Source organism: Carcharodon carcharias, chromosome 17 (genome assembly GCF_017639515.1).
Source record: "Carcharodon carcharias isolate sCarCar2 chromosome 17, sCarCar2.pri, whole genome shotgun sequence".
Taxonomy (NCBI): Eukaryota; Metazoa; Chordata; class Chondrichthyes; order Lamniformes; family Lamnidae; genus Carcharodon; species Carcharodon carcharias.
In genome coordinates, this window is record NC_054483.1 from 14,340,279 (window position 1) to 14,484,457 (window position 144,179).

Below are 144,179 nucleotides of genomic sequence, written 5' to 3' on the forward strand. Positions count from 1 at the left end.
ATGTTTCAAAGTCATTCATAGCCAATTAATTACATTGAAAATGCAGTCACTATTGGTCAATTTGCAGACAGCAAGATCCTACATATCAGGCACAAGTGTGATTTTTCTGGGAAACTTAAAAATATAAACCAATAAGCTTTGGACTAAGTGCAAACTCAGTTGGTGTGCAAGAAGGCCATTAAACATAATAATTGATACTAAGAATATTTCAATTCTACAGGTCTCTTTGGGAATAGTGTAATGGCAGTAGCTGATCCACAGTAAATACTGTTTCTTCTAATTCAACTACCTTCAGCTTCCTCTTTTGAAAATATAAATTTTCCTCATTGGTCCATCCACTGTATACTGAACAAAAAACATTTATATAGTGCCTTTCACAGCCTCAGGAAGTCCCAAACAGCCAATGATGTAATTTGGAGTGTAGTCACATTCCTGTAATGCAGGAAATATGGCAGCTAATTTGCACACAGCAAGCTCCCACAAAAAGCCATGAGATGATGACTAGATAATCTATTTATCTGGATTAATAGTTGATTGAGGGATAAAATTCATCCAAGACATCAAAGACACCATAGGTAACTTATCCGCTCTTTTTCGAAAAAATATCATGGAATCTTTTGCACCCAGCTGAGATGCAGACAGAGCAACATCTGAAATTCGTTACCTCCAACAGTGCAGCACCCCCTCAGTACTGCATTGGAGTGCCAGCCTAGATTTTTGTGCTCAAGTTTGGAATACGTTTGAACCCGTGACCTTTGATTCAGAGGTGAGAGTGTTATTCACTGAGCAACAGATGGCACAAATGAGTAATACAGATAGGAAGGTCCATGATCAACCTGCTGAGTTATCTCACCTCATGAAATACAACATAAAACAGTACTTGTATACCACAGGATTTGTGCTCCTGGTTAGTAACTTGCAGTCATTGCTGTAAGTCCATGAATAGGTGGATGAAAAGAGCATCCAAGTTCAGCCTTTGTTGAAAACACTGCTGTACCACATGTCTAGACTCTCACATGAAAAACAATCATTTGAAGTAGGCAGCAGATGGCAGATCGTGCCTGTGAAAACATATCACAGCTTGAGCCAGCAAAATGGTGATTGGAGAGAAAATGCATGAAAGAAAAAAGCTGTGATTCTTAATTGTTTAATCCAGCTGTATAATTAAAGAAAAGTACATCAGGTGCATTGTGTACAAATGCATTTTCTTGTTCTTGGATTCAGATGGTATGTTTCCATTTCGGAATGCTTAAAAAGGTTGTGAATGTACAACATGGCTCTTAATTTACAGCAGCAAAAACAGTATTGCAAAACAAAGTTAAATTATTTTAAACAGCTGAAATTAAGTTAAAAGCAATGTAAAGCCTGGTAAAATGCATGAAAAATGGAACCTTGTGAATTGCAGTGACCTGGAAATCCAATTTCACTGGCATGCACCGAAGTATAAAGCAGTTCAGTTTAAGTCTCCATGGTTTTTGGCAAGTCTCAGTGTTTTAGGTTGATCTAGCAGCTCATTAATTTCTTCAGATCCCTGCATTATGAGTCGTGCTGTTTTTGAATATGTACTCAGTTGAACTTGTCTACATGATACCCTTGGCAACATGATGCATAGGCACGTGATCAACTTCCATGCGTGTGTTGCCGAGTCCAGTCTAACTCTCTGCCACCATCCTCAACTTCCATGACATGATGACATTGGACTTGTTAGCCAGCATCAAGTTATGGGAAACTTACAGGTGATGATTAGGATGCAAATTAGGCATATTCCTATAAGTAAAGGGGAAACCAGTAATGGGTTTTATGAGTAGAGAAATTAAAGTAGGATTTAAACTCTTTTTAAGACCTATCAAGACCAGAATTCCAAAACCAAATCAAGTGGAGTATGGATGAATGGGATCAGTAGGTTATCTCTTTGAGAAAGCAAGTATGAAGGGACACATGGCTGTAAAGTTCTATTGTTTTGGGGTCAGATTTGCTATCAGGTTAATATCAGTGGTACAGAGGCCATGCTACTTGATTCACAGCAGAAACTGTTGAGTGCAAATGCTGAAGAGGATGATGCACAATCTCAGCCTCCTCTTTAACCTAGAGCTGAACATCAAACCTCAATAATCCTTCACCAAGGGTCATGATTTTTATTTTTGCAACATTACCCAAAACTGACCTAATTCTCACGGAAAAGGTTTTTCACAGGTTTGTCAGCTTTAGACTAGAATTGCCAGCATTCTTACTGCCATGTTGTCTCTGTGCTACACCCTAGATAAGCTTCAACTTTTCTGAAACAACTGCCAGCATTTCATCCCATACTAAGTCCTTCTCCCTGATTAAATTGGTCATTGCTAATCTTCATTGGCTGTTATTTGCATCATTTGACATGACAGGACCTCAACAAAAAACATGCACACATCTGGAATACACGCCACACTGTACAAAATGATGACAGCCCCACCTGTCGAGGGCACTCCACCTGTTTGACTGCAAACATCACCGACCACAACCTGGTAATGGCCCTGACTGGTGAGGTCCCAGTCTTCAACCTTTCACAGAAAACCTAGGGAACACACAACCGTTCGAGGATGGGCCAGGGGAGATGTGGCTGCTCCTTCCACAAGTGGAAGATGAAGAAAAGGTCAAATTGTTACTGTGATCACCCAAGTCAGACCATCATCCACATACTGAACTTCTGCCCTCAGAGATTGAACCCTGGTGGCAACACTACCGTTTGCACTTCATCAGCTGAAGCTGTTGAATGGATTGTTAACCTGTTGACCCTTATCAAGCTATAACCGTTTCCCCAATCATACAAATGGAAAAAAAAATGCATTATTCAACCCCATTGCCCCTTCTTGTCCCACTCCCTAACCCACCAGCCACCACCTGTGCTCCACTGTTGGAAGCTCCTCTGAACTCACTCCCTCATGCCACCTCTTTTCTAACCTTCAAAGGCTTCCTCACAGGCTTCCTCTCTGGCCATGTCTTGTTCACCTTCCTCATGCAGCTCAAAGCTCCTCCTGCCTCCTTAAAGTTGGGATGTTTACATTAAATGAATTATACAAATGCAAATATTTGTTCTGTTAAAGTTGCATAAAGCTCAGCAAACTCATTGCATAAGTCGTGCAAATAAGTTATGCAAATTTAAGTTTAAATGTTAGCACCCGACAGATTATATATATGCAGATGGGGGGCAAAGTTTGGACCAGTTTAGCTCAACAATTTCATGGAATGTAATTTTAGCAAAAGTCACAGCATATTTTAAATTAATGCCATGATAACCCATGTAAGTAGGTTTTAGCAAGATAGTCGAAGGGTCATGAGGACTCGAAACGTCAACTCTTTTCTTCTCCGCCGATGCTGCCAGACCTGCTGAGTTTTTCCAGGTAATTCTGTTTTTGTTTTAGCAAGATAGTATGTTTGTCAATAGGTAAAAACACCGGACAAGTATATGTGTTGCTATACATTAATAACATTTTATTCCAAAATAACTTTTGACTGAAAGAATGACTCCTAAATTGTTTCATATAATTTGTTACAAAATATCTAATTCAATCTCTGAAAGGCATGTAATAGAATCATAAAATTATCCAACACAGAAGGAGGCTATTTGGCCCATCATGTCGATGCCAGATCTTTGAAAGAGTTATCCAATTTGTCCCACTCTCCTGTTCTGGAAAACCCTTTTAGTTGTATATTGAAAAATAGAAAGGAAGATCTTTGTATTCATATAGCACCTCCAATAAACCTCAAAGCGCTTTACAACCAATTAATTACTTTTGATGTGTAGTCACTGTTGTACCCTTCAATGCTCCACTGAAGTGTCAACTTAGATTATGTTCTCAAGTCTCTCAGGGAATCGAAGGATTTGGCAGAAGATCAGCCATGATGGTATTGAATGGCAGAGCATGCTTGAAGAGCCATATGGCCTACTTCCACTCCTGTTTCTTACATTCTTAAGTCTCTGTAGTGGGTCTTTCATTCACAAGCTTCTATTTCAGAGATGGGAATGCTACCATTGAGCCAAAGTTGACATAGTTGCAAGTGCAAATTGCAGATGACATCAATACATTGATATAAAGTAAGCAAAACAAACCTGGGTGGGGTGGGCTGAGAATGCAGGGCACTACCAAGGGTGAGAAGGAGCAGGAGAAAATTGTCAGGAAGGAATGATGAGCTTTAAAAGACTGAAGACTGAAAGAGGAGTCTCGTAGTTTTGGAATAATGAGTTAGTGGGTAATTTTGCCTTTGGACAGTATTAGAGCAGCTGCCCATTATTCATGTCTCCAAATTTTAATTTCGAATGAAAATCGAGAGATGTATAACAGATGACTGATCTGATATTGCCCATTTTATGCTTTTTTTTTTAAAGATTCGCAATTATCTCCTTAGAATAGGAGATGCTGTAAGAGGTCTTGATTTGAACAGTGTTAGGATGCAATGAAGAGGAAGGATATATAGAGCAGTGTAGATGCAACACTGAAGGAACAAAAAGCAAGGCTAGTTCACGGGAGCGCTGAGCATAGTTGAACCAGTGAAAAGTGTAAATACCGATTGAGAAGTTACAGCTTCCTTTGACTTTTACTCTGTCTAATGTGATTTATCTCATTCATTTTGTTCCATTAGATGAAGTCTGCTGGAACTGTTGATCAGAATTTATTTACTGACACCTACTGTAAGGTATGCAGTGCCCAGCTGATCTCGGAGTCTCAGAGAGTGGCACATTATGAGGTAAGATTTCAGCTATTTACTTGAAAATATACATTTCATTTCACTACTATTTTCTTTTTTCAACAAATTATATTTAGTCAAGAAGTTTTAAGGGAAGTTGAAGATAATGAGTACTTTTAGGTTTTGTGATTCCTCCTAAAGAACCATGAGTATATTTTTATTGTCCCCTACATGACACACAGTACCTCAAAAGCTCCTAATGTTACAAAAGTTTGCTCATGAGCTCTTACAATGCAGAGTTGATCAAAGAAGCCGTCATGCCCTGTTTGCAACCACCAGTGTGTAGGTAGGGCAATTTTCATCTTGCCTTCCTGAATTTTCCTGTTAACTTGCGCACATCTGTTGATATAATCATCCAATAACCACTCCTTTTCCTTAGTCAGCTCATGCTGGCAACTAAACAGGTATGAGCTGCTTATGTGAGGTCCTTTGACACCCATCTACTTGCAAGTCTCAGTGGTTTTGGTAAGCTCACTGCTTTAGACCACTTGCAAAATCTCATTTTCCTGCTAAAATGTGTACTATTTACATGCATTTGAAGGCAACTAAATTTAAACTTAAGGACACTTGCAATACAATTATATAATACTTTCTGACTATTCTTTGCTCTTTTACACGAACATATGAATTAGAAGCAGGAGTAGGCCACTCGGCCCCTCGCGTTTGCTCCATCATTCAATAAGATCATGGCTGATCTGAATGTCTGTCAGCTCAACCCCACATTGCTGCCTATCCCTGATAACCTTCACTCCCTTGTTAATAAAGAATCTATCAAGCTCTGCCATAAAAGTATTCAAAGACTCTGCTTCCACCGCCTTTTGAGGAAGAGAGTTCCAAAAGCATTCAACCTTCTGAGAGAAAAAAAAAATTCTCCTCATCTCTGTCTTAAATGAGCGACCCCTTATTTTTAAACAATGACCCCTAGTTCTAGATTCTTCCACAAGATGAAACATCCTGTCCACATTCACCCTGTCAAGACCCTTCAGGACCATATGTGTTTCAATCAAGTCGCCTCTTACTCTTCTAAATTCCAGTGGATACACACTTAACCCGTCCGGCCTTTCCTCATAAAACAACCCGCCCAGTATTGAGCATTCATCTAGTAAACTTCTCTGAACTGCTTCAAGTGCATTTACATCTTTCTTTAGATTAGGAGACCAGTACTGTACACAATACTCTAGCTGTGGTTTCAACAGTGCCATGCACAACTGAAGCGTAACCATCCTACTTTTGTAATCAATTCCCCTCACAATAAATGATGACATTCCACTGGCTTTATTAATTACCTGCTATACCTGCATACTAAGTTTTTGTGATTCATGCGCTAGGACACCCAGATCCCTCTGAATCTCAGAGCCCCTCAATCTCTCACCATTTAGATAATAAGCTTTTTTTTTATTCGTCCTGCCAAAATGAACAATTTCACATTTGCCCACATTACACTCCATTTGCCAGATCTTTGCCCGTTCACTTAACCTATCTGTGACACTTTGTAGCCTCCTTACGTACTCCATAATTTACCTTCCTATCTACCTTTGTGTCATCAGCAAATTTAGCAACTATTCCCTTGGTCCCTTCATCCAAGTCATTTATATAAATTGTAAAAAGTTGAGATCCCACACTGATCCCTGTGGCACACCACTCATCAAATCCTACCAACCAGAAAAAGACCCATTTATGCTAACTCTGCTTCCTGTTAACTGGCCAATCTTCTATCCATGCCAGTATGTTACCCACTAAAGCATACTGGAGCTTTCATTTTCTGCAAGAATCTTTGATGTGACACTTTATCAATTTCCTCCTGGAAATCTAAGTACAGTATATCCACTGGTTCCCCATTATCCACAGTACATGTGACCCTTTCAAAGAACTTCAATAAATTGGCTAAACATGATTTTCCTTTTTAAAAAACCATGTTGACTCAGCCTGGCACTTAGATTCACAAGCCTTTCTGCCAACTCTATTGGTAATGTCAGAGCTATTACTGGCACCAGTGGGTTTCGCAGTAGGAGTCTCCCTATTCAACAGGTTTGTAAGAGATTGTAATCTGCAGGTCAGACTGCAAAGAGGTGTTGTGTACCAACCCACCAGGATTCCCATCCTCAAATCTGTAAACACAGGTGGCCAGACCTTACTTAGTAACCAACTGGTAAGTGCAGAGGCTTCTCTTGGCAGTGAAAGTTAGGGGCAGAAACTGGATGGGATGTGAATTGATGAAGGACCATAATATTGTATGGTTCCTTATCATGCTTTAGTGGCAACGCTGACCTATAGGAGTGGCTATGGATTGGCAACGTCAACCATGTACCTTCACATCAGCAGCAACCAAACGGCCAGGTGCTGTATTGCTTCATCGCTTTCCTGTAAGGATTGTCTTTCTCTTCTTTTTTTGCCTGCCAAAGGCTTTCACAAAGGCTTGTCTATCCTTATCTCTGTATATGGGCCTCATTATTTATCCCCTTCTCTTTGGCCCCATTTCCAGTACGCTTTTTGCAACTGCCCAAATCTTCACCTGAAGCTGTGCAAATGAATTGACCTCAAAGTTGGTTGTAAACAGTACATGCGAGGGCACGTGAAACCCACCAATTGTCATTTCACCTGAAACTGCCTCAAACTGGGTTTGCGATTTTTTTTTTAATATGGGCTGGCTGAGTATGTGTGGTCAGGGTGATCTCATGAAACTATTTAGTGAACTTTGTTGCATTTACATTGATTTCAGTGGATGTTGAGCAATTTTATGGCTTTTTGCAGACTTCATGGAACCCATTGAAGCTGCAGAAGTGGTGGTAGTTATACCACATAGGTATTTATCAAGCAGTGATTTATTTTATGTTCTGACACAGATGAAAATCTTCTTCTGTTCTATATTTTGTTTATCAAATACTGAATAGTTCCTGTGCGGAAAAAGCTTCAAATCCCATTTTATGTTGGCATACTTTCTCACTATCCCAAACACCACATCACCTTATGGTGTGCTTATCATGCCTGTCATGTAACAGTGAAGAAGGTAGAAAGCAAATATTATTTAAAAGAGAAAAGGACTGTTCAGCATATAATTATCTGCAGGCAGTGAGTTTAGGGCTGCAATTTACTCCTTGATTCTGCTGATGTTCATAAATTCTAGTATCAGCATAAACACTTGATTGAATTATGTCTATGTAGGGCACCTAACATTGTAAATATACTATTGTGTCTTTAAATTAGAAATGGAAAAGAGAAATATAAAACACTTAACCGTTATTTTATAGAATTGCAGGATACATGGAAACAGTCTTCTGTCTTGTGGCCAGCTAGCAGCAATAACCATGAAAGGTCATTGTAATAAGTTCTGGGCATTACAAACTTGTTTGATACCAATATACCAGTGCCTCAGCCAATAAACCTGTTATCTTTTCCTGCTGCTCTTTGAACTGAAGGCAAAAGACTAGTTGATCTATTTCAAGCCATGAGTAGAATCAGATTCCAGCTGTGTACCGCAGTACAAATTGGCCTAAATCTTTCAATTGTGATCTGCAACAAGTAGAATCTCCAAGGCTTTGTAACCACAGTAAATTATCCAAAGTAGGCACTGTCCCAGTTGCCAGTGGTTGACATAATGGGAGTATAGAAGGGAATTTCATCATGAGAGAGCCAGCAGAATATTAGAAGGTAGGGAAAAACATGACTTAAAATGGCAATAAAAACATTGCAGTTGCGTCATTCTTCAAATGTTAGGTGGACTTATACAACTAATAATTGTTTTTCTAAAGTGCAGTGTAACAAATTTTCTTGTGCTGTCCTCCGCCTCACCAAATGCCAGCACTTTGAAGAGATCTAAAATAGAGGGGGCAAAGAAAGAGTATGAGCATAGATTAGCAGCAGCCACAAAAGAGAACCCAGAAGTTTTAAAAACATGCAAATAAGAAGAGAAGTAAGAGGAAGGGAGGTGCTGGTTAAGAAATTTTCTTGTGGAAGCAGGAGGCATGAGTATTTGCATTCATCTTCACTGGAGAGAATGCTGCAAATATAGTGGTAAGAGAGGAAGCAACAATGATATTGGAAAGAATAAACATAGATGAAGAGGAGGGACTTGAAAGGTTGGCAAAGCCACCTAGTCCAGGTGGAATGCATCTGAGTTTACTGAGGAAGGTATGAGTGGATCTTGCTGAGGCTCAGGCCGCAATCTTCCAATCCTCTTCAGATATGGTGGTGGTGCGAGAAGATTGCAAATATTAAAGCCTTGTTTAAAAAGGGGTGAGGAATAAACTCAGCAATTTATTCAAGCCAGTCAGCTTAAGGGAAATTTTTAAAATAATAATCCTGAACAAGGGACCAGTTAGCTCAGATGGTTAGAACGTAGTGCGAATAGCACCAGCGTGGCTTCAGTCCCCACACCAGCTTCTTAAGACCTGCCTCTTCTATTTGCCCCATTTTGATATCATGGCATCATGGAGAGAGAGAGAGATGTTTGGGTAGCCATGATCAGCAACCCACAAAGAACCAAGGATGCTACATGGTGGAGGGGGAGAAAGAGAGAGAGAGAGAATGAGAATTCAGGACAAAATGAATTGGCATTTAGAAAAGTTTGGGCAAATAAGCAATATTTGGCATGGATTTGTTAAAGGCAAATCTAGGCTGGTCAGGTGGGCAAAAAATGGCAAGTGGAATTCAATCCAGAGAGCTGTGAGGTCATGTATATGGGGAGGTCAGACAAGGCAAAGGAATACACAACAAATGGGAGGATACTGATGGGTGTAGAGGAAGTGAGGGGCCTTGGAGTGAATGTCTACAGATCCCTGAAGGTAGGACAAGGTTGACAATGTGGTCAAGATGGCATATGGAATCCTTTCATTTATTAGCTGAGGGACAGGATACAAGAGCAGGGAGGTTATACTGTAACTATGTAAATCATTAGTTAGGTCACGACTTGAGTAGTATGTGCAGTTCTGGTCACCTCATTACAGAAAGGATGTAATTGCACTAGAGAGGGTACAGAGGAGATTTACAAGGGCGTTGCCAGGACTAGAAAATTGCAGCTATGAGGAAAGATTGTATAGGCTGGGGTTGTTCTCCTTGGAACAGAGGAAGTTGAGAGGATATTTTCTTGAGATATATACAAAATTGTGAGGTGCCTGGATAGAGTGGATGGGAAGGGTATATTTACTTCAGCAGAGGGGTCAGTGACTAGTGGGCATAGATTTAAAGTGATTAGTAGAAAGATTAGAGGGGATGAAGAAACAGTTTTTCACCCATTGGGTTATGGGTGGCTAGAGCTCACTGCCCAAAAGGATTGCAGAGGCAGAAATGCTGAACTCATTTAAAAGGTGCACCTGAAGTGCAGTAAGCTGCAGGGCTATGGACCAAATGCTGGAAAGTGGGATTGGACTGAGTGGCTCATTTTTCGACTGGTGCGGAAATGATGGGCCAAGTGGCCACTTTTCTGTGCTGTAAACTTTCTATGATTCCAAATTGTGTTTGACCAACTTGATTAAGTTCTTTGAAGAGAGTTGATGAGGGTAGTGCGATTGATGTTTTATATTGACTTTAAAATGTGTTTGTTAAAGTGCTACATAGACCTCTTAGTAAAATTGAAGTTCATGCAATTAAAGGCATCTTGTGTGAACAGTCAATGGGCTCAGCGATAGAAAGTAGAGAGTAGTCACGAATGGTTGGTTTTCAGACTGGGAGAAGTATACAGTGGTGTTACCAAGGGGTCAGCAGTAGGACCACTGCTCTTTTAGATAATGTATCAATGACCTGGGCTTGGCGTAGTATCAAAATTTGCTGATGATATGAAACTTGGAAAAGCTATAAACAATAAGAAGGATAGGAACAGAGTTCAGAACTCAGGTGGAGAGTTGTGCCCCATTCTGGCCCTCATACTTTCAGGCGAATGTCTTGGAGAGGTGCAGGAGAGACTTGCTGGCTTGTCAAGAGATGAAGGGCTTAAGTTATCTGGAAAGACCAAAGAGGCTAAGAGCAGATTTGATAGACGTGTTCAAAATCATGAAAGGTTTTGATAGAATAAATAAGGAGCAATTGTTTCCAGCAGTAAAAGTATTGGAGGAAGTGTGGACACACAGATTTAAGGTAGTTAGCAAAATAACCTGATGCAACACAGCAAGTTGTTCAGATCTAGAATGTACTGCCAGAGAGGGTGGTGGAAGTGGATTCAGCATGAACAATCAAATGAGAATTGGATGAATACTCAATGGGAAAAGATTTACAGGGCTAAAGGTAAAGATCAGGGAACTGACATTAATTGAATGGCTCAACCAAAAAGCTGATAGTGATGCGATGGGTCAAATGACCTCCTTGTAATTCCATGATTCTAATACATCATTCGTAAATTAGTATGCTGGGTTATTAATGTCACAAAATGCCTTGAGCCCACAGGACCCAACCTAGTGTGTCACGAGCAGGAAACATCCTAACTCTTTGAATCCACACACAGCAAGTTCTACTTCATTTTTACTGTTTCTTTCACGGCTGGAGTGATATTTTTGTGCATGTCATTGTTAATATTCCAGTTCAACTCTTCACAGAGGCAGTTGTGTCAAAAGCGAGCAGTTTCAAACCCCCTTCCACTTGGCAATGGTGTTTGCTGATTGAAAGAATAAAAAGCAATCTTATCCAAGGAAAGGAACATGTGAACATAGTGCAGAACATAAAAGAACAATGTTATGTTAAGGTTCAATACAGAATAACTGCAATGCTAGGAATTCGAGCCAAAATATTCTCATGTAATGGAAAGTTCACGCCTTTAAACTACAATAAAATCAGATCCCAAATCCCTGCTTGTAACATCAGCTGTAGAAAATAGAGAAAAACTCAAAGCCGGTAAGAAACCAGAGAATCCTGAGACCAGTGGATTTGATCTCACCTTGTTAGTCAGGTTCAGTAAATGCCAAACCCAGCTTGCACCATTTTTGACTCCAATGGTTATGCTGCCACTGGAAATACAGACTTTTTGCCTTAATGTTTTATACTATCTTTGGAATTGAATGAACAGATTCCATTCCCATTCCTTTCTGATTTAGAACATCAGACATTTTAGGAAAAGATAAGGCTATTAAACCTAACTCTCTTTCAGAGATCAACACCACCTAATAACCTCCTTGGGCTTTCGGAATATGCTATCTCTATTCAACAGCCCGTTCGCTTGTCTCTTGATGCTTTTTAACTAGTTCACTGCATTGTTCCTCTGGTAACTGAACAATAAGATATAAAAGTAATTGGAACAGAACAGTTCTTTAGAAAAATTGTGATTTTTTTTTATAGCAGCAGAATTATTTCAAATCCCCACTGCCTTAATTTGCACAATTTTTTTACATCTGTGCCAGATGCTAATTAATCTACCTAGACAGACGCTTTCTTTCTGAATTGTAAAGATAGATAAAGAACAAACTTGCATTCAAATAATGCTTTTCACGACCTTGGGGGCTTCCTGAGCATTTCGCAGCCAACAAAGTACTTTTCAGCTGCAGTCACAATTGTACAGAAGCGCGACAACCAATCTACACGCAGCAGAGTCCCACAAGCAGCAGAGAGATAAAAGTCTGGGGTAATCTGTTTTCGTGATGTTGATTGAGTGATAAATATTAATCTGCACATTCAGAGAGCTCCCCTGCTCTTGTTTGATTGAAACAAATGCAGTCTGCTGGTATATGAAATCAAATACCATCTGCAGTTTTCTGGCTTGAAGTGGGCTTTGGAAATTTCTTTCACTCTGCTGCACTGAAGATGACAGTTGGGTTATCTGTTCACAGCTGATAGTGGCTCCCTAGGATATCAATACATTTCTTTCTGTCTTTCTCTCATCAAATATCCAGCAGAGCTTTGGGCCTATCCAGGGAGGATGGCCCATTAGACCAGGTATTAAAGGCCTGCAGAGAGTGAGTTGATCACCTGAGAGCACCGAAGAAAGGTCATCGACCTGAAAGATTAACTCTGTTTCTCCCTTCGCAGATACTGCCAGACTTGCTGAATATTTCCAGCCTTTCCTGTTTTTATTCTAGATTTCCAACATCCGCAATTTGTTGCTTTTGTGATGGTTTTGTTATTTTCCATCGTTTTTTTCTGAAACAGGGCCATGGGATCTTTTATGTCTACCTGAGAGACCAGACATTTTCTTGGTTTTGATGTTTCATCTGAGAGGCGGCATATCTGACAGTGCAGCACTTCCTCAGTACTGCACTGGAGTGTCCTCCTTATTTTTTTTATGCTCTAGGTTGGAATTCTTACGCACAAATCATTATGAAATGCTGCATGAAGCTGACTACAAATATCTACAAGGCATATTTCTAATTTCCCAGTTTTTCCCTGAATAAACCTGAACAAGAAAAATACTGTGTTTCTAAAGATTGCATCCCAATATTTGGGCTGCCAGATGCGCTAATTAGACTGCAGATTTTGCATCAAGCTGTTACTGAGCTAATCTTGCAATGGCGCATGCTCATCCAGCTTTTGTGTGCGCGCACCCTCATCCAGCTTTTGTGTGCGTGCGTACTGCAGAGTAGCTTCAGAAAGATCCCATTAAGTTCAACTTTTAATTTTTTTTTCATAAACTAAGCCACTTGCTGTGTACTATTTCTGACAGTAAAGAAAAGACCCTATCCCAAGCTTTTGCTTCTTTCAGGGGGTCACATGGCGCTAGCGATTGTAAATGTTGTGATACACGAGATATCAGAATTATGTGGGCTACATTGACAAGGGTGCCTCTTCCTATCCACCATTGTCCATGTGCTTACATCCAATTTGAGGAAGCTGATATTTGGAGGAGATTTCCCTCTGCAATCCTGCTCCAAACAGGGAGGACCTGGTGGGTGAGGCCGACCTTCCCACTTTGCCACCCCAACTGGGGTTGATGATTTCTGCTCCTTAACTCGCCTGCCATTGGAGGTGATGCCTGGGGTATCTTTCTCTTTAAGGTGCTTTGCTGGATTTGCTGCTGCTATAATGTGGCAGGAAGCTCACCCCCTTGCACCAGCCAACTCCCTCTTGACAACGGAAAGCCCAACAGGAGCTCACACTTAATGAGCACCAACACGGGAAGATGAATCAGCGTGTGGCTGGATACCAGGGGGCCAGACGGAAGTCTGTCCCCTTTTGGGTCTCCTCCCTAAATTCCTGCCATGGTTTCACTGATGGCAATAGCTGGGTGAGCAGCGCTTCGAGTCTGCGTTGGAGCTGACATGCAGAATTGTGCTTTTCTCCCAATTAACAAGGGTGTGAACAGGGAGTCACCTTTGGTTGCCCACTTAGTGCTTTTTAAATATGTGGCACGTTACTAGGCCCATCTTTTGCACCATCTGGCACATATAGTCTGTAATATACAAGAGCGGCAGGAATCTGATGCTCCTCACTCGATCTGCTTTCTCAGAATAATCTGATGACTTAATGTAATTTTTGTTATAAAATATTAAATGATGAAAGCATTGACTTAAACAGTAACTGGGCAGGAAAGCTGTGAGTGAATGAATGGTTTTCTTCTTCTACCTAATTTTCTGTCAATGGGCTGTCATCTTGCAGTGGCAGCAGACAACCAGACAGTGACTAATGCTCAGTCCGTCCTGTTCAGCTGAACGTATTTCTCCATGTGACTTAAAATTGACTAACCCTTACTCATTGAGTAGTGTAGGAGATGTGAATGGAACTGAGTATGAACCCACAAGAATGGAGGTCCAGTCATCCTGTGTCACTTTTGCATTTTTTGACTACAAGCCAGTCCACTGTGCAAAGAGAGCCCACTTTATGTGGCTGGAATCAATTGGGAGTCCACAACAGGGAGAAAAAAAAATTAAAAACACCCAGTGAGTTTCCCTCTTCCGCGAGTGAATTTTAGCAGTAATTGCATAAAGTCAGGAAGAGGCCATTTAGCCCCTCAAGCTTGTCCTACCGTCATTCAATGACATCCTGGTTTATAGAATTATAGAAAGTTCACAGCATAGAAAGGGGCCACTTGGCCCATCGTGTCTGCACCAGCCAAAACAACAAGCCGTCCAGCCTAACCCCACTTTGCAGCATTTGGCCTGTAGCCCTGCACGTTACGGCACTCAAGGTGCAGGTCCTAACAACTTTTAAGTGAGTTGAGGGTTTCTGCCTCTACTACCCTTTCAGGCAGTGAGTTCCAGTCCCCCACAACCCTCTGGGTGAAAAACAGTGTCCTCATCTCCCCCGCTAATCTTTCTACCAGTCTCCTTAATCTGGCCCTGGTAATTTATCTGCTTTCAAGGATGCTAATTCCCTTAATACTCCCTCTCTCCCTATGTTTATCACATCCAATACTTCACACTCCTCCTCCTTAACTACAATGTCTGCATTGGCCCCCTCTTTTGTGAAGTCAGACGCAAAGTATTAATTAAGAACCATACCCATATCCTCCGTCTTCACATGCAGGTTACCTCTTTGGTCTTTTATGGGCCTCACTCTTTCCTTAGTTATCCTCTTACTCTTAATGTATTGATCAAACATGTTTGAGTTCTCCTTGATTTTACTTGCCAATATTTTTTCATGCCCTCACATTGCTTTCCTAACTTCCTTTTTGATTTCACCCCTCCTCTTTCTACATCCCTTTCAGCTTTCTGTGCATTGAGTTCCTGGTGTCTGACATTAGCTTTCCTTTTCTGCTTACCTCGTGCTGTAAGCTCCTAGATGTCCAGTGGGCTCTAGATTTGGCCGTCCCACCCTTTTTCTTTGTGGGAACATGTTTATTCTGAATCCCTTTGAGCACCTCCCACTGAGCCGACATTGATTTACCTTCAAGTCACTGTTTCCAGTCCACTTTTGCTAAATCACTCCTCAGCTCAGTAAAATTGGCCTTGCTCCAATTTAGATCTTTAACTCCTGTTTCATCTTTATCCTTGTCCAGAGTTATGTTAAAACTAACTGAATTATGATCACTACCACCAAAATGCTCTCCCACTGTCACTCCTTCCATCTGGCCAGCTATATTTCCTAAAACTAAGCCTAGAACCATGCCCTCGTTGGACTTGCTACATACTGGCCAAAAAAGTTCTCCTGAATTCACCTTAAGAAGTCTGTTCCATCTAGTCTTTTTACACAAACTATCGCAGTTAATATTGGGGTAGTTAAAATCGCTGACTATGATTGCCGTACTGTTTTTGCACATCTTGGAGATTTGCCTCCATCTTTGCTCTTCCATCTTCCTCCGACTGTTTGGGGTCAATAGTTCACTTCCAGTAGTGTGACTGCTCCCTTTTTGTTCCTAAGCTCAACCCATATGGCTTCAATCTCGCATATCATCCCTCCTCACAGCTGTAATTGCTTCTGTATCCAAAATTGCGACCCTCCCCCCCCCCCCCATGTCATCTGAGCTGCCATTCTGTTCTTTTTTTTAAGCCATGTTTCTGTCATAGCTACGATGTCATGCTGCCACGTTTCTATCTGTGCTTTCAGCTCATCTGCTTTATTTGCTACACTCTGTGACCTAGCCATATCTGTGAGATAACCATACACTGAATTCGTATTTGCTCCATACCTCTGAATATCTGTGGATAACAAAAATCCATCAATCTCAAGATTTAAAATTATTAATTGATCCAGCATCAATTCTCGCTTGCTTAAGCGAGTTCTAAGCTTATACAACCCCTTTGAGTGGCTCTAAGTTTTAGAATATTCTCCCCAATCCCAGACTCCCCAGCCACTAGTAACAATTTCTCTCTAACAGCCTTATCTTTTCGCCTTAAAACCTTGAAAATTTCAATCAAATCGCATCTTGAGCTTCTAAATTCCAAGGAAAAGGTCCCTGAAATCCTCAACTTAACCCTTGAAGTCCAAGAATCATTCTGGCAAATCTGTCCTGCACTCCCTCCAAGGCTAGTCTATCCTTTTTTCGTGCCAAACTGTGGTACCCAGAACTATTCATAGTACTCCAGGTCTGCTCCAACCAGAGCTTTGTACAACTGAAGTTTGACTTCTACCCCCTTGCATTTTATTCCTTTAGTTCTAAAATCCAGTATTCAGTTAGCCTTGTTGATTATTTTCCATAACTTGTTCATGACATTTTTATGATCTATGTAGCTGAACTCCCAAATCACTTTGGACCTGCAATGCTTCCAGCTTTTTCGACATTCGGCAAGTACCCTGATATATCGGACTGGATTTTACGGCCACCCCCACCCCCTTGATGTGCTTTTGGCTCGGGGTGGTAGGGGGGGTGCGCATGTAAAATATGTTTGATAACTAGCGCACTGCCTTCCTGCACACCCTTGACTTGGTCCTAATAATATGAGGGGTGGGTAAGCCACCCACAAGCCTGCCTGCCCTTGGGCCTGTTGAGGCCCTTAGGTGGTCAATTATTGTCCACATAAGGTCCTTAATCTACCTCCGCTGCCACAATGCGCTGGGCAGTGGGAAGCAGATGAAATAGGAATGGCCATTTTTAACGAACTTGGTGAAAAGGTGAGAAGGAAAGGGGAGGTTGGGGTACATCCCTTCGGGGTGCCCCGTGCACATTGGGGGCACCTTGCCAAGATATTGCATCCCCCCCCACTTTTGTACCTCCCTGCCTAACCACTAAAATCCAGCACCCAACCCCCTCCCTTGGGTGCCCGATTGCTCCCTGTCCGAAAAGCCCAGGACTTAACTGGGTCAGTGCAGCACTGGGTCCAGTGTCCATCCTTGATCTTCATGGGCCTGCTTGCAATCTCAGCAGTGCCCACGACTGAGTTCTGATGCTGCTGGCAGATTGGCCAGCAGTTCTCGAGAGCAGGATTCCTCTCCACTGAGGGGCGGCAGTCTGATTCTCGACCTGTGTTATTGTTGAGGGGTGGCCCTTTTCTGAACAACCTATGGGGTTTGAGGGGAGGAAGCGAGCAGTACTACCCTCAAAATTCAGCCGATCATTTTTTTTGGTTCAGAGTGGATGACTTCATGTATTTTGAAATCCATTTGCCACTGTTTTGCCCATTTACTTAATCTATCGATATCTTGTAAAATATTCTCTGCTAGGTAGGTAGAGAAAAACAGGTTGTGTTTTCTAAAATAGATGGGATAGCCCTTCAGAGCAGACGAACTTCACAACAGTCACAGGTCAGCATTGAAATCTAACAACAGTGACAGGTCAGCACTAAAATCTAACCATCTCAGTAATGCCCAAATGCATATTTGTGGGAAATAGACTCTTAATGTAAACCCTTGTTTCTTCTCTCATTTTTTTAAAACTAACTTTGGTTTCCTGCCCATCTATTTGGACAAAAGAATTGAGGTATGCTTTTCTGCCTGTGTGAAGTAGTGCAAAAGAAATCAACCTGGCAATCTTAACCTCGTTTCAAAAGGCATGAATTTACAGCACAAAACAATAAGCAAAATAGCATGAAGGAAGGCGACTTTGGAAATGTCACTATGACGCTAATGCATTAAGGATTCCTTTCGGAGACTATGGTCATTGTACACCTTGGCAGTACAGTGGAGAGCTCTATCCTGCAGTTATTCAGCACTAGATCAGACATGAGTGTTCTTGATGCAGGGACTTGGTTGCTGATGAATACAAAATGAAGGACAAACAGTGCTGTAAGTGCAATGGGAGGATTCCTCTGAATACGGAGGAAACTTAGCTCAACCTCTCCCTTCTGGCAATATCCTCTTTTTGGTGCAATGAAGCAAGTCAACAGCAATTTGATGGTTACTCAACCATTAGGCCCCCCCTGGGTGAAGAAAAAAACAATACAGGGAGCAACCTCATTCCATTTTAAATAAACCTCCATAAATCTCTGCAACACTCCTTAAATTGCCATTGTCATTTTGCATCTGTCAGAACATTCAGTTTATTCCCTCCTCAATATATTTTTAGTACTTTGGAAATGTCAATGTTAATGTGCAGTTTGTGAAGGCTGCGAAAGAATATTTCTCAACTCTGATGTAAAATTCAATCAAACATTAATAATTAAAAAATAAAGACATTTATTGATCAGTCACTCTTCTCGCTAATATTATCTTTAACTATTTGAAAATTACATCAAGCATACTTAAACTATTTCAAATGTTGTAGAAAAATGCCATTTGAAATAATTTCCTGGTTGTAACAGATGCTCCAGTGTAATGTTGTAGACTATCTCAGTCATTCAAAAGGAAGTGCTCTGCCAGCTCCCCGTGAGTTTGCTGTAATAAGCTTTGATTGGCATATGTTATAATTAGTTTTAGTTTTTGTCGGGAAGTCTAATAATTGAAGAAATGTTATGTGTCTCAGTGGAATGAAAATAAACATCTTGTCCTGCGTCATGCAGACAATGACATAAATACTGAATGTCTTGAAGGAGTATATTACTTCCACACATGAAAACACAAAACATGGAACGGTACAAGTCTGATCCAAGAGTCTATTTCAAAAGGTAATAGCATGATGAAGAGTTTACGTATATGTATTTAAATTTCTTCACATTTTAGTTTTTGGAACATAACTCAGAAGAGTATCTCACCTTACTCGTCCCCATTTAACTCCATTTTACAAACTGGCTTATTAATGTTGCGAGGGACAGCTTAATTAATTCAAAAACTCAACTTTCATTGGCTGAATTGATCATTGTCAATTTTATGATCTTGCAGTCATTAAAAGGGATGGTTTTATTTCAGGGGGCTATTATCAGTTGTAGGTATGATGACCCACTAGGGATGAAATAGGCCTCCACTGGTCACCCCAAATGGCCAATTACAGATTGGTGTCATGGAAAAATGCACTAGCTGCAGGCTGCTTCGATATTGGACATGGCGGAAAGACCCCCCAGTGTATCACAGATTGTTGAGGTGACCAATTCACTTGATTTAATTCCAAGTGCCTTAGCCCCCATGTGATTTTGAACTGGATTCTATTTTACTGCATGTTCCAGGCCAAGGCCGGGTACATTGTGTTTCTATTATACAGAGGAACATGTGTTATAGTCCCAAAAATTCAAGAAAAACTCTACAGCATTACAACAATATTCGTACAATATCACTAACGTTTGGGTCATTTGGTACACCATGCTGTATTTTAAAAGTGATACTGGCAGATAGCAGTTTGAGAGTGATAACTTTACTGGATCAAAGTTGCGCTGCTGGCTTTGCATCATATTCCATCTAGTGGCAAAGGATTGAGAAAAAGTTTGGGTTCAGTCTTCTCTTGAGCAAACACATTGATATTCAAATCTACAAAGCTCCCAGATGCTCTGCTAAGAACTTGTAATATTTTGCTTTGCACAAGGATGGAGGTTAAGCTAGAACATAAATCACAAGAGGTGTGAAATTGCTTCCTGGAACAGGCCTTGTTTCTCTTGGCTTTATTTGCTCAGAAGTCAGTATGTCATCCAGACTTTCAAATCATGCTGGTGCTTTTGTGACTTTGAACATCAAAAATTGTTCTGCTTCCACAGAAAAATAGCAATATATAACAATCAAGTCACTCAGGCTGAAGACCCTGTCATCAATTTGCAATCGTCTTCCAGAATAACGGTGAGCAGGTCTGTTTCCTTTGAAGTGTGTGGAATTGCACATGTATGGCTGACTCATCCTACAGTGTTTTTCTACCATATGTGACTCATGCTGCAGCAACTGGGAGTTTTATTTCGAATGAATATTACAGGAAAAATCTACCTTGTAGATTTTATAGGCTTCTAGTGTGTTCACAATTCCTTTTCTTCCTTACACATGGATCCTAAATAACACACAAGCAGGCCATGACAAGCAACAGCCACTCCCAAACCTGCAACCCCCACCACCTCGAAGGACAAAGGCAGCAGGCGCATGAGGTCACACCACCTCTGAGCTCCCCTCCAAGTCACACATCATCCTGTTTTAGACATTTGTCATTGTTCCATCATCATCACTGGAGCAAAATCCAAGAACCCTCTACGTTGCATTAGCACTGTGGGGAGAACTTTCACCACATGCACAGAGGGAGTACCTTACAGTTTACCTGGGCATAGGCGATTAATACTGGCCTTGTGAACAGTACCCATATCTCCAAAAATAAAGATACAGTAATCTTTGTGATAGCCGGCACTTTGCAAAACGGAATTCTCGACCAACCGGAATTTCTGATATTCCCCTAGTACGAATCATCACTTTACCAACCGGAAACAATTATACTGTGTTATTTTAATTGCTGTTTTAATGTACTATTGAAGATTAGAAATAAAAAGAATATTATTTCCTTCCTGAGTACTTGCCTATTAGTTCATGCTACAAGTATTGCACTGTATTCAATTGGTAAGTGGAACTCTCTGTTAAATGGCATTTTTGATTTACTGTCACCACCCATTCCCCATGCATGCTGGATAATAAAGATTTTGCTGTAAAATGAACAAAAAAGGTTATGCTACTTATTATTTTCAATATCCCAATGTTTAAAAATAGTCTGACACTAATATTAGCTTACTTTTCACTTGAATTATACAATTTTACCTGATCCATGTAAGTATAGTACTCAAGAGAATGTTCATTAAGTGGGGGTAGCTGGCATTTTTAAAAATCATTCATGGGATGTGGGCATCGCTGGCTAGGCCAGTATTTTTGCCTGTCCCTAACTGCCCTTGAGGAGGTGGTGGTGAGCTGCCTTCTTGAATCACTGCAGGCCGTGTGGCGTAGGTACACCCACAGTGCTGTTAGGGACCGAGTCCCAGGATTTTGATCCACTGACAGTAAAGGAACAGCGATATATTTCCGAGTCAAGATGATGACTTGGAATCCACAGACATATGACACTGTTTTTCACATTGATTGAAGGCCCATCTTGCACTATAGTTAAAGATTGTTTTTCTGCCATAATTATTTGAAACAAACACTAAAGTTAGCAATGAATCCTCTTCCAAATGAAAACTTTCCTGTGGGGAAGTTGGCAGCCACATTTGCCTATATTACAACAGTGATTACCATTCAGATGTATTTCATTGACAGTAAAACGCTAAGGGATGTCCCAAGGTTGTGAAAGGGACCTGAAGCTGAATTGTCAGACCTGAGGTAAGATAGTTTTCTCACCTCGAGTTAACTATCCACAGAAGTATGTAATACTGATGGATCAACTCCTTTTTTTAAAAAAAGAATAAATAAATCAACAGGACTGAGGTTACAAAAATAATTACTCTACACAAAACTGTGGTTTACGCAATGGAATTAAACGTGCCAAGTTTGAAATTTAGGTTGCAAGCTTTCGTCAGCAACTCTTGTGGATTGGGGAGAAACTTCACAGTCTTGATGGTTTTCTGTGAGTGGGGAGAATTCGAAAAAGGGAAAATTATAAATGGTCCAGGGACAGAACTGACTTGGCATTAAATGGCAACTTAGCTTCTCTAGAACAATGCCTGCCATTATTTTACTTGTCCTTGTGTGTTTAGCAAGTTGCTAATTGAAAGTGTGAGATGGAGAAGCTGCATGCCCTCTGAGGTATCTGGGAGCTGTGTGAACAAGGCATACAACTTTAACTTTAACACTCTTTAACCAATTAAATTGAAGGATTCTGAAGTGACCAGCAAAAGGTCCAAACTTGGAAAAATAACTTAGAATGGTGAACTCAATCTAAAATCAGATGCAGAAAAAGAAATGAAAGGAAAAGGAAGATTAGATTAAATGAAAAAAACAAATAGTAAGTTTTTATTAAAGAAATCTCCCAACAGTAATTACAACACTTATTGACTGCCTGTATTAAACAGATGTTGTGAAAATGGCTATGAAGACCATTTATTTGGCCCATTTATTTCAGTTCTACTGCATAAGTACAGTAACTTCACGCCACTTAATACATTTACATGATGAGCCGAAGGCCACAAAGCTGTTTTAGCAAAGTGAACGTTTAACGGGGTGGGTGGGAATGTGGAGCTGAGGTTATGATCAGATCAGCCATGATCTTATTGAATGGTGGAGCAGGCTCGAGGGCCGAGTGGTCCACTGCTGCTCCTAATTCGTATGTTTGTATGTCCCAACAATGGATCAGTGCACCTTCTTGCATACTTTTCCAATTTGAGCATTTACTCACATATTTACCCTTTGCCTAAAGTTGTTTTGGCGTTTGAGATTAATTAATGGAAAGTGCCATTAGCCTTGTAGTTAATCTGACAGCAAATTATGTACTCAAATGATAAAAAATGATTTTAATAAATTTATACTTCTTACAGATGTTTTGTGACTAGTACTAAATTCTAACGAGTTAACTGCAGTCTCAATGGATGTAACATGGCCAGTTATAAAAATGATGCAGGATCTCCAATTGTGAATTGTAGTGCATAAAGACATCACTAATTGAGATTTTGATGAACACTTCACAGTCCATCCTTGTTATGTCATTACTGAGACATTCAGGATGAAGCAGTCACAATCCTATAGTATGCTCTTGCATTTTTCTGTAACACAAGAGGTGCAAATGTTTTAAGCTGTGAAAGATGAAATAATACTTAAAATGTTACGTTCACAATTTACTTTCATTTTTCATTCATGTCATTTCCTTCTGCATCGCTCAAACAAAACTGATTTGCATTGATAAAGCTGGGATAAGATTTAATTGAAATGAAATGCTACTTTATATTAAGATGCAGCAAACGCTCTAGAAATATCAAAGGATTATCACAAACAAGCTTTCCAGTAAATTTTTTCATCTTGAATTTGATAAGCATGGTTGATACATCTGCAAAGGTAACTTTCTTGGATTGGTGGAGGTGGTAATGTGAGGTGGATGAAAGAAATAGCTTTGAGTGCTATTTTGCATTTCAGTTACAAGCGACTGCTTGTGTACTATAGTGTCTAACATGTTAACATTTCGGTTCTCAGTTCAGAACGAAATAGTAGTCATCATCTTGCACATCAGCATACTGATTCACCCAAGCTAACCCTCAACACCCTAAAGATGAAAAATTGTCTTTTTGAAAGCCTCCAATCTTTTAGCAAATGTAAGTTTTATAAGTCTCCCCCTTTCCTCAACTGAGAATTCCCCTGCACCATGATTAAGAGGGTCCTCCATCTTGTCTGTGTCCCCCACTTTGCTCTCACTCCTTCTCTCCCAGAACCATGGTAGGGTTCCCCTCTCCAGCTCTAAAGAAGAGTCATATAGACTCAGAACGTTAACTCTGTTTCTCTCTCCACAGATGCTGCCAGACCTGCTGAGTTTTAACAGCATTTTCTGTTTTTAGTTCAGGGTTTCCCTTGTCCTCACCTCTCTACATTCAATGGATCATCCTTTGCTATTTTAACTGCCTCCAGTGTGAGGCCACTACCAAACACCCCCCCACCCCACCTTCCCTGCCACTTTCAGCATTTCAAAGGGAGTGTTCACTACCTTCACCCACTCCTCAATTACTGCCAGCACCCCCTCCACTTCCAACAGCATCTTCCTATGCAAGTGCAGGAAATACATCACCTGCCCTTTTATCCCACCTCTTCCTGCGATCCAGGGCCCCAAACACTCCTTCCAAGTGAAACAGCAATTTACTTGTACTGCTTTCAATTTAGTGTTTAGCCACATAAATATTATGGCTACAAGAGCAGGCCAGAGGCTGGTTAGTTGGTTATTCACAGCAGTGAGTAGCTCACCTCGTAAATCCCCAAAGCAAATGCACAAGTCAGGGTGGAATACCTCACTTGCATGGAGGTATGCAGCCAACAACATTCAAGAAGTTCAACACCGCCCAGGAAAAAGCAGCCCTCTTGATTTGGCATCCCATCCAGCAGCTCAAAAACTCACTTCCTTCACCAGTGGGCATACGGTGACAGAAGTGTATATCATCTACAAAATGACAGCAGTAACTTACCAAAGCTTCTTTGAAAATACCTTTCAAATCCATGACTTCTGCCACAGCAAGCACATGGGATCACCACTAGCTGCAAGATCCTCTCCAAGCCACACACTATCCTGACTTGGAAATATATTGATATTGCTCCATTGTCATTGGGTAAAAATCCAGGAACTTGCGACCAGTGGAAGTACCTTTGCCCCGCGCAGTGCAGCAGTTCACAAAGGCATTTCAGCACCACCTGCTCAATGGCAACAAAGAATAAATTCCGGCCTTGCCAGCGATGCCCACGTTCACTGAGTGAATTTTTTTTTTAAAATCACTGCTCACAATGTGGTTTCCTCTGCAGCGGGGAGATTAAATGCAGATTGGATGACCACTTTATGAAAACATCAGTTTAGTACACCATTGTGACCACAAGCTTGTGGTTGTCTGTCATTTTAAGTCTGCACCCCACTCGTACTTGCTGTTCTCTGCTTCTTACACTGTCCCAATGAAGCTCGATGCAAGCTTGAGGAATAGCACCTCACCTTTTGGTTAGGCACTGTACAATCTCCCGCACTGAAATCATTTCAAATCATAATCTCTGCCCCCATTTTGTCAAATGACACCTGTGGTTGCTGATGTTTCTGCTACTCCCATTTACAAACCCGAACCCATCTTTTGATTCTTTACTTGTCCCATTACCACATTCTTTTTGCCTTGCAATGTCATCCCATTTGTCATTTGATCTCTCCTGCCTTCCACCCTTATAGAAGCTTCCCCTTTGTGTTCTCTCTTCCCCCTCACCCCACCTTTCCTTACCTCCGTACTTTCTTCGAACCTGTTACACCTCTAACTTAACTGTTAACTCTGTTTCACTCTTCACGGGTGCTTCTCACCTGTGTGTTTCCAGCACTTTCTGTTTTTATTACATGTTTTGTAAACGCAGATCTAACAGAAATAAAATATTTCACTTTGCAGCATTCTCGAACAAATTTCCGAGCAGGGAATGTTTGTGTGAATACATATGACACAGAATAAGGTAAAGTCCACTCAATAAGAAGGCAGCTTTTGATTTACGACAAACAGTGCACAGTGATAAGCCTGTGGTTGACCAATCTCTTCCTGTTAGTTTAAAGTCGTTTTTCTGCTTGGGGGAGTGTATCCATTACCCAGTGGCCTAAATGAAACAAGTTTAGTAAAACAGCACAGGAGCATTTTTGCACAACCTGAACTTGAATAACAAATAATTCAATTATAGAAATTTAAATGAAGATTGCAGTATCACTGCCCAGAGAGTTTTCAGCATGTAAAGAGTGCCCAACACAACCAATTTTAAAAAGCCAAGTCATTGTGAACAGCTTTAATTCACATCATTTTGCTTACCTCTGCTGGTTAATGAATCAAACGCCCGATGTTATCAGCAGGGTCAACTGACATGGAGAGGTTAAAAGTGCAGGGACCACAAGGAAAGCATTATCAACATTGCTGCCTTTTAATTCCAAATGTCAAGGATATGATTTTCAGTCAATCTATGATTGTAAAAATCCCTATAGGCCTGTGGAAAAAACAGGTGAACAGTGTGTATGTTTAATTAGAGCAACAACAGCAATTTACATATAACCAGTGCCTCGAATGTAGGAATATGCCCCAAAAGTACAAAGCAAGTATTTTAAAGTGCGCGCTTGGGTTCAGTCACCATGAGAGCATTTTTTTCAAAGGTAATAGGTTTTGTGATATAATTATACCCTTTGATTTCTTGAGTTGCCTGCTTTCTTAGTGTAACATTTTGCTAACCTGGTATTCTTGTTCTGACCTCAGCAAAACCACCTCTGCGGCTGAATAAATGCAATTGTTCTAACTGTAGCCAGCTGACTGCCATGCCTGCTAGTGTGAGCGAGTGCTTGCAAGAGAGAGGGGGAGCAGTCTGTTTCGTAAAAATGATAAATGCATTATCGAACAAAATGCTTCACATGGTTCTCTATTTTAACTCCTGCCATCCCAGGGCTGCCAAATAGAACAGGGGCATCAAAGTGGGACATGATTTTTGAAAGGTTTCATTTCAGAGTGCCTACAGATTTATCACTTTGTTTTCTCCAGAGTCGGAAACATGCCAGCAAGGTTCGACTTTACTATATGCTTCACCCAGTTGATGGAGGATGTCCAGCAAAGAAACTCAGGTCGGAAAATGTAAGTCGTTTAACTTTTGGGCAAAGTGTGGGAAAAGATAGTTGCCAAGTCAGTGAAAGGTGAATGGCATAAATTTGAAAATGATCTCTGGGAAAGGGGAATTTTTGGTAGGCAGAGGGAGTTTAAGGTGAACTCGTTTCCCTGGAAAGAGCTGCTTGGAAGATTCCACTCAGTGCTAGACGCTCACTCACTGGGCTAAGTGAAGCCTGCAAGACGTGCCAGATGCTGCTGCAGTGCAGTCTTTTGGAATGTGTGCTTTTAGTCATTCACTTTGAAATTAAAGTTTAAAGATTTGTTAGGCCATGTCATCCAGTAATGAAAATGTATCATTATTTCATCATTCCTCCACTGCACATTCCTGGATTTAGAAATGAGCTAACGTTTTTACAAGTCAATTTCTTTGCCTCGGGGATTTTTCATGTTGTTTGCATTTTGCAAATTAAAAGGTATTCCTAGTTTTTTTGACTTTGAATCTGACATTATGTTAGATCACAAGACAGAAAACGTAGCCACCTTTAGGTTTCACTCACTCACTTTTCCAAAACCGCTTTATCCAATTCAAGGTCGCAGGGAGTCGGAGTCCATCCTGACAGGCAATGGACGGGATGCCATTCCACCACAGGGCACACACTCAGATGCGCGCGCGCACACACACACTAAGGGGAAATTTAACCGTAGCCAATCCACCTAACCAGCATGCCTTTGGACGGTGGGGGGATAACGGCGTTTCCGGCAGAAACCCAAGCAGACACATGGAGAAAACTCCACACAGACAGACACCGGGGGTCAGAATCGAACATGGGGGGGGGGTCCCTGGATCTGTGAGGCAACAACATTGACCACTGTGCCACCCATTTTCAGGTTTCTTTTTGCACCTAATGCATGTTTTCTAGACATCGCGCTTTGTTAGGTATGGCAGAAAATCTTTAAAAAGAGAGAAAATAGTCACTGACCCGCAGCATGAAACCGACAAGCACCCAACAGCTGCTCTTGGACTGAGTCAGCTGTCTATGATTAGCTATAATTGCCTGGATTTTCTTTCTTAAACCTTTCAAAGTAAAGACGAAGTTGGCTATTAAACATCACAGTTGTACTCCTGGTCCAAGATTATATATGAGCATAAGCACAGACATCTACCAATATGCACTGATTTCACAATGTCAGTCCAACAATAATTGGACTTACATTGGGTTTGAGAGCTTTCCATCTTATTAAGAATACATGTGTCACAACAGATGGAGAAAGAAACAATGATACAGTATGTTCAGCTAATCTAGCATGAAATAATGCAAATCTTGGTGCATTTCTCTTTTTCAAGTTTAAGCCTAAGGATAAAGATCTGAAAATTAGCTGTGGCTAATAGCAGTCTTTTTTTAAACACCACACAGACTGCAACAGTTCACAAAGGCTTTTCACCATCACATCCTCAAGGGCAAGTAGAGATGGGCAATAAATACTGGCCTTGTCAGTGATGCCCACATCCCATGAATAGTAACACAATTCTTTGATCTGTAAAGCCATATTTCCAGAACATTACTGTCCCAGAAACACAACAAAAACTTCCAAGCTACTGGAAGACCAACATGATCAGTCAGGTTTTATAGTAAACATCATGTAGTAGTTATAATGGGGGACTTTAGTTACCTGTATATTGACTGGAATAGTGGTAGTGTAAGAGGCAGTGAGGGACAAGCGTTCCTAGATTGTGTTCAGGAGAATTTCCTACAGCAGTATGTGTCCAGTCTAACAAGAAAGGAGACACTGCTAGACCTGGTTCTTGGGAATGAAGTGGGCCAGGTAAATCAAGTGACAGTGGAGAAACATTTAGGGGACAGTGATCATTGTATCAAGAGGTTTAGGATGACAGTGGAAAAGGATATTAGTCAATCTAGAGTAAGAATAATCAACTGGCAGAGAGTGGATTTCAATGGGGCAAGAACAGAGCTGGGCTGGATAGACTGGAATGAAAGATTGGTGGGAGAAACAGTAGCTGAACAAGGGGTTACCTTCAAAGAGGAGATGGTTTGTGCACAGTCAAGATATATTCCCTCAAAAGGGAAGGGTAGGGCAAATAAATCCAGAGCTCCTTGGATGACAAAGGAGATAGAAATTAAGTTAAAGAAGAAAAAATGTGCTTATGACAGGTGTCAGGTAGCAAATACAATTGAGAACCAAGCAGAATTCAGAAGGTTCAGAAGGAAGGTGAAAAAGCAAATACGAGAAGCAAAGAGGGATTATGAAAAATGACTGGCAGCTAACATAAAACGATATCCCAAAGTATTCTATAAGTACTTCAATAGTAAAAGGGTAGTAAAAGGAGGAGTAGGGCCGATTAGGGACCGTAAAGGGGATTTACACATAGAGGCAAGAGGCATGACCAAGGTGTAAAATGAACACTTTGCATCTGTCTTTACCTACAAAGTAGATGTTGCCCTGGCCATGGTGACAGAGGAGGAAACTCAATCATTAGAATGGTTTTGAAATTGATAAGGAGGTGGTATTGGATAAGCTGTCGGTACTTAAAGTTGATAAGGCACCGGGACCGTATGAGGTGCATCCAAGAATATTGAAGGAAGTGAGAGTGGAAATTGCAGAGGCACTGGCAATAATCTTTCAATGTTCCCTGGATTCGGGGGAGGTGCCGGAGGACTGGAGAATTGCAAACATTACGCCCTTGTTCAAAAAAGGTTGTAAAGATCTGCCCTGTAATTACAGACCAGTCAGTTTAACTTGGGTGGTAAGGAAGCTTCTAGAAACAATGATTTTGGATAGAATTAATAGTCGTGGAAAAATGTCGTTTGATTCAGAAGAGTCAGCATGGGGATTTGTTAAAGGAAAGTCGTGTTTAACTAATTTGCTGGAGTTTTTTGAAGACATAACAGAGATAGTTGATGAGGGAAAGGCTATTGATGTGGTGTATGTAGACTTCCAAAAAGCATTCAATACAGTGCCACACAACAGACTTGTGAGGAAAGTTATAGGTCATGGAGTAAAAGGTACAGTAGCAACATGGATACAAAATTGGCTAAAGGATAGGAAGCAGTGAGTTATGGTTAATGGGTATTTTTCGGGCTGGAAGAAGGTTTGTAGTGGAGTACCCCAAGGGTTTATATTGGGATCCTTGTTTTTCCTGATATGTATATAAATGATCACGATCTTGGTGTGCAGGGGACAATTTCAAAGTTTGCAGACAATACACACCTTGGGAGAATTGTAAACTGTGAGAAGGACAGTGTAGAACTTCAAAATGACATTGGCACATTGCGGAGTTCAATGCGGAAAAGTGTGAGGTGATACACTTTGGTGCAAAGAACATGGCAAGACAGTATAAACTAAAGGGTACTATTCTAAAGGGTGTGCTGGAGCAGAGAGACCTTTTGTGTATATGAACATAAGTCATTAAAGGTGGCAGGACAGGTAGAGAGAGCTGCTTTTAAAGCATACAGTATTCTAGGCTTCATTATTGGGGTATAGTATCTAAGAGCAGGGAGGTCTTGGTGAACTTATATAAGACACTGGTTAGACCTCAAATGTGTACAGTTCTGGGTGCCACACTATAGGAAGGATGTGAACGCATTGGAGAGAGTGCAGAAGAGGTTTATGGGAATGGTTCTATGGATGAGACACTTCAGTTATGAGGAAAGATTGAGAAGTTGGGATTGTTTTCTTTGGAGAGGAGAAGGCTGAGAGGAGACTTGATAGAAGTTTTCAAAATCATGAGGGTTCTGGACAGAGTAGATAGGGAGAAACTGTTCCCGTTCATAAACTGATCGAGAAACAGAGGGCACAGTTTTAAAGTACTTTGCAAAAGAACCAAATGAGAGGTGAGAAAAAACTTTTTCACACAGCGAGAAGACAGGGTTTGGAATGCACTGCCTGGAAGTGTGGTGGAGGCAGGTTCGACTGACGCATTCAAGAGGGCATTGGATGATTGTTTCTATTTAAACAATGTGCGGGGTTACTGGGAAAAGGCAGGAGATTGGCATTAAGTTAAAATGCTCAGAGAGCCGGTGCAGACATGATGGGCCGAATGGCCTCCTGCACCGTAACAATTCTGTGGTTCTGTGATATTCCTTCATTGCAGATCCAGAGGTTGAACTTCAGGTATTTACCAGGTTTACTTGGCTGGTACCTGGACTCCAAGGAGAGATCAAACAAACTTGGCTTTTCCTGGAATTCCCTGGAATTTACATGGCTAGATGGTTAAGGAGTGATTCTCAAGGGCAGTTAAGGTTAGTGTTACGATTCCAGCTGATGTTAATACTGGGCAAGTCAGATCTCATGGTGGAGCCTGGCATGATAGATCTTAACTTTTAAGTTTTGTTTAGAAACCGTGGAGGGGCAGTTACTGAACACATTCACAGGAGTCCACTGGTGCATTTCTAACAAAAGAACAAAACATATCTTAAAACTAGAAAACATGAATTACATTGCACTACTCTTTCACCCCAACTATACCTTTACAAACTTTTACAAATTTGTAAAGTTAACACAAGTTGTAAAATCTAGTTGCTCTTCACAGTAAGTATACAGTACATGTGAATTAATAAGTGAACAGTGGTCAGACACACCACACTCCAAAACCATGTCTCCATGGATTTCTCATCAACCCCACAGACACTTGTCACACCCTAAGCCAACTGATCTCACGAGAATGGTTCCAGGGATGAGACACTTCAGTTATAAGGAAAGATTGGAAAAGCTGGCACTGTTTTCCTTGGAGAGGAGAAGGCTGAGAGGAGACTTGATAGAAGTTTTCAAAATCGTGAGGCGTCTGGACAGTAGATAGGGAGAAACTGTCTTTCTCACGAGGCTTCCAGTCTCCACATTTGAAGAACTCACCTTGGAATTCTCTCCCAAACGATGCTTTCACTTGGACATCTACAGCAAGGATCCACCTCCAGGGTTTCAACCTCTCTTTCTGATGCCCTGTCCCCTGCATCTCCACGCACCTTCAGGCTTCACCTTCCACGCAGACTCTTTGAGATATTCGGCTGTGCCAGGCAGAACACCACTGCTCCAAAGGCCTGAAGCAAGGAGTCACCAACCCTTGGCTGCCTCCTCGGATCTTCTTGTTTCTCTCAAACCCACTTCATTCCAAGTTTTCTCCCCGCAGCTTTGCCTGTTCAATTCTGAGTCTTTTCTTCTGCTTCTTAGTTTCAATTCCACTGAACAGGACCTGTATCAGATTTCTGGCCTTGCTCCTTGACTTGTTTTCTCGGGACCTCTTTCTGTCCCACTCTTGGTTTGGGACCTCCTCCTTTGTTTTCAGGACCTGCTCTCTCTTCCCCTCCCGCCTTGCTCCTCTGGGCATCTGCTCCAGAATGGCGCTGCTGTGTGGAGATGTAGAAGGTCACTTGATCTTCATTTTGCCTTCTTCCACTCCTCCTCTTCTGCGCAGGCCCCCCCAACAGTTTTCAGTTGGAAAAACAAAAGAAGTGAACTGAACATGTGCGCAGGGGTGGTTCCCGGGCTGAAGGTGTGAAAATCAACCAACTGCACCCATGTGATCATTTCTCCAGCTGGCGCATGCGCAGAAACTGGAGAATCATTAAAAAAAAAGAACAAATTGCGCATGTGCAGAAGTTCTAAGGCCTGCTCTTCATTTACAAAGATAAGTTTAAGTTTTTTTTTTCTTTATGGTTTGTCACATTAGGCAATAAATGTCAGAAATACTTACATCCCAAGAATGAACAAAAAAAAGATAGCATTGATGGGGTGAAACTATTTCTGCTAGTTGGGGAGTCCAGGACTGGAGCTGGAGCTGGAGCTGGAGTTGGGGTGGGGTGTGGGGGGCGGGGGGGTGCGGGGCAGAGGCGTAGTCTAAAGTTAGCACCAGATTCCTCAGGAGTGAAATTAGAAAACACTTCTTCATGTAAAGCTTGCAGAAATTTGGAACTCTTCCATAAACGGCAAATGATGTTAGATTAATTGTAAATTTAAAATCAAAAAGAGGTGTTGTGCGTGGAGGCTGTGATATGGATGAGTGCTTGGCATCTGTCTTTACATATGAAGAAGGCGCCACTCAAGTCAGAGTGAAAGAGAAGGTAGCTTAGACACTAGACGGGCTAAAAATTGATAAGAGAGGAGGTATTGCGAAGGCTGGCCGTGGTTAAAGTTGCTAAGTCACCAGGACCGGATCGCTTGCATCCAAGGATGCTGAGGGAAGAAAGGTTGGAAATTGCAGAGACACTGGCCAGAATCTTCCAATTTTCCTTAGATACAGGGGTGGTGCCAGAGGACTGGAGGATTGTAAATGTTACACTTTTATTCAGAAATACATTTAAGGATAAGCCCAACAGCTAGGTGCCAATCAGTGTAACCAAGAGGTGGCAGGAAAGCTTCTGGAAACAAAAATTCAGGACAAAATTAACACGTTACTTGGTCAAATGTGGATTAAGCAAAGCCAGCACAGAATTGTTGAGGGCAAATCATGTTTAACTAACTTGCTTAAGTTTTTTTTTGAGGTAACAGAGACTCCTGAAGAGTGTACTGCGGTTAATGTGGTGTATCTGGTCTTCCAAAAGGCATTTGATATAGTGCCTTATAACTTTGTCAGTGAAGTTGAAACCATAGAACAAAAGGGACATTGGTAGCATGGGTACAAAGTTGGCTGAATTTCAGGAAATGGAGAATAATGGTGCAGTTGTTTCTCAGGCTGGAGGATGGTATATGTTAACAGAATCCAAGTCGATTGGTGAAGCCTAAACCAAGACAGAGCTTTTCTTTATCGAGAGAGTTTATTGACTTGTTCAGTCTCACAGCTCCCCTTCCATTCTACCCAGTGTCCCAGCTATCCCCTATTTATATGTGCTCAAAGACAATTAATACCAATCACCTGTTTTTGTGAACATTAACAATGTAATTGACAGGACATTAACAATATAGTGCGGTTTCCCAGGGATCACTGTTAGGATCACTGCTTTTTTTGATTTATATTGATAACCTGGACTTAGGTATACAGGGTACAATTTCAAAATTTTTGAACAACACAAAACTTGGAAGTATCGTGAATGAAGAAGAGGATAAAAACAGGCTGGTGGAAGGGGCGGACAAATGACAGATGAAATTGAATGCAGAGAAGTGTAAAGTGAGTATTTTTGGTAGCAAGAGCGAGGAGAGGCAATGTAAAAGTGAAGGTATAACCCTAAAGCAGGTGCAGGGAACAGAGGGACCTGGGTGTTTATGTGTACAAATCATTGAAAGCGGTAGGACAAGGCATGAAAGCGATTAGTAAACATAAGGGCTCCTTTGCTTTTTAAATAGAGGTAGAGAATACAAAAGCAAGAAAGTTATGATGAACCTGTATAAAACCTTGGTTTGGTCTCAATTTTGTCCAATTCTAGGCAACACAGTTTAGGAAGGATGTGAAGGCATTTGAGAGGATGCAGAAAAGATTCACGAGAATGGTGCCAAGGATGAGTAACTTTAGCTACATGGGCAGACTTGAGAAGCTGGGACTGTTCTCTTTGGAGAAGGGAAGATTGAGAAGATTTGATAGAGGTTTTCAAAATCATGAGTGGTCTGGACAGAGTAATTAAGGAGAAACTGTTCCCATTGGTGGAAGGGTCGAGAACCTGAGAACACCAATTAAAGGTGTTTGACAAAAGAAGCACCGGTGACATGGCAGACTTGCTTGGTTAGGGTCTAGAATGCTCTGCCTGAGAGTGTATGGAGACAGATTAAATTGAAGCCTTCCAAAGAGAATTAATTAATTACCTGAAGCAAAAACATTGGCAGGGCTATGGTGAAAAAGTGGAGGAGTGGGACTAGGTAAGTTACCTCTTCCAAAGAGCCAGCATCCATGTCAAATGGCCTCCTGTACAATAACTATTCTTTGAGTTTCTTGTGGTCTCTAGGCCCAGCTTTTCCACAGATTTGGCCATCTTATTATCAAGTTTGAGAGGAGTGCCAGGCAGATTGTACAGAAAGCTAAGTATATAGTTGGCCACAAAGCATGCTAGAATTAGTGTTGACAACATAATTAGGCCTGTTTCACCAGGTTTTGCTCTATCTGGAGCTGAACACGGCAAATCGAACAAAACAAATATATCCATATCATCCGCAATCCCATCTGTTTGTTGCCAGGGAAATATCTCATCATACCTCGTTCTTGATAATGAATGGAGTCAGAGACACAGACACAGAGAGAGAGAGGGAATGAATAAAAGGACATGATGTACCTATTCGGAAGTGAGAAAAAGAGGGATGTTTCACAGCCCCAGTCCAGTTACATTGTTCTCCATCCTTGTAAAAGTGCTGAGAACCGGCCCAGCAGCATCATCTTGCCCAATTTCTTTCTAAATCATGCCTACCACAAACTGCAAATAATAATGTGACATTTAAAAATAAACAGGTGGCATGTCCTGACCATTGTCAGCCAAGCTACCGCCAAAAAATGGTCATTGTCATTCATGCAACCGCTACATCCTTTTCCTGGATTTGTTAATCCAACTACAACCAAAATGTGAAAAACAGCAACTGCAATTTAATCACTGCTGACTGAATTGTGTTTTTATTTTAAGAAATCAAGTTGAAGTTTGTAATTACAGCATCTTTAATTCCAAATTACCTCAGCAGAACCATAGAAAATAATTCCCTGTAGCTGACATGGATGACAGGAAAGGTACACTTATGATTGGGTATAGTGCGACTTCATAGTTATTTTGCTGAAGGAATGCATGGCTTCTTACCTCTTTCAGCAGTGATTCTTTTGTGTTGCAATTTTGATGTTTCTTTTTATAATTTCTCTGCATCCTAGAGATTTATTTCATGTCTCATAATCCTGTCATCCCTGGTGACATAACTGCAATGATGCAGCGAAGTGCCAGCTTTCTTAACCTATAAAAGGAAACCGATTTCCCTAGCTAAGATGATTCTCAGTATTTTGGAGCCAGGTTCAGTCTTATGCAACTTGTCAGTAGAGAGAGAGAAGCTCCAGAAAATGCACATTTCCAAGCAGAGGCAAATACATGCTTCTGCCTATGGGCAGTGCATTTGGCCTCATGGGCATTTTGATGGTGCCACTAATGGAATTCTTTCGAGGAATAGTTTAATATTGAAAGGGAACAAGTGCAATAGCCTGTAGTAAAGTGACTGAATTTAAGGGATCTTTTGAAAATAGCCCCAGATTCAGAAAAGTGTTCCTCTGGGAGTAAGGTTGCCTCGAGGATAAGGACTGCAGCAGCTAACTCCTCCCTCTAAATATGTGACAAGTTTTATATTGGCTCAGAATTTTCTGGGGAAGTGTCAGTGAATGAAATGCAAGCAGCGTTATTGCTGTGTAAAGATCCCAGCAACAGATGAGAAAGAAGCAATACACCATGAGTTACCAAAACAGTTGACGATTTGTTCCACTCTGCTGTTAGCCACACAAAAATGGGACCTCGCCATCAATCGCCCACTGAGTTTCAAGAAATTGCTGCATTTGAGCTGTTAGAACAAATTAAACCTGCTGCACAATGTGAGGGTTGGTTAGTAACTAACTTAGAAAGTTAGCTTTCCAACAAGCACCAAGATGTAGCTTGGCTATTGGTGAGAAAGGCACTCCCCGTCAGATCCTTCCAACAGGCCAGGAGTCTCACCCCCTCTGCATGTTGCCCTCGAGGTGGCAGTGGTGGGGACGAGACCGTTGTGGGGGGGTGGGGATAATCCTCCTTGTGGATTGTGCCTTTGCAAAGAAAGTCTGGAGAGAGATGCAATGGTTTCTGTTGTAGTTTATCCTGAATAGTTTTGTGACACAGGACTCTGTGCTCTACGGGCTGTTCCCAGGGACACACAGCGAGACAAACATCAACTGCAGCTGGAGGATCATCAACTCGGTGAAAGACGCTCTTTGGTCTGCCCGAAACTTGTTGGTCTTCCAGTGCAGAGTTGTTCCCGACTGAGTGTTGCAGACTGGCACATTCCAAGGTCCAGGATTACATGCTGAGGGACGCACTAAAGCTTGGGGCAGCCGTTGCAAAGGCGCAATGGGGAAAGGTCGCTGTCTAAGACCTTTCTGCCACAGTGCACCATGGGGCTGGGCACTGTTGAGAGCTACTTGGGCTGTACAGCTCAAAATGAATATATGCATTGAATACTAATTGAATACTATTGAAGCACCTCAGAGTGCAACATGATGTATTTTGATAACTCCAATACCATTGCCTGATTGTCCATATTGAAATTATTGTAATATTCATTGATTGTATTGATGCACCTTGTGATCCAAGTGTAAAAGTTGAATCTGATCAAACTTTTGTGATGGTGATTTTGAAATGTTTTGGAATGTTCTTCCAGATATTTTATGAATAAAGTATATTTTTCAAAAAAAATGCAAGGGTTAGTGTGAGATGATGCAGGGGCACATTTACTGACAAGATTTGTGTCCCTGCAATAGCACTCAACCTCAAAGGCCCAAAAGGGGAACAGTTGAATAGGTGAACTTGTCGTCAGGGAGAACAAGCCAGGTCTGTGTTACAATGCTCTCCGCTTGCCTGAATGAGTGGAGCCTCCAATAACATGCAAGAAGCTTGAAACCATCCAGAACAAAGCAAGCCTGTTTGAGCAGCATCCCATTCACCATCTTAAATATTCACCCCCACCATCTACAAGATCTCCATGTTTCCAGAGCTGTTATGTGGTGGCATTGTGTTTGGGGTCAGCTGTTTTTCAAACTCAACTTGTCATCTAACTCCTCATGGAGATGAAAATTAGCCTTTCAGAATATATTCCAGTTTGTAAAGGTTGGAACAGGTGCATTCGTATTGCAGCCAATCAAATGGGTACCAGCCTGCAAATCCTTCCAACACACAATAAGAGCAGGAGAGATTCCTGGTCAGCCATGTAATAGAAAGAAAGCCTCTACCACCACTATCCATAGCTCCAGACTACAACATGCATGCAAAAGTGCATGTTGCCATAGCAACTCGGACTCCCCGAGTGAACTGTAACACACCATCACCAAATGTTGAATAATTTTATTCAATTAATGGTTGGTATACAAATTCTAGAACAGTATTGCATTGCACGGAATGTACAGTGCAGAAACAGACCATTCAGCATAACTAGTCTATGCCAGTGTTTATACTGCTCATGAGCCTCTCTACTCTAATTACACTGCCCTGAAATGTTTCTAATCCTTTCTCCTCCCTGCATGCGTCAGGCATTCCCTTAAAAGTGTCAGTGCTATCTGTTTCAATTGTTCTATGTGACTGCAAGTTCCACATTCTCACCGCTGAGTAAAGAAATTCCTCCTAAATTCTTTTTTTGATCTGGACGTGACTCTCTCATTCTGGATCCCTTGTTCTAGACTCACATACATACAAGTGGCTACAGTTTCTCCACATCCACCCGAACAAATCTTTCAGTAAGAAAAGATCTGTTTAAATTTCTTGCATTGATCGCACAGGATATTATTTTCCTTGAGCGACTGAGCTACATTACATTTACAAATTCTTTTCACCTTTAGGTTTGACAGATTATTGATGTTTCCCATGGGAACCGTGTAATGAATCATACTCCAGTGGAAAATAGAAAATAATATCAAGAAAACGTACAATAAACGTTGGCTTTCGTGGTTTTAAATCATGCCAACTTTTAAGCCGTACAATTTAATTGGAAAGAATTAGCAAAGCAATGACCGGCTGTGACATTATTGTATGATGCCTAATGTATTCCTATTAAATTCTTCTGTAAACTATTTTAAGGTGTTGTGAACATGACTTGGAATGAATAGGTGGGTTGATGCCATTTTTACAATTGAGGAATTGATAGAAACACATCAATTGTTTGGGTAATAAAATTCCACACGGTGATTTCTAGATCTCTTATCGGTAGTTAAATAGTAAATTGGTTTATGCACACTTAAATGCAGCAAACATTTATCTTCACATTTCGAGTGGTGCCAATAAAATAACTCAAGGCAGAGAATACTCTCGTGAAAAATAGGCGGCTGGCAGTTGAAAAATTGGGGGCACCTCAGCTACGCGACAAAATACATAGTGAAATATTTTTAAACAATTTTACCTGAATGGCCTCCAGGGGTCCCTTTTAAGGCGTGGTTAGGGTGCTTAATGCTCAGTACATTGGAGACGAGTACACATGCACAGGTGCCAAACTTTAAAATAGGATCCCCTTTCACTTTCTGCTTGTGTTTTTTAAAAAAAAATACCTCCCATCCATTGTGGAAAGGCATGGCAGGAGGGGTGCCACACCTGAAGATTGAACCAGGTGGGTACAACAATGGCAGACAGGCACCCGACAATTGAAACTTCTCCTCTCCCCTCATTTCCCCAGCCCCTTCACTCTGCGGAAACAAATGGTGGGAATTTTGACCATGGCACAAGCCTGGCAGAAAATTGGCATGACTTGGCTTGGCAGCCAACTGGCTGAGGTTCAGCACTTGTTCATGAATCAAGTTAATTTTTGCAGGCCCCAGTGAACCTGTCTCAAGAGGAGATGGGTGAGTAAAGGAAGGATGTGACTGCTGCAACAATGGGTCTCGTTGACTCTAAGGCAAAGGCAATAGAGTCAAATTTTTGTAGAAAAAAACAAATAAGTGGGATCCTGGAGTATAATTGATTGATATGCAATGGATTGCCCTCCTGTGGAGGGCACTTTCAAATTGAAATTCTCTGCTGCTGGGCACCAGTAGATTCTTGTGTCCCTCGCATCATTGCTGCTATGGCAGCAGTGACCAGGAATAGTTAAAGGACATTATCCGATCAGCAAAATGGAATTTTTGAGCAGATCTATTCCATGGCCACTGTCCAGTGGGGACTCAAGAACTGTTGGATGTCAGCATCACAGCCATGATCTTGAACAGCGGAGCAGGCTCAAAGGACCAAATGGCCTATTCCTGCTTCTATGTTCCTATTATCTAAAATCTGACAGAATGGGAGCAATTTACCCTGGGCCATTTAGTCCATCTGCAGGGCTACCCAGCAAGTCTCACTTCCCTACTCCTTCCCCATAGCTCAGCAAAAGAAATTAGGGTTGTCCTGGGATATGATCAGATTGCTCCAAGACAAAGCCCTGTGAACATTGGGTTGTTTTCGTGTAGACACCAATAGGTAAAAGTTCACGAAGAAGAACAGGAAAGCATAATTTTTCTTTTCTGCGTCATATTCGGTATCACCCAAGCACATAGCCTGTGATGTGGAGCTTGCAGGAGTAGTTTATATGTGGAAATGTAATGTAGTCATTCCAGAATGGGCTAAAGAAGAATTCATGGGCTTCACGGTTACCTGTTCATCTGGAAGCTGGTGCCACCATTTTACTGACTGAATCCAGGCCCCTTCTTGCCTGGTGAATGTAGCGATCACTGCAAACATTGGCGCATTTCACTTTATCAAACCATTATTTTCGAGAAGAGGTTAAACAGGCAAGAAATAGAGACAGAACCTTTTAGCGTTCTAATAGCTCTGACTGCGGTCATCATACTATTGTGTTGTCTTTAATGAGCCGATTTTATATCATTTTGCATTTCAGTGCTGGAATCAATTTATAATTTTAAATTGCCTCTGTATTGAGGACAGTGGTTCATCAGATAGAACCTATACTATTGAACAGAATTCCCTGTCGGTTAACGACCAGCATGACTGACTGACTTTGTCAGCAGAAATTTAGCAGTGGATCAGCAGATCGGTTGCTTCATTTCAAGCACCAATGATCAACCATATATCCAAACCAATCTATTGTTTTAAAACCTGCTAGCCATCATTTCACAGGCGCCAAGATGAAATGTTTTATAACAGCAGTGAACTCCTTGCTAGCCTTGGATATGCTGGAATTGTTTGTCTGTACAGTATATTTTACTCTCAGCAAGAGCGTTTAAGAGTAGTGCTTGACACGTTAATTACATAATGGTGCTGAGATATATTGGAGTAACCTAACTCCATCGCAACAAAAATGCTGGTTAAAAAATGAAGCAAATTAAAGCAACATGCTAAATGTTTTTTCACATATTTCACTTTGAAGTCTGTAAAATATTAAATGCTATAGATAAATTAAACCCAGGTTATTTCTGCAAAATAAAGCCAGGAAATGAGACCAAAGGACATCAGTAGAAATCGGTGAATAATAAAAGTAGAATAGATACTTCAGGCAAAATGGTTTTCCTTGGCCAGCTAGGTTAGTGTTTAGAAGTCAAGCCTCCCCAGTGATAGAGGCAGAAATGAGGGCTTTGGTGCCAGAGAGAGAGGAATACAGGTAGAGAAGGGTAGTGTTACCGTGGTGGAAGAAAGTGCTCTTAATGATAAAGCAGTATCTGATAAATGTGTGAATGCTTTACCAAACTAGGCAAGAGGCAAGAACTTTGGAGTCATTTCAAATATAGATCCCATGATGGGAGAGTTAATGTTTCAGAAAGATCAGCTTCGATGGGTCAAGTGACCACTTCTCAGCCCTGATTCTTAAACATCCTGGAATTAATGAAACCAAGACTATGTGCTTGGAAAAAGCAATAACTCAGACAAGTTTATTTTTTTTGAATCCACGAAGCTAGCATGGTTTTCAGTCAGTTGTAATATTATGAACCATGTGTGGACATGGAAAGGCTGAGCCCACCCAATGGAATGACATGGAATTGGAAGCTGGTTGTCCTCTGATGTGGTAAACCTATGTACTCATGATTGCACACAGACTTTGGAAAGCAGAGGGCAACTCAATGTGTTCTTACGTGTGATTACCTTTTGGTGGCTGAACAATGCAGCAGGAAAACTGCAGTGCTGTGGTCTTCCAGGTTTTGGAAAAGAAATTGTTATAAAAAGCGAGGCAGTTGGATAGAGTCAAGAGGCAATGAATGTCTTTCTTGAAATGCGGGGTTTACTAATGGCTTGGAAGTAGATGGGACAGTGTGAGAAGAAAGAAACAGTTTTATAATGTCAATAATCAGGAGACTAAGGAATTGAAACTGGGATTCTTGGTGGTTAAGATTGGGAGGGCCAGTTGGCAGTCCCAAGTATGTCTGGTAGCAACAGTTGGATGTTTCCTCTCTACCTTGGTTTCAGTTGGGTCATCAGTCATCCACTATCAAGTCAAACCAGTGCAATGGAGAAAGGAACCAGTTGGGAACTCAAATGTCAACACTTGCAGCTATGCCACAGCCATGTTGAAGAACAGCCTGGACAATAAACACGACTACATGTTTTCTTACTGGAGTTGAGGCTATTTTATCTCAGAAAATGCAAAGAGGATGAGAAATAATCGGGATAAAACCAAGCTGGTAATTAAAATGGAACACCAAGGTGTTTGATAGATGAATACTAAATCATGTACAATATGAAAAATAATTGTATCCCAAATCTAACATGGTTTTGATCTTTCAGAATTCCCTAGATTCTTGTCAGGAAAATTTAAAAAATTTCATGATATTGCAATTTATTGTAAGGTAGGAATAGTATGTGTCTGTCCGTGTGGGACTTAATTGAATTAAGGCAGCTGGTCTGAAGGCTTAGATGTATTAGAAGAGAAGCTAGGTTTGAAATGTTAAATAGGTAAACATGGCTGAAGTTTTAGAGTGTGAGGTGTAAAGGGAAAATTTGCATTTTTAGATAAACTAGAGTAATTTGAGTTTCAAAAGAGGTGGTGAAATATAACACTTAGCCAGAAGAAGTCAATGTGTTTATTTTTCCCAAAGCTTACTGATAAAATTGGTACTATGGAAGATTTTTAATATTAGAAAAGTAGAGTTGCAAAGATATATTGGTACAGTGGGATATACATTAAAAAAGGAGACGCCTGTATAAAAAATAGAAGGCTGTGTGCAAGGGAAGGAATTCTAAGATCTAACAAGTGTGAAAATCGTCCAGCCTCTAAGCCTCAAGTTGCTGTCTATCAGAACCGAAATGAAGAAAACTCACTTGGAATTCAACTGTTCAGGGCATCATGTTACTTTGCCTGGGTCTTTAAAATCTATGTGTTTTACTGTTGCCTTAATGGAGGTGTAACTGGTAGTTAGATTAACTAGGGGAGCAAGGAGTTATCATAGTAGTAATTTGTAAACTTATGTATGTGCTTAAAATCATTTTTCATTCAAAAAGGTTTAATTTAGTTTTGTAAGAAACCTATAAGACGCAGCGGTCTTATTACTACTGAATTCAAGGCAACCATCTCAAAATAAATACAAACTGTAAAATAGTTGCGGCAGTTGTTTTAAGTTTCCCTCTGGGATTTGAGCAGCTCAGCATTTACCATCCGCTGTGCCGTAACAATTCTAGAAAGGTCCCTGTAGATTGGAAGGTAGCAAATATAATCCAATTAAGGAATCGGGCAGAAAACATGGAACTACAAGCCAGTTAGCTTGACATCAAAGCAGGGAAAATGCGAGAATCTATTATTAAAGACGTGGCAACAGAGTGCTCGGAAAATGATGATATGATTAGCCAGAGTCAACATGGTTTTATAAAATCATATTTGACAAATCTATTAGAGATTTTTGAGAATGTAACTAACAGGGCCAATGGGGGGAACCAGTGGATGTTGTATATTTGGTTTTTCAAAAGGCATTTGTTAAGGACCAGCATGAGAGGTATAAGATTAGGGCTTAAGGGATTGTGGGGTTGGGGGGGAGTGGTAATATGTTACCTTGGATTGGTTAACAGACAAAAAAACAGTAGGAAAAAAGTTATTTTTCAGGATGTCACTAACGGACTGTCATGAGGATCAAGTGTTTGGACCTTTTACGTTTTTACAAACAACATCAGTGACTTAGATGAGGGACTGAGTGTAATATATCCAAGTTTCCTGTCAATGTACAGCTAGGTAGGAAAGTAAACTATAAGGAGGATGCAAAGAGGCTGTTGAGGATTATGGACTAGTTAAGTAATTGGGCAAAAATTGGCAGATGGAGTGTAATGTAGGGAAGTGTGAAATTATGCATTTTAGTAGGAAGAACGAGAGAGCAGAATATTTTTTTAAAAGCTGAGAGACTAGTAAATGTTGATATTCAGAGACACTTTGGTGTCCTTGTATACAAATCACAAAGTTAATTGTGATAATACACGTTGTCAAAGCTTGAGACAGACCCTAACTGAAACAGAACCTTCAGCTAACTGAAAAGGAAACCGAACCTTCAGGTTTCCAGGAAAACGAAAACTGAAATGGAAGCAGAAACTGGAGGTTTCTGGGGAAATTGACACTGGCTGAAACCAGGTAACAAGACACAGAGTCATTCAAGCTCATATCTCAATATATAGTACAGGTGGGCTGAAGAAGGTGGAGGCCTGGATCCAGGGGCTGGGAATAGGCCAAGATAGAGTTGCTGCAATTGTTTCTGTTATTTGGGAGATAGCATTAGTGGATTCACACCTCAAGATCATCGTGAGAGGAGTTGAAAAGGTTCTGCCCATTTGAGTCATTTTGGTGAAGACCATGCCTTTGGAACTTGGGTTGTTTGGGTGCTGCTGTTGACTGAGCTTGAGGCTAAAGCCTCGAAGAACAGGGTTGGAATACTACTGGAGAAAGTTCAGAGCTTTGAAGGACTTTGTGGCTGAAGTTACTGCCACATATTCTGAGTGGACTGCCAAATAAGTCCATGTCTTTGTTGTATCTGCTATTTAATGTTTAAGCTATTGTTTGTATTGACCACAATTTGTCTGTAGATTTTTAGTTTCATTGTAAGAGTAAATACTATATAAAGTAAAATCATGTCCATGGTTTTATTGTTGGGATCGCTCAGTAAATTCACTTTTACTTTGTTTGCCTGGGGATCATAATGTGTAGAGACAGCAATCAATTAAGAAGGCAACTTGTATACTAGCCATTGTTGTAATGGGTTGAGGTATAAGAGTAAGTTTTGCTGCAATTGTATAGGGCTTTGGTGAAACCATACCAAGAGTACTGTGTACAGTTTTAGTCTTCTTGTCAAAGGAAGGTTTTACTTGTCTTAGTGGGGGTGCAACAGCAATTGACTAGATTAATTCCTGAGTTGAGACATCTGTCATATGAGAAGAAATTGTGTGGAATGGGCCTATATTACCTGGAGTTTAGAAGAATGAGAGATGAACTCATTGCAGCACATAAAGCTCTTAGAGGGCTTGACTGGGTATACGCTGAGACACTGATTGCTTTGGCTGGAGAGCTGAGAACTAGGGGCTTGGAGTTTTAGGATAAGGGATTGCCCAACTAGGATTGATTTCTTCACTCAGAGGGCTGTGAATCTCTGAAATTGCTCACCCTGGACAGCTGTGGGTGATATTTAAGACTGAGTTGCTAGACTTTTAGGCACCAAGGGAATCAAAAATATGGCGATAGGGTGGGAAAGAGGAATTGACTTTGTTTTTTTTTTCATTCATGGGATGTGAGCATTGTTGACTAGACCAGCATTTATTGCCCTTGAGAATTGATATGGAAGTTCAGCCATATTTTGAATGGTGGAGCAGAACTGAGATGCCTTGTATCCTTTTCCTGCTCCGATTTCTCATGTTTTTATACAGTCCAATGATTGAGAAGGAAGACTTAGCTCTTCCAGCCCCTTTCTTGCGTATACACATTGGGAAGTCAGATTTCAATCTACTGTTGTTGTCTAAAATTTATAAGATGACTGAATTAGCTTGCCTTTCATCTGACTTACACAACCCAGTTCAAATTAGATCAATAGTTACCAAGCCAAATCAATTATTGCAGGAGTACAATGAATGTAGTGTAATTAACCGCTACTCACAAGTGTCATTAAAAATGAAGTCAGACACTGCCACGCTTAACATTATTTCACAGAATCCAAAATAGCACAAATTAATACCATCAGGAAGTATATATTTAAAATTACTGTTCAATAATTTGATATTTACCATCTAGATCTCCACAAACATGGCCCTGGTTGAAGTAGATCAAAATATTTAAACACTAGCTGCTTGTCTTAGATTCAGAAAAATGACTTTAGAGTCCAAGTTTATGATGCCAACTAAGCATAATAAAATATTGCTCGTAGGTTCCAGGATTTGGGTTGTCCTTTGTGACATGAGTACGTTATGACATTTTTGTCTGTAGCATATAGTTGGCTCTGGCATGAGACAATATTGAGATACTTGGGCTTCAGCTCTGGGGCTGCTTGTAACAAGTTGTCCTCGTACTTTGATCATCATCATTGTAGCTTAACAAACTTCACACATATGTTATTTCTGTAAAAGCAAAATATTGTGGATGCTGGAAATCTGAAACAAAAACAGAAAATGCTGGAAAAACTCAGCAGGCCTAACAGCATCTGTGGAGGGAAAGACAGAGTTACTGTTTTAAGACTCCGAAGAAGAGTCACACAGACTTGAAACTTTAAAACTCCGTCTTTCTCTCCACAGACGCTGTTAGACCTGCTGAGTTTTTCCAGCAATTTCTGTTTTTGTATGCTATTTCTGTATCTGGTTATATTGGAATTTCCTTTGTGTGTTCGTAGACATAAGTTATTAGCATTTGACGAGCAATGACTTCAAATACCTTGAATTTCACCAAGGAGAAATAACCATTAATGACCAATCAATATGACCCATTGAGTCAGATAGAATGTTTTCTAAGGTGTCTTTCAACTGTGTAGGTACGCCTCAGAAACTATAATCGCCAGATTTTAATTTAGTTATATTACAGAATGTACAGCACAGAAACAAACCAGTCAATACCAGCATCAATGCTCCACAGAAACTGCCTTTCACCTTTCTTCAAACCCTATCAGCATGACCTTCTATCTCATGAAAAAAAAAGTTTGATAAAAGATGGAACTCCAATTAGATATGATGCTTTCTTATTCTTTTGTGTGCTTGGATCTTGATAAAGAAGACAGCCTTCTGCTAGCAATACCTTTTTTAAGGTTCTTCTGAGCTTGGTGATTATATCTGTCTAAAGACATTAATCCATTAGTCTATTCATTCTGTTGAACAGCTTCAATTGGAAGGTCTGTTGCACAAGAAAACACGAATCCTTTATCTGCTTAAAGATGTCCTCATTAAAAAATTAATCTTAGCAATTTTACCAGAATGCTACAAAGATTTTCTACAAAGTTATTTCTTTGGTGTTTTGCAAAGATCCATGAATTTTTTGTGTGGCATTAATATTGAGAAAGCATTACATATTAATACCTTCCATTGTTTGATGTGCAAATTTGTTCTGAGCAATCCTAGATCTAAATGAGGGAACAAAGCAAATTTTATTCAAAATCTAGGAACAGAGAAGCTAAGCTATAATTTTTTACTTTGTTACATCACAGTGTTCCGTTCAAAATGTATAAATTATGTTTTGATTCCTTGGAGTTGAGACTGTCGTTTGTAGGTCAAAAATGTTCTGAATTGGTAACTGTGAGGTTACAGCACTACCAGAAGAACGCTACTTTCCACATGACTTGGTGGCAAATTGCCATGAAGTAAAAACGCATTGTTAATGTGTTTCACCCTATTAACTTGTTGAAGACCCAGCCAGCAAATGGGTTACCACAGGGTAAGAACAATAGTTCAGCATTCTACAAAATGAAATCTTCACCAAAGAGATACAAAGCAAGTTGGAAGTTTCCATTTTGTTTTGGAGGCACCTAATTGTTCACCTTTAGGTGTGACCTTGAAATCAAAAGGTGTGAAGAAGTTGTTGAGTGCTTGAACATGACTTTCCACAGTAACAGGATAATATTGCATCAGTAAGTACTTAATTGATTCCAGATTGAACTCGAGTCAAAGGCCACATGAAATTGTCAGGCTGTTGAAGTGAGCCCTTTCAACCAGAGGCTGCTGATTGTTGGAAAGAATATTTGGAAAAAATTAGATGGTTTTGGGGTCACCAGAATATTTCAGAAAGGGGCCTATAAGCAAATGTTTAACATTTAACAACAAATCTTGTCATTTAACATGCAAGTGTATATCTTCTAAATGCCGTGGCCGATGGTGGTAACGTGTCATGGATTGGGAAGCAATTCTGGTCACTGGGCTCCTGCCAGCATTGCACCTCTGGGAATTCATGGGTGGGGTTGGGGGGTGCAGGGGAAGGGTTGCAGTGAGCAAGAAGATAATGTTTGTACTGAAAATCTATAAGAAATTCATTGCAATGTTACAGCAAGAGTGCATAATTCATTGAAAAGACTGCATACAATTTCTCACCAGAATGTCCGGTAGGTTTGCCTGTATAAAGTGGGCCTTGCTAGTAGGGCTGCTCAGATATCACAGGAAACCAACATTTAAAAAGATACCCATAACTTATGAACCCTGTAACTTGAAACTGCCCGTTGTGGGAATGTGTATTTTTAAAAATATATTTTTGGGGAATATTGTTATTCTGTGAAGGGGTGTATGTGTCAATGGTCTAATTAAGCTGGGGGAATGTTACAAGAGACAGATTGTCTGGTACGTTAAGACACGAAAGGATAGAGGAGTTAGGTGTGTAATGAGATATTATGTTAGGTTTAAGGTACAAGTCAATAGGTTGGATCTAATATTGGCATTTTTAGATAAGTTGAGAGTTTATTTGAATATCAAACAGAAGTCAGAGGTGACGAGAAATATTTTTGCATCCTACAGAAGCTCCAATAGGTAAATAGAAGAGGGCATATTACATTTTATTGACCTGAAAGCAGAGGCAAAACAGAAACGTTAAAGATTTTACATTTGGAAAGATTTGAGTTTCAAAGAGGTGTGAGAATAATGGAACCTGAGATGAAAGGGTGGTGGGCAAGTTATTTTGGAGTTACTGTGGAGAGCTTGGGGGTTGGCTGTTGGTGTGTGCCTGTTGGCTGTGTGAGGAAGATCTCCTGGAAACAGCTCGAGGCTCGGAGAAAGATGCAGATTGAATCAGCCATTCAGTCAAGCCAAGAAAGCCTTGGGCTGAAAAAAGCAGCCCTGTTCTGAAGTCTTGGATTTCCACAGCAAAGTGGAAGAGAGCTTGAGGTCATGTAGTATGCCTTTATTAAAGCTACAGCAGTTTGCCTTGGGCAATACGACTGGATTTTTGATAGTTAAACAGCTATAAGGGAATGTTGCCTGGGAGATGTTTGCTTGTGGGTCTGACCAAGTAGGGAGTCTTTTGGGGGATGTTTTGTAAGACTAAGTTTAATTGTGTAACTGTAACCTTGTGTGCTTAAGTTTTATTTTCTTCTTGTTAATAAAAGTTTTACTTCTAGTTTTTAAAATCCCAAAAGTGTCACTGGACTTTTACTGCTGAGATCAGTTCATTTCTTCTCATTTTTAGAACACACAAAAAAAGGGGGTTATGGCCCGTAAGCCAAGTTTTCCTCTGGGATTTGGTTTACTCAGCAATTAACATCTGCTGTGGTCATAACACCGAATGCAGATTTTCTGAACAATTATTTTGTGAAAGCCTTTTTGCAAGTTACTTTTGATTCCATCTATTTGTTCAAGTTTAAACTTCTCGATGAAGAAACATTCTTCTCTTTTAGTTACTAAGAATAAGGAAGGAAGTGGGTACACCTATTGACGAGGGGTACAAATGCCCCTCAGCATATAGCACTAAAAATCAAAGATTGTTTCATTATGCCCAACTCCTTTAAAAAAAATCATTGTGTGTAGTTTTTTTTACATTGTACGTATTTGATTTGACTTGTCAAAATGATGCTTGAAGAACTAATTATAACATGCTGTTGTCGTAATAATGCTCTGAAGGAGTTAGTGGATTTAAAGAGATGCATTTTAAGATAGGATATTAAACCATAGGTTACATCACCTAGAATCTGTATTGCTTTCCAGGAAATGCAGCATTGCAGATGGTTGAAAACCTAATCCTGTGAAATGAGTACAAACTTACTATATTGCATTCTTGGTTTAACATGTCATGGAAAGGTACCTCTTCTGACTGACTCAAGGCACAGCATTCTGCACACAATTTCCACATGGGGAAATATACCACAGTCTACCACAACCAGAACTCTTGAGCACTCTATACTAACGTGGAAATCTGTTTTAGTGCATACAAATTGCCTTTGGGTTTCAGAAATTAATAAATCTGTAAGCCACTATGAACGCAATGCAACAGCCACTCTTCCACCTGATATATTCTCAACATGTTGAGCTAAATGATACCACTGCAATCATATCCTCACTGCTCGGAAGAAGGCTGTAGCATTGAAATGCATGAGTTGTTAATAAGGGCAATTCTAGGTCAGCATTCAATATTTAACAGCTATCAACGAGAACATCTCTTCTGAGATGAAACAAAAACAGATTTGATTGCTCTGTCAAAGTCAAGTAGCATCAGCTGGAAAGAATAATTCCCTCTGTTCCTCGAAAAGGTTTCCATTGTTCAGTTCTTACACTGTGCTTCTTTTGAGGCAACAGTAACCCAAGTTATTCTGCTGAAAACTAACAGCATTAAAGGAATAACTGTGACACAATAGCATTTAAACTGATTTCATTCATGGTTTACAGCAAAGGTGGAGCATGTAGTTATGAAAGCTTTTTTAAAAAACTGCAGGTTGACGTAATTAAGTCTTAATTCACACTTAATCTATAATCTCCCCATCATCTCATCTTTCCTTATCTCTAAACTCTTAGAGCCGTATTTTCAGATTTCAAATAGAGCAAAACAAAAACACAGGCCTCAAAGTCTGACTTGTATCTATAAATCAAGCAGTCAGGAATTTAACCAGTTGGATAATGGAGTGAAACCTGACGTTGCTGACCAATATTCGTTAGGTCGCATTGTCACATCCTTGGAGCTGTTTGCAAGCCGCCTCCAATACACAGACTTCTCTGAATGAATAAATAAGGAAGGAACATGAAATTTTTGTTTTGACAGTCACTTTTTGCTTTAATTTACTGTGAACAAGTGACTTCTAACAACTGCTGCTGTGGCCCCAAATTTCAATTCCAGAAGAGGCAATGTTAAGTTCTACAGATGTGGCTCATCTCTCTTAAGAATTGCCAAGTGATCCCCTTGAGCTCCTTATTTTATTGTTTCACTGAGATCTGGATCAACAAGGTAGCTTCTTAATTTTCATGCACCAGCTATCATTTCTGGCCAAAGAGGGGAGGCACACAGACCATAACATGCTGGAGGAGGTGTGGGAGATTAGTCTGGGTAAATCTCTCTGATTTCCTCTTTCTCCCTGTGGCGAAATATCAGACTGCTGCAAAGCAGCTCCTGATATATTAGTGTGTCGCTGAGACTGGGGCAGTTATGGTTGGTTCCTGACTTATTCATTTCTGAAACCCAAGAGGCAATTTGTAGGCATGAAACCAGATTTCCATGTCCGTGTAGAGTGCTCAGGAGTTCTGGCTGTGGTAGGCTATGCCCAGGAGGGAATTATGCTCAGAATGCTGTGGCCTGCTTCAGTAGGAAGAGGTACCTTTCCACTAAACCAAAAGTCCAGAATAGTAAGTTTGTACTGATTTTCCCAGGAAGTGCAGCTTAGGTTTTCAAGCAGCCTGCAATGCTGAGACTGGGGAAGATTTCGTTTTGCACAACAGGTGTCACAAAATAACAAAAGAAGAAACCATCATCATGACAGACGACCTGTCTCTCCATAGTGCAGCCTTTTTGAGCGCCAGTAGGAAGTTATAAATTCTATGCAAAATGTTCAGCCTTTTTTTTTGTTTAAAATAAAAGGTCCTTTCTCCAAAGTAACAAAGTGAAGTGAATGATTCAGGTGGATAATAATGATCAACGGTGATTCAATTGAAATTATATATAATTATCAATCTCAAAAGGTAAACATTATATTAATGCATCAATTACTTTGTTTATTCATAATCTTGCCAGTGTAAACAATCAGCACTGTAACAAGAGAAAATAGTGACTTGTTTCTCCCTCTCATTTCGCTTAAGGCTACAAACTCTTGCTGACCAGGGTTTCATGAAGACTTATATTTTTCACCAGCTCTGAAGTGCTGGTTGAGCATTGATAAGCTATTCAACCAGTGACAGGCCAAATTCAAACCAGGGGTTTTGGATGATCCTCCCCCTCCTTGATCCAAAGACAGCAAAATCTATATCGGCATGCGCCAAGTGCTATACTGGCTCTGAGATATAATAACCCGGCCCTTGAATCACCTAGCGAGAAAGGCTTCTATCCACTTTCAGCAGGAATTCTTCATATCATTGTTGTATTTAATTGGCTTTACAATTTTAGGTGCTTTTGTATCTCTTCTGGTTCTTGGAAGGTCTGTACGCTGGCTTCGTCGGGCCCAGTTTGACGTTGCTATTATGCGCATAATTCAAATGTATTGGAAGCCACTGGACTAGCAGACCGTTTAAACCCTTAGAAAATCAGCTCTTGTTGCACAAGCATAAGCGGGCAGGAACATTTTTATCCTTTTTGTATGTAAAGATGTAAGTTTGCCTCAGGGACATGCCACATCCAAAAGGGAACCAGACATGCCGCCATCCTGCCATTGGATGTTTCACTGTAGGCTGTAGGACTTCAGTCTGAGGTATCTGAAGTTGTCAGGAAAGTATCAACCTGAGCATATTGCCTAAAAAAAAGTGAAAGTAAGACCAACAATTTGGGTAGAAAATTGTGAAAAATATAGCAAAACCTATAAAACATTTATCTTTGGTGATTTCGAACACCAGCAAATTCTGACTGTTTACAGATTGACAGAGCTCCAGTCAGAAGCCAAGCATTCCACCAAGATTGGTTCTGTTGTGGTGATGCCTTTTCAGCCTTCAGTGAAGGCACTGTTGTCAGAGGCAGGGGTTGCCAAAAGCTGTGGACACTCGTATACTGAGCTGCTCTTGCCTATCTAGAACTAAAGGGTTTTTCTCCCACTGGCCTATGTAGCTCCCACTGGCCTATGTAGGCCTGGTCCCGTGAACATGATGACTGTCGTCATCAGAGAAGCTAAAGGTTCACAGAGACTGACATCAACAGCATGTGCACATGGTGTGTTCTAGGTAAATTGCAATTGAAATTACCTTCATTTCGCACGCAGCACTTTGTTATGTAGGTCAGGAGATTGGGAGCTGGCACAGTAGAGCTATGTGTAAGCAATTCTATAATAAGGATGGAACTGTTGGAAAAGCTGCTACACTCCTGTAGATCGTCGGTGCATTTGAATGTATACAACATGGCTTTTGAGCAGACTGGAGTTAGCGGTAATGCTACCAAGGACTTATAAGTGTTGCAGCTTTCAGAATGTAGGTTTACAATTGTGGCCCACACAAACCATGATACTATTAATCAGCTGAAAATGTTAGTCTGTCATGTTAAGCCATATAAATGTTTATTTGTGGGCAATCTTCCTCCCAGGAAGGAAAATGAAGAATTAGGAGGAAAAGAAAGATGTTTCTGCTAAACTGATTGAACCACTGCTTTCGACAGTTCCTGAAACTGAAATCTGGATGCTGTATTTCTCACGTTGGAGATGAGTGGTGCATCTTTTAGGCTGACTCATTCCTCAAGCTCTCTCCTGTATATGGCATCTTGTGTAGGCAGCCTTGAGACTCAAACTTTGACAGAAAGTGGAACCCACACATCTTGCACTGTGTGGCATAATGCACTGGCAAACTAATGGGCTGTGACACCAAGTACTTTTAAACAAAACTGCTTAAATATCGAGCTTGCTAAATAAAAATTAATACGTGAAGCAAGAAAGCACAGCAATGTTCTGTAATTAAGTACCAGTCAAATACTCATAAGAATTATGTAATATTTAAACTTAGGGTCTGAAATTGATTTTGCAGAACTCTGGCCCTGCAAGGATACCTCTCCTGATTGCAGCCAACCATGACCACTACCCCTCCAACAAATCTATCTTTACCTTAACGGGGACTGAATGCATGGATCTCCAGCAGTGGCCCAAGACCCCATTGCCCCCACAAGTTTTGACTCCAGCTAGTGTGAATGGTATCACCGCAGAAGTCATGGTCGAATCACTGAGGAAAGGCCAAGAAGTTAAAATCCTCATACTCCAAGGCTCAGACCATTCTCCGTCGGCTTTGGATTTACATTGTGAAAACTCTATGCTGGTTGGAGTCATAGCTAGCACAAAGGAAGATGGTTGTGATTTTTGGAGGTCAATCATCACAGTTCCAGGACATCACTGCAGGAGTTCCTCAGGTTAGTGTGCTAAGCCCAACCATCTTCAGGTGTTTCATCAATGACCTTCCTTCCATCATAAGGTCTGAAGTGGGATGTTCCCTGATGATTGCACAATTTGCGAATCCTCTGATACTGAAGTAGTCCATGCCCAAACGCAGCAAAACCTGGACAATATCCAGGCTTGGGCTGACAAGCGGCAAGGAACATTTGTGCCACGAATGGCAGGCAATGACTATCCACAACAGGAGAGAATCTAACCATTGCCCCTCATGTTCAATGGCATTACCATCACTGAGTCCCCCACTATCAACATCCTGGGGGTTACCATTGACCAGAAACTGAACTGGACTAGCCATATAAATACTGTGGCTGCAAGAGCAGTTCAGAGGCTAGGAATCCTGTGGTGAGTAACTCACCTCCTGACTCCCAAAAGCCCATCTACCATCTACAAGGCACAAGTCAGGAGTGTGATGGACTACTCTCCACTTGTCTGGATGGGCGCAGCTCCAACAACACTCAGTAAGTTCGACACCATCCAGGATAAAGCAGCCAGCTTGATTGGCACCCCATCCACAAATGTCCATTCCCCCCTGACCAGTGCACAGTGGCAGCAGTGTGTACCATCTGCAAGATGCACTGTAGGAATCCACCAAGGCTCCTACGACAGCACCTTCCAAACCCATGATCACTACCATCTAGAAGGAGAAGGGCAGCAGAACCACCACCTGGAAGTTCCTTTCCAAACCACTCGCCGTCCTGACTTGGAAATATATCACTGTTTCTTCACTGTTGCTGGATCAAAATCCTGGAACTCCCTCCCTAACAGCACTGTGGATGTACCTACACCACAGGGACTGCAGCGGCTCAGGAAGACAGCTCACCACTGCCTTCTCAAGGGGCAATTAGGGATGGGCAATAAATGCTGGCCTGGCCAGTGACGTCCACACCCCATGATTGAATTTTAAAAAATTCCTTGCATCTAGCCTGGTTATGGTGGAAATTATGGGAACATTGCACAACTTATTCCTATAATTAGCACCTTACTGAAATGTACCTGCCCATAACTGGGTGGGCATATTTGCTTCCACTTGCAGCGGGGAAAAAGCAGACAGAACTGCAGCAGAAAAATCTGCCCTGATGTTTCTAAAATAAATGTGAACAATGCTTGTCTTGAGTGGTGTAGATTGAGGAGGTCAGGAGCGGATTGCACAAGCTGTACTTCCCAGATGCAGCACAGCTGGAAGATCCATATTTATTTCTGGGTCGTGTTTTTAAAAAAAAAAAATGTACTCCATTGCAGCTTGGAATAGATGCCAACTTGCTTTCACCATCAAAAGAAACATTCAACCATGAAACAAACAAACAGGAAAAGAAAACCTCACGTCTTTAATAACACAAAGCACTGAAACAGAAAACTCTCGGGTGACCTCATCCCATCTGTTCATATACTTAATTAAAAAACAGCCATTAACCACAGTGATAAATAGTCATTTCCATGAGCAGAATACCCAAGTTCTGAGCATTCGAGGAAGTTTAATAACTGCGGGTTACAATATCTCAGACAAACAAAAGTATAAAGCATCTGCTTCAGTGTTTCTCTAATTGCGTAATATCACAGATTTAATCCAGAAGAGTCCAAAACAAAATCTGTTTCCCATTTCTCATAGCCCTGTTTTAGAATTTTTTAATTTATATTTTTAATTGGATATGGTGGCATAATGGGTATGCCATTGGCCTACAATGGAATAATAATCCCAGGTATGGGAGCACAAATATTGCTGTGGCTGCTTGGAGGATTTAAGTTGAGCCTAAGACAGTATGGTATCAGTGCAAGTAAGCATGAAGCTGTGAGATTGTTGTAAGAGTCCAACTAGTACATTAATATCCTTTTAAGGAGGGAAACCTGCCTTCCTCGCTCAGTTTGGCCCATATGGAACTTCAGCCCTGCATCGACTTGGGTGACTTTTAACTGCCCTCTGAAGTGTCTGGGTGAGCCACACTAAGTTGCATCAAACTGCTACCAACAATTCAAGATCAAGGCCCAGTATCCCCACCTCAGTTTAGCTAATGTGATGGGCGATAAACACTGGACATGCCAGTGATGTTCACATCAAGAGAATGAATGAAAAGTTTATTAACAATTTTCAGTAATTTATTCTTAACGTTTTCTGGCCAAGTTGAAAAAGGACCCTTATTTTGGGTATTGAATTCTAGTTTCTTTTCATGTGTGGAGTTCGGCCCCCATCAGCATTATAATACTGACAGAAACTATGCACCTTGCCCCTTCAAAAGATATGAAGCTAAGCTAATGTTTAGTTGTGACAAATGGGAGAGAAATCCCAATTTTAATTTTTCTGATGATTCAGTTTGCACTTGCCACAATAGACATTGGAGTCCAAATCACAGGTTATTTGAAATGAGTAATCTGTACTGAGTGAGTTTTATCCACTTCTCTTCTTGGCCACGAGGTGGAGCAGCCCCATTTCGGGCAATGAAGAGAACTTTAGGAATTCCTGTCCTGATCTGTTTCAAAGCATACTTACTATTGGCCGATCAGTCTTGGCAAGTGGTAAGAGGGAATTTTGCGCTCAAGACTGATGCGTTCTTAATTTACACATCCACATGATGATAAAGTCTGAAACAAAAAGAAGTGAGTTCAAATTAAATGTTGGGTATATGTTTGACCTCCCCCACCCTATTTGGATTCTAATCATGAATACACCTTTGCCTCATTGTGGGTTCCAATTAATGGTGTGTCAACTGTCTGGTTAATAGAAGGTTTCTGAGAGGTAGGCTTGTGGTCAAGTCTGCAATGGTCTTGTGGGGAAATATCCAAGATCCATGTGGTCAAGTAGAGAGCATGTGTCCAATCCTTGGTGGTTTTGTGGTGTGTATGTTACTCTCTGACTAAGCAATGAGCATGCATCAAAGTCTCTGGTGATCTCGTAATGGTTATAAGCTTGGACCCACTAAGAGTAAAGAGTTACATCTCTATTCCATTCTGGTCTAGTGGAGGATCTGCATACATACACCCAGACATTGTTTTTCCAGCATGCAAAGATTGTATCTTGCTCGCCGCAACTTGGTAGTGTGCAAGTACTTATTAAATATGCAATGGGATTTTTTTTTAATGACCTGAAGAAAAAAGCACAATTTAAGAAGTGTTAAACCGCTAAAGGAGGATGAAAATATTGCAGGAGTAACGTAAATCAATTGGTATCCTTTTTCTCTTTCACCACTACATGCTTGATACTTAAATCATGCTAGCACCAGATCTGAATTTCATCTTTGCAGGGAGATGAAACCTGGCAAAAAAAAGGTGACCTTTATGAACTCCAAATGATCTATATTCATTATATTTAGAGTTGAATATTGGAGCTGAATCATTTTTAATTTGCATTTTGTCTCTGTCACCTTTCAATATTGCTTGCAACATGAAAGTGATGAAAGCTCTTGGCGATAATGAACAATTGATGTAATTTTGGAAGCCCATCACAATTAGACAAACTTATCAGATGAGAGAACCATTTATGACCAAGCTCTGATCCATGGGTGAAGGTAACATATCGTGTTACAATGAGCAATCGAGGCCCGAAAGGCCCCAGTTTTCATTCTGCTCTGTGCTGGAACTTTAGTGACTTGCTCCAATTAACCTCAATCTTCCTGGACCAAGGAGAAGGGGGAAAAAACCTTCCCAGATTCTCATTCTCGACTGGTATTCAATTACAAATGCAGAAATTGAATTTTGGATGCCAGGTGAAAATCCATATCTAAGCTCATACATTAATACAGTCAGTTTAGCTAAAGTGTTGGAGCATTGCCAGCACTCAATGGAGCTATAACCCTGCATGATTCATTGCCTCGAGACAGGAGAGGAGAATCCATCAGGAAAATACTCCATTCTACAGCATTGTTAACCTGGATGGAGCTGCAGTTTGCAACTTCTCCATGTGACTGAAACAAAATTATCCAGTAAACACGTTCCTGATCAATTCTTTTTAACGAAGATCCTAACAGCTGGAAATGTTAACAGATGTAGCAAATGTGGAGATGGGTGAAGCCAGCTTTTTTGAATTACGACACATTTAAGTGCTGCTTTGTGACCTCTGCAACTGTTCCTGGGTTCTTGGCCGGTCCTGTTTCCTTCATAAAAACTACAGGAGCACTCAGTTTGATGCGGATAGGTAGTACATATGGTTGAAGAAATGCCTTATTCAGATTGTAGGTGTGCTCAGAATAACTTATATGGTGAAACTATGCTAACTGTACATTGGGATTCTGTGCATGTGTCAGTTGAATATTTATGCAGACTGCAGTGGACCAAAGTGCTTATTGTATTCTGCACGCTTCTCATCCAGGAGATGTTACCTGCTGCCAAATTGTATTGGGATTTCCTGATATTGACTCCATTTTAAGCGCACTCTAATAAGTTTCTATGTGTTCCCTGACTGTTTAGCTTACCGTTCTCATGTTTCTTTACCAGACATTGCTTTGGTATACAGTTATTAATTTTATTATTTTCACATTGCTCATGTTTATTTTATCGCTTTCCTCTGAAAGCATTGATTTAGGGATGTGGATGCAAACATAGGAACATTAGAAATAGGAACAGAAGGAGGCTATTCAGCCCCTTAAGTCTGCTCCGCCATTCGACAAGATCATGGCTGATCTGTTTGTGTTTCGAATTCCACATTCCCATCTACCCCCGATAACTTTTCATTCTCTTGCCTAACAAGAACCTATCTACCTCCGCCTTAAAAATATTCAATGACCCCGTCTCCACCGCCTTCTGAGGCAGAAAGTTTCAAAGCCGCACAACCCTCTGAGAAAAAATTGCTCCTTATCTTCTCAGATCAAACCGTTACTCTGGTACCCTCACCTACTTTTAAATTATTCATTCGTGGGATGTGGGCGTCGCTGGCTAGGCTAGCGTTGATTGCTCTTCCCTAGTTTACCCTTGTTCAGAGGGTACTTAAGAGTCAACCACATTGCTGTGGGTCTGGAGTCACATGTAGACCAGACCAGCTAAGGATGGCAGATTTCCTTCCCTGAAGGACATTAGTGAACCAGATGGGTTTTTACAACAGTCAGCAATGGTTTCATGGGGGAGGATTTCCCCTCATCGGACAGTTACTGCGGGCGGGCCCAAGAGCGGCCACGAAACCAACCGCTGCCTCCCAGCTGGGTCCTGGCCACGATTTCACGCTGGCTGGCCAATTAAAGGCCAACCAGCATGAGTGATGCATTGAAATGCTCAGCGCTGCCTGGGGTGGGGGGGGAGAAGACAGCGCATGTGGGCATGCGCACTCACAGAAAGCTCCCTGAAGGCACAGAGCTGCCTCAGGGAGGTGAAGATTTTTAACCTCTCAAGTAAAGATTTTAAAAATTAAGGAAAACATCTCTCCTCATGTGACTCTGTCATTTGAGCAGGGATTATGTTGAAAATGAGTTCTAAAATTTTTTTTTTAATCAATCAATGGTCGAAACCTCCACCTGTGGACGAGGTTTCGCAAAAAATGTAGAAGCCGTTTTGCCTTTTCGCCCACCCGCTAAACCGGAAGTTTGGGCAGGCAGCGAAAAACTCAATTCCATGAATTGATTAAGGGCCTTAACAGGCCTCTTAACTGTTGGCGGGCATGAATTGAATTGAACTGAATTGACCAAAATATTGGTTGCCTCTCCCGCTCGGGTCAGGCGCATGTCCATCTGACGAGGGAAAATTTCTGCCCGTGGTCATCATCTGACTTTTAATTCCAGGTTTTTTTTATTGAATTCAAATTTCACCATCTGCTGTGGTGGGGTTCAAACCCAGGTCCTCAGAGCATTACCCTGGGATTACTAGTCAGTGACAATAACCACTATGCCGCCGCCTCCCTCATTGTCCACATGTTAGCCGACAGTTAATGCCAAAGGGTCTGCTGAGCAAGAGGAGCATTGCAGCCTAGTTGAATCATGTATCAAACACTGGTAATGCCTCAGCTGGAGTATTGTGTCGAATTCCACTATTTAGGAAGTATGTCAAGGCCTTATAACAGGGTGCAGAAGAGATTTACTAGAATGGCACGAAAGATGAGGGATTTCAGTTATTTGGAGAGACTGGAAAATCTAGACTTATTAGCCTTAAAACAAAGAAGGTTAAGGGAGATTTAATCTAGGTAATAAAAATCACAAAGGTTTTTGATAAAGTAAATAATGAAAAACTGTCATCAGTGGCAGAAGAATTGGTAAGCAGTGGGAGCAAATTTGAAGTAATTGGAAAAACCCAGAGCCAATATGAGGGAAAATAAATTACGCTTCAAGTTATTATGATAGGAATTGCCTGAAAGCATGTGGAAGCAAACTGCACAGCAACTTCCTAAAGGAAACTGGATAAATAATTGACAGTGAAATGTTTGCTGAGCTATGGAGAAAGAAAGGTGTTGAAATAATTGGATAACTTCCAAAACTCTTTTGTAGGCAGGATAGACCAAATGGTCTTATTCTGTGCTGCCCACTTGCCAGAGAAGTTAGAGTTAATTACAATTCCTCATTTTCTCACTCTCCCGAGCTTGAGGGGATTGACATCAGCTGACAGCACCTCAACTTCTATCAGTCGACTTGGAAGAGACCAGGATTGTATATGATCTGTGCGACTCAGCAATGCATCAGGAAAAGCAGTTGCCCACTGTACCACCAGGAGACCTCAGCACCACCCTACATGGTCTGTACTACATGGCAGGAGTTGGTTGAATGGTCCATCACCGTGGTCAATATGGTCCTTCTGATACAAAAAAGGAAATATTGCACTCCGTTTACAGAGAAATCACATGCTACATCTCATCAGCTACACCCACTTAATGTGCCTTAACACACACACACTCTCCTGCTAGGTCCACCAAGTTGTATTATTGTCTACAGCTACTGCCAGTTTGTTTAATATCCTGTACATTTGGGAATGCTTCCCGTTTAATCATAGGAATGGGAGTAGGCCTTTCAGCCCTTTGAGTATGTTCTACCTTTCAGTTAGATGATGGCTGACCTGCATCATAACCAATGGGTACCACAGCAACTGGAATGTATCATAGACATCGAAATAACATTATTTAAGCTTGAGTCGTCCTTGCCTTTCATTTAAATAGTTCAGTTCCTTATTAGTTGTTCCCTTCTAAGAGGTGCCAATTCTGATTGGTTTTTCTTGATGACACTGGGGCAACACAGTGTCATCTTCCAGATTTATTTAGAACAGGTATGCTCTACCTCAACTCAAAGAAGAAAACACTATTCCTTAATACTACACAGCACGTGTAACATAAAGTCTCACCTTGCTCTTAAGTTAAAGTACGTTTGTCAGCCTCCTATTTATAGATGATTTTATCTGTGGAAATTCCCAAATTTTTAACATACATATTCCATGTTGGCCATGCAATGTGGCCTGAATCCTCTGTCTAAAATCTATCCTTCAACTGTTCCAAGATTCGCTTTTAAACTTCTGTAAAAGCATTACAAACTTCTGGCATGGTGCAGCCTTTCCTTGGAAGCAAATGATCACCAGCAGTCCCTGATAACACAAAAAAAAGCACAGTTCAGCTCTTAGACTTTTGGTTCAGTGGGAGCAGTGAACCAGAATGAAACAATGGATAGAAGGGATTATGTTTGGATACAGGTTCCGGCTAATATGGGGGATAGGGTTCCTACATGTCCTGTACATAATGAAACCTCTTTATAAACAATTCTACCTTGCAGATAGCACAAGAGGAAATCATTCCACTGTTTTACATCTGTCATTTCCCTGGTAGAATTATGGTGGTACTCTAAATTCCATCGTGAATTCATCCCTATATGATAGTACTCTTTCATCGGTGCAAACACTGCATTTTTGTCAGAGGTGGAATACCCTTGGGGACAGATGGGGGATCATGGTGGTGAAGAAAGTCATGCTGCTCATTCCCTGTAAAAACATGTCTCACCTCTTGCCAGCACTGTCATGGAGAGAAAACAAAAAGTGTGGACAGCAGTGGAGGAATCAAAGTCCCTTTGTATTAAGGTGATGGCATTCCACTTATATAAAAGTAAGTAGTTAAAAAAAACATATGGAACACATTTAAACATTATTAAATGGCCTTGGCCTGAAGAGGAACACTCTCAAAACGTTTCCATTGTGTAAAACGGTAACTTGTACGTTTACTCATTGTCCAGAGTAAAAGGGGGAATGTCACAATTTGATCTCTCCTCCTCCTCCATATTTGAATTTACTGTTCACTGTGAATAATTGTCCTACAGGTAATGGTTAATTCTTTGCAACTGTATGCTGCCCTACTGTGCTAAAAGCTGTTCATTTCCGCAGTTTTTTTTATTTCCATCACTGCTGCATCCTTTATAGATAAGTGATTTGTAACCAATCCCATATGCTTGGTAGTACTACAGCTGTCCCTGCTGTGTGATAAGCAGCTCGAATGAAATTTTTGCGTGTTTAACAAATGTTTCGTGTCACTGGCATTCTTTCTCTCTGTTTGTCTTAAGCTCTTCTTTGCTGCAGTATCGTAAAGCTTCAATGACCAATGACTCACTTGATGAAAAGTGCTATGAAATTCTCCCATCCGGTCCCTTTTTTGCTATTAGTAACAGCAGATTTCCTCTCCCAAGGACGCCAGTCCGTATTGGGGCACTGTTTCACTGGTGCCGGCCACCCTGGGGCCATTCTTTATCTCTTGAGTCCACACACTGAGCATTGGGAGATTTATTTTCAGCTTTGAAGGACATCCTGGCCTTGACTAATACTACCTTAACAATAAGGGTCACAGCGTAGCTATCAGGATCGGGAATACTTGCCCTTTTAATCTCTTAAGAGCCCAAAGCTGCCAAGGACAATTGCAGTAAACTTACTGACATACTGACCAAGAACTAACTAACCTAGAATAGATCAGAGATGAAAGCAGCAACTTTACTGCCCAGATCGGCTCAGTAGTGAGCTACCCAAACAAACGAGAATACATCCCAGCCCTTACTTCTCTGACTGCACCTCATACAAACCTAACCTGATCTATATGATTCATGTAAGTCCCCTCCATTTCAAAATCTGGCACCCCCTGTCGTATCTGCCCTTGCTGAGTGACATTGGCTCTCTACTTAAGGAATCTCCTCCAACCATATGTTTTGTACCACAACCTTCATTCCTTTACCTAACTTCGGGTGTCTGTCTGTATGGAGTTTGCACGTTATCCCCATGTCTTCATGGGTTTCCTCCAGGTGCTCCAGTTCCACCATCCAAAGTGGGGAATGGGTGTACCCTGTCTCACACCCATTGCCTGTTGGGATAGGCTCCAACTCCCTGTGACCCAGAGACCCTGAATTGGATGAAGTGGTTCTGGAAAAGTGAATGAGTGAGCTGGAAAAGGGTTGAGAAATACTCTGTGCTGTGATCTTCTGCCACCTGCCCCAGCCACTAAGATTGGAAGGGCCTCCGTGTCCACGAGCCCTCTGAGTGCACCCATTGCTACAGAGGTTGCAACCCCCAACAGGAAAAATTGAGAATTGCTTGTGGTGTTAGCACTCCCCTTGACCCCTTTAGTGTCGAGAAATCTATTTCCTTCTTAAATATATTCAATGACTTGGCCTCCACAGCCTTCTGTGGTAGAGAATTCCACAGGTTCACCGCCCCTCTGAGTGAAAAAGTTGCTCCTCATCTCAGTCTTGAATGGCCTACCTTGTATCCTGAGATGGTGATCCCTTGTTCTAGAACCCCCAGCCAGAGGAAACATATTGCTGCATCCAGTCTGTCCAGCCCTGTCAAAATTTTATATGTTTCAATGAGATCCCATCTCATTCTTCTAATCTCCAGTGAATACAGGCCTAGTTGACCCAATTTCTCCCCAAACGACAATCCTGCCATCCTAGGAATCAGTCTGGTGAATCTTTACTACACTCCCTCTATGTCAGGTATATCCTTTCTGAAGTAAAGAGACCAAAACTGCATATACTACTCCAGGTGTGGTGTCACCAAAGCCCTGTACAGCTGCAGTAAGACATCCTTGCTCCTGTACTCAATTCCTCTCACAATGAAGGCCTACACACCAATAGCCTTAAGTGCTTGCTGCACCTGCGTGCTTGCTTTCAGTGATTGGTGTACAAGGACAACCAGGTCCCTTTGTACGTCAACATTTCTCAATCTATCACTATTTAAATAATACCCTGCCATTATGTTTTTCCTACTGGAGTGGATAACTTCATATTTATCCACGTTATACTGCATCTGCCATGTATTGGTCTACTCACTCAACCTGTCTAAATCGTTTTGAAGCCTCTTAACACTTGGTGTTGCATCTGGCCTTTTGTTAGCCACTGAGTCTTTGTTGACTTTGTTAAGATTTAAATATATGTGAAGCTTGGCACACCTGTGTTCTTATCTTAAAATTAATTCTTCAATGCCACTCACTCCTGGCTTTAAAGTGTAATTCATATTTTCCATTTGGGTACATCATCTTAAAAGTAATGACAAACAAACCAATACCTTCCACTCACTCACTTTTCCAGAACCACTTCATCCAGTTCAGGGTTGCGTGGAGCTGGAGCCTATCCCAACAGACAATGGGTGCAAGGCAGGGTACACCCAGGACAGGACGCCAGTCCATCACAGGGCACACACTCTCACACTCATACAGACCATGTGCAAACTCCACACCAACAGACAAACACTTGAGCTCAGGATTGAACCCTGGTCCTTGGAGCTGTGAGCCAGCAGTGCTAACTACTGCACCTTTCATTCCTTGCAAATCGTTTTCTGGTGACACCAACCAAGTATTATTTTGGTTTTTGTTAAACCTTTTCCATTCACATTTTGAGTTTCTTGCATGCTCAGTTGCACAGTTGTCTTTCATCAGTCCGTCTTACACAGATTTTAAATTCCAAGTTTATGGCCTCTGTATAAATTTAGTATTCAGACTGCTGTCTTTTGAGGTTTGGCTTTGGACAGATTAACCAATTCCTGAGTCATAAGGACTAAGAGTAGTTTTTATACCAGACAAATTCACTTCATATTCAGCAAGTTAGCAGCAGTAAGATATCTTTAAGTGAGAGGCCATGAAATTCCTGTACTGACACTCATTTCAAAAGTTGTTTGAATGACCTGCTAATAGCACAGACCATGGGAGATATTTCATCAACGAGCTTCCCTGCCTAAGCCAACAGAAGCCTGGGCCTGCAGCCATGCATGTGCTACACGCTTCATTTGAAGAGCTACTTGAGCTAACAGTCAGTCAATCTCCATTCGCACAACTTCAGTGTTTCATTCAGGGAATTTTCACAGCTTGCCTTGCTGAAAGACTTGCTGTTTCTGAAAGGCAGACCTGATAAGCAATTTTTTATTAACCGAAGGGTGGTTGCATTGACCACTGGAGACAAAAGTTCTCATTGTGTGCTTTATTCAAAAGCCTGATCATTTTCAGCAACTTCATGTGCACTGTTCTAAGTCATAGATATTAAAATCTAATTTGTAATGAAATCACAAGTTTGTAAGGAAGTCATGGTGGAATAATGTTCAAGCTTGTAGGTTTAATCTTCCTTTAAGGGGATTGGCATTGTTCCTAGTGCCCGTCTTTATCCAAGGCAAACAACACCTGATTTTATTATAATGTAAGTGCATGGGACTGCAGACATCAACTGCAGTAAATACTTAATTAACCTTCAAATCACCTGAAAATTAAGTCTCCCTAATTTATAACGTCTCTTTGGCCTGGCTTTTATTTTCCTCTTCGAAAGGTACAAAACAAAGAGAAAATTTTGTCCCTCATCTTAATATTAGTCTAAAACCTGAGTGCATGAGAAGGTTTAAAAGAGTATCAGGACTTGATCCAGAAACTTTCCACCTTTCCTGCGGGCAAGTGTCTTGCCTCGGGAGCTTATATATGAATCACAGATGACAGCCCATGTTTTACCATGGTACAGTACATGAACACACTGAAAGATCCGAGAAGTACTCTGATACAAAATTTCAACACTCGGAGTCCAGATGCAATATTCAAGTGGTTCCTTTATTACGCATGCGGGGAGCAAACGCTGGGCAGTTCAGGTGCTTCTCCACCGAGGTTCAAATAAGCACAGTTTATATATTTTTTACTATCAGTTGCAACTTAATGGTATTAGTTAGACAAAGGCCACAGCACAGTGATGCCCCCCCCCCCCCCCCCCCCCCCCCCACCCACCCACCCCTCACCACTGGTGGGCTGATAATTGTGTACTTGATAATTGCAATGCAGAGACTGGGTATTGTCCTTTTGGAAACAGCAAAGAATGTATGTTTGTTCTATACAAAAGGTTTACGGGGGCTGACTGGATGTGGTTCGAGGTCATCAGATGGTGTGAAATGGCCTTCCCCATTTCTTAATTGCAAATTTACAGCTGAGCCCTTAGTGTAAGTTTTTAGCTTTCATGTAAGGCTGTGATTGTCTGTGTATGCTTTGGCGCCCTAGCTGTTGGTCCTGGCTGGCACTCTAAAATAAATCCAAATTTTCTGCACCTTCGACACCAACTCCATGCACCAGGAGGTTGCACCACATATTTCTCTTCTGTACACAACATATATTCCATCTTCAATTAAGCTGCCAATTTCCATCCTACATTTGTGCTGACTAACTAATCTGATTTGTGATATGGAGTCCATGAATCGTCAGTCCTTCTTTACCATTTTCCTCTGTCGACGCCTTTCATCACCATTCTCAAGAGACAAGTTGCTACATTCTCATGACATTTCAATTTTCTACCCTATTCATCCTGAAACCCTTCTGACTGATGTGAAGAAAATCTGAAATAAAAAAGCAGGGCTTTTAGAGAATTATGAAAGATTTTGAGAGGGTCGGCTGTAAAAATTTGCTTCCACTGGCCAACAAATGGAAAACGAGGAGATACAGACTCAGGATTGTCACTTAAGACTAACACATTTTAAAATGAACTTGGATGAGTATTTGAAAATAAGGACTATAAAAGGATATAAAATATAACAGCTGAGAAGTGGGGTTTTAGAAAACAGCTCCAACTGAAGATTCAACAACCGTGTATGTTCACTGCGCTCCACGGCCTCTTTCTGAGCTGTTATTCCTCTGACAGAAATATCATTTGATATGTTATCTTTTAAAAATTATGGACTGAACCACATTGAAATAATTTCATTCATCGCCAATCCTCAACCCTGAGAGTGGAAACAATCTTCTCCTGGGATTTGAGAAGCTTGAATAATTGACAAGCTTGAATAATTAACCAGCATCAAGTGTTTTTCACTCGTTATGTTCCCAGTCTCTTTATTTAATGGAAACTGGGTGGAAAGATAGGGAGAGGGTGGTTAACAGCCACTGGGACAACTAACATTTTTGTCTTCTTTCCTTTGTGCAGGGAAGTGATGATGGAGATGTGGACAAGAACAAATGCTGCACACTCTGTAATATGTCATTTACCTCTGCAGTGGTGGCACAGTCACATTACCAAGGCAAAATTCATGCCAAAAGGCTAAGACTATTGCTGGGAGAGGAGCCGCCTTTGGGAACAGGTGGGCCCTTCATATTGTATTTTGACCTAGTATCAAGCAAGAAAGGGGATCAAAGCCCCAAACACCATTGAGCCTATAGCACAATATGATGACATGTGCTTTCAACTCAAACAAAATGCAATTGGCGAAAGAGATAGGGTCCTTGCGATTTGATAGACCCCTTTAAATTGCACACAGGAAATAACCTGAAAATGGATCTAGGGAATAAATATGAAGAGATGCTGGTTAAAGAACGAGAAACTCAAGGTTATTTTCAGTCCCAGCCAGAATTACTTTGAAGAATGTGAAAAATTTCACATCATCTTTCCCACAAGCAATGATTTGCAATCTCATCCATGTCGCACAAGTGAAGAATCGAACAGAATTCAGGTACTTCTCTAGAGCAGCAAAGTGAAATGAAGGGCAAGTTGCCAGAGGTCACTCTTGAACACTTTCTAGTAGCCATTTTCGCCCAGTCTTGGCAGAGGAGTGCAAGTGAAATAGCTCATGCAGCCTCAGAGATGGCTTTTGGCCTTGGCAAGAGATGCAACAAGTCACAATGAAAAGAGATTTATTTCAATGTTCTTATTTTAGCTAACTTGTATTTGTCCTTCTGATAGATTGCTTTTTCATATGATCAATAAAACACAGCACGATTATTTGTATTTCGGAAGGTTTTAAATCTTTTGGTACGGGTTCTAAAAACCATGCTGAGGCAATGTTTTCAGGCAAGAAGATTTGTGTGATTTTCTTACTCAGGTCTTTGGAACCAGGCTTTGTGGTTTGTCAGTCTATTTTAACAATTATTTTTAATTTTCATTTCTGGCAGGCTTTGCCAATAGTTGCTTTGGCACTGCAGCTGGTGCTGTTTCTACTGTTAGATCACTTCTTCCAGGTTAGCTCATAACCAGAGCAGATCTTAGCACTGATGAGCCTGTTCTTTCTTCTAGTCTGGTCTGGTGACTAATGGACGTCAAAACTTGACCATTCATTCAGACCCTGACAAGCAGTGCGGCTTTCAGAAACTGACCGCGAGCATTACTTCAGGTTTACAGCCAGCTGAATGCTCATGCGTGGAACACTACCATGCTGATTTACGAATGCATGCTCCTGACTGCCAGCTCTGCCATTGACAATAGCTATCAGAGGCAGGGGGAGGAGGATGCACTGGTGCTCATCATAGAGGCCTGGCCTCTGGAGGGGACCCCAGCTCATTGGCCGAGTAGCCTATCAATCTACATGTTCAGTGTTGAAAGCAGCCAATCTGACACTTACACCATTGTGATTGACAGGTGACTCAGCCAATGATTGTTCTTGTCCTGAACGGCAGCAGTCATTGACCAAGTAGGAGGTGCCAGAACCCCAGTCCCTCCTTTCTTGCCTACCTTGTGGACTGTTCTGGGGTGCTGCTTTCTTCACCCTTCCAAGTTCAGACCTTGCTGGAGCACATGGTAAGCCTCGTGCCTCTGTTTACTTTATGCCTACAGGGCTCTAGGCTTCTCAACCTCTCCTCCGAGACCTCCCTCAGTCAATGGTATCAGTAACCCTGGCCCTTCATTGCGCAACCTCTCCTCAGTGCCTTGACGATGGTGTGGCCCTGGCCCTGGTATCCCTTGTGTGAGTGTGAGCGCGTGCATGTGCACATGCACGCGGGAAAGTGTGTGAGAGAATGAGAATGAACACGCATGAGAGCAAAAAATTGCTGAGGCTAGAAGTGAACCGCACACCTAGGCACACATTCTTGGAGTGTGCAGCACCAGAGGCTTTTATTAGTTAACTCTGCTGCTTGGCACTTTGTAATGGTCATTTTTATTAATTACTCATTGTTGTAAAATTATCAATTCATTGCATTGATTTTTATTTGCACGTTTCATATTTTCTCCATACCTGAACTTTTTTTTTAAATTCATGTTTAATGTTGTGCCAAACCAGGTCATGGCAGCTGCTGCTGCGTTCCTTGCTGAAGGGGAATGAAAGGCTCAGATAAAGTCTGATTGCTTTTTGGAGGGCTGGGAAAAGGGGTTATTTTCACTCCAATACAAATGGAAAAGGTTGGAAATGCTCAGCACGTCTGGTGGCATTTGTGCAATTAGTGCAGATTATGGACTTGAAGCATTGACTCTGTTTCCCTCTCCACAGATGCTGCCTGGCCTGCTGAGTATTTGCAGCATTTTTCTGTCTATATTTCAGGTTTTCATCATCTGTAGTACTTTGCTTTCTGTTTCATGCTCCGTGCTGGGCATTTGTTAAGTGTGGTTAGTTTTGATTTGCTGGAAGGTCTTGCCATTTTTAAACTTGAAGGTGAAACCCAGAGTCATGTGCCAATAAAATATGCCACTTTTAATCCTAGACATTCTCATTTGTGCATGGGATTGTCTGCCATGCTTCTGAGATTCAAACCGTTTGGATGTTACTGTCCAGATATTGTATAAGGCCAGATTCAAAGAAGTGGAGCTGGTTGCATAATATGAACGACCAATTTGTGTGTAATTGTCTGACAAAGCCGTGGCTGTAAAGTGTATCATACTGAAAACTGAGCTTTTGATGGGTTTTATAAATAGAAGCAAGAAGTTTTGCTAAACCTACATAAAACAGTTTGACCCCATTGTGACTCTGGCTCGTAATCCTGGGCACCCGAAGGATGTGAGGGAGAGGGATAAATGGAGGTGGGGATAAGGGGCCCTGAAACAGGAGAAGCACCAGGGCCCATGATTTCTCTTCCTTGGCCCTGGTCAGAAGTAACAGACAAGAAATCATGGAGAACCAGTGTTTTCCAAGATATATATCCTGAATGGATAAGACAAAAGAATGTAAGAATTAGGAGCAGGAGTAGGCCATTTGGCCCCTTTGAGCCTGCTCCGCCATTTAATAAGATCATGGTTGATCTGATTGTGGCCTCAACTCTACATTCCCGCCTACCCCCCCACCCCCCCATAACCTTTGATCCCCCTTGTTAGTCAAGACTTTATCTATCACGGCCTTAAAAATATTAAATAACCCTGCTTCCACTGCACTCTCAAGAAGAGAATTACAAAGACTCACAACCCTCTTGAGAGAAAAAATGTTCTCCTCATCTCCATGTTAAATGGGCGAAAATAATTTAAGTTCCACCAGATGCCATTGTGGGATTTGAACCCATGTCCCCAGAGAATTAGCCTCAGCCTCTAGATTACTAGACCAGTAACAGTACCACTGCTCCACCATCTCCCCTATAAAGGGGACCAGATAAGACGTGTCCCCATCTGGAGCCCAGTTTCATATAGCTTGTTGGCAGGTGTTGCTCATCCAAAAGTGTTTAGGTTCTTTTCTACCAGACACCATTAATTTTGAGAAACAACGAGTACAGTTTGTAGTTGGTGTTGTGGTTAATGTTACTTTGTCACCTTATCTGAATATGGTTTCCAGGATACCTATCCAATGGTATGATAAGTTGATTCAGGAGAAATTTGGAAACAGTGATACGATCTGATCAATACCTATGGTGAGATATTTAGGGTCAAGTGGACTGAAGGATAGTATTAAGTGAAAACGCCATCTGATCAAACGTTACCACAAGAGAACTTTTCAAACTTGCTTAATTAATGCTCACTGAAATTTGACTGCAGTTTTGTGCAGAGACACATTGTTCTAGTTATTGTGAGGTTACCTACTTTTTTGGTAGGGGAGAGACTAATAATTGTCTCTTATTTTTGATACAAACTGGCCTCATAATTCCTTTCTAGTTTTATTTTAGGAATCCAAAATAGCTTCAAAATATTAATTAAATATTAATAAAGTTTAAAAACTACAAGATATTACAATCAGCATTCAACAATACTATGACAGGCAGCATCTGTGGAGCGAGATAACAGTTGATGTTCATTTCCTGCTTTTGTCTCAGATTTTCAGCATCCTCAGGGATTTGCTTTTTGGCAGCTTCATTCAACAGTGACAAAACTGCCTCCTTGTCATTTGGTTCAAGTTATGTGATTTCAGTTTTCCCATCAAATATCACCTCGAGTGTTCTTCATCCAAATGGAATGGTAGGTCTCTGTCACCCATGGTCAAAGTGGACCGTGTATAGTTGCTAAACGAAAAGGAGAGGGACAACCTTGGCAATATAAAAGTAGCATCAAAAGCAGTCAGTACCTGAACAATATGCAAAACCATTTGCTTTGAAAATCATGTACTCTTTTCAGTGAATTGTGGAGGGCATAGCTAACTGAAAAATGATTTGAACTCCCATAAAGCAGCTCGAGATACTACATATAATACAGAAATTAATTTTGCATAACTCTCAGCATATTGCTGCTATTCAACATAGCAAAGCAATCTTCACGATATTTCTTTTAGTACTCTGGAGACTAATGGTGCTTAATAGAGGCGAAGGAGAGTACTGCAACATTAATGAAAATGCAGCTATGCTTCAGGTCATTTAAAACATGTGTTTTGTTTTGGTTAATAACATTCCAGCATATTTTATGCTGAAAACAGCGACACAGGTAATTACCAACAGATTTCATCTGCTCAGTGAAGCAGGCAAAACACATTGGAAAAGTCTTTCACAATTAGAAACATCTTCACAGTATTCCCATGGTTTATTTGGGAAGGTCTGTATGTGACCGACTCATGCAGACCAGACCAGAAGGTTTTAGTCCCAACTCCCGGCCTGTGTCGAGGTTATTGACCTCAAGCCAGGATGGCAGGAGGTGCATGAGAATTAACCTCAGCACCCCCTTCATTAGTGGGGAAAATTATAGACTCCTGCTCCCCATTTCAATCCAGTAACTAGTGCTGGAAGCACACAAATAGGAATGTCTGCTGAAAGAAGACAGTTCAAGAATCTATCTTTAGTAATTGCCTCAAATGACCTTTGATAGTTTGTACTATTGATAACCTTTCTTGAGACGTGTACTGATTCAGAATCAAATTCAGATAAAAATTCATGAAGGAAGCTAATTTTCCAAAGCATGTGAAAATATTAATGCTTTAATTTGACAAAAACGCCATTTATAAACTGGGTCGACTCCTCATTGTTTATGTCCAAGCTGCAATTTTTTTTTGTAAGCCAAACCCACGCTATGTAATTTGATTATAGTAAAGGAAGGATGTGTGCTGCTGCTCGCATTCTTTTGGCTAGTTTTGAATGATACCAGAGGCGAGGAAGATACAAGATGTCTAGGTAGCTTGGCAGCTGCAGTGGATGGCTGGTAGAGGATGTTTCTCTGCTTTAACCCTTCACTGCAGTTCACACTGTACTACCATTGTGGCATATCTGCCAAAAGCACTTGTAGATATCGTCTTCCATGCCATAATGGACTTTGTTTTGTTCCCTCCACTTTCAGGTGGAGGTTAACAGGCTTCACCACAAGGAAGGGTTGATAGGACTTGAAATGAGAGGACTTGCGACCAAAGATCAGCCTCCTTTTTGTTAATGAAGCATTAGCTAGGACCCATCTAATAAACAAGATTAGATCATCACCTCACAACCTTTGAACCCCACCATTTATAATCAATGAAAGCTGTGTTATTTTATAGTTTAGAAATGTTTTCTTGCATCATTGTTTGGACAGTTAAGGGGGACTTTCCTGATCATTGTTGATCCTTTCAACATGGTGGCCACATCACCAATCAAGACTGATAACAGCTGAAAGCAATGATATTCACAAACTGCTTGGGTTTTTGCACAAAGCACTGGGAGTGCAGAGCTCAAACCACAGGTAGAATATTCAGTTGTGAGAGTTCCAATCTTAACTGACCTGAGAAATTCCATTCGACTGCTCAATACGTACGTTAATTTCCTTAGGATTAGGGGACAGCTTTTTTTTTTCCTTCCATGGAATGTGGCCATTGCTGGCAAGGCAGGCACTTGTCGCCCATCCCTGATTGCCCTTGAACTGAGGGAAGTTAAGGGTCAATCACATTGCTGTGGGTCTGGAGGCACATGTAGGACAGACCAGGTAAGGATGGCAGATTTCCTTCCCTAAAAGCCATTAGTGAACCAGATGGGTTTTTACAATAATTGATGATAGTTGTCATGGTCAGCTTTACTGAGACTAGCTTTACATTCCAGATTTTATGAATTGAGTTTAAATTCCACCAACTACCGTGGTGGGATTTGAATCCATGTCCCGCAGACCATTAGCCTGAACCTCTGGATTATGAGCCCAGCAACATTACACTACACCACCATCTCCCCATAACTGTATGAAATGAAAATGTTTCTGAGAGAAGGGAAAAGCTCTGATGCTTCCTTGCAGGGCTCTGGTTAACAAATTTGTGCAGATACCGCAGGAACTGATGTTTTGACTAGAATTGGCACATTTGGATGGGTTCAGCTGCAGGTGGGTTTGGATTTGGGGTTGTGGAAGCATCAGCCAGGAAGGAGCTAGAATTATTGGCAACCTCTAGATTCTTTAGAAGAATCCATGGCAGGTACGTTCAATCAAACTTTGCTTACATTTAACAAGGCTTTATATGGTAATGCACCGCTAGAGGACTAGATTATGCTGCTAACTGTGCCTTACTTTGAACTGAGAGATACTGATCTGCATATCTCATCATTGTGTGGTTACAGGTGCAGATCTCCACTGCTGTTCATTTTCAGCATTATGAGAATATGATGAAATTAAGCTGTTCATAATGGTCAAATGTTAGAACCAAGATCTAATGAAGAACCTGGCAGTTCTAAAGTGTGGTTTTGCACTAGAATGAAACTGTCACACCCAGAGGCAAATTCCAAGATGACTTACTGGAAGTAGCCTTCCATGTCTTGCTTTAATTCATTTTAATTCATCAAAAGAATCACTCCACCCTTGGCATTTTTCTATCAATGTGCAAGTAAAACTGGCTCACATCAATAATTAACTATTTATCACAAAATGAGATTAGTATGATATGATATTTGTTTTTTTCTAAAACTGATTTCCCATTACCAGCCCTTGCCCCGTCTGGAGTCTTTATTTATTCGGTAATCTAAGTCTGATTAGTTACCTGAAGGTGAATAATTACTTGACTTGCAACAATACTGTACCAAACATTTTGCTGTTCTACATTTGCACACTCTCTTCAGGGCAGAATATTAAACCTGGATCAGTATATTAATTTTCAATTCAATGGGATAAATTTCAGAAGAATTCAACAAACACTATTTATGTCCAAATGTTAACCATAAACACAATGAATAGAAACGATGGGTTAATTGTTATTTTCAAGAAATGTCTGAATTGTTAGGAAGGACCATTGTGGAGAGTGAAGTTAGTTAAAACCTAAACAGAACCTCAACCCGCTTCTGACCCGTCAACCTCTGGTTTAAATGGAGGCAGATTGTGAGGAGGATGGGTGACCAATCAGCTTTCAAGAAGTGGGTTGCTCTGCAAAGTCTCCCAAGGAGGCTGCATGTTTCCGTTCTAATAGTACTTTTATTTTAACACATGGAGGTTGGGTTTCCCTAGGCTTGGAAATCTTTGTAGGTAAAGGCGGAGAGAAATGTTGGATCCATGAGGTAAGTCTCTTTGCAGCATTGCTTGTGGGCCAGGATGAACAGGACTGTTTCTTCTCGGCCCCGCCAGCTCATCTTCTTTAGAGTCGCAATTTTGAGCTGACACCTCTCTAGCTCCTTAATGCAATCGCTGACGAATCCACCGTCCCACTTGTGACTCCATACCCCAGTCTCCTACTACCTGCCCCTCAGTCTCTGATTTTTCATGATATACTCCCCCTACTCACCATATCCAACTCCTCCCATAATCTCTGACACCTCCCCCCATCCCCACCCCCTCCCCCGCAAGCAGCAACCCCCTTCTCCTGTTATCTCAGATTCTGACGTTACCGCCCCCAGCTGCTTTCCTGCCCAACAGACAGACAGAGCCTGCAAATCTAACTGGCTATCAGACTGGAAACCAGCTGACGATGCTTAAAAGCCATCCTCCATTAAATTTATGGAATCAGATTTCCCATTCGAAACAACACAGTTCATTTTGAACACATAGGGTGGATAAGTCAGAAATGACAAATCAACAGATACAAAGGCTTAACATTTTCTCACAAAAAAATTTGCCATTTTGCCATTATCGTAAGTGCTTTGCAGCAACACTTAATGACATTTCCCTCGTACAGATTTGTTTTTTTCTTCTGCACCTTCTGTATCGAATGAGCAATAAATAATGTCCAAGCTGCAGAATACTGTATTTAACAGAATTACACTTCTGAAGAGAAACCTGACAATTTTTCATCCCGCTCAGCAAATGCCATGTGTCTTGAAGTCCCACTTCATCAGCAACCTGCAAGACATCACTCATTTTGGTTTAAAATGCTTTCCATTTTGACATATGTCATTCTTTAAAAAGAACTAAACAAAACTGATCATGTTTTAATGACTTGCAGCGAACATCACTCCAGCTGGTCATAAATGTCACCCTGAACAGCCCTCCATCATTCTTAGTGCCCTCTTCCTCCACTGCCCTTATGAGGTAGGCAACTAAGTTTAACGTACCCACCAAGAAAAGCTGGAAATAATATGTTTGGTATTAAATGAATGTACAATGACAAATTGTAAAGATAAAATTTATGCCAGGGCTCTGTACAGAGTCATCAGCCATTGAGATTCACTATTTAAAAACCTAGTTCAGATCCTCTCAGTGATTTATTGAATGACTAACCTATTACCAGGCATTGGTTATCCAATTACCTAAGGCCTTGAATTTCCTCAGATCTTCTGCTGCAGTAACTTTGCCACAAGTATGGTGTCAACCCCAGTTCCAAAGCACTTCTGCAAAGCTGCAGAGGCAGCAGCAGAAACCCCAAGGGAATTATAATTTATGCCAACCAGAGAAGTAACAAGTAACTGCATATTTGCAACTGCTACATTACTATTATTATTACTGCTTTGTGATTGTCATCAGTGTGTGTGTTTTACGTAAAGACCACTAACAAACTCAAGACTATGCAAAATCCCAGTATTTTCAGGTCTTTATGATGTTTGCCAACCTCCTCTGAGGTGACAGAGTTGCAGCACAAGTGACTTGAGCAACCCTGGGTTGGAGAAGGGGTTAAAAAAAACCGCCAAGGTCCTGCTCCTGATCATTATCAGTGACCCCTGGGGAAACTGGCCTCCAAGACAGGACAGGGTGAGGCTGAAGTGACATGCCTACCTTGAGATCAAATAATTTGTCAGCACTTGTTGATTCACACATGAATGGTTAGAAGCTATAACCAGGATAAATAAAGATGCTTCCTAATGACACTCTAGATTTTTGCTTTAAAATTTAATGAGCCTTCCTCCTCAAATAGTTGACTGGTTCCCTGTGAGTAAGTTGTGAATAAAACTTTGTGGAAGCGGGTCTCCGGTCAGCCATCAAGGCATAGAATATAATAGTACAACACAGGAGGAGGTCATTCAGCTTTCAAGGAGCAAACCAGTTAGTCCCACTCTCCTGTCCCCTCCTCGTCCTTCCCCATATTCCTGCAAATGTTTCTATTTCAAGAATTTATTCCAATTCCCTTTTGAAGGTTACTATTAAACATGCATTCCCCACCCTACAAGGCAGTGAATTCCAAATCCTAACCACTTACTGCATATAAAGTTTTTCCTCATGTTGTCTCTTTTAACAATCACCTTAAACCTGTGGTCATTGGAAACAGTTTCTCTTTCTTAGCTCTACCTAAACGCTTCACAATTTTAAGCACCTCTTTTAAAGCTCTTCAGCCTTCTCTGCTCCAAAGAGAATAACCCCAGCTCATCCAATCTATCCATATAACTGTAATCTATCATCCCAGGACCATTCCAGTAAATGTGCCTCATACCCTCTCGAAAGCCTTCACATCCTTCCTAAAGCGTAGTTCCCAGGATTGGACAGAGTACTCCATCTGAGGCCGAAGTAATGTTTTTTATAGACTGAGCATAACTTCGTGGCTTTTGCACCCTATGCCTGTCTTTATAAACCCCATAATCCTATATGCTTTCTTAGCTGCTTCGTTAACCTGTTGTGCTATCTTAAAGGTCAATACAGAACACCCCTAGGTCTCTCTCTTCTTGTACTCACATCATCTCATTGAATGGTGGAACAGGCTCAATGGCCTACTTGTGTTCCTGTCTTTTTCATTGTTTCCCTCTGTAAATGGCCCTTTTTGGAAAGTTGGTTGGCCACTGCTCACAGACAACCAGTGGAAGCAGCAATTACATTGTGATGGGTAACAATAAAGAGCAGATTCAAACTGATTATCAAACTTGGCTTTCCCAATATTTCTCTCAGAAGAGATCATATAGCTATGAAAAGCAATAGTAGATGGTTGATGTCAATGCTGTATTTCAATCTGGAGAATGATGATTGTGACAGTTCTCCAGTCACGTACTCTTTAATAGGGAAAGAACATACTACAATCAATGCCATTCATTACCTTCTTCTAATTATAGTTGTTATTTTCCACTGAGGCATGCAATTTCCTTTTCATATTCCTTGCAATGCAAGAAATATGAATAGAGAATTCTTCTGCCATAATAACTTCACCCTCACATTGCAGTCAAATACAACTCTGTTCGGAAGCAGTGTGAATCAACAATACCCAATTAATGTGGCTGAACCCAAATTGCAGATCATCCCGAAGGCTCCTAATTTGTGTCACATTATGGGCTCGTTTAATTTGAACTCACTAGAAACTAGATTAACAAACATTCTGACAGAAGTCAGAAGAGGACCCTGGAGATGGGAGGATGCTTTTCTAACCCTGGCCGCCTATATTTCAATGGCCACCATAAAATGTGAGAAAGAAGTGACTAACATTCCCCCTTATTGGAAAATGTCTCTTTTATCTCTCACTGCCTCAAGAGAGGGCAGTAAAGAATACAAGTTAATTTGATGGGAAACGGTTCTTGCCAATCTACAATTCCCCCTCCCCATTCCATAGTTATCAGTTGACTGCTGAGCTGGATAAGCACACAACTTCTCTCTATTTTAAATATCTGCTGGGAAAGTCAGCATGTTATTTACCTGACTCTTAAACTTGCCTTGGGCAATGCAATTCAACCGTTTGTGAATCATTGATGCCCCTGTTGATGCAATGACACAAGGAGGAACTTGGTTTAATAGCACCCTTTCAGATGTTTACAAAAAAGTAAAGAATTAATTTGTCTTGCTGTTAATTATGCACAAATGTCAGATGAAAAAGGCCTCCAATCTTTACATCTCACATAAGTTTTAAATAAATGAATTGCTAATTTCCTGTTTTATCCTCCAAAAAATAAAATGACATTTACTGAACATGGATAAGAAAATGCCAAATGGCTAAACTGCAGAACATGGGCTAGTGCTGTTTGACAAGAATGTTTATTGGATGACAGATAATAAACACAGTTTCAGTTTAAAATGTTTCGCCCAATGAAACCAATCAGCCTGTATTCACCATGCCAATGAACATATGCCATGCCTGTTCCAACAGCAATGCCCTGGAGAGGTTCGGATTATGTCAAGCCTCAGTTCCTCACTAATTGGCTCTCACCTGCCAATCTCACTCCAGCAACTTGTCCTGGGGCAGAAGTCCCAACCCTGCAGATTCTAATGGCTGCCTTATTACCCTTGTCAAATATTCTTTTTTTCTCTTTCCAAATTATGAAGGCTCACAAATACAACCATGTGCACACCCAGAATTTCAAGAGAATGCACATATGCAGCTTGATGTGTGCACTGGTAGTGCTTTGTGATTAAGCGCAAGTCAGATGACCAGTTGTGTGCAGGAATCATTATTTGATTTGTATTAGCCCTAATTACCTAGATATGCATTGTTTGTTGAGCGTGGGATTTTGAGTTATGGCAGGAGTTAAGTGAGACAACAGGGATGCTGTAATGACAATATCATTCTGGTCCATTGTGTCATGAGACCTACGGTTCGTTTTAAATTAATTGTTAAGACTTGAGTCAATTAAAATTCCACACTAAGTTAGGAGAGCTGATCTAAAAGGTTAGACTTCCAGTTCAGACCAGCTACGGACTGTGCTAGGTATAAATGTGTTTTCCACAGGCTTCACGGAGTTTATCAAGCTTATCACACTAAGTACAAAAAAACAGGCAGTTGTAAGCAGTCACATTCACTGTGGAACACCAGTCCTCAAACTCCAGTTGACTGCCAGGGTTGTCTCTTGATTGAAGTCAACCTCCTTTCTTCTCGATGATGCATACCTAGTGTCTTACAAATCATTATTTTATATGCTTTTTCCCAGCTTGGCTCGGTACCAAATTAGGTAGAACTCCTTTTCTGACCATATATGATTAAACGAATTAGGAGTAGCAGTAGGCCACTCGGCTCCTCGAGCACCTGCTCTGCAATTCAATAAAATAATGGCTGATCTGATTATAACCTGAACTCCGCATTCCTACCCACCATTTATAACCTTTCACCCCTTTGCTCATCAAGAATCTTTCTACCTCTGCCTTAAAAATATTCAAAGACTCTGCTTCCACTGCCTTTTGAGGAAAAGTGTTCCAAAGACACAAGACCCTCTGAGAAGAAAAGATTTCTCTTCATCTCTGTCCTAAATGGGTGACCCCTTATTTTTTAACAGTACTAGATTCTCCCACAAGAGGAAACATCCTCTTCACACCAACCTTGTCAAGGTCCCTCAGGATCTTATATGTTTGAATCAAGTCACCTATTACTCTTCTAAACTCCAGCAGATACAAGCCTAGCCTGTCTAACCCTTCCTCATAAAACAACCCGCGTAATCCAGGTATTAGTCTAGTAAGCCTTCTCTGAACTGCTTCCAAGGCATTTACACCCTTCCTTAAATAAGCAGACCAATACTGTACACAATACTCCAGACGTGGTCTCACAATGCCCTGCATAACCTCCCTACTTTGTAATCAATTCACCTTGCAATAAACGATAACATTCTATTAGCTTTCCTAATTACTTGCTGTACCTGCATCCTAATCTCTTGCGATTCATGCACTAGAACACCTAGATCCTTCTGTATCTCAGAACTCTGCAATCTCTCACCATTTAGATAATATGCTTTTTTTCTTGCCCAAATGGATGATTTCACATTTCCCCACATTATACTCCATTTGCCAGATCTTTGCCCACTCACTTAACCTATTTATATCCCATTGTAGCCTCCTTATGCCCCTTTCACATCTTTCTTACCTATCTAGCTTTGTATCATCAGCAAATGTAGCAACCTATCCATCAGTCCCTTCATCCAAGTCATTTATGTAAATTGTAAAAAGTTGAGGCCCAAGCACTGATCCCTGTGGCACATCACTAGTTACATCCTGCCAACCAGAAAATGATCCATTTATGCCTTCCCTCTGTTTCCTGTTAGCTAGCCAATCTCCGATCCATGTCAATATGTTATCCTGTATACCATGAGCTTTTATTTTTTGCAATAACCTTTGATGTGGCACCTAATCAAATGTCTTCTAGAAATTTAAGGACAGTTCATCCACTCATTCCCCTTTATCCACAGCACATGTTACTTCTTCAAAGAACTCCAGTGAAGGTTAAACATGCTTTCCCTTTCACAATGATTTGGTCATTAATTACATAATTGTTCTGCTGCGGTTATAACTTGAGTTTGCAAGTATTTCAAGATCCTCTTGACCATATGATTCATGCCTGTTGTTTGCAGGGGCTTCAATCTCACACTTCCTTGATACTGTTAACTTTATGGCACTGGTGCTTTTTTTGTCTTTCACAGTTCTTAGACCAAAAGCTCACACCTTTTGTGGTCACTTACCTAACAATGACAGCTTAAAAGTATGCACAGAGCCTGTTTCTATAGCTCTTTGCCTGATATAGTGTAATTACAGTCTTGTACTGGACAAAGGGTCGTCAGTTTCCCAGAGGCTATCCAAAATTTAAAGCATTTCCAATCAAGTTTTGCATGAATTGAATTGACCATCTTAGGTCGCTCCTCAACATTTCATATTACTTTGTACAAAACTTTAGCTAACATTCAGCTGAGCTTATCCATCATGCTTTGCTATTATGTCACATAAAGAATACAATTTTAACAGATACACTTCAAGAAATGACAACTAATTTCTAACAGTGCTGCAGTGACAAAAAGAAGCCTAATCCTATAGTATCAAATCTGGATGATAGATTGGAGTTGCTCACTAAAACATTGAGTGCTTCTTACTGCTGTCAGCAGAGTTAAATTTGGTGCCGCACCAACATAAAACTTTTAATGATGCTGTATCAATCATAGCATGTGAATGTGACATTGAAATTTAATGGTAGCAAGGTAACTGAGAGCCTTCCAAAGACAGCTGACGTGAGGAATGGTAAGTGAAATGTGATCATTTCAGGCTGTTGTGCTGAGGAATATCTGACCTAGCTATGCCTAATACAGACACCGGGATGCCAGAAAAGGAAAAGGTTCCAATCCACATCCTGATGAAATCAAGGAGCATGTTTTTTTTTAAAAATTGAAACTAAATCGTAATGTTTGAATTCCGAAATAAATATATTAGGTAACAATAGTTACAACAGAGCTAGTGGTGAGACACCACAACAAATGAGAACAATTAATTTAATATATGTGTTTCCATTTGTGAAAGACTCCTCACAATGTCAGATTCTACAGTGGCTTTGGCAATGTATTCGTTATCTTGCATCAATCTGTGCTGGGGAAAAAATACAGCATTTTATCATCTGAACAACCAATATTAGAGATGGTGTGCATCACAAATTTACTAAAGAAAGGAAGGGGAAGGGAGAATGCCCATATGTGGCCTCTCTATCTTCTCAAAGCTGACATCTCCAACTTGCACATTCTCATAGCCAATTGGTTGCACAGTTAACAAAACAAAATAAAAATACCTGAAAAAACTCAGCAGTCTGACAGCATCTGTGGAGAGGAATACAGTTAATGTTTCGAGTCCAAATGACTCTTCAACAGAACTAAGGAAAAATAGAAGAGAGGTGAAATATAAGCTTGTTTAAGAGGGGGTCAATTCCTGTTCAAAACTCTTTGACTTCCTTATTAACCCACTCAACCACACTCATTCTCACTATCTCTCCTTTGTAGAATCATAGAGTGAGAACAGCACCCAAGGAGGCTCAGCACCTCCTACCTGTGCTGGCTTATGAAAAAGCCACACAATTAGTCACACTCCCTTGCATTTCCTGCGAGCCCAGTAAATATTTCCCCTTCAAGTATTACCTCAAATGCCTTTTGAAAGTTATTATTGAGTCTGCTTCTACCACTCTTTCAGAGTGCATTCTACATCATAATAACTTGCTGCTTATTTTTTTTCTCATACTCTCTCTGGTTCTATTGCCAGTTACTTGAATCTGTGCCCTCTGATTGTCAACCCTTTTGACACTGGAAACAGTTTCCCTTTACTTATCCCTTCAAATCCTTCAATATTTTGATCATTTTGTTTTTTTTTGCCGTAGTCTAACATCATGACATTGCTCTTCTGTGGTTTCAATCACAGATTTTTTCTGAAAGGCTATCATGCTAACCTTTTCCCAAATGAGAGGTACATCCTCAGTGATTATTGACATTATTCCATCATCCCTTCTCTATTCGTACTTGGAAATAATTTATTTCTTCATTCATGGATGAGGGTTGACCAACTTTCTTTCTTGAATGCTCCATACACCTCATGGTATGCATTGTCATTGCCTGAAGTCAGCCATGTTTCTCACATTCCTACCACGTTCTAGTTTATGTCACAGAAATCTACGGATCAGGCATCTATTCCTAATGCTTCCGACATTGTGATATCCACTTTACTGAAGATTTCCCTCCTCCTTTGACCAGTGCTTAGTCCTGAAGATCTTGCGTTCACACCTATCTGTCAGCTACTTTCCATTCATTCAGTATTGATTTGTCTTTTACCAACCCGTCATCTATCTAGTTGTTCCTTATAAACCCCATTGTTCCTGCTTTGTTTAGGTGCATCCCAGCTCTCTTGTAATAGTCATTCTTTTACCAATCAAAAACCATAATGTGCTCCTATTTACAGTGGCATATGTTCAGTGGCCAGAATTTTACATTCGGCGTGCGGGCGTATTCCCCTTAGTTGAAGGGTCAGTCACGAGGGGACGTGAGTTCAAGGTGAGGGGCAGGAGGTTTAGGGGGGATGTGAGGAAAAACATTTTTACCCAGAGGGTGGTGACGGTCTGGAATGCGCTGCCTGGGAGGGTGGTGGAGGCGGGTTGCCTCACACCCTTTAAAAAGTCATAACATTCAAGGCTACGGGCCAAGAGCTGGTAAATGGGATTAGGTAGGTCGGTCAGGTGCTTCTCACGTGTCAGTGCAGACTCGATAAGCCGAAGGGCCTCTTCTGCACTCTGTGTGATTCTGTGCATCCAACTTACACGAACGTAATATGACATGCAATGACGTAAGGCGTGCGCCCCGACATCATCGCGCACTCGTGAGATACTTCGCTCTGCGCACAAGCAGGATGAGGTTTCCTAAAGCTAATACAAATTAAATAAAAACATTATTTTGAAATTAAAGACATGTCCCATCTCATGAGGGGACATGTTGCATTAAGTTTTTAATGTTTTTACTTATTTATTTTTAAAAAGCGCTTCAATCTCCCTGAGGCAGCTCCTTGCCTCAGGGAGACTGAAGCGCTCTTTCGCACACATGCATGAACTGCGCACCAGGCCCACTCTTCCTCCTCCCCCCGCCCGCATAGAAAGCGCTCAGCGCTACCGCTTGTGATCCACGGAAGGTGGGCCTTAATTGGCCCACCCGCGTGAAATCGTGCGGGGCGTTTCGCGGGCGGCGGGCGGCTCACCGACCACCCCTGCGAGCTCCCACTGAGCCCACCCTACGAGAGAAAAATTCAGGCCAGTGAATACGGACTTTGTAAAATCTGGCATCTGTTTAGTATCTCCACGGCCAGAATTTTCCTGTCGGCGATTTGGGGGCGGGGCCCGCTCGCCAACGGGAAAATGACACGGGATGATGTCAGGAGGAACCCCCTACATCATCCCAGTCCGTTTAATTTTTTAGGAAGGCGGGCGGACAGCGAAATCAGCTGTCCGCCCGCTGACCTGTCAATGGGCCAATTGAGGCCATTGACAGGATAATTAAGATCATTAAAGACCCTGCCTGTCCAACCTTAAGGCTGGCGGGCAGGCCAGGAGCCCAAGCGGGCTTCTGAAAAAAGATAAAACCTCATCCGCCAGCGGGATGAGGTTTCATGTTCGTGTTTAAAAACTTTAATAAAGTTTCATTGCTTCTTGTTAACATGTCCCACCTCGTGTGACGTTGTCACATGAGGGGGACATGTTAATAATGTTTTTATTTTTCTATTTTTAGAGTTTTTTTAACCTGTCACTAATCTCCCTGAGACAGCACTTAGGCTCAGGGAGCAGTGTGCTATTTTGCACACATGTGCAAAAGAGCGCACTTTAACAGTTGGGGACCCCCCCCCCCCAAGCACCCCGCTCAGGAAGCGTATAACGCTTCCCAACGGGCAGGCCGCTGGCAAGTCTTAATTGGCCTGCCCACTCAAAATGGCAGCGGGCCGCATTTCAGCAGCAGGGGATTGACACCAAGGGCCAAATTCTGCCCCATGTGTGGTCCTATTTGGTGGGGTTAATGTTTTTGGCCCTATTTGTTAGCCTGTTTGTAAACTATATATCTCAAAACTAATGGACAGATTTCAACAAAAATTGCTACACAGTGAATGGTCCAAGAAAGGGCAAATTAGCTCTTGTTGCAGATGCAGATCCAGATCCTGATCCTGATCCTGATCCTGGATTTTTTGATTGTTAACATTGGGAGTTGGGGTGAATTGAAATTTTTTTAAGAATGCTGTGGGTTTTTTGATTTTAAATGTGATTGACTGTTTAAGAATGTTGTGGATTGACTCAGCGGCAATTTGTCACAGGTGTCAAAATGTGAGCAGAGTTTTCAGAGCAGTTTGTTGCATGTGGATTGGCCTGAAATTTCCTCAGTGAGATAGAAGCTCTGAATAAAAAGATTTTGTTTTCAGCTTTGTAGTTACAGAGCATCAACCAGGCAGGGAAAACCCTCAAGAAAGAGTTGTATCTTTGTAACAACATTGAGTTTAACACAGCATGGTGGAGGTATGCGCTCTACTGAATGCACGCTACACCTGTTTAAATATATGTCAGCAACTTATATAAAGTACAACTTATAGCACTCTTTACCAAATGGAAACTCAACCAGAGGCTGACACTACCAGAAAGAATTGGACAGTTAATAGGTTTCTCACCATGCAATGCAATTGCCATGATATCAAGAAAAAACAATAGTATTCACAAATCATGGACCTATCAGGTAGTAAAATTAATATTTTTAAGAAATTAAGAATTAATTTTAAATTAAAAATAGTTAAGAAATCAGTTTAATTCACTGTCTATGTGATGGAAGAGTGGAAGTATTGAATATTCAATCATACTTTACACCATGATGACTTCCTCGCCCCATTTAATCCCTTTATTCTTTTTCCTCATCACAGAACCAAAGCAGATTTCCTCGAAGCCCAGTCCAATAACAAACCCCTCGCGACAGAGAAGGGATTCAGACAGGTTCTGTCAGCTCTGCAATGCCTGGTTTAATAATCCAATGATGGCCCAACAACACTACGATGGTAAAAAACACAAGAAGAATGCAGCACGAGCAGATTTATTAGAGCAGCTCGGTCAGACACTAGACCCTGAAGCACTCCGAGGTAAACCTTTGAAACAAACTTATTTGGAGTTTAAGTTCATAGCATTTTGCCTCCCCAGTCACAGTTGCTAAGCCCTGTGGGTCAGGGTGGGTGCAGTATATTAAGAGCGTCAGTGCATGATATCACAGAGTAACCAGTCAGCAGCTCAGTTATATTAATCATTCAGTTACTGGACTCAGTATCCCCGTGTTGAGCAGAAACAAGGATATTTTGTCAAAGGAACAAATAATTAAATTAATAAATGAATGGGATAATTGCCCTCGGGTTACTTATGTGAGCATTTTAGTATCCACTTGGGAATGCCTTTGACAGATGTTTGGCAGTAAATTGCCTACCCTCCTGACTATTGAGATTAGGGAAGAACAAATCTTGCATTTCAAAGTTTTCCATGAGTTTGGTTCACACAATCTCAGCAGTTACCTCCAGCCTTATGTCCCTGCCCACATATCCCGTTCCTCAACATTGCCCTATTCTCCAATCAGCAGCCACTCTTTCAGCCATTTCTCTCTGGCATTCCCTCCTGTGTCTGGTCATGTCATTCCTGCTTTCAAAAGCTTTCTGAGCCACCTCCTTGTTCAACTTTCAGTTCCCCTTCTTCCCTCTTTCCCCCCTTTTCCCTGCACTGTCCACATTTTCCTGTTGCTCTGTAAAGCACATTGAGAGAAGAATGAACCAATCTGTGCCAGTGAGAGTACTTTTTTGCAATACAGCAGAAATTGTAAAATCTATTATCAGCTATTCATTTTCAACAGAAAGCACATCGCTGTGGAACAGGATCCAATTTTGGTATATCAGTACGCTAGACATAAACCAACATCAGGGTTCTAATTGAAAGAACAGGTTCAATCATAACCATTAGTGTCATGTTATATGGGTAGATTGGGATATAATCAGAAACTTCCTTTTCAGATCCATTTGAATCTTATTTTAATATTGCAATGTAGTCTTATTTCATTCAGTTATGAATTAATTACTTTAATGCCTTTTCAAATGTTTTTTATTTTATCACTTCTGTTTCCCTTTAACAAGAGCAAAAATATTCTATGAATTAGTTTAACTTTAGCCCACGATATTTATTACTTAGCTTTTATTGTTAATGATGCAGCATTAATTTCCTTTTTAAATTTTACATGGTGCATTTATTTTGCTTTTGTTTTAATTCAGTTTGGTTCATTACCTTCACTTATAACGCATTTCATTTTTGTTTGATATTTTAGTTTACTCTCTTGGTATTTTTGAACATTAAGTTTATTCTACCCTGTGGTAATAAAGCCCTGAAGGTTTACAAACCAAGATTATTTTACCTCTTTGTTCAGTGAAGTCAAGCTGAAATTTTAAAAATGATGTTTTATTTTTAAAAATGCCTCGACTGTCTAGCTGCTATTGAACCCATGTATTTCTGGTGCCATATGCAAAAATTAAATAGTCTGTATACTGGCAAAAAGGTCTACCTGGTATCATTAGATTCATTTTGCAACACTGACTTCTCTGTTACTATAATCTACATTTTATGGTTTGTTCTAAATCAGAGGCTGCTGGAGAGATAGGAACGGAATGATTCAGAGATGTAAAATTCCTTTCTGCAGAAGGGATTTAGAAAGGTGTTTGTCAGAGATCAGTGAGGAATAGGAGATTTATCACATCATAAAGTTTTATGTTATTTATTTCTGATATCTGGCTAGTAAATTTAAAATAGGTTTCTATGTCATGGGATATTATCTCTCGGAATCTTATGGCTGCTAATTTCTAAAGTCTGGAAATGATGTGTATCACTGCAATGTATCACGGGAAATGCATTAGTGGCTAACTTGGATATTTCCAAAAACAGGTGCGTGAAGCATGATTCACCAGTGTCAGTTCAATGTAATACAGACAACATGCCATATCCACGCAACTTGCTCATGTTTGCTACATGCAGCCAGGGTTAAACCTGTGATTCATTGGCTGCACACATCAGCAGAACATCCAAAATCATAAATTCCTAGCACCACTTAAAGCTAACCTGCACTGCTTAAAGCCAGAGCCTGCATTTTACTGAATACAGTTGCTTTTGTTTGACATCATAGCATTTACATTGTATGGTGAAAAAGCTGTTAACAATTTCCAGTTGTTTCTGGCAGTGTCTGGTTTAGGTTTCTGTTTAGTAATAAGTCCTATAAGTTGTATTTGTATATATGTTGTTCATGTTCATTTAAAGGGGAGGTGCACTTGGGATTGGAGCAGGTGTTGTAGTCATGCGGGTACTGAATCTGAGCAGGAAAACAATGAAGGATGACATAACATGGGAGAGAGTAGGTTCAAAGGATTTTAGATTCTTCATTCAAGGCCTTAGTGGAGGAGATGGAAAGTAGGAGAGTGTCTTTCAAAACCTAGGGGGCTGGGAGCCTTACAGGCACACACTCAAAAAATGGTGGGTGCAAATAGCTCTGGAGGTTGAAGGTCAGAGCCAGATGTTAAGAGTTGATGACCTGGATGCAGTGCTGCAAGAAGTTCAATTATTTCACGGGAGTTGTCACGGTCAGAAAATGCACCTTCAAATGCCACATCCTACAAATTGTACCACTTGTCTCAGCCATTGTTCGCTTCACAATACTCCAAACACTCATCTACAAACAATGTTTATCAGTCAGGACTCATAGCTCACATTCATAGCTTTACCAAACCTTAACTCACTTGGCACTGCTGCAAGTCTGAAACTCACATCTGACAGCTTGCACACCTCCCGCTAGTCAAACATGACAGTTACATCAGCAAAACACATTACATAACATTCACTGAGAGACTTCCCTCTGCTTCGTGGGAAATGGTATCGCACAACTGGAGTTAGCAGCAATTAACCAGAGGGAGATAGGCACGCCTGCATGTCCTAATCCCATTAAGGAGACATTGCTGGGCATTATTAGGATGGCCGTTGCTGAGGCTGTGACCAGCAGCAGACTGAAACCATTAAAGATGATGGTACCCTCAGAGCTAACCCCTCTTCTCACATCTCTCTTTCCTCTCATCACACAATCTCTTCTGGTTTTCAAACTACAGTTGGTGTAAACATGCACCTCTTATTTTCCTCCTCCACTCGCCTGCCTTTTCAATGGAGGAACATCAAGAAGTGAGTGATGATGAAGACACAACACTGTCAACTGTTTTACAATGGCAGCCACCAGCTCAGATACTGACACTGCGTATATCTGGGAGGATAGGTCAGAGGTGGGGTCTGCTAGTGGTGAGATACTGAGAACAAGTGGGCAGCAGCCAGGGCAGGGGGCAAGAATAACGCTGTTGCCAGCTCACCACTGGGTGAGGTCATACATAAGTCCCTCTGCAGAACACTTGGACAAGAACTTGGCTGGAGCAGAACAGTGATGGATATGCACAATGATGGGCTTGGGGCAATGGGAAGCCTGCTGGAAAGCAGCCAATATCAAGGAGCATGGAGGAGTTCAGCACTAATGTGACACAGAGTTTTGCATAGAGCTTGGAGACCATCCTTTCCAGTATGGAAATGGTGGCCAACTCCGTTCTCACACTTCTAGACCCAGCCTTGATGCGGCATATGATGGCCAATGTTACACCTTACATTGAAACACAAGCAGCAGCTATCCAATGTCTAAATGCAATAAAAGCTTAGACTGCTGTCATGCAAGGTTGTGGTTTGCAGAATGCAAATCGATTTGTAATGTGTCACGACAGTCCAGCAATCTGTCCTCCAATACCAGCATGGAGCACAAACCTGCTGTCCTATCTTGGGAAGGCATAATTTGTCCTCCCACCCCGCCACTCTACAAGTGCCCTTGCTTTTGCCTGTCACACAGCCAGGCTTCTGTCGCTCATACTGAGATGCAAGTGGGCCTTCCAGGCTCCAAGCTGCTCGGGGCATCCTGAAAGGCCATCTGCAGTCTCCTCTGAAGGTCAGCAGCCTTCCAGAAGGCAGATTGCAGCCACTGGGATAGCTTTGCACAGGAGCACCAGGATTGGCTAAGGCACACCTAAAGCGGGCACTAAGGGAATGCATAAGTGTGGTCAATTTGTATTTGCGTACAATATGGCATGTTATGTTTTATAAGTTTGGTTTATTTTGGTTCTGCACTGTGGCTAAACAGCCGCTGTGATGGTCAATAACAGAAGGAAGGTCAAGTACAAGATTGTTGGTGAATACAATTACTGATATTATACTCCGTTAAGTTTTTCATGGACAGAAGGGGCTGACTGCGTTGTGTCCTACATTCCATTTTTCTTCTTCCTCCTCCTCGTGCTCCTCAGCTACTCATTGTACAGCCTGTGGCGAGGGCTGTTCCTTCATGATGGCGAGGGTGCGCAGCATACAGTGGGTCACCGTGAATTTTGATGGCAACTTTGCCGAGTGCAATAGGGCTCCTCCAGAGTGTTCCAGACAGTGGAAGCCTTACAGTACACCAGTGGTCTGCTGTAGTGTACTTTTGTGAGGCAGTATGGCTTTCCTTGTATGCATGTTGTGCATGAGTGCTTGTGTTGCACATTGAAGCCTTGAACCACGTCATCAGCAAATGGCCCACATCACCCAGAGGTTTGCTTGTGATAGGTCAAATGCAGCTGACACAGTGGACTGCTGCAGAATGAGGGCATTCTTTTAGGATTTCAGGCACAGACCTGCATAGCTTTCTGCCTCTGTTTACACACACCAGCTGGATATAGAGGGAGTGAAAGCCTCTCTGAGTTCCGGTATAGGGCAGAATTGACAAGGGGCTTGTGCGTAGTGATGTGCAATGGTCAATGGCACACTGCACCACGAGGAACCCTGCAATCCTAAAAAAAACCATATGCCTACTACTCCTGCTCATCTCTGACAAGAGAGAATGAAATGCAGTTAGCAGCAAGCACCCAACTGCTGTTGCTCGCCCAGGTCCCATGGGTTTGCATTGGTGATGGAAGCTATTGGATAATTTACATTCCATCCTTTTTAGTATTTACACTTGCTGCTCAGTATTCAACGAGCAATGCAAGAATGAGATTTTGTTTCCTTATTTATAGAACAAATCATGTTTGACAATGTATTTGTGACAGCCATTTATAGCGTAATATACTGACAAGCTACTATTAGTTAGAGCCATTGCGAATAGCAACTACTGAGTGAAAAATAAGTAAAAGCACAAAAATCATGCAGAGTCATTCACATGGTTATATTGTGGCTCTGGGAAACCAATCATTTGAATGTCAAGTGATTAGCAGTTGACAAATAAAAAAAATGCTAATAGGAGAACATTTGTGATATCATTGAGGAAAATCATGATTCTTAAAATGCATTTTTTGGACAGCGAACCTTAACCCAAGCATAAAATTATAATGAATAAATGATGCGTGTGAGCAAAACCCTGCCAGATGGAATTCAAGCAGAGAAGCAGAAGGTTATCAATTTTGGACCAGGCAAGTAGATCCAGGAACAGTGGAGGTCCAAAGAGATTAGGGGTCTATGTTTAGTGGGCAGGAACAAACATAATCAAAAGGCTTAATAGAAAGTTAACCTTTATAACTAACAGGTTAGGATGTAAAAGGCAGCATTGCAAAGCCCTGGTTAGACCACTTCTGGATTTCTGTGTACAGCTCTGAACACCAACCCTTAGAAAAGATTTTTTTTTTTAATTCTTTCACAGGATGTGGGCATTGCTGGCTAGGCCAGCATTTGTTGCTCACCCATAAATGCCCTTAAGATGGTGATGGTGAGCTGCCTTCTTGAACCACTGCATGTACTGTAGACACACACACGCACGCACGCACGCACACACACACACACCCCTATTAGGGAGGGAGTTCCAGGATTTTGACCCAATAACAGTGAAGGAATGGTGATATGTTTCCAAGTCAAGATGGTGAGTGTCTTGGAGGGGAACTGCCAGGTGGTGGTGGTGTTCCCATGTGTCTGCCGCCCTTGTCCTTCTCGGGTTTGGAAGGTGCTGTCTAAGCAGCCTTGGTGAGTTCCTGCAGCAAATCTTGTAGATGGTACACTCTGCTGCCACTGTGCATCAGCAGTGGAGGGAGTGAATGTTTGTGGATGAGGTGCCAATCAAGCGGGCTGCTTTGTCCTGGATGGTGTCAAGCTTCTTGAGTGTTGTTGGAGTTGCACTCATCCCAGGCAAGTGGAGAGTATTCCATCACACTCCTGGCCTGTGTGCTTAAATGGTGAACAGGCTTTAGGGAGCCAGGAGGTGAGGTGCTCACCACAGGATTCCTAGCCTCTGACCTGCTCTTGTAGCCAGGTCAGAGGCTATTGGCCTTAGAATGAGTGCAGTGCAGATTCACAAGAAGGCTATGAGGAGAGATTACATAAAGTAGGCTTGTATTCCCTAAATTAGAGAATGTTAAGGGGTGATTTAATTGAGGTTTGTAGGATTTTGAAAGGAATTGATAGGGTAGATAGAGAGAAATCTTTTTTTTTGCTGATGGGGGTGTCCAGGACAAGAGATCATAACCTTTAAATCAGCAACAGGCTATTCAGGACAGAGGTTAGGAAACACTTCTCACAAAGGGTAGTTGGAATGTGGAACTCTGTTCCACAGAATGGAGCAGACATGAGCCCAATAAAAACCTGTGATCAGTAGATTTTTGCTAGTGAAGGGTATTAAGGAATTTGGAGCTAAGGCATGTGAATGGAGTTAGGATAGAGATCAGCAAAAGATTTCATCGAATGGCTCGAGGAGCTGAATGACCTATTTCCGTCCCTATCTTAACAACAAATTTAACTCTTTTGCTTTGGAGCAGCAGCAAGGTGCATTTCAGAGCTTGAGAACGTTGAGCTCAGAAAGAGAGGTCTGTGTATTTTTAGCAGTGGGAGCTGCACATCAGAGCTATTAACTGGAATCCTACTGCCCCACTCTTTGTCCAGTCCTGTCTGGCATTTCATGATTCATGCAGCTTCACTTGTGTTAATGCATTCCATATTCTAATGATCCTTCACCTGGGCATAATTTTTTTAACTTCCTCTGTACATTTGTAGCACTTAGTCCTAAGTTTGTCTTTCTCTTATCCAACCAGTGGAATCTTACACTATTAACTGTATCTGAGGTCAGGATTTTCTGGTCCCACTGAAAGTCGATGGACTTTCGGCTGCCTCTCCAAATTTTACATTCCTGCCTGTGATGGTTCCCGCTATAGGCAGGACCGGAAAATCCCAGCCTAAATGTTTTGATCATATGATAGATGAAAATGGGTAGTTCAACCTATCAATGAAAGCCCTGATAGACCTTAAACAACTCCCAAGGGTTTTTTTTTTGCCTCCATTAGCCCATCATTGATGACAGTTAAACCTCCAATGACCTCCAATCATATATCTCCCTCGTAACCTGCCAGAAATTAGAGATGGTAGAATTTATTTGTAAATGAGTAAGTTTTTTAAAAAATCATTCTGAGCAAAAAAACAGCATTGACCAAGAGAATTTTTGCTGGAGCCAGAGATGTCAGAATCATCACAGCAGTCGGATCAGGAGGTCAGGCGAACTCAGGATCTTAGGCTGAGAATCAACAGGAGCCTGGGAACCAAGATTGATTCACTTAGAAAAAAGGCTCACTGTTTGGCACTGGAAAACACAGAACAGAATAATAGTTGTGACAATGTAACACAATTATAATATGTACTCCTTCAGAGAAAAGTAATTGCATTCCAGTTGAGGAAAAAAGAATTAAATTGCTCACTTAATTAAACAGAAGGGCTTTTTTAAAGTGGGATTAACATCGATTCTTTCTCTGCTAATTGTCAAATCTACCAGTTTCTGTTATACGTTAAAGGAGTTCCAGGCACTTTGGTTTATGAATGGAGGGTCTACTGAAAGTGTGTTTGCATGCAGTGTTTTCTACCTCTTAGAAAAATGTCTGTGGTAGAGAAGGAGAAAAGGTCGGCAAGTCTATTTGATATCCTTCCCCACTTTCCTAGCTGCTTATCTTCATGTAACCTCCTCCAACCTAGATGACTGCATAAATTGAGTTGATTTAAAATTAGCAAGAAAACAATATTTATAATAGGAATCTAGGAGCTGGAGTAGGTCATTTAATCCTTTGAGCTTGACCTGACATGGCTGATCTGTGACCTAACTCCATACATCTGCTTTTGTTCCATCTCTTTTGGTTAACAAAAATCTATTAATCTCAAATTTATAAATCAACAATCGATTTTGCATAAATTGACAATTGCAGAAGAGAGTTCCAAAATTCTACCACCCTTTGCATGAGTGTTTCCTCATTTCACTCCAAGAAGTTCTGGCTCCAATTGGTAGATAGTATCCCCTAGTCTTAAACTTCCCATGCAGGGGAAATAGATTCACTCTATCTAGCCATTTATTCCTCTCAACATCAGTCACATTATCTGCAGTTGTTAACGGCTTTACTTAACAAAGAAGAAAGTCAATGTGGAGTGCTTTTCAAAGTACTTTCCCAATGATGGGATTTGATATTTCCAAAAAACTTCAACTTTCTGATTGGCATTTTGGCTCCAGTTAAGTCTGCCATGCTGCTTATCAAAGGGCCAGCTGGAGCAGGCTATGTGCCTGAGATTTATTCCAGTAAAAATAATATAGGGAGCCATGATTCGGAACCAACTTCAAGCCTTGCCTAGAGCTGCCTAGGCCATGGTATTGACTAGGGATGTCCCTTATCCAGCCTTCAGCCTCAAATCTGAGGTTTGTGGGTCTTCAGATCAGCTTGTGCAAAACAAGAGCCTATGTTGCTTTCAATGAAGCCATTTCGAGATGAATGGACTGCTGCCCTGCCATGGTGTCATACAATGACCTGTCCGAGAGAGTCATCCAACCTGGCAGGTGTCAATGCATCTAGGAAGCAAACTTTTCTTCCCTCCCTCAAACCAACTTCTTGGAAGTATATGTTTCACTGCATAAATTGGACGAACACTTGGATGAAACAAAATTATTCTTGTAGGCTTTCCTTCCCCTCGAAAGAATACATTTGCCTTTATTTTAAAATGCCAATGTGCACATTCACAGAGTTTACTCAAAAAAGATGTGCTTTTAACTGGGCTGCACTTTTGTGGAGAAACCCAATTCTAAAACTGCACCATCCCATCAGTAGGAGTGTGTCTTTATTTTGTTGATTGCATCCACTCCCTAATGAATTCATGAAGATTTCTCCCTTGGCTGGATTAGGGAAGCCAAAGTTTCAATGAATTTACATACAACCAGCATTTGTAATCTGAAAACCTGAAGCACATTGTACCTCAGTAAATTCTTCACATCCCATAAAACTTGTCAGATATTTTCTGCAATTTACATGGGCAGGATTTCTGACAGGACTGGAAAATCCCGCCCAAAGTCAACAGACTTTTGGCTGTTCTCCAGATTTTCTGGTCCCACCTGTACCGATTCTGGCCGTGGGCAGGACCGGGAAATCTCGGCTTAATTGCCTCATGATTAATTTCCAGAATTGACAGTATGCACAACCGCTGTATGTTTGTCAGCACATCGTTTGCAGCTAGTTTTCAAAGTTCTGGGGCTTAGCCAGTCATCGGGCAATATGTTTGCCATCAGAACCAAAAACAAGATGCTCACACAACATGAACTAAAGGAAAGACCTATTTGTCAGGGTTCAAGTGACCACAAGAGCAACTTTCTTGATGATACAGTGAGTACACATAGCATGATACCGAATAGTGCAGAGTAGATACTCCTAGGTATATTTCCAAAATGACTTGCTCGCTGCTCCTGCGTTCCTGTTGAAAAGAATTTGGGCATTTGTTGAGGACAGGCTGGCTTACGATGCCTCCACAGTTCTATAACCTCCTCACACACACACAATCTAGGCTTAGTTTGAAGAATGACTCCTTGGAATCACACTACAGCAGTGATTTCTGCCTTCAGGAGAGCGGTAGAAAATATTAGGAAGCCAAAAAGAGCAACTTATCTGTAAATCCTGGTTGTTAAGGGTGACTTTACTCTCGGGTCTCCCTTAAACTGTATTCTAGACAAAATAAAGACTTGCATAAGTATAGTGTCTTTCATGACATCCCTAATTGTTTTAGAGCCAATGAAGAACAGCATAATCACTATTATAATGGAGGAAACACAGCAGCTAATTTGCAGCTAACCTGCAGGCAGCAAGTTCTCACAAGCAGCAATGTGATAATGGTGAGGTCATCTGTTTTCATGATGCTGATTGAGGAACGAATATTCTCCAAGTCACCAGGGAAAACTCCCCTGCCCTTCTTCAAACTAGTGCCATGGGATCTCTTGCAGTTAACATCTAAACTGAATGACAGCACCACATACTCTCAATATTGTATTGGGGTGCAAGCCAAGATTTTTGTGCTGAAGTGGAACTCGAATCCGCAGCTTTCTGACTCGGCGATGAAGGTGCTACCAACTGATAGTTATTTCAATATCTACTTGCACTTAGCTACTAATTTGGAAAAACATTGTTCTCTGCTCCTCCTCACGGCTAGCAGGATCTAGTTAGTTATCAGTTTCATTGGCTTAGCTACAGTAACAATCCTGCTGTTTCTACTAGGATATTCCTGTTGAGCACAAAATAAGGAAATATAGTTAAAACTTCATTATCCAAGATGATTCTTCAGGATAAGTCAACTTATCACAGTTATCAAATCAGACAAACAAACTGAACACAAATATTTGATGATGTGATAAGCCATTAACATAAGTTCAATTACCAGTAATCCATGATTAGATCACGTACTAAGTTTCAAGTATATGTTTTCCTTGAATTAGGCTAGTTTACAAATGATAATTATGCATAAGAGCTTTGTTATTTTGTGAGTAGTTATTCACATGAAGGATGGCAATACTATAAACTGTAATATTATTGCCTTTCCACTTTCTGCCCAATGCTCAAGGTGCATCTATGCCATAACCATCAGTCAAGCAGGATTTTCTCCAATGGGCTGGGAAATGTTGCTTCGCTTCTAAGCTATGAAGAACGTTGGCGATAGCATAAATTTGAGAACAACCGATGAGGGAAGGACACCCAGCCTTCATGAAAAACGCTCTAAGTTTACGGAAAAGACAGTATCTCCAACAGTGCAGCACTGTCTTGGTGCCGCCATGGAGCGTCAGCCTTGAGACTTTGTTTTCAAGTCCTGAAACAGGGCTTGTCTCCACAACCTTGTGACTCAGAGATGAGTGTGCTACCAAATTAGCCAAGGCTTACACTAACGTGCAGCTTGGCACTGTAAACCTCATGAGTTTACAATGGCATGAAAATCTCTCACTCAGCTTCCTGGCTTATCATCACTGCAAGGTATCAATTATGGAAAGAAAGTATAATGCACCATAACACAGCTCTTCAAAATATACAACACCACAACATGTAACTCTTTAATATAGACAACACCATAACACATAACTCTCTAAAATAAAAAGCACCATTACACATAGCTCTTTGCACTTTGTTTATGAGGCTGGCACTATTGTGGTCTCCTTGCCTTAAGATGCCTTTTTGCTTGGTTTGTAAGTCATAACGGTGTGTGTTTTCTAGCAGGATGCTACATTTACAACACAAGAACAAGTATCCTGTCCAACCCTCAATCCCCCAATGGCTCGATCAATAAATGCCTTGTCTGCATCAGTGAACCATACAAACTAGGAAAGTCCCAAGCTCGGTCACTGGGTTTGAGCTGATTTCTACCAGGACAGCAATGTAAGTATTACAATTGCTGTCAGCATTCTTGAACTGAAGAGATGAACAATTAATTCAACATTTCCATTCCTGGTTGCAACAATACTAATTCTCCTGTCTCACTGTCAGAGTCAGGGATGACATAATTGGGTTTGGCTGTAATACCTCCATGGTTGAACATTCTGTTGGCACCCATTCATTGATTGCTAAAACAAATGGGTTCATTATTCCCCACTGTTATTTTAATGAAATCTCACTGGTCCAGATAGAACAATTAATATGAAGTCAAACAAGAACATTGAAAGTAAATCGCACGCTGCAAAACTGTTTAAAAAATGGAAAAAATTACAAGTAATTAACCTGCTCCAAAACCATGTTGAGAAGATGATGAATGAGCAGTCATTCATCTGAGCTATTTTTGAGCCATTTAAACAGTGGACTTCCTGCATGGAATTCTTCTGCAAAAGAAAAAAACACCAGATGCATTTCAAAAATGAATTACATAATGCTGAAACAGCACATCCCTGAGGAAAAAGACTAGGGCCATAGCATTCCCCCCTTTATAAGGCAAGAGGGGGCCTTGAGGGTGAGCACCTCTCAGGGAGAGAGAGAGGTGGATCATTTTTTGAGGTGTGAGAAGAGATACGTAAGCCAGGGAACTGTATAGGGATGACAAGATCATGCTAGCAAAGTGGAAAATGTATTTTTATTTGACATTCCTCTTGGAGTTGACATGCCTGTCCATCAGCAATTGAAAGGCAGATGGTTACACAACTATCTTCAGTAGTCTGTGTGTGTGTGTCTGTGTATGTCCATCTGTCAGTGCAGCTGCTAGCCTACAGATCCACTTAATTGACTTCAGTCAAGGGCTGGGACTCAACTGCTTTGGTCCCAGAATGTCATTCACAGTATGGCCGCTTCAGACAGCAGTGTCTGCCGTCGACATCTTACGTAACAAGCTGAGGAGATTGGTTTCCCCAATGTGGAAAGAGAAACCACACCCAAGACTCATTAGCGCTTTCACAAGAAAAATAGAAGAGGAAACATTTCGGTGGGTGGGGGGAGGTGGGGGTGCAGAGGAAGGGGGAAGGATTCTTACGGGAGACACCTTAGCATTTTCTAATAAACTCTGCCAATGTGAAGGTTTTTCCAATGACAGTGTGAATAGGATGTGATAGGGCATGTAGTCACCATTTGCCATCAGGATATCAATGGAATAGAATCTCTAGATCATAACAGAGTTCTTGATAATGTATTTCTGTCCCAGCTAACAAATGTTGAACAACTAAACAGAACAAACAGAAACCACTGAGGAGCAGCTTTATGATTTTCTAATTTTAGTCTGGTAGCAAAATATCTCATTGAATACCAATGGATATCCAAGACCTTTGGACAATGCAGCTGCAGTTCCCTGATGCACACTGGCTGCAAACAAAGTAACTTGCTGTTGATACTAGTTCAAAAACTTTTCTCAGTTAGATATAGGCAGATGGCTTTGTAAAATTTAATGTCTGATAATTCTCCCATATGAAGATGGGTAAAGCTATGCTTCAATCAAGTGCCTTGCGGCGTAGAATTGGAAAAGATCGTCCTGAAAAGCTCTCGGTCCTTTCACTGATTTGAATTACAAATCCAGATAAAACCTCTCATATATGTGATTTAAATTGAGGAATTTCAAAAACATTCCTACATGCATATACCCAAATGAAATGCACCTATTTTCTTTAAACAATATCAAAAATAGTGATAGCAAATTAATGTGATAGCTTTTTTTCATATAATATCAAGGCCATTGAATTTGTTATTCACTGTAGAAAAAAATACAGTGCTCACAGTTTCTGAATCCCCTGTTTGAGTAAACCTTTGACCACTCTTCCTGTAGGCACGTGTCATGAATCGCATGAAGGAAAACACTGAACCGATGATTTTACCATAATATTTTGCTGAATGTTTTAAAATTACAATCTGCAGGATGTAATGTGGACAGCTACATATAATCATTTAAACGAGCAAAAGCATTTGCTTAATTGAAACTATTGTGCTTTCATAATTAGTGGTTAGTAATAGTTGCACAGCTTTAGGTCAGATGTTGTAAAGAGAGCCCCCATGGTGGTGCTTCAACATTGGCTCTCTGAAAGAGCAGTGTTTTAAAAGGGTTCACCAACAATAGGCTATCTTTACAACGCAGAAATTCAGTTTCTGGAAGCGAATGCTATACGCATGTCGGCCAAATATCTCTCTGGTTATGATGATTTGTCAGCATTGTGCAAGCCTGCTACAGTTGTGAATGAAGTGTAATGGCCTTTAATAAAAACAAAAATTGCTGGAAAAACCCAGCAGGTCTGGCAGCATCTGTGGGTAGAGAAGAGTCATATTGGGCTCGAAATGTTAACTCTGTTCCTCTCTCCACAGATGCTGCCAGACCTGTTGAGTCTCCCCAGCACATTCTGTTTTTATTTCAGACCTCCAGCATCCGCAGCATGTTGTTTTTATTATAGTCTTTAGCTGGGCAAGGAATTCTTCAAACCCTGCTGTCAGTATGTTAGGTTTATTCTTCAAATACGTGGGCGCTGGTAAAACCAATGTTGTATAGTTGAAGAAAAATTCAAACTGCAAAGAACATTGAGGCTTTTAAGTGATAAGTGGCATCGCAAGGATGTAATGTTGTTTTGAAGTTCAGATAGGAACCCCTTAGTCATGGATCCATTTGAGGGAAAGCTCTCAGTACATGAGGGAGAAAGGAATAGATGGATATGTTGGTAGAGTGCGATGAGGTAAGGTAGAAGGAAACGTGTGGAGCATAAGCATCGGTATAGACCTGTTGGATCAAGTCACTTTTATCTAGCAATAAATGCTATGTATTTCTATAATATATAGTGCAGCCTTGTGGTCATTCCCGGGAATCTGATGCTCTATGTGCAAAGCCACTGGTGCCCAAGGTTAGATTCCATTCTGTAACTCGCCGATGCTGCCAGACCTGCTGAGTTTTTCCAGGTAATTCTGTTTTTGTTTTGGATTTCCAGCATCCGCAGTTTTTTTGTTTTTATAAAGATAAATAATGTCTTGTTATCTCTGTTGAAGGAAAGAGCCTTGGAGCAGCACTAAAAAAGTCAAGGACCCAGATCTTCCAGTCTCCGGATCATCGGAGACTGGATCTATGACCCAAGATCTGCGATGGTATCCCGATGCACTGATCTCTGTGGAAATTGCCCAGAAGGTTTGAAATTCTGACAGACAATTCCCCTGCACCCCGGGAACCTTTGTGAAAGTCTCTGACTCTGAGATAGAGTTGGAAACTTTGAACCGTTCCTATTGGCTTATCTGGATAGTTACCGAGGAAATGTTAGACAGAAAAAACCTAGTCTAACTCCTAGACAACTATAGAACTGACCTCCCGAATCTCACTGACCCACCCCCCCAACAACCTCTGCTAAACCACCCCCCATCCACCCGACTATCCCCCAACCCTCCGACTATCCCCCGACTACCACCACTGAATTCCTGACTATCCCTCCCAACCAGACCTGACTACCCATCCAGTCCCGATCCGACCTGACTAGTTCCCAACCTGACTACCCCCAACCCACCTACCCATAACACCCACCCGTCACCCAAGTCACTAACTCACCTGTCATCTTTCTCACCTGCCACCCTACCCACCTTCCACCCTTCTGCCATCTCACCTGCCTACCACCCGACCCATTACCCTCACCCACCCTACCCACTTATCCCACTCACCTACCCACCCACCCTGCCCATTCACTCATTTATTCATTCACCTGCTCACTAACACCTGTCCACTCACCCACTCACTGACGTCCACCCACTCGCCCGCTCGCTGACATCCACCCACTCGCCCGCTCGCTGACGTCCACCCACTCGCCCGCTCGCTGCCATCCACCCACTCGCCCGCTCGCTGACATCCACCCACTCGCCCGCTCGCTGCCATCCACCCACTCGCCCGCTCGCTGACATCCACCCACTCGCCCGCTCGCTGACATCCACCCACTCGCCCGCTCGCTGACATCCACCCACTCGCCCGCTCGCTGACGTCCACCTGCTCACTGACGTCCACCCACTCGCCCGCTCGCTGACGTCCACCCACTCACCCGCTCGCAGACGTCCACCCACTCACCGCTCGCTGACAACCAGACTGGTCCTTTATGCTTACCTTATGGCTGCTAGTGCTGTAAAAAGGGGCCATGGCTTGCCTTTCCCCTGACGCAACAGCGCTAAGCTGGAGCCCTTCATGGGACTGAACACTATATTTCTGAAGAAGCCGGGCTCAGAAGACCTGGCCAGAAATACGGAGCATAGTTGGGGCGCAGAAAAGTACGAGTGGAGCAGCAATCTGACGGTGATTGCCGCTTTGAGAAAGACCTGGGCCCTTGTTTTCATCAAAATTGATATAAAGCTTTCATCTTTTTTATTCATTAACAGGATGTAGGAGTCACTGGCATTTATTGTCTGTCTCTAATTGCCCTTAATTGAATGGCTTGCTAGGCTATTTCAGAGAGTAGTTAAGAGTCGAGCCCATTGCTGTTGGCCTGGAGTCACATATAGACCAGACTGGGTAAGGATGACAGATTCCCTTCCCTAAAGGACATTAGTGCACCACATGGTTTTTACAACAGTCTGGTCGCTTCATGGTCACCATTACTGATAATAGCTTTTCATTCCAAATTTATTTAACTGAATTTAAATACCCCAGCTGTTGTGATGGGATTTGAAGTCATTCTCCAGTTCATTAATCCAGGCCTCCAGATATATTCCAGTAACATAACCGCTGTTCTACGCTTTCTTGAAAGTTGGAGAATTGTTCTGTCTTCAGAAAAAGTCATGGGCCATTTGGAATGGAAAATTATTTAAAAATAAAGATGAAAGAGCTTCGAAAATTGAACAGTAAGCCTTGTTGATAAACAGCCACTGTGCTGAGATTTTTTTTGATTAGCCTTCTTGGATTTCTATATGGTTACATGCAGTTTACACTCTTTTAATTGGATATCCATTATACTCTTTAATTGAGCATTTTCAACCCAGTTGAGGAGAAGTAGGAAAGTGAAGGCAGATGGTAAATCAATATACAGCAATCAGTAGTTTTGGTTAATCCTTGAAATTTTCAATCAGAAGCATTTTAACTTCTTTTCACAAGAGGTTATTGGGTAGTGACAAATATGCTCTTGTCTACTTAGAATTTTCAACGTCAAGCATTGGATGCAACAACAGAAAACTATTAACTGCATCTTGCTTGTTGAGACCAAGAACTAATCGATGAAACAGGTTTACGAATTTGTCAATGAAAAGGGGCTGCTTGTAATGCATAGAAACATAACCTATGTCTTTTTTTTTTTGTTATTCATTCTTGGGATTGTGTCCTTTTATATTCTTCCCTTTAAAAGATTTAACTGGACTCTTTTAAAATCACCTGAAGGTAAATCATTCTGCATTTGTGTGAAAGTATTAACTTCTGCCTACTCTTGAGCCTCGGGACTGACTCAGCAAACAATGAATACAATCCTTCACCAATCACTGTCCCAAAACTTCTCTCAGTTGTGAAATTCTTCACTGAATTATTCCCGTGGCCCAAATGGGGTACGCAGAACTCAAAGTAAGGCTGAAACTGTAGTCTATCCAATGTCTTGACTCAGTACAGACTCAGCAACCTCCCTTTCTCGTTCAATGTCCCTACTTAGTTCTATCCTTCCGCCTTCAAGGATCTTTAACTCAAGATACCTATGCTTGCCATAGAGGGAGTGCAACAGAGGTTCACCAGGCTAATTCCTGGCTGGCGGGACTGTCCAAAAGGAGAGATTGAGGATACTAGGCCTGTATTCTCGAGAGTTGAGAAGAATGAGAGGTGATCTCATTGAAACTTAGAAGATTCTTAAGGGGCTAGACAGAGTATGTGCAGAAAGGATGTTTCCCTGGTGGATAGGGGATGGGGGAGGTGGTGCCCAAAGATCTGCGGGTCGAGAATTGGCCTGTTCAGTCATAAGACAACCCATGGTAGGAACTTACAACCGTCAGTAGACATTATCCTTGAATTGAGGGGCAGCCGCCCCCAACTGACTCCTACAAGCTAAGGAATCACAGCAGCCAAAATTACACACAGGTTTCTGCAAACAACATGGAGATAAATGATCAGACTATCTGTTTTAGTTTTGTTGGTTGAAGACTGAATGTTGGCCAGGAGATCTTTGCTTTCTTCTTCAAATCATGTCATGGGATCTTTGACATCTGGCGAAGAGGGGCTTGGTTTAACCTCTCATCTGAAAGATATCGCCTCCAAGTCTCACTACTACTTCTGGCTTTGAGGCAAGAAACCTATCACCGAGTCAAGAAACCTGATTACAGAACTGTGTGAAGGAATTGCAAGTTGGTCAAGTGGACAGTTACTGATTCCTGAAGAAGTCATATTCGATTTGAAACATTAACTTTGTTTCTCTCTCCACAGATGCTGCCAGACTTACTGAGTATTTCCAGCAATTTCTGTTTTTATCACAGATTTCGATCACTCACAGTATTTTGCTTTTAGTTACTGGTAACTGTTGTTCAATGTTGAGAAATGTGAAGTACAGCATTTTGCAGAAAAAGCACACTGAAATTAAGTGTACACTAAATGGTTAGATTTTTCAGAGTTGAGTGTGAGGGAGATCTAGGAACATAGACACATAGGAACAGGAGTAGGCCATTCAGCCCCTCGAGCCTGCTCCACCATTCAAATAGATCATGGCTGATCATCTACCTCAATACCATTTCCCCACTCTATCCCCATATCCCTTGATGTCATTAGTATCTAGAAATCTATCAATTTCTGTCTTGAGCATACTCGATGACTGAACTTCAACAGCCCTCTGGGGTAGAGGATTGCAAAGGTTCAATCATGACCCAGTGAGTGAAGAAATTCCTCACCTCAGTCCTAAATGGCTTAAAGACAAATGTATCTTTGAGGACTTCCCATGAGATAGTAGGATCCAGAGTGCAGAGAGATTTTCTACTTTTCCTTTCCTTCTCTGCTGCTGCTCTGCCACATCGTTAAGATGTTGGGACTCGACATGTACTGCAGCTTGATGGGCAATTTGTCACCATTCATAATGATTAATAGCAAGCTCCTCCCAGTCATTACGATCAATACTGCTGCACTTCAAGGATAGCTCAGAATATCTTTGAAGTGTTTCTGTGTCCTTCCCTGGAACTTTCTAACATTGACTACAATTCAATAGCAACTCATTGGCTGTGAAGCTTTTTGGGACACCCTGCAACCATGACATGTGTTAAATAAATCAGGTTCCTTCTTTATTTCAAACATCAGCATAATTTGATATTATGTTGGTATCTATATCCCAATCCTTTCTGTAAATGGGAAACTAAAACAAGTCCAAGAGCACAGTACGACATGCATCTCAGCAATCTCAAAGGCATTCATTTGGTCTTAATCATTGCCTGCTATCTACCTGTCTATTTTTAAAATTGGTCTCATCTGCGATACCTTCTCAAACTGCTGAATAAGCCATATATACAGACACCCATCCTTCAATCTATGTATTAAGCATGTTCATCAAAACATTTAAGTAATCTAGTTATGAACCTGTGCTAACTATTTCTATTTACCCTATGACCAGGATCTTTAGGTCGGCGAGTGGGGGGGGGGAGGGCTCGCTCGCTGACACTGGATGACTCTGCATCGTTTCAATTTTCAGGCCGGTGGGGGCGCAGCCGCATCAGCTGTGTGCCTGCCAACCTGTCAATGGCCTATTGAGGCCATTTAAAGAGTAATTGAGATACTTAATGGACCTGCCCGTCCAACCTTGAGGTTGGTGGGCAGGCCGGGAGCCTTGGTGGGCTTCAGAAAAAGCCCGAAACCTCATCCATGGGTGGGATGAGGTTTCATGAGGGTTTTTAAAATTTTAATAAAAGTAAGCTTTAAAGTGATGGACATGTCCCAACTCATGTGGCAGTGTCAGAGAAATTTTATTTTTGCCCCTTCGCCGTTTTTAAATTTGGCACCGAGCTCCCTGAGGCAGCACTTAGCCACAGGGAGATGAGTGCGCTCTTTTGCGTGCATGTGCGAAAGAGTGCATTGTGGGCTGAGGGAACCCCCCCCCGCCCCGCCCCCACAGGGAGCGCATAGTGCTCCCTGGCAGACGTCACGCTGGGCGGGCCTTAATTGGCCACCCACGTAAAATGGCAGCGCGGCCGCTCCTGCACTTCCCCCCAATGGGGGGAGAGTTCTTCCCTATGTGTTTCTAAGAGTACATCAATTCCAACACACATGATCTACTTTGAACACCTATTTACACTGAAGTAACTGGCTTATAGATTCCTGCTTCCTCCCTTTCATTATGAAGTATAACAACTGCCACTGTACGGTCCTTCGTATAACCCCTTTTTACAATGTTTGGAAATCATTTTTTCCGTTTTATATGACTTTTCTTTCCTCTTTAGAATAAAAGGAAAATGACATGACTTCGTGACCACCTCTATCTTTTGCTTCTAGAAAGATGTAGGCAGCACATCTAAATAAAGCTCTATAAACATTTAACAGTGCCAGCTACTTTGTGTAGGCTGCAATAAAGAAAGAAGCTGCTGTTATGCTATTGTTATAGTCTGTGGTGCTAACTCCAATTCTGGCCTCTTGATGATACCCGGTTTTAATCACTTCTCCATTGGTGGTCGTGCCTTCAGCTGCTGAGCTCCTAAGAACTGGAATTCTGTCCCTAAACCTTCCCTACCCTTCTAACTTTATTTCCTCTTTAAGACCTACCTTTTTGACCAAGCTTTTGGTCACCTGTCCTAATATCTCTTTATGTGGCTCAGCATCTAGTTCTGTTTGATAATGCTCCTGTGAAGTGTCTTGTCATGTTTTACCATGTTAAAGGTGGTATATAAATGCAAGTTGTTGTTAATACATCCCAGCTGCAGGAAGGCAGCCACTTCAGAGGTAGCACACATAGGGTCTTGGGTCTCCCAAAGTCACAGCACTGTCTCTAGTTTACAGACTCAGGTAGACAATGGGTCCTAGGGCATTTTGTTGCTTTGAATGTTAAATGTCATATTTTTTGTGACACTTAGGCTATACTTAAGGATGGTTGGAGCTTTGGGAATGGACTAGTGTAAACTTGAGACAATGGCACATTTGTGATCATTTTCATCCCCCCCCCCCCCCCCCCCCCCCCATTTATTAATTACAGCTTCAGTGGACCATCAGAAAACCAACAGCATTTCTTAAGAGATAAAAGCCACACGTAACAATTAATTAGCATGCATGTTGTGCTTCTCAGAGTAAATGAAACTGTCCTAAATAGCAGCTTCCCCATTACTGTACATGCTGATTAACTGTTGTTCATTATCTTTCCATTACCAGCTCACAGCTTCTTTTCTCCCATTACGTTTTCCAACCTTGTCAATCCAGAGCCTATTTCGGGTTCCTCCAACAGCTTGCATCTTCAGGCTGCTGCCAACCCCCTTATACTTCTATAAGCTTCCAAAGTCAACCTACATTTACAGATAGAATACAAGCATCCAGCTGTAGCCTGAGGCATCATCCCAAAGAGAAAACCCTACATGCTTTGAGCCACCTTATGTGATTTAATGTGAATTTTTGTTTGGGGGCACTCCTGTGAGAAGCCCAAGTTTTTATTGGAGTATTGTTTGAATTAGAGTATCTTACCAAGAAAGCTGCAGCTTTGAGAAACAAATTGAACATGTGGGCCCAAGTTAGCATAAGTGCATTTTTCCTCCAAACAATGAATTTTTAAGCTCAGCTTTATGAGTTTTAAAAAAGGAATGTATAAATATTAAGTGAGATTCTCCTCTTCTGGTAATCCCTTTGTGGAAAGAGACCAGCCGAGTTCACATATTGGGAAGCTGTGCAATACCAAGATGTGATGTTCCATTGATTTATTTTGAATGGATGCGCCATGGGTTTGGGGGAGAGGGCTGTGAAAATCCCTGATACTTGCTCCCACTTGGCTAAGTTCCATACCAGGAAGGCCCGAGGAGAAAATTATTGCTGTTGCTTAATGCGTGCACAGAGATATTTTATAAAACGCTGAGATATTTTTCACAAGGTTGTGAAAAGTAGTCCAATATCAGCAGAAGCAATGCAAGTTGGTCTGTCCTGAAACCAGGATCATCAGTTTATGAGCAATTTAAAATGTCCATCTTCTCTTGCAGCACTGAAGCGCAGTTACACCTGCAGTTTGTGTCATATGATCCTAAATTCCATAGAACAGTACCATGCCCATCTACAGGGATCCAAACATCAGACCAAGTAAGTAGCCTTAATTGACTTTACACTGCTATCTTAGGCTTATGCACCTTGGCCGTGCCCTAAATTAGGACCCGACTTTGGCTTCTGATTGAAAAAGAGACACGCATGACAATAGTACAATTTGCTGAATCCCAGGAACAATGTGGTTAAGATACTTGACATAGTCACTTTCAATCTCTCGCTCAGCTTTGGCATTTCTGCGTCCTACCTGGTGCATGTAGAAGTCAAGCTACATAACATTTTGAACAAGTGAGAATCCTAGGTTTGCCTAAGAGTTGTGCTTCTGCTGTAATGAACTCACCACATTTCCAATTTGCCAAGCCCGCACCTATACCGCTATCCCTTTGCTGACCATTGAACCTGGGGCTGATGCAAACAAGATGACGTTCTCCATTTTCAGAAATATAAATGAACTGTCTTCATAAATTATGAAATGAAAGCCATGAGTGATAGCCTCATGTCCTTACAACATTAAGAATATATTTACATCAAAAAAATAGAATTTTCATTTCTGTCAATGGCTCCATTTTGCATGCCAAGGTGGGACCATTGCCTCTGGTATAACTCAGGCCCATAGAGAATGTGAACAAATAAGGAAAGCAAATAAGGCTGTTTTTGTCATTGCAGGAGTACTGTCTGCGCTAATGGAAGCCCACATACTTCGAGCATTTTATTAAAAATTTAAAAAGCACTTACATAGGGCATAATTGGTAACACAAGATCACCCAGAGAGAACTTTTCTTGTTTCCCCTGGGAACCTCCTTTCTGTGTTTCCAATTGCTTGATTCCAAATGAAAATTGACAAAGCATTATTCACCTTCAGCATAACCTTTTTGCAAAGGGGGTCTCTTATCCAATTTACATCTTTACCATGTAGCAGATTAAGGGTTTGTGCTTTTTCGTAAAAGATCATTGTTGTTTATGTATTGCAGCAGGATTACGCATTTCGGTGAAGCTAATATAGAGCTGACATCAGAGATATTATTTTATCCTGCCCACATAACCAGGTGTTCAAGTTCCCTTTCATCTATCTGAACATAGTGAAAAACATCAGGGCTTATTTTAGAGTTTTGATAATGCAGTTTGCAAACATGAATGTGGCTATTTTTATGGCTTTTGAAAACATAATTATTTTTAATGTGGTAAAAATGACTCCATTTTACACTGTTTTTTCACTATTTCAAAACCATTGTGAAACAAAACTTGGCTCAGATTTTGGTGTTTAAATGGTCCTCGTTGTGATGATTGCATAAGTTGGCCAGTGACTTGTTATGAGGAAGAGCTGCCCCATGATTTTTTTCATGGGATGTGGCCATCTCTGGCAAGGCCAGCATTTGTTGCCCATCTCAAATTGGCCTTGAACTGAGTGGCTTGCTCAACCTTTTCAGAGGACACTTGAGTCAACAACATTGATGTGGGTCTGGGGTTACATGTAGGCCAGACCGGTTAAGGATGGCAGATTTCCTTCCCCAAAGGACATTAGTGAACCAGATGGTCTTTTTTACAATAATTGATGATAGATAGTTGTCATGGTCACCATTACTAAGATTAGCTTTGTATTCCAGATTTTATTAACTAAGTTTAAATTCCACCAGCTGCCATGGCAGGATTTGAAGCCTTGTTCCCTGAACATGAGCCTGGGCCTCTGGATTTCTTGTGAGATTACCACTACGCCACCACCTCCTGCATTGCAGATTCCAAAGGTTGCTAGATGATTTGAACTGCTCTCCGTTTGCCTCATAGAAGTGCCAGCTCACCCTCAACCTCCATGTTGTCTTTAAAAACATGTTGCATTTGCACATGAAACTTGAGTTAAACTCTCCACAGAATGTTTGAGCTGGTACTTAACAATGTGGATGCCTTTTTAGTGGCACAGCAAGTGTTCATACAATGCCAATCAACCTCTCTGGCCCAGGAAGGGAGCAGATTGAACTGTTGAGTATCACTCTTGAATGAAGTAAATACTTTTAGAGATTTAAAACATTTTCCACTTTTAATTTCATCTTACATTTCATTTCTGTCTCTTTGTCTCCCATCTTAATCCAACCATTCTTGCTTTTACTTAATTTCTCCTGTTCCTGATTTTATTGTAATTCACCACCCTTCTCCATCATTCCTCTTTTCTTCCTCAGTCCCTTTAGATTGTTGATCCTCTCACTCACTAAGGTAGCAGATGGCCTGTTGCCCTTGATTTGCCATTACCAGCTCGCATCTCCAGCAATTTTCTAGGAAAAGCTTTTTGAGTCGCCAGATGCAGGAAAATGTCTGTCCAATGATGCACAGTGAGCTTATCAGCAGCAAACATGGGAGAGAAACAGCCGACGATTAATGGAGCAGCAAACACCAGCAGCTGCAAATATGTGGAGATAGAGAGAGACGGTGGGGCACGCAGGGCCTCACTCCCTCCCCTGCCGGCCACTCCCCAATTTCCTTCCACCCCAGCCCCCCCACCCCCCTCCCAGGTGCTCTCCCCACTTACCTTTGTGTGCCCCCCCTCTCACCAGAGTGCACCTCACATTTCCTCTGGCTCCCACTGCTTTCCCATGGTCCTTGGAATGCCCCGGCGTTTGGGCGCCACAAGGCCTCAGGCCTTACTCCAGGTCACTCTTACCCTCTTCATTGCACCCCCTCTCCCACTGATTTAGTGAGAGAGGGTAGATGGTTGGGTGAGGGTGTGGCTGGGAGGGCAAGTGCGTGGTTTACACAAAGACAATGTCCCTGAACCATACAATAGGTGAATTTTCAACTAAGATTGTGTTACAGCATGATGCAATTTGCCTTAGCAAAACTGGAGCATTGGACACCCAACCTTATGGATTACTGGCACCATTTTTATCCAAACCAGGTATCTGACTGACCAAAGGTTGACTGTTATTACCCACCCAAATAGAGGACTGTCCATTCTTATAATGTTAATTATAAGTGTGAGTGAGTGGGTTAAGTGTGCGCGTGAGAGGGGGCCGAGTGTGTGGGTGTGAGGGGCCGAGTGTGTGGTGGCACGCACACACGTGCGAGGGTGAGAGAGAGAGGAGAGCATGTATCTGGTTCACTCCCAGTCTCAGGATTCTCATTCACCCCCAACCCCACGCATCATCACGCACTCTCACCCACTCTCACAGTGGCGATGGTGATTGAGTGTGTACACATTCTCACTCTTTCATACTCCAATGGTCATCTTTATTTATCACTGTTTTCAAAAAATGATCAATTTATTGTTTTGACATTTTTTTGCTCAGCAAATTGTTGCTTTTCATGCGTCAGCTTTTTTTTTGGAATTCATGTTTAATGTTGTGCCAAACTTATCTTTCTGAAATTCGCTCTTTGGCTCCTTGAGTGGGAAAAATATTGGAATAGTGGCCCTCAACGTGAGAAGGTTGGACAAACCTGATTTAGGGAGTGGGTTACAGCATGGACTCTATTGGAAAGGCTCAAATTGTGTATGTATTAACAGTGAAATCATGTTTTTTCAAGGGTGTCATAGGGCCAGTGTAAAGTCTAACTTATCCAATACTTAGCCTTCAGTATCCTGGCCCACATGAGGTGCCACTCACAGCACCCATGTCATAACTGAACTCCACTGGCTACAGAGGTAACACACTCAAACCAAGATCCTTATGCTGGTTTACACAACCCTCCCTGACCTTGCCCAAATCCATCTCTACCTCATCAACGTTCTCCAGCCTGTACCCTTCAGACTTTCTAAGTTAGTCTCGTGCTTCATGCCCCTCACTTTTACAATTTTAGCTACAAGATCCTACCCTGTGAAACTCACTTGCTACATCTCATTGCCTTGTTGTCTCTCTCTGCAGCTTTAAAACCCTGCAAAGAGCTCTTTTCTGAATAGAACTTGATAAATTCCCCTAACTTTTCTACTACTGTTTGGATGACTCTTTTGTCCAAAGCTTTGGACAAAATTTATTTTGCTAAAGGAACGCAAGAGAAAGGATCATTACAACAGTCAAGAACAGTGTCCTTGGTTCACTATACTCCCTGGGGGAGAGCAGCTGGCATCTATTAAATACTGATGCATGGTAAAACTAACTGGCTGCTATTTGTTTCAAATAAAGGCACCTTCACTGGCAGTGCAAACCATTTGGAAAGTCAGCAAATCAAATCATATGATTAGTTCCAGTAGCTTTAATTCACTGTGGATGACAAGCACTGTAATTCTGCATATTAACACTCAGTAGCTCAGCACTTTGGAACGCCAACATCTTACTTTTAAAATTAGGAAAGCATGGGCTCAGACCCATAGTGTTAAAGCCAACCACGGCTGAAATATTTTTTTTTAAAATAGATACATCACAAACCAGGAATCAAGGGGTGCTGGCTAGTGTTTAAAAATCCTGAAGGTTGCAGGGGTAAGTGAAGACTTAAAAGGGTAAAGCACCCTGTCGTTGGTGAACCTGGCAAAGACCTCATAAACTTACACCAAAATGCAATCTTCAGTGGTGGAGAAAATTCACAAACGTTCATTTTTCACTTGACAAAGGAAATATATTTCAATTTTTTACTAACAGGAGATGAAGGTGCCTAACAGCCACTTATAAATACAAATATCTCAAAAGAAAACTAACCTTAGGTGCTCTGCACCTTCATATCTGATCAAGCGGTGGGCTCGCTTGTTGCATCCACATCTGAGAACTGTACATCTACTTGAGAGGGCAGAGGTGGGATGAAGATGGCAAATCGTATAACTCTCTCAGAAGGAGGCCATTTGGCCCATCGTTCACTTTGGGCACTGAAAACACCTCTTATACATACCTGGGGAATTTCCTGTCCACACATGTAATTCCATATGCAAGGTTTCTATTCATCCCATTCCCTGGCTCCACCCACCCCCCATACACTTAATTTAAAAATAAACATTTATATAATTCTCTCTCAAACTTGTGACTCAGATTCTATATCCATTCTGGATAATACAGTTCATAGACTCATCAGTCATAGATAAAAAATGTTCTTCAAACTTTATACTTCTATAACTAATCTTATATTCGTGTCTGTTTGTTACAGATTTATCTGCCAATTAAAGTCATATTTCACTGTTTATCTTTTCAACCTTTTTCACAATTTTGAATCAGTTTTATCCTTTATCTGGCCCAGTGAATACAGGACAAGTTTTTCTACCTATCTGATAATTTTATCACAGTCTTCTGCAATGTGGGTATTTGAAGTCACAAGATTCAATGTCTTACAGATAATGATCAAGGTAAAGGAAAAGGTTGCTAATTAGCAACTGTCCATTGCAAGTGATTCTATTGGAAATGACCATATTTACAGCATGCTGATAGAAGGCAGGGGATGGCTCTAGCCAATTGTTTTAGTGAGTTTTTCAAGATGCTCATCTCAGTTTTAAATGCATATGTCAGACCCGTGCTTGGTGGAACTAGTGACATTGGTGCATCTCACACAATATCATAAGAGCTTTAATCATGATAGAAACTATGTGGAGCTGCAGACACTGTTTGTGAGAAAAAAAATCTGTCAGCAGAATGTCCAAAGTAACTTTACATCACATTTGTCAAATAAGCTGTCAGCCGGTGCAGTGAAGGGAATGCGGTTGAAGGAGACGTTGCTAGATTACCGTTTCAACAGAATCAAATTTGATCCAAAGAAGGAGGAATTGGACTGTTAGAGCAGCCAAAACCAGAATGCAAGCTGAATAGTCTTTCCTCCTCCTTTTGTTAATCTTGCAAAGTCGCCTTTTTTTTTGCGGGAGTCAATGCTCTTTTTCACTACAAGAAAATGAATTTTAGAAACTGTCAATAAGTACAAATAATAATGTGTAATGCTTGAAAGTTGCAAAGATATGAGCCAATCTCTTGTACTGTACATTGATAAGCAGGCAAGTTACTTTTTAAATATTTTTTGTTGAGCTTTTTAAGGATATTGTTCTGACATTTTTATGACAATTCCATAGGTGTGTTGAAAAATCAAATGAGTTATTGACGATTTAATTCACTGTCACTTCCACTGTGATTGTAACATTATGAAAGCCAATCATACTGTCAATCAAACTGCTAGCCTATTTAATACTTCAGCTCATTACTTGTCTGTTTTGTGCCTCTTCCCTCTCTTCAGTATTAATGCGAGCCTAATATAATTCCATTCACCCTCCCCAAAGAATCCTTTCAATCTCTCTTTTTTTAATTGCCCCCACTGAAAACAAAAAAAAAAACCTCATCCCTCTCAGTCCTGGTGTGGGACGTGCATTACCGAATCTCTGGATTTCAGCTGCTTGAGAGATTCAGAATCCCTCATCTGCAGAAATATTAATAGGTTATGTCACACATGCAATATTTCAAACCGTAGCATGCCAGGGTACAGCTGCACCGGCAAGTTTGATATCTGTTTCAAACGTGATTGCATCCTATCTCTCTCATAAAGATAAAGAGTTTATCTGACCAGATCAGGGGAAAAATAAAGGATACAACTTGACCCACAGGAAAATAAATTAGCCATTTTTGTGAGGCTGTTTTCCGTCACAGAATTTACTTCAGAACCATGATTATCCCAGCATCTGACAGGATAATATATTACAATTAAAAGAATTTTTATTTAGCTCATTGCCCAGCATTTCATTGTATATTTTGGAGATGGTTAAAAGCCAATGCTTAATTAGGACATTTTAAATTGTGATGATTTCGGTGAAGTGCAGATCTGGATGTGGAACAGAAGCAGCTTGCAGCATGTAAATGCAAAAACTTCAGAACCAGTCACAAAAAGACAACTGTCAGACAGGCAAAGATCAGGATACTGACAGCTCCAAAGCTTCCATGGCTGCAGCAACACGTCGACTGCTAAGAAAAATCTGAACCTTCAAAGACATTATTGAAATTAAGCTGGGAAGTATTTGATGCTATTTTCATATTGGCGCTTAGCATTTTCAAAATTATCGAGCTCATGCCTTTGTTAAAATAACGCAGTTAATAAATTACAACAGTGACTATACTTCGACAGCACTTAGTTGAAAGCTGCATCAACAACAGCCCTTCTTGCAGGGTTCTAATCTCATCTCCTGAGATTCTGTTCCCGTGGATTCCCAAGTATATACTCAAACATCAACTCACAATCACAATTTCAGATCTTCTGTTGTGCCGAGCAGAAGACTACTGCTCCAAAGGGGTACCTTTGCCCCAACAGCCCGCAGCATGGAGTCACTAACCTCCAGCTGTCTTCTTGGATCTTCAGGCTTTCTTCTGAACCCTCTTCGATTGCCAGGGCTTTGTGATAATTTCCTGCTCTATGTTCCTTTCTGGTATCTGCCCGGGAAATGTTTCATGTCCAGCAGTAAAGACTAAAACATGGCTTGGTGGTCACCAGGATGTGGGACTTGAGGCTCAGTTCTGAATCTGGTCCAATCCCGTTGAGCCCTCTTCACTCAAAGTCTGCAACCAGTTTTCTGTTTGGATCCTTTTTTTTCCTGCTATTCTCTTTTTAACTGAACTGAAACCTCTTCCTGACCCTGTCCCGTCTCTGGAACCCTCCATGTCCCCTCTCCCTTTGAGACTTCTCCCTATCCCCTCCCCCTCTCCCTTGCCCGGGACTCTTCTCCTCGATAACACGCCGCTCCTGCTCACCTGACCCTGGTTTTCATGCTGTTCTTCCCTTCCTGCACAGGTGCACTGGGTCGAAAGAACCTAAAAATGCCGCTATGTTTATGTGCAGCACACTCATGGACTGCGCATGTGCAGAAGCTCCAACTCCCATCAGGCCAAGAAGTTCCCAACCTCTGCTCTCAATATTAAGATGATTACAACAAAATGTTCCTTTTCTCCAGTAAGAGCTGCCTTCTCTGCTGTCACCTCCTCTACAAAGTTCAAGCAGCTCATGGATTTCTTTATCTCGGGAATCAAGGCTACCTGCACAGCCATCTCTGTTCCTTCATGTCCCAAAGTCAATTTCTTTTTACAGTTTATTGTCCTTTTCCCTTTCTCCTCTCCAAACTTATCTTTTCTGTAAGGGCCCACCTTCTCTCTGCATAGCCTCTCTCTACTCATTCCGTGACTACTTTGCCCCCTGAACTTTGTAACATGGCTTTTGTCACCTTGTCCAGGCAACGTTCTACTCCCCTTCAAAACCACCATCGCCCTTCCTCAAAACACTTGACCCATTGACCCATTCATTCTCTCCAAAAACCACTGAATCTCTAATCTCCTTTTTCTCTTTCAAGTTCTCCGATATGTTGTCACTCAGATTCAGGCCCAATTTCCTAAAATTATTGCAGTTCCAATCACTTAAGTGTGGTTTCCAACCTCTGGAAAACCCTGGCCAAAAGCCTAAATCCTAAATGGCTATGACTACATTATTGGCACTTCTTGCCTACCTCAGTCACTGCAAAGTATTTGAAATGGCTGGCCAATCCATCTTACTCTATTACATCCTTTGCTGTCCACCTTCATAAAACCTCCTTTGTGAAATTCTATTTCTACCAATGCAAATGCAGCGAGCAGATCTCCATCCATGGCTCCCTTTCTCAATCCCAATTCTGATAGTGCCAAGAATATATTCCTCACTTGTTCCCAATGTACATGCTGCCCCTCTGTGACATTACCTACAGGTGTAAGGTCAGCTTGCACAGGTGTGTTGAATGTAGCCAACTCTATTTCTTCACCGCTTCCTTTCTGCAACTGAAAAGCAAGAAGCCAATGCTTTGGAGCCCTTGGTAAACTCTGCTCCATTGCTATTGACTCATTTCCCCCTCCCCAGATGCTTACCCAAATTGGACCAGATTCAGAGCTGAGCCTCAAGTCCCACCTCCTGGTGACCACCAAGCTACATTTTAGTCTTTACTGCTGGACATGAAATATTTCCCGGGTAGATACCAGAGAGAAATACAGAGCAGGAAATGATAAACCTTTAACAGAGCCATTGATTTTCCCTCACCTAGATTAATGGAACGAAATTCGTCTGGGTTCTGAAAAGTGGGGGAGTTCAGAATGCACACAGGCCAGATTTAGAGGTTTCTTGTTGGGCTCGATAGGGCTACTGAGATGGGGAGGGGCAAGGACCTTAAGATATCTTAACACAAGGATGAAACCTTTAAATTTGTCTTGTTGGGCACTGGGATCCAGTATCTATCAGCAAACACTGGGATGATGGATGAGCAAGACTTCATGCAAGATAGGAACATAGGAGCAGGATTAAGCCATTCGGCCCATTGAACCTGCTTCATCATTCAATTTTATCATAGCTAATTATCTACCTCCATGCCACTTTGCCACGCTTTCTCCATCTCCCTTGATGTCATTAGTATCCAGAAATCTATTGACCTCTATCTGGAACATGCTCAGTGATTGAGTTTCCACAGCCCCCTGGGGTAGAGAATTCTAAAGATTCACCACCCTCTGAGTGAAGCAATTCCTCCTCATCTCAATCTTAAATGGCCTGCTCCTTATTCTGAGACTGTGTCCTCTGGATCCAGACTTACTAGCCAGGACCTATCCACATCTACCCTGTCACAATCAGATGCATGCAACAGAGTTTTGGCTGAGTTTCCATAGGACAGAAAATGGACTAGGAGAGCATGGGAATAGTTGAATTTGGAGGTTGGTAAAGGTAAGGTTGAGGATTATGGCAGCTGATAGATTGTGAAGACTGATATTACAGCAGTGGATGTAGGGGACCTTTATGATCGAGGGGTATGGGCATGCTGATGCCAAACTGGATTAGTTCTGTGGACAAGAGATATCATTTAATAAGTTAGTGGAAAATGTTGGTAAAAACACTTGTTGGCGTTGATTATCTTTAGTCAGACAATACTCTGGCTATGGAGTACTTTTTCACAGTTACTCAGTTGTAGCACAGACACTTCTGGGTGGTGGGTCAGGGAGGGCAGGATCAAAACTTGCACAGTTTATATACTCAAGTCACACCAGGAATTGTGTGTGTAAATTCCCTGCTGGTGAATCGTATAACCCTCCAGCTTAGCTATTGTGCAAGAGTGGCACAACTAACAGTGAGGAATTCAAGACCATTATATATTGCAGTTAAACCATCTCATAAATCAGTTGTAGGCAGTGATCCAGTTACAGAGCTCAGATGATATAATAAACCATGAGTTTATTGGGTTTTGTGATGTTATCATTCTTTATCTCCCTCAGTGACAATAGCCACCAACCCAGTGTACTCTATTCACATCATTACTGTAGGACCATTAACTCCCATTAATAATTGGTTTCAAAAAACTGCCACATGATTCTAAAGAAATATTTTGAAATTGATTACAAGAAAATTCCATGACTGTTAAATGATACATACGATTTGCCCTATTGTTGTGATTGTCTAAGCAGTGGATGTAACTGGAAGACCTGTCAGATATTACTTATATCTTCAAACCTCTGACCTGATAAAGCTCAAGAGATGAGGCTGAGAGAGTACTGGGCAGCTCCATAGATACTGGAATTAAAAATTATGTCCCTGAGTTCTTCATAATTTGCACTGCTTAGTTCATATGCTAAAGATTAACCCGCTAAAGAACAAAGTAACTTTAATGAGCTAAAGCTGTGAAAGAAATGGGTCTAAGAGCTCGCTATGTTTCTTTGTGGTCCTGTGCCAGTGTAACTGGAGGGAATGCAAACTCTTATTCATTTACAGGTATAGCTTTTGGACTCTGAACATTCTGAAAATTTTTCTTCAACTAAATTTTGAATTCAAAAATTGTTATAGTAAAGGCAAGAACAATTGTTCTGAACTATGAAGAGTATTTTAAATTACATTTAGTATAGTATGAACCTTTGTTATTGTACAAGGCTTACACTTTCTGAGATAAATATAGCCTGTGTGTGTTACAGTTCACACAGGGATTCAGAGTTGCTGTGGCAACATGCTGTTTTCATGCACATTGTAGGCTGGAGTTATGGATAGTGATGGTAGAGGCTCCAACTTTCTTTCCTTCACATGGCTGACCAGGAATCTCTCCCGCTGTTACTGTCTGCCATTGGTGTTTGACCACGTTTTGAACACAATTTCCTTGGCCATCGAGTGCTGGGATGGGACTCGAACCCACATCTTCTGGCTCAGAGGCAGGGATGCTACCCACTGTGCCACAAGACCCCCCTCAAGCTGCCTCTTAATTCAAATCATCTGACAGTTCAAATATTCTAACAGTTTGCTGCATTCTGCTGTTTATGCAAATGATTGGATAATTCCACATTTAGTGCAATGTGCAACTTTGAATTATTAAATTTGAAGCTACTTCAAAAGGTTCAGCCAATACAGCTTATATGACAGATGTAGGGTTTAGTACAACACTTTACATGTTGTAGGTCTCAGTAGTGTACTGCAGTGTATAAAATCCACTAATCTGGTGTGAGCAACTTCCTTGTTTTCTTTCTCTCTGAGCATTGTCCTTTCCTCGGCTTGTTCTGCAAGTTCTGCTTGTTCTCAGATTGATTTATATGATCTGTGCCCCTATTCTTAATTTTACCTGGATTAACTCCTAACCCTCTCCTCTAAATGCTTTCCATTCAATTTAGGATTCAGGATTCCGTCACATTAAATAAAAGAAGTTGAGGTTGTCTGTGATCCTTGATCCTGGAGTGCTTGATGGAAACATGCTGCATTTCCAAGCATTGACTTCAGGAATGGATTAACAGAAAGGCCAACAGGGCTCATGCCCAGTGGAGCCATCAGTAAACCGTGGAAAAGCTGCATGTAACTACAGGTTACGACTCATTTAAACATATATATTATAATATGATTTGCTGTATTGTTACTGATGTGTGTAAATGTTTGTGTTTTAATGGATTGGGGTAGAGGTTGTGAAGGTGTAGAGGAGTGGAGCCCAGGGCCCCAAGCATTTTTAAATCTGGTGATCACAAATCAACCTTAAGAAGCTGTGAGGATTATCTACAAATTAAACTCTTGAAAATTCACTTCTTTATTTTTAGTTGTTCATTCTGTATTTTCATTAATTACTTTAAAATAAAGGTTGGTCAGACATTGTTCTCAATTAATATTGGTGTAGGGGAGTAGAAAGCTAATTCTGATGAGCAACAAAGCTCTGACCGTGTACAGCAAAGATTAGGCTGGATCTCCAATTACCTGTTATTGCCCCATTGATGTGGTTTAATGTTAACAACTTGCCTTTATATAACAACAGAAACATAGTAAAATGTCCTAAACCATTTCACAGAAGTGTTAACAGTTGGCACCAAGCCACATGAGCAGATTTTAGGACAGGTGACCAGAATTTGGTCCAAGAAGCAAGTTTTAAGTGTTAATGTTAAATCAATTATATAGTTGAGGTTAAGGATTAACAGGTGCAGGTGTTGTTTGTTTTTGAGCACAGCCAGCCATGACTCAGTGGTAGTATGCTTGCCTCTGAATCAGCAGGTCATGGGCTCAAACCCTCCTCCAGAGATTTGAGCACAAAATCCAGGCTGGAGGACTGAGAGAGGGTTAGACTGTTGGAAATTCCTGCTCTTTCTGGATTCAGTGATGGTAACCTGCAGGGCTAGGCCTCAGGCCCCGACTGGGATCTAAAGATAAAAAAAGCCCCAAGGTAGGAAGATAGTTGACCAACCCACTGTCACCGATACTGTAAGAACAAATCGTACCCCAAATCCCCTTTCTGTTGGGGTGTCCCTGATCCAAAGATTGGGATTTTTGACCTGAGAGAGTTCCCACTATGTGGTCACATGGTGTCTGACAAATACGAACAGCACTACTCCGAAGCTCTGGAGGCTGTTCATATCTATGCCAACAAGTCCATGGTCAAGACCTGTGGCAAGGATAGATTCCACATCCGGATGTGCCTGCATCCTTTCCATGTATCCGGATCAACAAAGTGTTGTCCTGTGCCAGTGCTCATAGGCTGCAGACTGGTATCCGCTGAGACTTTGGCAAGCCTCAAGGCACTGTTGCCCGCCTGAACCCTAGGGTCATATAGTCCGTGCGCACCAAGGCGCAGAGCAAGGAGAACGTGGCCGAGGCCCTCCGCAAGGCAAAGTTCAAGTTCACAAAATTAACACAGAAGGCTGCCATTCAGCCTATCATGTCTGCCACATCTCCAAGAAGTGGAGCTTCACCAAGTTCAGCACCAAGGATTTTGATGACATGGTGGCTGAGAAGCGCCTGGATCCTGATGGCTGTGAGGTGAAGCACATTCCCGAGAGAGGCCCTCTTAGCGTGTGGCGTCACTGTGAATGTGACTCATTCATGAAGCAGTTTCAAATGAAGAGGAGAATGTTAGCGACAATAAAAAAAAAAGTCACTTTCTGTGGCCTCAAGGAGCCCGAGTTCCACATGTATATGGTTTGCCAGAGATTGTAGCCCCTTTTCAATTATTTGAGGGGGCTGCTCTTCAAGTTTTGGTTGCGTTTCAGCCCCGCGCTCCTGATCTTTGGCCACTCAGTGCGGAAGGCGTAGGCAGGGTGGAGGACGTCCTTGTTAGCCTGCTCCTGGCCTGGCCAAGGTGTTTTTTAACAGGTCCAGTCAGCGGGTGGGTGAGTGGGTTGTCCAGCCGAGTTGTCTGCCTTTCTTCCTTGGCTATGTTCACAGCCCGGTGTCTCTGGAGAGGGAGCACATGGTGTCCACAATGGAATACTTGGGGCCTTCCACGACTGGTGGGCACTGCAGCAGCTGGAGTGCTTCATCAGCCCTGGAAACAACATTTTAATTTAAATATATAAGTTTCCTTTCAAGCTTTGTCTTTCACTCCAATGCCCCTTTAAAGAGCTGTCTATTTATTTAATCAGTTGATTTGTTAATCAGTCTACTTTATTTTACTGGTATACTCAAAAGAGTGCAAAGAGAGTCAGGTCTACGGCCATGCTAACCTGAAAATGTCTGATCTTGGAAGCTAAGCTGGCTTGGGCCTGGTTAGTGCTTGGATGGGAGACTGCCTTGGAATACCAAGTGTGCCGGCTTAGTTAGCATCAGCTCAGTGTGTCACAGTCCTGCCTCTGAGCCAGAAGGTCATGGTTCAAATCCCACTGCAGACATTTCAGAGTAATGCTTCTGGAAACCAGTTTCGATATAGGTGGTGCGTGCCAGTACTTGATCACATGTGTTATGTAAACCACCTTAGTTGCCATTAAGGATGGTACATACTACCAGAGATATGCATTACAAAATAAGGCTCTCAAAGGTCTTACAAAGAGAGTCAGCTGGGACACTGGGTTTGATAGTTTGGAGGCAGAGATATATAATGCTGCATCCTGTGAATAAACCTACCAACAAGGAAAACATCTGGGTCTTGTTTCATACTTCATCATCTAGCTTGGATCCATTTAACATTAAGGAGCATCTTAAAAGAGGAGAGTGATATGGAGAGGTGAGAGAGTATTCCTGAATTTAGGGCCGAAGCAGCTGAAGATACTGCTGCCAGTGGTGGTGCAATAAAAATTGGAGGTGCGCGAGAGATCTTATATGGAGGACAACAGAGGTCTTGTAGAGGTATTGGGCCGGAGAAGATTGCAGAGAAAGGGAGGGATGAGGTCGTGGAAAATTTGAAAAAAAATAGATGAGACTATTAAAATTGAGGTGTTGCCAGCGTAGCTTAATAAGCAAGGGGATGAATGAACAGGACTTGAAGCAAGTCAGGCTACAGGTCGCAGTATTTTGGATAGTCTCAAATTTGTAGAGTGGAAAATGGGAGGATGGCTAGGAGAGAAGTGGAAGAGCAAAATTTAGAGGTCACACATGGATTAGAGATTCATTGACAGATGAGACAAGGCAGAGAGAGACAGGCGATAATACAGAGATGGAAGGAAGTGGTCATAGTGATGGAGAGGATATGCATTCGGAAGCTCATCTCAATGTGGAGTAAGATGCCAAGTTCGTGAATAATCTGTTTCAGCCTTAGAGGCCAAGGAGCGAGATGGCTAGGGGGATGGAGCTTGTGGTGGGAACTGAAAACAATGGCTCTAGTCTTGCCAATATTTATTTGCAGGAAATTTCTGCTCATCCAGTACTGGATACTGGATGTTGGCAAACAGCGAGAATGTGAGAGGTCAAGTGAGGTGGTGGTGAGATGGATAGACCCTTTAGGGAACTGCAGAGCTACAATTTAAATCTTCCCAGTGATACTTTGACTGAAACCGGATACCTAAGAAGGAAGCAGATGGGTGGGCAGGAAAAGAGGTATTAGAGAGGATGGCGTGGTCAACCATGTCAGAGAGGCTGCAGACATTGAAAAAGAGTGAGGAAGGATAGTTTGTGATGACCACAGTCACAACAAATGTGATTTGTAACTTGGTTCAGGGCCACTTCACTGCTATGGCATGGGCAAAAACCTGAGTGGAAGGCCCCAAACATAAAATTGTGAAAAAGATGGGCACAGATTTGGAAAACTCATTCAAAGACTTTGAAAAGAAAAGAAAAATTGGAAGCTAATTCCAAGGACAGAGAAATCAAGGGTGGGTTTTTTGAGGAGGAGATGTGATGATGACAATTTTGAAAGAAAGGGAACCATAAACATTATCAGCTAATATCAGGGCAGTAGGAAAGTTGGGTGATTTACAGTTTAGTGAGTCAAGAGAGCAGGAGGTAGGTCTCATAGACAAGTTAAGCATGGAGAAAGCACAAAGAGAAATAGGAGGGAAAATAGAGGAAGATGCAAGTTCAAGTTGAGGGAACCTAAGGGGATGTTTGGCCTTATAGGCTATGGAAAGGAAGCCAAGTGGCAGAGGCAGTTGAATGGATGGTCTCAATCTTTGTGATGAAGAAATCTGTGAGCTTCTGTCACTTGTTGCTGGAGGCAGCAGTGGAAGAGGCAGCTGGGAATTTTTTTAAAAGGTGGTTTGTAGTGGAGCACAGAAGCTTGGGATTAATTGCATTTAAGGATGATCCTGGAATATTGAGCAGTTTTAGCAGAGAAAATCATTATCTGGCAGATCTAGTAGGAATGGCTAAGTCACCAGTTGCCCATCATAAATGTTCAAGCATGCATCCTTTTGGAGTTTAAGGGAGGGGACACGAGTGTCATACTAGGGGAAACAACCAAGATGAATGAGTGATGGAAAGAGAGAGAGAGAGAAAGTAACGGTTTTAATGGGGGCAAGGGCATCAAAGATGAAGGTGATTGTATGGTTGGTCAAATTGGTAACCGCAGAACTGCCAAAGCCTGGACAGCTGGGAATTTGAAAAAGTGACTTGGAGGAGAGTTTTTCCGGGCGCAAATGCAGAAGGAAGTGCTGTTGGGAGGTGGAAGGGAGATGTGTGTGGAGAGTGATACAAGGTTACACTCACAAATGGCCTTACCTGTGATTGACTTAATAGGGAGTAGTGTGGCCACAAAAGAAGGCAAGGTCAAGTGAGGGGCTGTGAATATGGTTAGCCCGTGAATTTGAGTATGAATATCATTGGAGAACATCTGTTGCAGGATTGTCCAAGATTTAGCTTTTGTAGGTAACCTAGATGTGTGCTTTGGAGTCAGAAGTTGATGGTTGCTGGTACGAACAGGTCTTGTTGTTTTGATTTAGCATTTATTGACCAATGTAGAAATTGTATCAAATACAGTCTTTTCTAACCTCCAGGTTCCTAAAATTCAAACAGGGTAAAGCCACTAACATTCAAACAGAGCAAACACCCAATAACTTCAATTTTGTTACCTTTAATTGAAAACAGGAGTTGAAAGAATCATTACATTAGGGAGTCATTAACTGTTGGTCTTGCACTGTGTTTATGCTGCAGTCATTTTCATTACACATTTTGAAGAGTGTGAGTATCTTGGACATTGCAAACATCTTGTATGTGGACAATGAGCAACAATACAAGGAAGACTGATCATAAATCATCACATTTATTCACTCCCACTTCTTAATTGAGGTTTAGTGCGATTATTGGCTCTCCTGTGTTGCAAACAGCACAAGGCAAATAAGCTTGAAGACATAATGCAGGTCTACACCTCATTAAAATGAACAAAGTGGTGCTCCCTTTGCATTTAAATATCCATAAACCCATTCAAGTTTGCAAAATGAAAGCATGATAAATTACAGTTATAAAAAACTATTGATGCACAGTTCTGTTTGAAAGTACTTTGCTAACCACTATTTTCACATGAACTAATAGGATAATACAGTGGACTCCACATGTTATTGCATCTGCACAGGCAAACACATTTAAAATTTATTTGAGTTGTAGCACTATGCCCTTTATCTAGTGTGGTTGCTAAGCAGCAAAGTAGTTTACGTATTATAAAACAGTAAATTTGGTGCAAAACTTCAAAAAAAAAGTCAAGACCCATGAGATACAATAGATCAATCTTTCTGGCTCTTGCATCTGAGAACTCAAAAATTTTACAAACACAAGGATCAGGATCAAAGGAACAATATCCTGCATCAATAGTTTGCACCCTTAAACATTGCCTGGCATTTCTGGTGCTTTTCTATGGGGCAGAGCTTGGGCCTGCATGAGGTAGAGGCCCAAACAAACAATACGAGACACTCACTCGATTAATAGGAATGTCTAGATAATTCTGAGCCAGTCAGGTTGAGAGTGCTGCAGGTTCCCAAGTTCCCTTTCGGGTTATTGACCTGAAACATGAAATCTGTTCCTCTCTACACAGATGCTGCCTGACCTGCTGAATGTTTCCAGCATTTTGTGCTTTTGTTTCAGATTTGCACCATCTGCTGCGTTTGGCTTTTGTGTCAGTGTGTAATTCACTGCAACTTTTCTTCCAGAATTGTCTACCTTGAAGAAATCCTGCTCTTCTCTCCGATGGGATTTCCACTTGTCCCTCTGACCTTGTTCACCTTCATGCTTTCTATTTCCCTTCTTATGTTTGATCAGATATCCTCCAAAACTCGATTTTATAGTCACATCTCCTTCCATAGCAACTGTCTCCAGCTCCAACTTACTCCACGTGGATTCCTACTAAAATTCCACTCCATGTTTTGAATCCATCCACAATTATAAATATTTCAGTGTTTTAGTGACATTCAGTGTTTCCAAAACCACCGTTCTTACCACATCCTGAGATACACACTCAATGCCATGCATCAGTGTATGTGCACACTCAACCTCTCTGTTCAGCAGCACCTCTTCACTCTGTCTCAAAGTCCTGGTTTGCAGTATCATTTCATCATTCATCTCATCTGATGCCTTAACAGAAAACTTTTGTTGTTCTTTTCAATGTGAAGGATTGCAAGCTGCAATGGCTCATGAGTACAAGGCCCCTCCAATCTTTCTTCCCCTTCACTTCCCTCTGTCCCCATCCATTCTTCTAATCTCACCCCTTGCCATAGATTCACAATACCTTCCAGCCTTCCCCTCTCTGACCTTGAACAAACTGTCCTTCGCAAAGACTTCGGCTTCATCCATCACCTCAATGAGTCTGGAGCCCGGCATGATGTTAAGCTCTTCTTCCATCAGCTTCGCTTTTGCGTCCACCCCAGGAGAACACCCCATGTGGACCCTTTGACTCATCTCCAGTATTCTCCCTCCAGCTGGAACCCTCCCTCTGTCCTTTTGCTCTCTCTTGATCTTTTCACCATAAACTGCCAGAGTGACATCAGCCGTCTCAATTTCTCTGCTCCCCTCGCTCTTTCTAACTTGTCTGCCTCTGAACTGATCTGAAACATTACCTATTTGTTTCTCTATAGATACCGCCTGATCTGCTTAGTACTTCCAGCAATTTTTTGTTTTGTTTCAGATTTCCCGCATCTGCAGTATTTTTCTTTTCTAATCTATATCCAAACCCATGGATGAATTCAAAGTCAATGCATGGGTTTGTTGTAATCTCTCGCAGATTGTGTGTTGCACACCTGCTGATACTTGAGATTAGAAGAGTGTAGTTCTGGATGTGTAGTGTTCAGTGTGAGAAATGTGGCTTGCTGGAGTGCAAAGTGGAACATTCGTAACATTCAGTCGAACATGCTTACTGGATAACTATCCAACAGTCACATGGAAGGAAATTGTGCCGAGGTCTGTACCGGTCAAAGTATAAAATGTGTAAACTAGGGGTGGAATTGTTCCAGATTCGCACTAAGTGAGGAAGTTGGCGGGACGTTTTACCCATTGGTGGCAATGGCGATCTTTGCGCCATATCATTCCAGTCCCACCCCATTAATCATGCATTCCTGGGAAACATGCCATTTGGCTGGTGGGCAGCCTTCGATTCACCTGCCATGCCATCACCTCGCTGCTTCCTCATGCCAGGCACTAGATGTAAAGTGCAGCTGCGTGTACACCTTCCAGTGCTTCCAGCCCAGGGCTGCTGCACTGAAGACATAGCACCAAAAGGCAAGAAGACTGCAGCTCCCTGATTCAGTGACATGTCCATGGAGGCCCGCCATGATATCCTCTACACCTGCTCACCTGCTCTGGCCACAGGAGGGGCAGCAACGTCACCAATCTGGCTTGGGAGGCAGTGGCAGTGGTGGTCAGTGTCAACGCTGCCCATGAGAGGCTGGCCACCCTGTGCAGAAAGAGGATGAACAATTTCATCCGTGCTGCCAGGATAAGTCAACCATCTCATCACTGTAAACTCACACACTCACAAGACCATCACACATTCATTGGCATCTCACTCACTGCCAGCTCAAGAGGCATCACTACTCATTCTCTCTCACACGCCCTCACATCTCCATTTGGCCTTATCCCCTGTGGGGATCACCACCTCATTCCATTCATGGCTCCACTCAGTGCACACGCATGCACACCTGGCATCTTTCTCATTTAGCCGGGCATGCACCTTGCTCACACTCTCTCCGCCTGTCTTAATGCAGAACAAGATCGTGCACAATAAAAGGACGAGGTCCCAGGCGGGGAGGCAGAGTGCCAGACATCAAAGTCCTCACTCCCTTTGAAAGCCACATGTTAGAGCTGTCCAGAGTTTAGTGTACTGCATGGCTACCCACAACCCCACCTGCACGCTGTGCTCCCAGGTCAGGCGTAGGCATCCTCCTAACGAGCACTGCAAGGCTGCACTGTTAACTTGAACCATGAGGGATACTGGTCCAAACTTGAATGATGATATTGCAAGGGGCTGTGAGCGCCTCCGCCAGTGACTGCTCCATGGCCAGCTTTCGCAAGGAGATTGTACAACTTGCCTAGTCATCCAATTGTTCTGCAGTCCACTCAAAAGCTTATTAGTTTGCAGTCTATGCCCAACGGATGAAAAGCTCTGGGGCATTTGGTGGCACTTTCATGCCTCTGTGTTGCTTGAGTGGGCAGATAAGCTAGAGGCCTGACTCCAAGCAGGCCAATGTGGCTGCTCTTGTGCTTGTGCACTACCATGAGACCTGGCTGCCTCGCCCCCACAACTCACCCCAGCCGCCACAGTGCAGCCCTTGCTCTAGCACCGCACTGTCGGCCAGCTGGGAAAAAGCCTGTGGCCTTGCCGGAATGTTCAGTGCCTCAACCTTGAAGTTGAACGGGTGACCCTTGCGAGCACTGCACAACGTTAATGAGCACTCTCCTCCAAGTTCCCCTTCATGTGCATCTCTCCTGGAGCACGCATTATAAATGCTGTTGTGAAATACATCGGTGTGCCCAGATGATCCAGTGTGGGAGGGATGATACTGGCAAGCAGGGCTTATAATAATATGCAGATGTATTAAAATGAAGTTCCTGACATCTGGTGGGCGGAGCGGACAATCACAAACTGGTTTCATGACGGCGTGAAACCGATTTTTGGACATTCCTGTCTGCTCACGCCCACTGTGAAGCCTAACACCAATGGGCATGGAAAATTCCACCCTAGGTTTCTGCTGTCAGATTCTCCTCGGCTCCAACTGGTGCCAATCCTAGCACACATAGTGCCAGAAGCAGCTTACTGAATTAAAATACAAAGGCTCAGTGAGAAGGAAAGTACTCTATTAACATAATGGGACAGAATTGATGTACTAAGCTGAGTGTCTGAAAAAGCACTGCCAACCCTAAACCTGCATACTTCCAATTTCACTGAGTGAAGCTGTCTCTTCCCTTTGTTTTAAATTTGTATGCCATTAAAAGTTGTTTTTCTGTATTCCTTCAAGGCTTTTTAATTAATAAGCGTCTTTTATTTGCTGGGGAAGATGCCAGGATCCCAGAGGTTGTGCCATTGAATTTAATCATCATTGGTCTCAAATTCAGATCCCCCTTCCTTCACAATTTGTGCCATTCATAAGGTGCAGTTTAATAAAATTAAACTGAGTGGTTGTCATCAATATGCTCCAGTGAAGTTAGCAAGAGAAGCACTTTTCCCACAGGAGAAAGACATTGTCAGTAGGACAAACTGAAGTGATATAAGCAAGAGCACTCGAGTATGCTTTGTAACAGTTTCCAAAATGCCATCTGTTTTTTGACAAATTATACTGAATAATAGATAGCCAAGACCAATAAAAAAGCAGTAATCTGAATTGAGGGATCCAGATAATAAGAGCAAAACTTGATTAATTTATCAACCCAGAGATTAGGCTGCATAGAATTACATAGAATTTACAACACTAAAACCAGCCATTTGCCACAATAGGACTATGCCAGTGTTTATGCTCTACATGAATATCCTCCCACTTAATTTACTTCATCTCACTCAATTGACCTATCCTTCTATTCCTTTCTTCCTTATTTGTCTTCTCCTTAAATGCACTTAAGTTATTTACCTCAATTGCTTCATTTTGTGGCAAGTTCCTCATTCTTACCACTCTCTACATAAAGGAGATTCTCCTGCAATTCCTAACTGAATTTATTGTTGACCGCCTTGCATTCACAGTCCGTATCTTTGGACTCCACATAGGTGGAAACATCACTATCTCTGGCCTAGTGAACACCTTCATAATTTTAAAGATCTCTATGAGATCACCTTACAATCTGCTCTTCAAAAGAAAAGGATCCCGGCTTGCTTAGTCTTTTCTGGTTGTTGTACCCTCTCAGTTCTGGTTTCATCCTTTATTTTGTCTTCGTTGCATTTTCTTGAGCACTTTGATATCCTTTTTGTGATTTGAAGACCAGAACGTCCATAATATTTTAAGTGTGTCTAAGATCCTACACAAGTTTAACATAGCTTAATATGTCAGAGAAGTCGAGTTTCTGATTAGAAATGAACCCAGTACTTTATGTATATCTATTAAGTGTTAACATGTGTTGTTGCTTTTAATGATTTCTGTATCTAAACCAAGAGATCTATTTGTACCTCTGCCCCGCTGAGACTCTTATTTCCCAAGGAATGGATGGCATTTTTATTTCTCCTACGAAATGCACCACTTCACACACACCTAAATTAAAATTAATTTGCCAGTTTGTTAACGTTGTCTTATATTTTGTCACAGTCTTCCTCAGTGTGAACCATACCCTTCAATTTGGTGTCATCCACAATTTTTGATATGGTACTTAGGATTCACAAATCCAAATTATTTATGTGGTGCAAGCACCAATCTCTGTGGAACACCACTTCCTACCTCCTGTCAGTCTGTTTTGTTTCCTGCTTTGTAGCTAGTTTGTTATCCATTTTGCTACTTGTTCCCTGACTTCACATGCTTTGACCTTAGTGATGACTTTACTATTCAGTACCTTATCTCTAAAGCCGTTTGGAAGTCCATGAATGTCAAATCTACTGCATTACCATTGTCTGCTCTTTCTGTTACTTCTACAAATAATTCAATATGGTTGATAAAGCTTTTGAAATCCAATGTTGATTATTCTTGATTATATTTTCTGCTATGTATCTCCCTGAGTAATGATTCCAGTATATTTCTGGCATTAAGCAAACTGACCTGTAGTTAGTTAAAATATGAGCATTCGATGAGGAGTCAGTTTATTTTTGAGATTGATTCTACCTCCAAAATGATCAACAGGGTGCAGAAAACCAGAGGCACGAACAGCGAAGGAAAATGGTTAAAGTCACTTTCAGAAAAAAAGTAAAATATATTAAAAAAAAATTAAGGAGAAAGTAAAAGTTTAAGTGATAAAAGTAAAAGAGCGAGAATGAGGAACAGAGAATGAAGGATGGGCTGGGGTAAATAAAATGCAGGTGAGAAAGAAGTAAATGGTTTACAATTTTACTTGGAATCTTAAAAAGATTACTGTCTAAGGTGTCATATTTGATCCCAAGGTGAGTTTCCTAATACGGATCCATGCCATCACGAAGACCACCTATTTCCACTTCTGTAACATTATCCAATTCCTCCTCTGCTCAGCTCATCTGCTGCTGGAACCCTCACCTCTACCTGACTGATCTCCAGCCTTGACTATTCCAACACACTCTTGACCAGCTACACAAGTTCTACACTCTACAAACTTGAGCTCAAGACTTCAGCTGTGTAAAATAATGAAGGGATCAGACTGTGTTCATGTGGTTAGACTATTGAAATTAGATAGGTTAGGGAGAACAAAAGGAAATCCAAGATACATTAGCATAAAACTAGGTGAGATGTCAGGAGGTTATTGTATTCACAGAAGGTCATTGACCTTTGAAACAAGTAAACAATAAGTGCAGTGAGTTCCGAGTCATTGCAGGTGTTCAAAAGTGCAGGTTGAGTTACTGAATACGTCTGATATTGTTGTGCACAAAAGGTATTCAATGTTAGGTGATCATCCTCATGACCACTGTGACCTTCAAAACTTATTTTCATCACCTTCACAGGGATCCAGGAGGAATTTCCAAAGCTTCGCTTTTCCCTGAATTCCCTGAAATTTTTTTTAACCCCTGGATGTTACACAATTGTTGCTTTATGAGGAACATTGAAGGTCATGATGATTAGTTGCAACATAACTGTGGGGGACAGGAACGGTGGATCAACTGGTATTTCCTAGCCATCAACTTTTCATGTTCAAGTGTCTACAGATGAGAGCCTCTCAGCCTCTTGAATCTGCCATTCGCTCAGTCAGATGGTTCTCAGTTGCAAATCAATTCTGTCAAAGTCTAGCCTCATACCAGTAAGGAAGTGCATTGTACCACAGGGATATTTATTTTCCCCAGCTGTCAGCTTGAAGTCATTAACAAGTCCTTACGTAATTTGAGTATACATTGGGAATTAAAGACAGACCAACAGTGTTGTATAGATTGTACAGGATGGAAAACTGAGTGCAGCAGTATTACTGGCAGCTGATACAGCTGCCAACCCTTGTCTTGTTCTTAGCTTCTTTTAACATTCTATTTCATAGCAAGCATGGTCCATGTCCATGGAATAATGGGAGGTGTAAATAATAATTGCAATAATAGCTGGTCATCAACTAGGCACGATTCCTTGTGACCTCCAGAGTGAGTGTGTGATAAGTTGTTCGAGAAGTTTCACATAACTACCGAATGAAAATTTACAGCCACCTTTACACCATATTCATAGAAAATATTGCCAGGCCTCTGAGAATGATGTGTGAACAGAGTCCTTTCATACATTCCATGTGGTTCTCATTGGGAAGAAAAACATTGTCAGACTGTAATGGAGCAATGCATATTAAGTTTAACTGTAAAGATTGCAGGGCCAGAAAACTTGTCAAAACCCAACACAGTTGGGGAAAAAAAACACTGCGAGACGTCATACCACTATGTATAAGCACAAATCTCTACCAGTTTCCACAGAATCCTGAAGAGGGGACATTAATGCCAAGCACCACCTGGAGTTGTCCAAGTGCACAGCGATGGAACTTATGCTACACTACTCGGGTAGACTGGCGCTCCAGTACAACTTTTGTCTTTCATGAATTTCAAAAAACAGCAGTGACATGACTTGTTCTGTCCTTGAGGCATTTTTTAAACTTCAAAGGATATATACGGGCGGAGCATGTTACATTGTGTGCTGCAGGATCAAAACGCCTTTCAGACTTTTAACGCATGTTAAATCATGAAACGTAAATAATATTCACTTTGTGTAAATAGAACATCACATATCAGCCAATGATGTGCCAAAGCCCAGGGTGCAGGACACCAGCAACGTGGAAAAGACAGAAAGAGAAAAGAAACCCAATGACGAGTTCATTAACCCATACTAAGCTTGGGCCTTAAAAGGCTGGAGGAGAAAATGCTGACTGAGAAAGCTAAAAAAGTTCCAAAATTTTGAGGGCTTGGGACAGAGGGTTTAAAGTCATCTTGGTGGTGGGGGAAGAGGGAACGAAGAATCCCGCAGCTGGTCTGTGGAGTCAAGCTGCATGTCAGGCCCTGAAGTTAATTCAGGGGGCGGAAGGGACAATGAGTCACTGGTAGTGGGCCTTATGATTTTTGAGGGGCCAGAAGGAGCATTCATATTCACTGTGCCCGTACTACACAAAAATGGCATTGGGCTCATCCAAATTACAAAGAAGTTTAAATATTTTGATAAGGAGCATGTAATTGTTGCCAACAACAAGCGAGGTCCCATTTCACAGCCTATCTGCAAATGGTATGAAATAGGCCATAGGCAGGCAGTTTTTCTTTCAATCAAGCATTGAATGAACCTAATAATTAAAAGAGAATTAGGTGAATTGAAGAATAGTATTAAAAGATGCTTAAGACTTTGGAGCTAGCACATGTACCACAATGATCTCCGTGCTAAAATTTCTGTGATGCTGAATGTTTACAGAATGGGATGTGATCTTTAAAGAAAGTGATATCTCTCTCTGTGACACCACGGCATTGCATTTTCCAAAACAAGTCTGAGAATGCTGATGACTGCAATGCTTTGTGTTGCCTAATGACAGAGAATTACTTGAAGAGAGTTATGTGGCATACTCTGTGAGCCGAGTAAATTTGACTGTTTGCCATATGTTTAAATGGAATATGCTTTGCTTTTTTAAAAAAGAAGTTTCCTGCACTGGATCGAGATCTGAGGAAGGGAGGGAACGGATCAGGTTGAACTTGAAAGTCAAGTACAGAGGTACAACTGATGGTATGCCTGCTGTCTTCCTGTGTTGACTGCACTTGACAATGTAAGCAAGTCAAGACATAGGGGCAGTTGGTTCTGGTTTTGTAAACACAAGGTATTGGTTCTGCACATTTGCTGGGCTGTTAGTTTCTACAGAAAGATGAGAATCGAAGCCCAATACACTAATTTAGATAATATGCAATGTACTCATGGAGATTGGATTTCCCATCTGAGTGTAAAAGCTCACTGAAAATGTGAAAAGGCGCCCACTTGATATAAACCTCTGACTGTGACAGCGGTGTTGGAGACAGTCTGATGGTTCAGTTGAACTTGCAAAGGATGAAAGGAAAATTTCCTCAATAATTTTGGACGTGGAAGTCTCAAACTGCTTAAGGGAAGAGAGACGGAACTGTAAATTAAGATAACACTTCCCAAAAATGTATTTCCCTTGCAATAGGAACCCAAGATTTCAGTGGTTCTCCATTCAAGAAACACTTTTCACATCTGCAAACTGGCCTTATGTAGTTGATGAATTTCAGGGCCAGGCACAGCACTGAAATCAAAGATATCCTGTGGTTGTCAAAAGTTACTCTGAATGTGCTGTCACTGAACCAGAAAAAGACAGATCGTCTGAGTTGGACCAGGCAATACTATCCTCTTCTGCATACTTTCATTCCTCCTTGACTGCTGGCTTGTGTCCATGGGTGACAACTCGCATGCTGCCTGGTGCTGGATGCCCTCTTTGGCAACCTTTTCTATTTTGTTTTGATTGTTTTGCTTTACACCTCTTAAAAATAAAATTACATTTAAACTGCCAGTTGGTCCAATAATTCTCACCTTAACAACTTGCATTTATGTAGCCCCTTTAATATAATAAAGCATCACAGGAGCATTCGGAAACAAAATCTGACACCGAATCACATAAGGTGATATTAGGACAGGTGACCAAGGGCTTGCTCAAAGAAGTAGGTTCAAAGGAGAATTTTAAAGGACATGAGGTGTACAGAGTTGGAAAGGTTTAAGGAGGAGATTCCAGAGCGTAGGGCCAAGACAGCTAAAGGCACAGTCCCCAAGAATGGAGTGATTAATATTAGGGATGCTCAGAAGGCTAGAATTAGATGTTCACAGATACCTCTGAGGGGTTTGAGGTAGTGAGGGCTGAGGCCATAGATAGATTTGAAAACAAGAGAATTTTAAATTCTATGCATTGCTTAACTGGGAGTCAGTGTAAGTCAGTGAGGGCAGAGATGATGGATGAACAGGACTTTGCACAAGTTAAGACAAGGGCAGCAGAGTTTTGGATGGCTGAAAGTTTCTAGGGGATAGAACGTGGGAGGCCAGCCAGGAGTGCATTGGGAACAGGCAAGTCGAAAGGTACCCAGGTGTTTAATGAGGGTTTTAGCAAAAGATGAGCTGGGGCAGGGGTAATGTTATGAAGGTGAAAATAGGCAGACATTGTGATTTTTGAATGACAAGTGATAAAATAATAAAAATGCCACCGGCGTTTCAATATTGCATGTTAACTAAATATGGAATGATATGTACCTTACAAGCAATAATCTGATTCTGCATTTCATATGGCATCATATAACCAGAGAGCAACAGTCAAGCTTAGTTGAATGGCAGCACAGGCATAAGGGACTAAATGGCCTATTCCTTTTCCTATGTTCTGATGTTCCTGTATTATTTAATAGCTAAGTCTGTTAAGACCAGGTGAGAAGGGGTGAACTGGCTCCCCTCTATTCAACCTCCTCGGTTGGTCACAACAAAGGTTGAAGTTTCTTTTTCACACAAATATTCCTTTTCCAATTCAGAATGTATTTAACTATTTAAACTGTGAGAAATAAGGAGCCAATCAAACAAGGTTTTCTTGAGTCAAAGAAAGAGCAAACCTATTAACCCGAGAAAAAGAATAAAAATGCGATATCGAGCATTCTGCACTCATCACACACGTGCACACACATGCATGCATGCACACACACGCATGCACACACACGCATGCACACACACTCACACACAGACGCACACACACACATGCATGCGTGCACACACGCACGTGCACACGCACACACATACACACACACAGACACACACAAACACACACACACACGCACACACATGTATCATACATAAGGGCCTATAAAAAAAAGTAAAATAATATACTGTTAAGTGTCCTTGAGGCATAGATTTTAAACACTGTGGCTGATTTAAGTTAGCTGGTATCTTGGATGCGGTCAGATGTAGAAGATGTTGCGATTATTATGAGATCTTGGTTTGCTGGCAGGTTTCTGGTAGAGTTGGCTTCTTGGACCGAGCGACAGTCTTATTCCAAAAGACAGAGAGGGAGAGGTCAACCTTCGGCCTGTTCCATCTGCTGAAGACTTTCTTGACACCACTTATGCCACTTACAATCTCTCTCTAGTGGCTGGGCAGCCTTGCCTTAAAATATTTCACCCATTGTGTATCTCCAAGAGGTTTTGGGTGTGTCTGTCTGTGGCAGCCATTGTTTCAATATCCCATAGTTTGCATTTTTAATGTATTTTCCTTAGACAGTTATGGAACAGAGAAAAAGAAAGACTTGCATTTCTATATCGCCTTTCACGATCACAACACATCCCAAAGTGTTTTGCAGCCAGTGAGGTACAGTTGAAATGTTGCTGCTGTTGTAATATAAGCAACACAGCAGCAATTTGTAAGCAGCAAGTGCCCACAAACAGCAATATGACAATTGGACCTTGGTTTGATAGATTATAACTTTTATTTTTGTTTAGAAAAGTGGAGGGCAGCTACTACACAGAGTCACTTGAGTCTGTGGATGAACTTTTAACAAAAGAATAAAACTTTTATTAAACAAGAAACGATGAACTATATTACTCTACTCCTTCACCCAAACTATGCCTTTACAGATATACTCAAATTCATAAAGTTAACACAGGTTATAAACCTATTTTATACTCTAATATACACAGTAAGTATACAGTCCATGTAAACTAATAGGTGAACTTTGGTCAAAACCAAGTTTCAATGGATTGCTCATCAACCCTCCCCCCACCGTCCACCAGACGCTTGTTACACCGTGAGCCAACCGGTCTCACTGAAACTCTGTCTTTCTCACAAGGGTTTTCAATCTCCATACTCGAAGAACTCGCCTTGGAATTATCTCCCAAACAACACTTCCCCTCGGACGTCTTCCAAAAGGTTCCACCTCCAGGTTTTCAACCTCTCTTTCCAATGTTCATTTTCCCTGGATCTCTACGTGCATTCAGGCTTCACCCCCCACAACACACTCCGGTATTCAGCTGTGTCAATATAGCCCCCAATCAGGATGGTGTGTGGCTCGGAGGGGAACTTGCAGGTGGTGGTGGTGGTACTATCTGCTGCCCTTGTCCTTCTGGGTGGTAGAGGTCATGGGTTTGGAAGTGCTGGCGAAGGAACTTTGGTGATGCTACACACTGCTGTCACTGAGCATCATTGATGGAGGGAGTGAATGTTTAAGGTGGTGGATGGGGGGCCAATCAATTGGGTTGTTTTGTCTTGGTCAAGCTTCTTGTTGTTGGAGCTGCAAGCTTGCCTCATCCAGGCAAGTGGAGAGTATTCCATCACATTCCTGACTTGTGTCTTGTAGGTGGTAGACAAGCTTTGAGGAGTCAGGAGGTGACCTACTCATCATAGGATTCCTAGCCCCCGACCTGCTTTTCTAGCCACAGTATTTATATGGCTGGTCCAGTTCAGTTCAGTTCCTGGTAACCCCCCAGAATGTTGTTAGTGGGTGATTCAATGATGGTAATGCCTTTGATCATCAAGGGGCGATGGTTAGATTCTCTCTTGTTGGAGATGGTCATTGCCTGGCACCTGTGTAGCACGAATGTTACTTGTCAGCCCAAGCCTGGATATTGTCTGCATTTGGACATGCTTCAGTATCTGAGGAGTCGCAAATAGTACTAAACATTGTGCAATCATCCTTGAACATCCCCAATTCTGATCTTATAATGGATGGAAGGTCATTAATGAAGCAGCTGATGGTTGGACGTCTCATGCAAAAAAACAGCACCTCCAGCAGTGCAGCATTCCCTCAGTACTACACTGGAGTACAGGTCTAGTTTTTTGTGCCCTGTGGTAGACTTGAATCCACAGTGTTCTGACTCGGAGGTGAGGATGCAACCAATTGAGCCACAGCTAATAATGGTCATCAACTTAAATTTACTGAAATTTTATTTATTTATTTCCTTTTATAATGTGAGGTTTCTGACTGTTTAATTTTGTAAACTTTTCTATTCTCTCAGTAGTTGGTGGCAGGACTGATTATAGTTTTTTTGGCCATGATATTATTGAGAAACCGTGTGACTTTAGATCCCAAGGACTATTTTGCATGCACAACCATGAATTTTATAACTTAAGACCAGATTATTCTTGGCAGTTAATAATGGAAAATCTCTGGTATAAATATTACTGTGAATGAATAACTTGCTGCCCAGAACGCAAAATCAACTGTGAGCTGAACCATTAACAGCAGAAACTGGACTTTGAATAATTTAGCAAAATCCGTGTTCTGCAGTTGAAAGCAACTGCATAACTCAAAGCAGCAGTGTTCTGATTGAGCTCTGTTGGTCTGCCTCGTGAGTAAAATAATTATAAATTGCTGACTCATCGATATTCAGGAATCTGAGCTGGTAATTTCAAGTGTACATAATAATCCTACTCCTAGCTAGATTGACTTGACTTTTCGTGTACCTTATATGTGTGCAAAAATTGCACAAATTAGCAGCCTCAGAGTCTCAAACGTTTGATTTCTGTTTTGTCGCTCCTGTAATGACATGAAGGCTTTTTATAAAACAGCCCTGTTAACAAAAATGTATTACTGTCTGGAAAAGAGCTGTCATTAATGCAGCAATAGCATAATCAGCATTTCAACCTCAAACTATTCATTAACTGGCTGAGTTAAGTAGCTTCAAAAACCAAGAGATACCGTAATTTATAATTTAATTAAAAGAGATGCAAGAATGCAGTAATCATCAAATCACATTAGTTAGACAATCAGTAACTCCCATTAGTGATAAAGACTCTGCTATATTATGTTAGTCAGTATAAGAATGATCAGAGCAATATTGAAATTACATTGCTCATAATGTCAGTGCATCTTGAGCATCCTTTCAAGGGGATATGAATTTATTCAGGATCTAAATGGCATTTGAGGGTTTTTGAAAAGGAAGGTGGTATCCCAAAATGTAAAAGAACGAGTGAATAAGCAATCTCAAGTAATCACGCCTGTAAACACTGGGAGAGTATGGACATGCAATTTCAGCACAAAATACAACTGACTTGCCCCAAGATGTTTCACTATCTCATAGGGTGAAGGGAAGGAAAATCGAGAAAATTAAGAATGAATGGGAATTAGGAGCAGCTACTTTCTCAATCAGGTTCAATGATAAATATAATAATGAAGGTGGTGGGGGGATTGTTAACCTAGATGAGTAAGTGGATTTGGGTGTGAGCAGGATGATAATACCGACAAAATCCAAATATGTTGGGAAGTCCAATTCACTGACTTCAGTATTTAATTGAAGCACGTTTGGTGGCCTGTGTGCAACCCTTACAGGAGAGCATGTTAATAGATGCTAATTGCTCAATTGGAGCAATATTTCAACTCACTTTGAAATTTAACCCTGCATCCACAGGTTTCCCGGGCTCCCTGAAACTCACCAGTGAAAGCATTGGTTATTGAGGAGATTAATCCTTCTCATGGAAATATGGCTTAGTATTCACAGCTGCTTTGTTACCTGCTGGTGGGAAAAGATTTGTTCTCAGTACTTTAACTGAAAGTTTATCTCCTACACTTGAGGGGTTTCCTGAATCACAGCACGCTGGGAGGGGGGAGCTTTGCCTGTCTTTGAGCTTTGGATGAGGACCAATATGACCAGTACCAGGAATGTTAGCTTGCTATTGATGAGTCCGGTAGCTGGGCTGCAGAGAGGAGAGCAGATTGCCGGAGGCACTACCTACAGCACAAAGGCTGGGTTTCCTTGGCACAGTCAAGCAGCAGTCTTTCAGGAAGCTAAGGCTGTTGTGCCAGGCAGTACCAGGCATCTGCAGACTCCAAGAAAAAGACCTGTTGGACTGATGGACATGCGTTACCACTGGTTGCCAAAGTCACTATCATCCTCAACATTTTTTAGCCTCTGAATCATTTTGGGGCTCTGCCATATCCACTAATTAGTGACAAATGCATAAGATAAGTGATTGATGACATGATCACAAGAGCCAGCAATATGTGAACTTTGACTGCAATGATGCCAGATTGAATGTGCGGCTGCATTGAGTTATGTTACAAACGGGTGCAGAGCATCAGCTACACAAACTTGGCAATCTGTGCACTCCAGGTCAGCCAGGAGTATAAGTCAATAGCAAGGGCATCGATTCTATTAATGCTCAGCTTGTGTGCTATTTATGCAGTGTGTGCAAGATTCCAAGGGAGCTGCCCCAGTGTTTTCCTCCTGTAGCAGTTCAAGCTCCCAATCATTTTTAACCTGCAAGTAGACCTGGGGAAGAGCTGTTAGGTGACAAGGGATACCTATTTCAAACTTGGTGGAAGCCACCCATCAGAGAGCTTATCAATGAAGTCAAATAGTGCTGCAGTGAATGCCATCGGATCTCTAGATGTCTGATCACACACACCATCAGAATACTTAAGATATGATTTAGGTGTTAGACAGTTCTGGAGATGTCCTTCAATATGAACCAGCCAAGGTGTCCAGAATGGTTATCGTGAGCTGCACTTTGCACATTGCACAGGAGCAAGGTTTGGGCCTGCAAGAAGAACAAAGGTAAGAGCGCAGACCCTCTTCAGATGAACCCAGAGGAGGAAGATGAGGAAGACCACATGGAGGAGAAGGATGATCTTTGGGTTGCAAGGGACCCCCTATTTAGTGCGAGACTTATTTAGTTTGCACCCGGTTGAACCATGTTAGAAGCACATGCAATGGTCACTCTTCCAGCTCCACACATCTCTCTCAATGCATTCTTGCAAATAACCAAACATCATTTATCTCCAGTGTCACCGCCCCTGCATTTGGGAGTTGGAAAAGTTGTGGAGGCCAACCTCTGGATTTCCCCCTCTCTCTCCTCCTCTTTTCCCCTCCTGCAACAAAGAAAAAACAGACCTATGAGTGAGTGCAATGGCATGTGTTCAGTCAATAGATAGAGTTCATTTGGTGAATGATAGTGGGGGATGGAAATGTGAACAAGTGCATAGAGAGAGAGAGAGGAATGGATGCAACTGCAAAGTAAGTGGATGGAAGGAATGATGTGAGAGTAGTTTGAGAGGGCATTCATGAGGGGATAACTGTACTCGCTTCTCCTGACCTGGTTAGATCATTAAAGTGCTTCCTGCACTGAATCCATGAGCATGGTACAATGCTCCTGCTGCTGACCTCTTCGGTCACCTCCAGCTTCACTTGCTGGATGTTAGCAGCAGGTTTCATCCTCCCATTGTTGAGGATCTGTAACTCTCTCCAGCTCGTCATTGACCCCAGCAGCACGTGAAGGGAGTCATCAGTGAATCACAATGTAGCCATTTCCAGTCTGAAGTCAGTTGTCACACCTTGTCTTGTTTTAAGCTCCATTATTCCATCCTCATAGTGGCCCCTTTAAATAGTGAAGTTAAGGTTGTGTCACATGGCTGCTCATCACTCTGACAGGTGTGCACTGGATGGCCAACCCAGCCGTAAATTGCTAATGGGTTGACTACGTTAAAAAGCTAATCTCAGACATTCTGTACTTTCTTCTGGATATCCCACACGATATCGGAACCTACCTCCACCCTCCACCACTCCTACCTTGTCTCAGAGTGAAGAGCAGAGCCTTTTGATTCATTTACAATGCCATGTGTTCCTTCAGAAACAGGGTAGATTTCTGATGGTTGGTCAATCTATGGCGTGTTTATACCTCTCACATTGAGAATGAGAGGCCCAGTGCGAGAGAAAGACTTCATTCAGATTGAAGCTAGTAACTTGCGTTTTAACCAACAGATTATTGGAGGTAGAATCAAAATTCTAAAAGGTTTCAATATGAAATTCTATATTTTAAAGCAAAATTTGTAAAAAAAAATCATTGCTGTTATTAAAACTGATGAAAATCTGCTACATTTTATCTTTGAGACCTCCGTCACATTCACATCCCATACATATGCATGGTCGTCAGTGGTAATTACACACTTGAGCAGAGAAAAGTGACACTTCGGTTTTCATTGAACCCTCAACTGCCAGTTTAATTAGAACTAATAATAATCTCCAAATTGCTGGAATTCACCTGGTATCATTTGATTAAAAAGATTAAATATTTATCAAGTCATGTATTAAAAGTTATTGCAGCCTGTGAGATCTCATTTTTTACCCATTAAATATGAAATATTGTTTGGTGTCCTGCTTTCATGTTGGACAGTATAGTAACACAGAGCATCTCTGCAGGCATTTTTTGTGCAAGGTGCCATTGTGTATATTCAGTGGGGGGCTGAGATTCCTTATTCCTATTCTTCCTGCCACCCATCCAAAATTGAACTCACAGAATCACACAATGCAGAAGAGGCTCTTCAGCCCATCAAGTCTGCAGCGACACGTGAGAAACACCTGACCTACCTACCTAACCCCATTTATCAGCACTTGGCCCATAGCTTTGAATGTTATGATGTGCCAAGTGCTCATCCAGGTACTTTTTAAAGGATGTGAGGCAACCCACCTCCACCACCCTCCCAGGCAGTACATTTCAGACCGTCACCACCCTCTGGGTAAAAAGGTTTTTCATTACATCCCCCATAAACCTCATGCCCCTCACCTTGAACTTGTGTCCCCTTGTGACTGACCTTTCAACTAAGGGGAACAGCTGCTCCCTATCCACCCTGTCCATGCCCCTCATAATCTTGTACACCTCGATCAGGTCGCCTCTCAGTCTTCTCTGCTCCAACGAAAACAACCCAAGTCTATCCAACCTCTCTTCGTAACTTAAATGTTTCATCCAGGCAACATCCTGTTGAAGCTCCTCTGCACCCCCTCCAGTGCAATCACATCCTTCCTATAATGTGGCGACCAGAACTGCACACAGTACTCCAGCTGTGGCCTCACCAAGGTTCTATAACTCCCTACTTTTGTAATCTATGCCTTGATTGATAAAGACAAGTGTCCCATATGCCTTTTTCACCACCCCACTAACATGCCCCTCTGCCTTCAGAGATCTACTGACACACATGCCAAGGCCCCTTTGTTCCTCAGAACTCCCTCGTGCCATGCCGGTCATTGAATATTTCTTTGTCAAATTATTCCATCCAAAGTGCATCACCTTTCAGGGTTAAATTCCATCTGCCACTTATCTGCCCATTTGACCATCCCGTCTATATCTCCCTGTAGCCCAAGACACTCAACCTCACTGTTAACCACCCGTCCAATCTTTGTGTCATCTGCAAACTTACTAATCTTACCCCCCACATAATCATCTATGTCGTTTATATAAATGATGAATAATAGGGGACCCAGCACAAATCCCTGTGGTACGCCACTGGCTTCCAGTCACTAAAGCAGTCTTCCGTCACCACCCTCTGTCTCCTACAACTAAGCCAATTTTGAATCCACCTTATCAATTTACCCTGTATCCCATGTGCATTTGCCTTCTTTATAAGTCTCCCATATGGGACCTTGTCAAAGGCTTTGCTGAAATCCATATAAATTACATTAACTGCACTACCCTCATCTACACACCTGGTCACCTCCTCAAAAAATTCAATCAAATTTGTTAGGCATGACCTCCCTCTGACAAAGCAATGCTGACTATCCCCGATCAAACCTTGCCTCTCCAAGTGGAGATAGATTCTCTCCTTAAGAATTTTCTCCAATAGTTTCCCTATCACTGACCTGAGATCACTGGTCTGTAGTTCCCCGGCTTATCTCTACGACCCTTCTTAAATAGCGGAACCACGTTACCTGTTCTCCAGTCCTCTGGCACCTCCCCTGTGGCCAGAGAGGAATTAAAAATTTGGCTCAGAGACCCTGCGATCTCCTCCCTTGCTTCCCTCAGCAGTCTAGGACACAAATCATCCAAACCTAGAGATTTGTCCACTTTTAAGCCTGCCAGCACCTCCAATACCTTGTCACTCCCTATATCAATTTGCTCAAGAACCTCGCAGTCTCTCTCCCCGAGTTCCATACCTTCATCCCCATTCTCTTGGGTGAAAACGGATGTGAAGTATTCATTCAACACTCTACCGATGTCCTCTGGCTCCACCCATAGATTTCCCCCTTGGTACTTAATGGGCCCTACTCTTTCTCTGATTATCCTCTTCCCATTGATATACTTACAGAATATCTTGGAATTTTCCCTACTTTTACCAGCCAGAGCTTTCTCATATCCCTTCTTTGCTCTCCTAATTGCTTTCTTAAGCTCCAGCCTGCACTTTCTGTACTCCACTAATGCCTCCGCTGATTTGCTCCCCTTGTACCTGCTAAAAGCCTCTCTTTTCCTTCTCATCGTGCCCTGAATATCTCTGGTCATCCATGGTTATCTGGGCTTGTTACTCCTTCCTATCACCCTAGAGGGAACATGTTGAGCCTGTACGCTCCCTATTTCCTTTTTTAATGCGCCCCCACTTCTCTTCTGTAAATTTCCGCACAAGTAGTTGTTGCCAGTCTACCTTGGCCAGATCCTGCCTTATTTTTACTAAAATCCACTCTCCCCCAATCCAAAACATTTTTTTGCAATTTGTCTATTTCTTTGTACATAACAAGCTTAAATTGTACCATGTTGTGGTCGCTATCACTAAAATGCTCCCCCACCACCACCTCAGCCACCTGTCCAGCTTCATTCCCCAGAATTAGGTCCAGCACTGCGCCGGAACTTGTTGGACCCTCTGCATATTGATCTAAAAAGTTCTCCTGTACACATTTCAAGAAATCC

General features: G+C 41.6%; 1 protein-coding gene and 1 pseudogene across 1 annotated transcript; both read left to right on the forward strand.

Moving 5' to 3' along the window:
* The first annotated feature begins 4,617 nt into the window (after positions 1–4,617).
* zmat4a (zinc finger, matrin-type 4a) lies at positions 4,618–107,542 on the forward strand. The gene is made up of 6 exons (XM_041210226.1): positions 4,618–4,722; positions 26,496–26,585; positions 66,888–67,041; positions 85,452–85,664; positions 87,797–87,814; positions 107,442–107,542. Exons 1-6 carry the CDS (start codon positions 4,618–4,620, stop codon positions 107,540–107,542), a joined length of 681 nt encoding a protein of 226 aa, XP_041066160.1.
* Positions 107,543–120,077: 12,535 nt separating this feature from the next.
* LOC121290070 lies at positions 120,078–120,816 on the forward strand (annotated as a pseudogene).
* The last annotated feature ends 23,363 nt before the right edge of the window (positions 120,817–144,179 follow it).

What these genes read in the sequence shown, in the direction of transcription:
- zmat4a (XM_041210226.1), top strand. Translation starts at nt 4,618, where the DNA reads ATGAAGTCTGCTGGAACTGTTGATCAGAATTTATTTACTGACACCTAC. An exon ending in AGAGAGTGGCACATTATGAG is followed by an intron (nt 4,723 to 26,495) that starts GTAAGATTTCAG and finishes TGTTTTCTCCAG; the next exon opens with AGTCGGAAACATGCCAGCAA. An exon ending in GGAGCCGCCTTTGGGAACAG is followed by an intron (nt 67,042 to 85,451) that starts GTGGGCCCTTCA and finishes TCCTCATCACAG; the next exon opens with AACCAAAGCAGATTTCCTCG.